This window comes from Poecilia reticulata, chromosome 22 (genome assembly GCF_904066995.2).
Source record: "Poecilia reticulata chromosome 22, P_reticulata-male-v2, whole genome shotgun sequence".
NCBI lineage: Eukaryota > Metazoa > Chordata > Actinopteri > Cyprinodontiformes > Poeciliidae > Poecilia > Poecilia reticulata.
In genome coordinates, this window is record NC_088851.1 from 23635516 (window position 1) to 23771055 (window position 135540).

The window sequence follows — 135540 nt, forward strand, 5'->3', positions numbered from 1 at the left end:
TAGAGCTGTTGCCTTGCAGGAAGAAGGTTCTGTGTTCGATTCCCGGTCCCGGTCTTTCTGCATGGAGTTTGCATGTTCTCCCTGTGCATGGTGGGTTTTCTCCGGGTTCTCCGGTTTCCTCCCACAGTCCAAAAACATGACTGTCAGGTTAATTGGCCTCTCCAAATTGTCCCTAGTTGTGTGTGTGTGTGTGCATGGTTGTGTGTCCTGTGTGTCTCTGTGTTGCACTGCGACAGACTGGCGACCTGTCCAGGTGACCCCACCTCTCGCCCGGAACGTTAGCTGGAGAGGCACCAGCAACCCTCCCGACCCCACTAAGGAACAAGGGTGTATAGAAGATGGATGGATGGTTCTGTTAGTTTCTGTTTTACTCGCTGTTGTTTGTTCCTTTAGCTGCTGCAGCCTGAGCAGGTGTGTAGGAGGAGCCGGCACAGCATCTCCTGTTTAAATCACTGATGGCATCACTGGGTACAACCAAATGGAGGGTTTTCTTTTTTATTGCATTGTTTAGTTGTTTTTTTTTCTTTAGTTTTCTTTTTGAGAAGCCCAGTATTAAATGTTTTAGTTTGTAAACCATTAAGTCGTGTAGATGAGTTTGTAAATTAGACTAATAATCTTATTCCTGTTTCTTCTTGTAGAGTTTGTTGTTTGTTTGACCTGTTTTCTAATGGTGCCGTCTAATTCAGTGCAGGTGTGTTTCCAGTTCTGTGTAAAACCAGTAAGATTTTGGCTACTGGGAGGTAAAGATGTCAGAAAACCAACATGGCAGAGAAACTCTGACTACACCACCTCACAGTCCTATCTGTATTTTTTCACTATCTGTGTGTACATTGCACAAATTGGAACTACAACAATTTATTTGTTTAGTGAAAACGCACCAATTTAGAAAAATCAAAAAAAGAAATTGCACTATGATGATGAGGTTTTCTGACTCTATCATAATTAGAGTGTTTTGTAAAACTGCTATGGAAACTTTTTTTTTCCGTCACACAAGTCATGTGATCAATAACAGGATGCTACTACTGGCAGACGAGGATGATGGCCTGTTTTTAATGACCTCTCATGTGAACAAACGTATTCACATGTAATTTTAATTTGTTTTAACTTGTTTAAACACAGCTGGTGCTCTGCAAATGTTTTCATGTTCCTTAAGTTTTTCAAAAGAAAATTCCCTCAAACCTGATGGTATTTTGATGTGATTTTATTGTTTTACACTAACAGAACATACAAATCATCCTGAACACCATTCCCACCTTGGGACACGGTGGTGGCAGCATCATGCAGTTGAGGTGCTTTTCTTTAGAAAAAACAAAAAAGCCAGTCAGTTGATGAAAACCTGAATACATCAGGTCAGTCCTGGAAAACCTGTTAAAGATGGGATGAAGACCCTTAACATACTGCTAGAGCTGCTGTGGAATGACTTAGATCAAAGAAATTCATGTCTTAGAACGGCCTAGTCAAAGCCCAGATATAAATCCAAGTAAGAAACTGTGACAAAACCTAAAAACCGACGTACACTCTCCATGTTTTCATGTTTAAAGCTGATAGACGTTCCCCAGTTGACGCTTCAAAGGTGATTCAACAATCAACTCAGGGAAGATAAATACAAATTATAAGCCACACTTTTCAGATTTTATGCGTAAAAATGTTTGAAAACTATCTATAGTTCCTCTTTCACTTCCCAATTCTGCAGCATTTTGCGTTGCTGTGCCATGTAACCCCCAGCGACATGATTGCGGAGCGCTGAAACCGTTTGCTCACTAGTCGAAGTCTGTGATGTGGGCAGCTGGTGCATAAAAAACAGCCTGATTTCCAAAATGGCTGAAAAAACAGGCACTAAAATCTGCATTCCTTCATGTAAATGGACTCTCTAAAAAGAAAACAGTAAATAGCAGCTAAATAAAGCCGAAGCTGTAAAAGTTCCCATAGTTGGACTGAACATGTTTCCTGCGTTGCTCTCATGTCCAGTGAGCCCCAAACAGAAAGACTCAGATCTTAGGAGTGTTTCTACCCATTTTATGAGAGCAGCCTTCTGAGTGTTTTAATGAGGATGAGACAGGGTGATTTTGTCAGGGAAGATGAGAGATTAGAAAAGATTGAGAAGGACTAAAGGACGGGCTGTTGGAGAGAAGTCGTGAGGTTTTAATTCCCGGTTTTCACTTCAGGTCTAATTACTGGTGAAGAGGGGGTGGGGGGCCAAACCGCATGCAACTGCTCCCTTTAATTTTTCACTTCTTCTCTTCTGGATCTATATCTGTTTTGCTGCAGCTCCCTTTTTGATCAAAACACTGGTTTGTTTCTCTTTCTTCAGTTTTACAGCATCCAGAAATAAAATCAATCCTTTTGCTTTCCAGGATATTTTTGCAAGCAAATCTTTATTTGTTGAACAAAGTTTTGACGTCGGTCCGTTCCTGTCTTGTTGTTCAAGAAGAAAAAAGAATTGTATTTTGAGCCCCGAGTGCCATGGCAAGAGATTGGCAGCTTGCAGTGAGCTGATAAAGTCACCATCTGCGTTGGTGTGTGTGTGTGTGTGTGTGTGTGTGTGTGTGTGTGTGTGTGTGTGTGTGTGTGTGTGTGTGCTGATGGAAAGGAAAGGGGTGGAAGCTGAAAACCTCAGGAATGTGTTTTCGATAACAAGTTCCCCGAGCGCACTAGGCTTCTGATGCTTTACTGTGTTGTCTTTGTGAGTGTGTGTGTGTGTGTGTGTGTGTGTGTGTGTGTGTGTGTGTGAGTGTGTGTGTGTGTGTGTGTGTGCGTGTGCGTGTGCGTGTGTGTGTGTGAGTATCCGAAGGGAGAGGGAGGGCTTTACAGCTTTCTTGTTACAATTACAGTCGGTCATGAGTGTATTGTTGCATTTCAGATGTAAATTGTGATTGAAAACTCCAACTCTTTCTGAAAAATGTGAGCACAGAGCTGATTAGTTAGCGGTTCTTTGCTGTTTTTTGGGCAGCACAAACTGACGCTCCTACCTGTGCAGCACCACTCCAGGTCATTGCTCATGCCTCGTGTGCAGCGGTGCAGCAGCAGAGCCGTCACTAAGTTGTGCGTCCTCCTCTCCACGGGCCGCCTCATTAAACTTCCAGTCGAACAGTTAAAAACTCTTCTGCCGCTCTGTCCCTACAGTCCACAGCACAGGACCAAATTAGATTCAGCCTGTCCACTGGGTTTGACGCCAGACGGAAGGATGGCGTTTGCCAAATCTAAGCTAAGCAGCGCTGCGTGGACGCAGGTGGCGCTTTCTGAGCCTTAACGCTAACCTCACACACCGGCGTGACCCAGACTGAGCTGAGTTAGATTAGTTTTTCTCCATCTTCCTCTGTCTCGGAGAGCATTCCTGACCAGATCAAAAAAAATTATCATTTGGAGGCTGCTGGTTCTCTTATATTGTTTTTCTGTATTTTCTTAAATGCACCAATCATACAATCATATTATGACTACCTGCCTAATGATTGGTCAGCTGCAATCCAAAGTCTAATGGATTTTGTGGATGGCACAAAACCCATTGGACAGATAGGGCTGCAACTAACAATTACTTAAGTAATCAATGATTATCCTGACGATTAATCGGATCTAAAACATTGGCACATTCTGCTGATTTTCTTTTAAGCTTATTTTATACAATATTAGAAATACGTTAAAAGTTGTAAAAACACAAATAAAATAAACCTTAAAGCTCAGATTGTGTTGATCTTTCAGCAAATGAACCTTTTTTAGAATCTCATTTGGTCACAGTTAGTATTTTTTGCAGTGTGGACAAGCTGTAAAAAAATATTCTTTGAGTTTTGCTTCAAAGTTTCAGAGTGTTTTATTCATTTCCAAACCAAAGATGCTCTTTGACTGTCAAACACTTACCTCCCATGGTGCTTGACTCCAGAATAAAGTGTTTGTTTTTCCTTCAGTCAGAGGAAAATGAAGCCACTGTGAGCTCAGATTTATAGCAGCCGGAGTGAAAAAGGAAAACTTTTATTCATGTAATTTATCTTCTCCTTTTGCACGCCTGTACAGCCTGCATGTGGATGTGAGGCATGCATTAATGAAACACCTAAAGACATCATTTGATCATCTCCAAATGCTGTTTCAGAGGGAGATGTGATAAACACTGCGCTGACGCAGCGAGTGTGGCATTGTTTTCTGTTGTACTACTGTACCCATTCTGTCACAAACCCAGCTGGAGACAGAGGCTGCCGAAACACGCCGGGGACGACGCTCAGCAATGACGACTGACAGCATTCCTCCAGATAAACACACACACACACGCGTGTTTGGTGAACATGCTTTGAACTCGGCGTGTCCCTCAGTGATCGTTGGTGAGCTACATGCGGGCTCGTTTGTTAGCGTTCGCGCGTGAAGCAGAGACACGTTGTTTGTTCACCAAGACCAGTCAGTAACTATGCAAGCATCTTCTGCCGTTGGAGCCAGTTTATCACCAACCAACTTTTCCACAGACACAGCGCACGACTCAGCAGCCATATTTCTCCCACTCTGACACATATACATATACGGCCCTGCAGTCCACAGGGGAAACATAGTGTAATTGATTTCTGAAACTCACAAGGACACTTGCACTGTCTCTTAGTATAAGTCATGTCTCCTGCAAAAGCAACTTTACGGGCCTGCGGAGGAATCTATTCTCAACCAGAAGACAGGTTCATAATGCCCATATTTCAACCTCAGCACATCCTGAAAAGAATGTTTCTGAATAGACGTTCCACACAGATGAGCTGCTCTCTGCCTGCTGCTTGATCCTGGCATCGAGAAACGAGTGAAAGGAGGTTCTCTTTTCACCCCCCCAAAAAAAAGCGTATTTTACCTCAATAACTGAGCATGAAAAGCAAAGCAAATACAGAGCAAGCACCTTGATGGGGGGAGGGGAGGGGAGGTTTTCACCTCTGTTCTCGGTTAATGAGCAGATCGAACCCTGAATAGCCCGCAGTTCTGTCGAAGTGTATCAATGACGCCCGCTGTCCCGCTTCACCTGTCCAATTTTACTGAGCCACAGGCTGGCAGCAGCAGGAGAGCTTGGAAACAGAAAGATGGCGAGAGAACAAAAATAAAGAGTATTAGATGGTATATTATTGTTTGACGATGAGCTTTCTTTAATTGTTTTTTTTGTTCTCTCTTGGTTTTGCACACAGATGCATCACAATAAATCAGAGTTTTACCAAAAGCAGATGATCTCAGTGATTTAATGTAAATGGGTGGACATTTATCAAATCGTTTATCATTTATCATGAAAATTTCATCAGAATTTAGATTTTTCATTGTAAGAACTTTTAGTTATTGATAGTAAAAAAACCGGACATTTTATTTTTGCTATTTTCCCCACTATTAGTTTCCTGAGAGCATTAATAAATATCAGTACATTTGAAAATGCATTTTCTGCCATTTTGATCTGCTATATATCAACGACAGCAGATAACATGGTTTAAATCCTCATTGATCATGAAAACATCATGATGAATCTCAAGCAGCAGTGACTCTCCAGACTCTGCTCCTTTGGTTGCTAAATGATGAAAAATGTCTTGTCTTACTTTGTGGACAGTGTGGACCATTGAGCAGCAATTCAGTATTTCTTTTTCAGCTTAGGTAAGACACTTTGAGACATCTCCGGTTTATGAGAAATGTGACGGCTGTAGCACAAGTCCTGGATCCGTCTGTACTCTGACTCCAGCACCAGTCCACACCTGGTGAATCTCCTTTACGTTACTGAATGAGTTTTGCTTCAAAATACTTTAAAGGCTGCCATCACCGCCTGTTACTTTTCTAACACACATTTTCCTTCCACTTAACTTTCCATTTACATCTGTGAACAGCTAGCTTCTTTAGCAACGGCCTGTTGACTTCCTGCTGGATAACTTCCAAATCATTCCCATAATTGTTTTGGCTGTTGCATGACATTTCTGCATTAAAAACCCTTATTATTGTTTTTATGTTATATTCAGATTTTCAGTGAAAGTGAATTTTGGGTTTATGTGAATATGTGAAAAAGGTCACTTTGATATGGCACGTTTCGGTTTCTTATAGAATTGCTTGAATAAATAAGATTTTTGATGCACCCAGTGTTCAAGATTTAATGCTGACATTATAGAGAATTTCTTTCAGCCTCCCTAAGGATGGAGTCACTACAAATTATTGAATTTACGCCCCCAAAACATTACATTACATTACATTTCGACATACACGCAATAACAGCCAACAATGCTAAACAACAGCAGCCAGCTGTAATTGCTCATGCGCCTAACAAAATGAGCTGGGAAATGAACAGAAATGGAGGCAAACATCAAGTTTATTTGGTCTATCAACAACATGGCCGCATGACTGCCTCAGACCTGCAGGCCAGAAACACACAGCTTGAATTTCTTCCTTATCTCGCCATGTTCTCACACAGGAGAAAAAACCCACCAACAACACGTTTACAGTAGAGTTAAAATGATTCTAATCATAATATTCTGACCTTTTTCCCCTTCCTCGTGATGAGCTATTGATCATTCTGTGACTGCAGGTGCCCCACTATACAGCAGGAAATAAATTGCAGCACATTCAGTGTATTTCCTGCGGTCATAGAGAACAGGCTATAACATGCTGCTCTGCTTCCCAACAGCAGATATTATCTGTCACAGATAAAGGCACATTATTATTTTCAGCCAAGAGGATTCCCGAAACCCTTTGTTCTTGTTTTTAAATGTTGTTTGTTCGTTCTTATTAAAAGATATTTAAGATAAAATGTTGAGGTGATGGTATTGTAACAATGTGATCTGATCCCACTACACTTTTAGAGTTAGCCTCATTCAGTTAAACAATTAGGATGCATATAATTATAAATTTAGAGAATTAGTAAACATAGGGGACTGAAACTGTCTGACCCAAAAATGACAACTATTTTATTAAATGCTTAAACAAATAGAGAAAATAGATACATTTGCTTCTTTTTTACCTTTTCTCACATATTTTGCTATTTTTTTATATTTTTTTTAAACATATTTTTACATTATCTTTTGAGTTTTTCCATTTTCTCCTTACTTTTTGAACACTTATTTCGACAAAATTCAATTGTTCTGCATGTTACATTTTAGTGTGCTATCAAGCTAAATTAAAAGTTACATTAAAATAGTTTAAAACTTATCAATTTTATACATCATGTGGCATATATTATATTTTTACATCTCTTTTTTTATTTCTCTTCAGGCTTGTAGGGCCTTGTAGTTTATATACATTTCATATCTGAGGATGAGAAAATGTAAATTATCATCAAAGTCCAAAGGTTAGCCTAAGGCAGCCAAGAACACAGCTGAAAATAAACATGGAGTAAAAATGCTACAAGTGGAACATTAAGTTATACAAAACGATAGAACTGATATCAAGGTCTCCAGCTCCAATGCGAGTCCACAATGTGATTATTTACATGGATAGTAAGGAAACATGTTGACTGAGGGCTTGGATACTTATAAAACCGGCACCCTATTGAAAAATTAAAAGTACTTGTGTTGAAATCAATCTATCTGTAATTCAGCAGTGTCATAAATGCATGCTTATGATAAAAATTGTAATTTAAAAACCAACGTTTTCGCAGCATTCAGGAAAATATTGTAATATGTACTGAGGAATAAACACATTATTACTCTGTAAATATTATACATTTAAATTACCAATAATTATGTTGCAATGTGAGCTGAGTTTCTGAAATAAAGAAACTTTTAATCTCGTCTTTTTTGTAGGTCCACAAATATCCAACAGCTTTTTACTCAAAAACAGACACGTTCATGGCATTTTAAATCAAGTTTCTGTTGTTGCTGAGACTAAAACATTTTCTAGACCAACAAAATAAAAAACATTCAACTCAAAGAGTCAAGAAACTTCTGCATTTTTTAAAAAGGTAAACATTTGAGACAGTTTTCAGGTCAACAATGTATTTTTCTTTTCTACTTTGTTTTCATAAACACTGCATTTTTAATTTGTTCCAATTCAAAATAACATTATTTAGCATTTAGCTAAATAATGTTATTTATAATGTTGCTAAATAAACTGGAGATTATTTAGCATTTAGCTAAATAATGTTAGCATTTAGCAATGCTGCAACAGTTTTATCCATAAAAGTGATCATAACCTCTCGTATCTCTACAATGAATATTTTCTTGGCATGACTTTATTTATGTGTCACGCAATAACTTTTTATGTTTTCCACAGACCTCCACTGGCCTTCCTCCCTACAAGCAGGGAAGCTGTGATCTTTAATCCAGGACCTGACCTGATTGCTGCTCTTCATTGCAACTGGACCCCGATGGTCAACTCTACATGATGTGGGGCCCATTGGCACTCACTCAGCTCTACGACTATTATTAGCTAAGTTAGCGCCGCCTCTCACAACAGCTGCTGCTGCCCTGCAGCCGGTCATAGCTCCCACTGAGGCACAAATTCAAGTCATCTCGCCGTGGAAAGCACCACAAGCATCGCCACGATGTGCAGAATTCACACGGCCACACAGATCAGCATGGCTCAGATAAGCACAGGACGTCTGGCTCCTTTCTGCTGCCTTCAGGTTGAGGCGCTGCGTCACAATCCGATGCAATTTTCTTAAAGTGGGCTTCATGGAGTTCAAGTTTGTCCTTGTGCATCTTCGTCTCGCCACATCACTGCTATGGCAGGCCAACAAAAGCTTTTATGCTGCACTGAGCTGCACAACAAAAGCTACACAAACATGGCGATAGCTTTCTGTTGATGAGGGGGGGAAAAAAAGAGACCGTGGAAGGCAGAGAAAAGGCCAAGTCTGAGGATGGAAGGGAAAGACAATTATAGCAGAGGAAAGGCAGCATGATGCTGTTTTTGGGTTGTGTTTGAGGAGGAGAACATGCTGAATAAAGGGAAAGACACAGTGATTAGTTGCACCTAAGAGAAACGACAGACCGACAGTCTAAAGGGAATCCAGCATGGAGAGAAAGGAAGAGAAGGAGAGGCTGTGTGGCCTGCGTCCAGACGGAGGGAAATGGGATGTTGTGTCACTTCGCGAAGAAGATTGCATCAACCAAGAGCTGAGATTTAGGATCTGTTATCTACAGAGGGAGGAGAAAACTGGAGATGAAACCACATTGTTAGCTTTTTTTCTTCCTCCAGAGTGAAAAACAAGAGAATGGAGCCGACAGCTGTCACCTAACAACATCACCACACTCCCTTATCTGAACAAACAAGCTGAATGAGAATGCCCCAGTTTACTTGTAATTTCTACCCATGTTGAAAATCCCATAATTCATCCATGAGGGTCACACTTGATCAAAGCCGGATTGTGCGTTGCACGTTTCAGCTCCAACCAGTGACAGATTTATTAAGCATTCAGGAAGTCTTCATCCATCTTCCTCTTTATCGCTCACTTCCTCTTTTTATTTCGTCTCCCGCTTCTTCTTCTCCTGTCGCTCTTATTTCGGTGGTCGTGGTTTGCTCTCAAAAGGCAGGTTGTTAGGATCTGCAGTGAGGGGATTGTGATGTGCAACAGAAATAAATGCTCCCCTGGGAACGATTGCTCTTTTTCACATATGCTTATAGACTCCTTCCTCATCTGGGGAGAAACTCAGATGTGTCCAACACGGGAGCAGACGGGAGCAGTAGAAATTTACCTACTTAGCTGTAATAATTCAAAATCCTCAGAAATCACTTTGTAACCTATTCCAGACTGATATAGTTCACTTTGTCTCCTGTCTGTTCCTTACGGAGTCCCATAGGGGACATGGAGGATTTCTTTTTCTTTTGCATTACCTCACAAAAGTATTGTATTCCTTTTGGCACCAAAGAATTAAGAATACATAAACATGCTTTCACTGAGGCTCTTTAATGTGTACATATTTGCAATTTTAAACTGACATTTGTGTCTGTATACAAAATAGACCTGGGTGTATTTGCTTATTTATTGCAAAACTTATTATGAGGGAATGCAACACTTTTGCGAGGTAGTGCAAAAGAACATTTTTTCCCCCATGTGTCCTAAGGAGCTCCGTAGTTTCCATGTATCTGGGTTTTATTTACATCATTTGGTCTACTTCATGCTGTCACACAGGTTCTAGAGCAGTGGTTCTTAACCTTTTTTGAGGTACCGAACCCACCAGTTTCATATGCATTCATTGAACCCTTCTGTTGTGATAAAAAAAATATGATTTTTTTTCCTCCCCAAATTCAAGACATAAGTCTTCAAGTCACTAAATCTTCTTAAAAGGTAGAGTCTCTGAGAACAGTTCTTCAAAACATAGTCAGTGTTTTCAGCAAAGTTGATCTGACTGTCCAGGAACAACCCAAGGTATTTAAAATCTGCCACAGTTTCAACAGGTTGGCCATCGAGAGAAACTGGAACCACTTTAAGGTCTTTAAGTGTTTAGATCATTTAATTAGCTCTACATTCTAAAGAGAATGAAAAAATTATAATAAATGGTAAAGACTTTGCGGTGTTCTGATTTAGTCATGTAATTATATTAGTTGTGTTACCACCCCCACGCCACTAGAGGCAGTACCAACCCCGAAAAGATGCGACTAAGGAGCAGATTTAGAAGAACACCGAAAGCTACAGAATTTGGTCAAAACTGTGAGCTTTGCTGAAGTAAATAAAGACACAAGTTCAAATCCATGCTGAGAGTGGAGCTCCTTCAATCAGGGCTCCTCCGCAGCTCTGATTGGCTAAGCAATGTAACGTGATCCTCTGATTGGCTAAGCAATGTAACGTGATCCTCTGCATTAAGTGATGGCAAAGCGGCGCGTCATCACGACTTTACACAAGTGTGTCTTTACCCCCGCGGCAGAGGCTCCGCCGAACCCCTGAGACCGACTCACCGAACCCCTGGGGTTCGATCGAACCCAGGTTAAGAACCACAGGTTCTAGAGTGACTGAGGTCAATCACAGTTAATTCAGTATGTCTGTTATGTTTGATCATCTGAAACATTTATGGCAGAAAAGCTAAAAGCAGAATGTATGTGTAACGGTGGATTTATCCTTCAGTGTTTTTGATGGTTGCTTTGATTCTTTCTGTGAAACTTCAGACCCCCCACAGTATCGATGCCTCTCTGGGCAGATTCCATCCTCTGCCTCTTTCCTTTTGTCACTCTTCCTTCGCAGCGCTTTCTTTTTTCTGTGATCTGTTTTCCTCCTCCTCTCAGGTTTTATCTCTCGCAAACACTCATTTCTTTCCCCGCTATGGGTTAGCGGACACACTCACAGCCAGGTAAACAAATGCGGAGCGGATCCTCGCTGTTAACAATTCGAGACAGACTTCTGGACAGTCAGCTGGACTCTCTGAGCTGTAATGACACCTGCGAGCTCTCCACAAGGAGGAGGATGAGGAGGCTGTGCAACTTGTTTATCTCCGGCCACTTTTAAGTTTCCCTTCCTGTGATTTTTACGTGTGTTGTGCAGGTTAAAGGCAGGAGGAGTCCAGACGGGAGGTTTTCCCATCTCAGCCGTCGGTCATAAGTAGCTCCAGCTGTCCTCCTCGCCATGTCTCAGGCGCGCCAACAGGTATTTCCATCACCAGATTGCCAAACCATTGGACCGTCTTCTCTACAACACCCAAGGTGACCTTTAACAAAATGCAGGACGGTGTACGGCGGAGAGGAAAGGGTTACTGGAAACACTGCAGAGCTGGAATGTAGCACCAGCTGAATGAATTGTGATAGATATATTTTTTTCCTCATGCCACCTTTTATTGTTCAGAAATAATCCAACAGAAACTATAACCTTTTTTCTGCAGCATAGTCTCATTTATGAATAACTGAAACAACAACAAAATCCATACTATTCTCTATCTTTCTTTTTTTTTTAAGCATCTAGGATTCAGTTCGATTTTTGGGAACTGAATAAATTAATTTATGTTCCCAGATGCAACATTTCTAACTTTTCAGGCACAGACCTGCAAAACAATTCTCCCACCTCATAAAATTGTTAAAAATAAGTGCTTACCAGTGTAAAAAATATAAGAAAATAATAGCAAGATTCTAGGATCAGCAAAAGTATTCACACCCCTTGAACATTTTTACATTTTAGGATATTCTGTGATTTGACGATAGACCCAAACAAAGAAAATGCACAACTATAAAGGAAAATAAAGAGTCTATGATCTTCAAAGTCTGACATATATTTGTGTTCTGCCAGGTTACCCTGGCACATGGTGGCAGCAGCATCATACTGTGGGGTCAAAGTTGATGTGAAGATGGATAGAGCTAAACAGAGGCTGAAAAAACAGTTGAGATTGGAAAGGAGGTGCAGCTTCCATCTGGAAAATGATCCTAAAATGCATTGATTAAACCATATGCAGGCATTGGAATGGCCTAGTCAAAGTCAAGATGTAAATCTTGACTTTGACTAGGCATAGAATCTATGACAAGACTGGAGTTTCATAGATGTTTTTTCATGTAATCTGACAGTTCATGTTCCTTAAACTTAATGTTTATGAGTGACATACTTTAATTTGACCTACAAAATAAAACAAAAAAATACCAATAAAATAAATACATTTAAATTTGTGTTTGTATTCCAACACCAGTGCTCACCGTGTGCAGGGAAGTCGTTTGGTCTTCCAGCGAGCCTGCATCTGTTTAATTGCTCCAAGCCCTGCAGCTAAAAGCCTGAGTTATTACCACAGTTTGTGTTTCTGTAAGCTTAATAAAACGAGAGGTAAAATGAAGTCGGAACAGAGCGATTTGGGTTGATTAAAATCTCTGACAGATGGCTGAGATGTTCATCAGTGCTGCCAACAGATTTCTGTCGCCCAGAGTTGTGTGGAACACCAAATCTGCTGCTTGCTGATTGAATCTTTACGGACGCAGCATAACGATTTGTTTCTTAAAGGTTATTACCACTGTTTTTAGATAAACAAATAAGAGTATGTATGAGTGTGCTGTTTTAACTGTCAGCCCGGTCTTGCATTGAATGTGTAGTAAAGTCGTCTCAGACTAAGAATAGTCCTTCTGCATCTCTTCCGTGTGGTTAATTTCTCTCAGTGAGACGCCTGAGGCTGCGTCTCCACACAGTCAGGCACATATGTTGCATCCTGTCTTAATGGCTGAAGCATTTGTATTGTTTCTTCGATAATGGCATCAAAAACAAGGCGTGCACAGAGCAAGTTAAAGCTTCTTATTGAATTTAGCTTTACAGACTACAAAGTAAACCCTGTGGGGTTGGCTAACTTTGCCCAGCATGAGCTGCCGTTGCTTTTATTTCCTTCCCATTAGTTTTGCTCTCATCCTCCATATCTCCGTGTTGCTGTCAGTGATCTGTAGATAAACAATCTCCAGTCGCTAACAAATGCAACAGAAGGTTGTTCCGAGCGATTTGGGTCTCTGTCACGCTGGTGGAACAAGCGACACGCTCACCGGCCACTTTATTAGGTACACACGTCCACAAATACTGAAGCAGCCAATCACATGATGTGATGACGCTGGCTTCAAAGTGAGCATCGGACTGAACAGGAAAGGTGATTAAACTGACTTTAAAGTCGGGGTGGTTGTTGGTGCCAGACAGGCTGCTGTGAATATTTCAGTAACTGCTGAACTCCTGGGATTTTCATACTCGGCCATTACTCAGGTCAAATAGTTCAAATGAGGCATTTCATGAAGATGGTACAATTTGAATTTACCTATTTAAGTGACGGCACTTGGAAAAATGTAATGTTTCAATTGATTTTTTTGTGATGCAAAGCACTGAGCTGCGTTGTTGCTCAGATGTGCTTTACACATAAACTTGACTGATTGATTTATTGCATCAAATAGATAAAATTATACATGGAAATGTTTCATTTAATGCAGTGTAAAAACTCAAAATAAAATTTATTTTTATGAAAAATTGCATAATTTATTCAATTGATATGAAGGGAATACAAATGTACGTATCTCATGCAAGTGTTTACATCCATCGCTGCCATGATATTGCGTTACAAACTTATTCACAAATTTTAATTCAATTTCTTATTTAATGGAAGAGCCACAATTGCAAAATAGTGCTTTTTCTACGAGGACTTGCACTCATTTGTAACGGAAACGCAGCCACAGATGAAGCAAATCTGCAGCAGCTGCATGAAACTATCATTTAATTTGGACAAAGAGCTATTGAATCTATTCCACCAAGAATTAAAACAGTTCTGGAGGTAAAACGGGCTCCAACCTGTTTCTAGTAAGGTGTATCTAATAAAGTGGCTGTTGATGTTGCAATGAATGATAGGTGTGTACTTTCTCTTTATTCTCTGTGTATGTTTTAGTTTCTAGAGAGGCATTTATTTAATTTCTGCTCCACTCCCACCTTCCTCAAGATGTAAATGACCTAGATTCTGCCAGCACGTTTTCCCCACAGTCCCCAAACTCACAAGTCAGAAGAAAGAATGAGCGATGTTGTTCTTGTTTGTATATCAGAGGCTGTTCGCCTCCTTCACAGCCACAGGCATTATCAGAACTGAACCATACCTCATCATCACCGGCTCCCGCTCACTTCCTGTGCCTGCGGCCCCCGAGGCGAGCCGCAACAAGCTTCGGGGCCCCTGCCGAGGAGCCCGATTGTCTCCATCAGCATACTTTGAGTCGAAAACCCAGGGCGCTCTCTCCGAGCTCATTGTGACTGTGCTAACAGCCTCTCCTCAAAAGAGGTTGAACGCATGTTCATTAATTATCTGAATCCTTGTTAATTGGATTAATTGTTGAATAGAAACCGTGTTATTAAAAATGACGAAAACACAAGGGTAGGGGGAGCAAAAGGGGGATTAATATTGTTTCTGTTTACTCTCAGGCTGTCAGAACAGAAGGAGACGGCACACACACACACACACACACGTTTAGGAGTGCACTGCCACATCACTCCAACTCCATCATTATTTCACACAAATCTTAACGTTTACACACAAACTGCATGCGACCCACCTCAGAAGAATGAGCGAGAGGCAAGGTGCAAATTACCATGCACACCGTCAGCGATAAGAACTAAACCCATTTTCAAAGCTCAAAATAAATGCCAGATTCTTTTTGATGCTGGAGGACTGTGACTTTTCCGACGCTTACAGTCAAACAGGAAAGATGGAAGAAACGGAAACGTGAAGTTAAAACCGTGAACAATTTATCTATCTCCAAGCCACATGTTAAACTTGGTTTCTTATTGCTGTGGTCTATCTGCAAAGTCTTATCCGCTAAAATCACTTATCAGCGTTTGACTTCAAGGGATGCTTCATCATCCCTGCTTTAAGATGGAGCGCTGATACCGCAGATGATGGGGCCCATTTCATGTGGCCTGAGTAATTGGTGGTGGTGGAAATAAATTCAGCTGTCTGTCATTTCCTGGCATTGTTGATTTTGAGCCAGATAGTAAATTCTTGACACTTTGACTACTTGCTTTTTAATTATAACTAATAAAATGTAGAACAAATATCTTTGGGCTGAAAAGGACTGACACCCAGCAGCCAGTTTCACTGAACTCACTCAGTGATGCTTAATTTTAATTGCGTTCAATAGCAGCTTTGATTTAAAATGTTTTGCCTTCTTTTAGTTTGTGTCAGAACAGTCGGCATCCAAATGCACTGCAGGAGCCACAAAGGTGACTGGATGTTGTCCTTCACTGACTTTTTATTCTGTTTCATACAAAAAGTATTAACATCCATTGAACTGCTCCACAATTTGTCACATTTTTTCAAATTTTATAGCATAATATAGCAAAAACAAAGCATAATAGTGAAGTAGAAGGAAAATCTTCTGGCTTATGAAATCTTTTGGTAACACTTTATTTGAAGGGGGTGAATAACACTGTTATAAACATAACATAACTCATGTCATGAACATGAATACGCCTTCATGAATATTTATGACTGGTGTCATAAAGCGTCATTCGGTAAATTATGACACTTTTAATACAACGTTGACATTATTCAAAATGTCTTTCTTATGACAACTTGACATTAACCAAGAAATCATTACTGATATAAATTTATTATAAAAGTATTACTGATTACACTTTAAAAATCAGGTAGCTTTATGTTATTAAAGGTAAAGTTTAAACAGTAATGATTTCTTTGTTAATGTTGAGTTGTCATAACAAAGACATTTTGGCTTATTCATGTTTATGACAGGTGTTATGTCATGTTTATGACAATGTCATGACAGTCTTATTCATCCCCATTCAAATAAAGTGTTACCCATCTTTTTTTTTCTTTTTTTTTTTTTTTAGAAATAAAGCTCAAAAGTTTGTTAGTTTCCAGAAGAGCTAATCACTTTCAAAAGTCATCTATCTAGAAAAGTACCCATAGCGTCTGCTTTTCTTTAGATTAAGCTTTTTAGTTTATAGGGAGATGGATGAAAACTGGAAAAGACTTAAGACTGAGATGGAGGTTCGCCCTCCGGAGAACAACGCTAAACATTCAGCGTTACAAAACAATGGGTTAGATAAGAGCATATCTATGAGTTAGAATGACCTAGTCAAAGTCCAGAATCAAAACTAAACTTCAGAATTTGCAGCAAAGTATGAAAAGATAATGTCTCTCAATTTCAACTAGTTGCGAAATACCTCAAAAGACTTGTGACTGTAATTGCAGTAAAATGTGAATCCACAAATTGTTGACTCAGGGAGACTGAATACAAATGCATGTGTTGATCTATTACATAAAACCCGAATAAAAAGTGTCAAAATGTAGAAATGTTCAAAAGATATTAATATTTTATTATAAAGTGTTGACGGTAAAAAAACAAGGATCAAATGTCATGGAAGCCTGGCTCACTGTGTTTCTGTTACAATAAGGAAGACATGCCCCCATTACAAGGGTGGCAACACATTTATTCTGCAGACAAAAACTGCTGCCACTTGATCAAAACTGTACTTGTGACCAGTGTTAGAGGTCATCACTGTGTAACTGATGAAAACACGCACTCACACACACACACACACGCACACCCCCCCCCCCCCCAACACACACACACACACACACACACACACTGCCACTGAGACTCCTTTGATGCTCTGCCAGAGACTGAGAGGATGCCACATTTCTGTGAAGATAAAAAGCTTTCAATTCCCTTTTATTAAACTGTTAGCATAGTTTGGATAAATTCAGCTTCTACCTTCACTGCAGCATTTAAAGCTGATGATGTGATGACATTATGACTATGTCCTTCCTCAGGTGACAAATTACAGCTAAAAGGACTTTTTAGTCAGGGATTTTACCATGAAGGATGACTTGAAGCTTTAATGATTTGGGATGCAAATAATTTGTGGCCATAAAAATGATCAAAGGCGACTTGGATAGGAATGTTTTATTTTACGTGATAACTCAAATAAAATCATTGTTATTCACTGGTTAAAAAACAACTAAACAAAAAACCTCCACCAACCAGCAAACTCAATGATGACTAAGGAGGAAAAAATAAAAATAAAAAGTTATTTTGAAAAAAGTAAATCAACAAATGGGACAATACATTTTTTTTTAAATCACTGATTATCATATGCAATGATGCATATCATGTTTTCTATATTGTTCTTTTTTATGAAAACAATAAGAGATTATTTCATTATTAAGTTGAGGATATGTTGTTGCTGTCTGCTAAACCACAAGACGGTTCTTTACTCTGTTGAAATGCAACGAGTTGTTGGGTTTAAATCCCAGCTGGGGTTCTCAGAGTGGACTCTCTCTGGGTACTCCAGCTCCCTCTTTTTTCCATAAATATGCATATTAGGTAATTAGTCTCTCCAGGTTACCATTGTAAATAAGTATTTATGTGCACAGTGTGCCCCCCCCCCCCCCCCCCCCCCACCCCCAAACTAATCTGCCATCCGGAAAGGATAAGCAGTTACAACTGAGAGCAACTGATTAGCATCTCAAAAGCTCAAATAATACCTGACCCAAATCCCAGAATAGTTGAAAATGAGGCTTCGGGGGTGCAGAGCAGGACCAAAGAGCAGAGAGAGATGGAGGGAGTTCACACCATTTCTATCAGTCACAATGGGCAAAGATCATATCCCCTACTCCAACATCTTTCAAACCATTCAGCCAGATAGCCAGATTTAAAGAGGAGTAGCAAAAGCAAATGATTTGGATTAGTGGTGCTTGCCAACAACGGATGGTGTCACCCAGGAAACATTACTGCCCAGATATTGAGCTGTTAGCATGCAATGATGGTCAGGAGACTAGTGAGAGGCCTCTTCAGTTTCTTTGCAAGACATATGCTTGAATAATATGTTTTCCCTTTGGGATAGGTGACATATTCTTTAATTGAATCCTGAAAGCAGAGTTTCAGAAAGAGCAAGGTTTTTTAAAAACTTCTTTTAAATCATGTTTTACATATGTATAGTATTTCTATGACAACTGAAGGTAACATTGTTATTTGATTGTGCTATAAAATGGCCCTCTGTGCCTGGAAAATACACAATATTGCCTTTTAAATCTTTTGTTTGTCCATCTTGCACAAGCATAGAACAATATATGGTATTTGTTGGGGTAGTAAAACAGGTCCTGCTTACAAACACTAGACCTTTATCCAGTCGACTATGAGAATAGACAGCTAGCAGAAGGAGAGGTTACAGTCAATACCAGAAATGGTATTTGACTGTAAGAACTGTAAGAGTTTTCACAAACACATGGAGACAGACTGCAGCTACGGGATTCTGGTGCAGCTGTTTCAGCACTCATGCACTTCCAAGCACTTCATTGGGTCAGCGGACAAACTGAATGGCGGCCAAGGTCAGGGCTCAGATTTAGCCGGGTGCCTCTCAACCAACAGGTGTTACAATCCGAATGTACCACTTGTGGTTCATCATAGCAGGACGTGAATACCTGAACGTCATTGTGCGTTGCATTGATCAAGTATGCTAATCTCTGGAGCATTCATGGAAAGGTGCTTCCAAGGACAGGACAATGAAAGGCAACATTGATCAGTGGAGGACTGATCAATCAATCAGTGGGTAACAAGATATCTTGAGGTGAAGGCTTCTTGTCAGGAAACAGACTTAATGTTTTTTGTTTTATTCGCATTTCAACAACCTAACTGAAACTCACACATAAATGATTTTATGTTCCTATTCGTGGGCTGGTCTTGGCAAGTGAGGAGCTACAGTATGTCTGTCACACACAAATCCTGTGTATGAAGCAAAAGACTGAACACACACTCAACCCACGTATGAGTATTCATACCAGCTCACTACACCAGATTAGGAGACCTGTACGAGTCATTTCAACAACCTTACATCTTCACCAAACCTACGGATTATGGGAAAGGAATCCTCTGGATCGCTCTATCACTACTTGCGTATGGATGTGAGTCATTTGTGCAACGTATAATGAAATCAAAACGAATCTATTTTTCTATCATTTGAAACAAAAAACGAATGAGGTCAATAACTTTATGAATTAAAATCCTCAACACTAAAGTTACTGTATGAGCTCTTATGATGTATGGAGTCATAGAACCTTTGATGAGGAGCCAAATAATTAGTAGAAACTGTGTAATTTAATCACATTTTGCTTGCTTTGCAAATCATTATTGCTTTTCATCCCTTTCTTGGAATATCTCGTAGAAGCAATAACACATCTTGAACTGTTGCGGGTTTTATTTTACATCCACAAACTACTTAAGTTTGTGGTGGTTTTATGTGATAGACCAACACAAATAGTGTATATTTGTTGTAGGACAATGAAACATGGTTCTCAATTCTTTTTCTTTTCTTTTTACAAATACACAACCTGAGGTTCAAGAGGAAAACTCTTCCAGTTCAATGTTTAATTGTATGTTTCCCCACCTTTCCACATCTGGAGATGAAACATCAGTTTACAGGTCTTTCTTTATATTTTCCATTTTTTGGAGCAAGAATGTGCTTTGATCTAAATCATTCCATTTCTACTCCAGCTAAATGTTTAACTCAGTTCAGTTCAGTTCAAAAATACTTCATTTATCCCAGTCTGAAATGATATGTTAACATACCACATGTTACTCTAAGATCTTAAAAGAGTCGATGAGGAGGTTGATGCTGTGGACAGGAGCCACGTGTTGTTGTCCTGCAGGAAGATGAACCTTTGCCCCATTTTCAAATCTTCTAAGCAACTTTAGGTTCTCTTCCTGGACTATCTAATTTCTGTCCCTGCTGAAAGAAAGCATATCTTCAGCATAATGCTGCAATCACCTTGTTTGGGTGAAGTGTTCATTTTGTGTTAGATGCTCAAATTGCCTTTCATAATTTTCCAGCCATTTCGCCCCTTTTTGGGAGAACGTTCCTTCACATATCCCCCTTGTCCTTACTCCCTATGGAGTCTTTGTGTCTTTATCTTTGACTTATGCTTACAGTTCAAGGTAAGCGGGCTTCTGACTTTTTGTTGTTCAACTTCGACGGAATGGGCACGTTCGGAAATATGCCAATGGCCGCAAACGACGTAAAGAAGAAATAAATAATTTTCTTCATTCTGTGTTGACAACACTTCGGTGGCATTATGTGCATTCCTGCATACAGCCCGCTATTGGTTGCAATCCCTGTCCATCATTCGATGTAACAATGTCGCTCCGCCCTCTTGGCATTAACGCTCAATTTGATTGGTTTTAAAATTAGTCCCCGAAACACAAGCTGACCAATAAGCGTTGAGGGGGCGGGTTCCTTTCTACAGTGGTGGAATCGAACGTCCCCGAGCGCACACGGCGTAAAGGAGAGTCTGTGGAAGGGACATAACGGTTTTCTTTTCGGGCCCCCCTCTCCACTCAGACAACAAGAACCAACAAAAACCTGAATTTTAGAGGGGCTTACACAATCTTCTTCTGCTCTAAAGGAGGAGGGAAGCGAGGGATTGAAGCAGCAAGTTCTTTTTTTCTTTTTCATTTTTTTTCTCTTTTTCTTAAAAGAGGATTTTGTGTTTTCACGGTGGTTCGCTCTTCGCTCTCGCCGCAAAGATGATGGTCGGAGAGGTCGAAGTGAAGGAGCGACCGAGGCCGAGTCCGGACTATTTGATGCAATTATTAAACGAAAAGAAGCTTATGACCAGTTTGCCAAATCTCTGCGGGATCTTCACGCACCTGGAGCGGCTTCTGGATGAAGGTAAAGCTGCGTTTGGATCATGCGGGTGGCGGGGTGGCGGCGCCGTGGAAGGGGGAGCGTGACCACGGCGCAGTCCGATGTCGGTACCACTTCTCCGGGTGTCCCCTCTGCGGAACGGGCGCTCCCATACTGTCTGGAGTAGCAGGGACACAAAACTTAAAAAAATAACCCCACCCGAATAAAAAAAAAAAATCCAGTTCTGCCCTGTTTGAGATCACAGCGAGGGAGTTTGTTTTGGAGCAAACGGAGTTTGACGAGCGGAAAACTTTGCTAGACTCACTTGGAGAAAGCAAAACCACATAATACCCTTCAAAAGTATTTTGAGACGAGTGGGTAAAGGGTTAGTTGGGTTTAGGAAGTCGTGGTTTTTTATCGATAGAGCTTCTTCTCACATGTTTCATAGCAGTTTAGCTTGAGTTAGCCACATTTGAAGCTAGCTGAAGACTCCGCTGAACTCTCGGCACGCCGCTGAAGTTGGTATCCGATTCATACTACTTCTTAGGCTCCAGACTAAAGGGCTGTTTCATTTTATTTAACCAAGATACCTTTGATCTGCACTTGTTTGACACATAAACCACTTCGAGTGGTCAAATTGTATTGGAATATTGCTTAAAATGATATCAATTCTTGCCATTACAACTTGTGATCTGTTAAAACTTATAACATTAACATTTTAAGCTTATAATGCCTTTATGCCCTTAGACGAGATTCAGATTGAAAACTAAAATGCATAAAAAGGTCACACGGGAACAAAATATGTTTATTCAAATTATATAACTTCTATTAAAATACACTTTGTGGTTTGTAAAAGCAGTTCTTCTAAGGATTTCATATTTGGTTTATCTCCTTAGACAAAAAACAGCATCTTTAAAAAGGTCAAACCCAGACAAAAATATATTACAACATCACATCTTCTATAAAATGTTATTTATTTATTGTATAACTTCTATTCTGATTGTGAAACTCACTAAAAGACTATTTGGATTAATTTATATTGCTTCTCTACTCTTTTTAGATTGAACAGATTGAACCTGGACAGAGTTATTCAACACTGATCACAACTATGAAATACAGTTTGTGAAACATCAGTTCTATTTGTGGAAAAATAAAAATAACATTGATTTTTGTAAGGTATTTTACTTCTTCACCAACTTGGATGAGGTTTAACTTAAAAACTAGAAATGCAATGGCTGGTAAAGCCTAGAAATTAACAGAAAAACACAATTTAGCTTTATTTTTATTGTTTCTTTGCTCGTGTAAATGGAGGTTCGTCTTGAAAACCAAGACGGGAAAAGGCCAACAAACCTTAAAATGGCCCCATTTCCAGTTCAAGTTTGACCAGATTCTCATGCAGTTTGGTCACGCTTCGAATCGGACACCAACTTCAGCGTCGTCAATTCTGCTACGTACGTCTTGAAAACTCGGCCAGGGCTTTAGCTTTATTCCTGTCACTGGATGGTGTATTTTTGCTGAATTCCGCCACCATTTGTGCCCTTTCTTTAGCCCAGGCTTGGTTTAGCTGTCCCCCAGCTGCGGAGGCTACCAGCGCGGTGGAATGTGCAGCTTGTTGCCCGAACAATGGGCAGCGAGGTGCCGCCGCTGGGAGGGAGGAGGGGGGCTTCACCGGGATTACTCAGCCCTCCAACTTTTTCTCCAAACGTGGCGCCGCGTAGTTTCTCCTCTGCTTGAACGTTTGTCCCACCAGCCACGATGTGCTTTAAATACACCCCCTTTTCTTTCTTGTGTACTACTCGTATTTATTCATTTTTAATATACATTTTCCTATTGGCAGTCAAGATTATCCTTTGCCCGGTGGGTTAGTTACCCTTTCCTCTCTGGAGGGCTACATCTGGTTTCATGCTTTTCTGTTGATGGGATCAAAAACATAAGCTGGTCGGAGCGTTATGTTGGACCTATGGTTCATGTAAGGAAGTAGGGGACACTAGAGAGCGCCACTGTCCCCGTATTGTGGGAAACGTTTGACCTAACGTTTGACCTGGACAGCACCGTAAATAAGCATAATGCGTGATGATATAGTATTTAGGAAGCTACAGGATAAGCAGGGATTACTCCAAGCAGCGGAGGAGGCGAAGAGCAGCGCATACTTTGTGGTTTCGGTTGCATGTCTGGATGAGTTGGCTCTGTAGTATGTAGTTGCTAAACCGGTCTGAAAGGATTTTTTTTTTTGCCTCTTCTGATGGCTGATAAACAAGACACTTAGGACAGAAATAGACAACGCGTCTTCATTTTAGCTCCAAAATAAACATATAGACATCTTTATGAACCAGTTTTTCATTTCATTTTTAAATTTGTGCATACCAGAAGAAATGGTGTTTCATATTCATATTTAAGCTCTCAGAGATCATGCAGGTATGCACATACCTTTAAGTATGTGTTATGACAATAATATTTAAGTAGCAGCACAACTGATAAATCTGGGAGAAAGAGATTGGATTAGAAAACAATTATTCTTCATATTCCTTTTCAGACCCGTTTTAGATTAATGAATATAAAAGTCTTTTAATGTGTAATGTATATATATATATATATATATATATATATATATATATATATATATGCGGCATATGTTCAAAGTGAAGCTGAGGATCAATCAAATCTTCTGGAAATTTAGCATTTAGAGTTCTATCCACACACCCAGTGCAAGCTTAACTTTAACTTTTCTCCTTTTTTTGTTGAAGTGCGTTTGTGGTTTGATTTAAGAGGTTTTCAGTAAACATCTCTTGCTGCTCTAACTGAAAACAAGAAGCGTTTTTATTGCTCAAAAGAGGTCAGAAGATTTTTTGCTTTGATGCGATGTAAAAATAAAATTTCACTTCCATTTGGTTTTCTCTCAAAGCGGTTGGTTATTAGAAGGGCTCTGCAGTCTAAAAGTTCCCTCAATGAGCTTATGGTGGCACTTTTAGAAAGACCGCTAAAGTAAGAACACGAGGAAAGAATGAGCTTTAGCAGGTTGAGAAGCTGTAGGAAAGGGAAATCATTTGGCGGCACACTTGTAACTTTCAGCCCCAGTCTCTCTGGTCTAAACGGACGCCTCCTGAGGTTTGCAAGGGTCTCCGCATCGCCGGTCCAAACTTTACCCTGCTGCCAAAAATTGCATGTGAGCTGCAGGCCAACCCAGTGCAGCTTGTTGGACTGGTGGTGTTTTTGTGCAAGTTTGTTTACTTTGTGGATGGGGAATTTTTGGGGTCAGGCTCTTAACCCCGCCGCTCTCCTTCACAAGTAAACGGATGACGCCATGTCTAGTCCAGTCCAGATTATTGTACTTATGAAGCAGCGAAGAATATCAGCTAAGATCATTTTACCACAATAGTCTTGTTGATTATTACTTTTTAGTAATATTTCTTGTTTTCTGAGTGCGTTTGCTTCTCAGTCTGTCTTATCTCAGTGGAATCAGCAGCTTTGCCAAGACAACGAATAATGCAGCAGCAATTTGAAAAGCTGTTGAAATTAGGTCAGCAATCCACGGAGAACGTAAAACATTCTTTCAACAAGCGTTTACCCTTCTGGTCATGCTCAAAGCGCGCTCAGTAAGATCAACGTGAGCTCAGATTTGTTGTTGGAATGTGACCATCCAACCTTAGAGCACTGAATAAGATCTCCAGCGTCTTGTAGCACTTCTAACTTTGTGTCCGTCTCACGACAGCTGCACGTCTCCTCCACCCACCCAACATTTTATGCATGTCTGCACAGCTGTTTCCATGGCGGAAGAAAGCCGACACCTCCCTTGTGCGCCGCGGCTGTTCCCACCCTGCTCCGGTGTGTGCGTGGCCGTCCTTACTTTCCCGATGCGTATGTGGCCCCTGAAGGTCACGCCGCCCGATTGACAGGCCTCTTTAGAAATCCCATTGCGCTGCAGTTGTTCATCTCCTTGAGGTGACACCTGCTGTGGAGGGTTTTTTGTATTTTATATATTTCTCTTTACGAGGCGCCTGCCAACAAGCTGCTTCAAATTGCTATATTTTTTTTCTTGACAGATGTAGACGGACCATATACCTTCTAGCGGTGCAGCCTGCCAGCGAGGAGTGCTGCTTTGAAGCAGCAGGGCACTTAAAGAGGCCGATTGGATTAGCTTAATTTACCAGTTTAAGACATTGTGGTTTATTTGGACATGATCCTGTGAGTTGGGGGCGTCTCTGTTGGCTTGGAGGAATTTAATTACATTAATCTGGACATCTGTAGCTGCTTCAGTTTTAGAAAGAGTCCCAGTGGAAAACTGACAATCTGCACAGAATTAGGGAATATTTTGCTTGTTGGCCGATCAGCCCAGCTGTTTAGCACCTGAGACGTTGTAAACGGAAGCAACCCGGTTCAGATGGAAACTTCTGGGTCATTGTCACCGAGGCACACAAAAGCAACGTTTTTAATGTTTCTGTTTATAGTTGCAGTACCCAAACGACAACAATCACGATTATTTTCTGAAGGTTCATAGACAGAGGCCTGCCAATGAGTTTTGCACAGTAGACTGAGGATGCATTCACACCAGTCCTGTTCAATCCAGTTTAATTGAACTTTAGTTTGTTAGCCCAGAAAGTCCGGTTCGTTTAGGGAGGTGTGAATGCGCAAAATCAAATTCTAGTCCGCTTAAAACCTCAGTCTTGATTTGGTTGAGGTGAACTCTGGCGTGGTTTGAATGCATATAAACGCCAAGTGGACCGGAGATTGCTCCTAAAGCAGGAAGTGAACTATAATGCAGAGCATTCTGGGTAAATACAACCAAAACAAATGTGCTGGTTTTGCGCTAGCAGCAGAAATGTCTTGTGTTTTTTTTGTTTTGTTTTTTTATATACCAAAAACAAAAGAGAAAAAATACAATCACTGAAATCTGACGCCACTCCATTTTTGAAACAGTGCAGTGTGAAACAGTTCTGCGCTAACTGAAAATGTAACAAATGTTGCATTTTTTGGTCCCGATCCAACCGAGCCTGCTGAACTATCTGGTGTGTAAACAGCCAGAATGAAGCATTGTGTGTCCGAACATGGCCGCTGTGGAAAATGTTCCCCGTGTTTGTATCTGCACCGCCAGACAGTTTTGAATCTACTCGCTGCATCTCTGCATCAGGATTTTACCGGGACATTCCTGGGAGAGCTGTCAGCGTTTGGAGGACAAACTGTCTGCAGAGAACCGCTCCCCTGGGAAAAACTGTTTAGGGAGCGGATTGTGATGAATGGGAGAATGCTAAAAGCCTGTGTTGTGAAATGCGTTTTTTCTGAACATCTTTGTTTTGTTTTGTACAAGCACTACACAGGCTAAGCTGACCCAATGTGATCCTCCTCCCATTGAGGACCTCCAGTAACCTTTTGACCTGTAGCCAGTTTAGCACATCGGTGAGTGAGATGCTGCTTAAAGCTGAGGGGACGCAGATAAAGACGGGCAGACTGGGAGATCTGTGGGTGTTGGGGCAGGATTGTTGCTGCAGGAAGGAACCTGTTAAACTCCAACCCTTTCTCCTCTCCCTGAACTCCACTTAGAAGCTGGAATTTAATTAACTAAGAGCCATTCTATGAGATGGTTTAGTGAGCTGCAGCCACCAGTGTGAAGACAGAAGTGGAAGCTTTGTGTTGTCTGCCACTAGCTTCTCCTCATGTGGCCCCTCTTCGCTTCCCCTCTGAGGGGATAAATTAACGCTGCGCTCTGTTTGTGCTAAAAATTTGGCTTCTCCAAGTATCAAGTTGAAAATGACATCAAGAGAACCAAGTTCAGTATCCAATGTGGCAGATAGGAGGATTAAAGATTGTGATTATCAAACAGTGGCACAAAGACAGTGTTGCTTTTCAAAGATTTTGTGATAAATCATAAAATCTTTCCAGATTCCTATTCAAACACATGGTCAGTAACTCAACAATTTTGTACTCTGACATTTATTACTTAATCCACTGCCTGCAAATTTACACCTGCATCTGCAAACCTGTGGAGTTAAACTGTAGAGTAGAGCAATAATTGAAATGTCAGTGTTCACCATGTTGCAATCATAAAGTCCTGCTTGAATAAAATTTAACATTTCAGGTGCCTGGCATTCTGTCTCACCAGTAATATATTTTAACCACTTTGGTTTTTCAGTGGTGGTCCAGCACATATTGAGTTATCCCAATCAATGTGGTTTGTCCTTTGGTTAAGCTGTTGAAATTGTATGGGATAACCCAGTGCTTTTGAAGTGTTTTTAAATTAAGTTTTTAATTGCAAGACTGAGCATTTAGTGGGAAAAAAGGACTTTTTCAATGATTGTGGGTTCAAACAACAAAATTGGTGCATTACCCCCACCGACTGGTTAATCCACTTCCTTAGTCTTTTCCAGCTGTATTGTTTCCACTGGTGGAAAAAGTGTTTCCATTGCACTTTTATCAAACTTGTCTAAAAACGTGACTTTTCCCAGAATTTCCATGCTTTAATTAAGCAAATTTATTTTTGCGATTTCAGTTTGCACTATTTTTGATCAGTGGAAACCCAAATAGTCTTGCAGTGAATTTGAAGAAGTGGCTAAGTGATTAAACCAAAAAAAAAAAATCTGCAGAATATGCCTTTTTAAAAAAAAAAATCCCATTAATTGATAGAATAATCAATTACGAAACCGATCATTAATTGCAGCCCTAGTATGGTTGTGTATGAACTCTGCCTAGTAACAACTGTGGGTGTTAACTATTAAAACTTTTGAGAGCGTTGGTACTTCAGTGTGAACATGGTCCGTCAGTGTTTAATGCTTCAGATGGCTTCTGTTGCTAACAGTTGTTGCCAAAACAAATGGTGAAACCTTTTTTCTGCTTTGCAGCTAACATCCTGTGAACGCTGATGTGACGTCAATCCTGTTATTAATGTCTGACTGCTGAGTTAAATTAAATGCAGCACAGTGATTGGTTGAGCTCCAACATCTGTGGCAAATTGAAGGCCCAGTAAGCCTGCTGGGGTGAGGTTGGCATCTTTGCAGCAGGAAAGGAACCGTCCTCTGTTCCGGTTTCTGTTTTGACTCTGGCTTTGGAGCCTCAACACTCCCTCTGCTCTGCTTGGGCCACTCCTATCTGGGATGCTGTATGATAAAGTCATCCAGCGACGGCTCAGCGCTCTTATCAGGCCTCCATCCCATGAGTGCTGGGCCTCCTTATCGCCGCTGCCTCCGCCTGGCCTTCTGTCTTCTGCCCTGCCCCAACCGCCTGCCTGGCTGCCTATCTGACTGTCACCAACACTTAGAGTCGTCCCCTATATACCGTTTTTGCAAGAGCATGTTTATCTTTCTTTCTTCCCTGAAGCATTTAAAGCCGAGCGGTTGCATCAAAACCAGCAGAGGATGAGGAGAAGGTAACCTGGCGGCGCGGGGATTATTCCCGACCATGTTTAGCCGCGCGCTAAAGCTCGAGTCAGAGCTCCGAGTGTTTACTTCATAATGACAAACGGGGTTAAAGAGGAAGATGTGGAAGAGGATGTTGCAATCATTCTATTACAACAGCCCCCTGACTCAGACTTGTTCTTTAAATTGGTGTACTTTTCTCGTTTTTTTTTGTGTGAACTCGGTGCTCCACCCTGCATGAAATTTGTGTGTTTTTTCGCCAATGACAACAACATGTACGGGAAGTTACAGGCTTTTCAGGCCGGGAGGACAAGCCGGTGGTTTGTTTTTCTGTGTGACAGACATGGAGAAGGAGGAGGAGGAGGAGGAGGAAGAAAAGGGGCTCTTTTCTCACTGAGGTGACAACAGAAGCTCCTCTTCTCTAATTCTGCTCCACAGAGATGGTCTGTCTGAGATTTCCTTTGAGTTGTTTAGGTTGCATCACAGATCTTCTCTCGTCGCATACCTCCATTAACTCATTTGCGTGCATAAAGAAGTTAAACAGTATTTCTCTGTTCGAAGTGCTCACCCCGCCCTGTTGCATTCTTGGAGTGCTTCAGATAGCTCTCCCACTCGTATTCGGATAGTACCCCCCCAACCTGCTCCCCTTTTTTTCTCTCACTGTAGTTTGCAGGTTTCTGCGCTGTCACAACAGGTACAGCTTCTGACAATAGTGTTTTCTCAGGAGTAATATCTGCAGTTTTCCAGCATTTCCTGAATTTTTCTCTCGTTTGTCATAAGAGCTAAAATAAATAATAAATTGCTGAATGCTGCCTCTGTTCCGCTGCTCCTCGCCCACCAGTCTGCTTTCATTTTCTCTCTGGGTTCAGAGGAGGAATGGCAGGCGAGCGTTGGCAGCCGGCTCAGGAATTTTACCAGGAGCACAGTCAGAGCACTTAACCTCCAGCCTGATGTGTGTTTACCCCACAAACACTCGCATAGTGCATCTTAGCTCAGTTTAACATGAGTGCCACAGTGAAGTATTTCAACTTCTGCTTTGGGTTCAGCAACTGAAAATAATTTCTTAGGTTTAGCTCGCGTCTTGACTGAAAACGTGAATCACCAGTTCACTGGAAGGTAAAAATATAAAGTGCTGCTTTAGTTTTCTGAGTCTCTAACTTTAATTCTATGTTTTCGACTAAATGTTGGCAAACTCAGTTTGATTTGAGGCCAAGTCCAGAGGTCAGTCTGTGTTTTTTGAAAAGAAATGTTCTTTTAGTGACTTATGTCAAAATATTCATACATACACATTTTAAATAAGTAATAACTAGCTAAATAAAACTAATTGCTACTTGTGTAGACCAGCAACCCAAACATAAAGCTACTAATGCTTCACCTTACAACTGATTGGGGTCAGTCACTGGAAGTTTATCAGTGTTTGTGAAAATGCTCAGGCCTCAAGGTATGCACATCAGTGACCCGACTCTTCTGTACTATTTTTATCTTTTCCATAACACACAAAGCTATACATGTATGTTTAAGTGTAAATGCAGAGCTGGAAGATTGTCAGGGGTGAAACGGGAGGATAGTAGATGCTCAACTGCTTCTTGAGAAAACCAGGAAACCAGTCAGTGTGTCTGTCAGATATTACTGAACAATTTAATCTGTAATGGTTTCAGTTATTAAAAATGCTTTTTCTATGATTAGAGGACTTTGACATTTTAGTTGATTTTACATCTAAGGAAATGTCCTCATGCATGTTCCTCGTGTGTTCTGCAGTGTTGCAGGCTGTCTGACCCGACTCCACTTACATCTGTTGCACAGTTGTATTTTTTTTCTTCTGGCTTTCTGCCTCACACTCTTGTGCTCTAATGTAAAACACGGTTTGCTTAGCATAATTTATGCCCACATGCAGCACACCCAGCAGCAGTTGCAGCACATGAATGAAGTCAGGGTTGTGCAACAGCTAGCAAACCAGTTTTGCGTCTTGTTCTGTTATTGCTAAAGACCGTCATACTTGTAGTAGCACTTAAAGTGCGTCTAACCTGATCACTGGACTGGTTTGGAGATTAGACAGTACTTGGTGTTGTGTGATTTAGCTTTGATTAGTTAGACAAAGAGCCTCTGTAGCCCTCAGTGCAACAGGAAGGACCGACATCAGAATTTTACAGATAACTAGCAGGAAAGAATGTGTTGACTAAAGGGTTAGTGTGTGTGTGACCCTCAGTGCTGCTTTGTCGATCGATTATGTCAACTGTGAGCAAAAATGGCAACCAAGGTTGCTCATGGAGGGAGACGGTGTTTCTGTGCTCTGTGAATGAGGTCATCTGGTTGGATATGAACAGGGCTGCTGACCCCTCCTCAGCTCCACAGGCCGGCCCTCTGTGTCCTCTGCAAACGTTACACAATGGCTTTTTGTGCTTTAATGGGCCAGACATAGTGACACTGTAGCATTCCAGCAAGTTCACATAGAAGAATGCACACAAGCATTGTTCTGTGTCAGAGTATCCCACAACAGTGCATTGCTTTGTTGCTTTGTGCATTTATTTGTCTTAGCTGCAGCAGTCATCCAACTCCAAACCCTCTATACATTTTAAACACATTGTCTGGATTTAGTTATTTGCCTTCCAATCTGCAGCATCCTAAACCAAACACAGTAAATGGTATTTTAAGACAAATTGAACTCCAATATTAAGTGTGATAAATTGGGTGCAAACATTTTGCTTGACTGCTATCTGCAATGAAAATGAAACCATAGTTACTGCGCTCACACTGTAATACATTGTTTTGGTTTTGAAGATGTTGCAGTTGTGGAAATAACAAATAGTAGTTGGTTTTTTTGTGTTTGCTTTTGGATTGTCGGTTAACAAAAAATAATAAAAGATTCAGAAACAATGCAACTAGGAATTCACTCATCAGTAACATTATATCATTATATGAGTGTAATTCTCTCATTTTTAATTTGTTTTAAAGCAGTTATCTGTTAAATCTGTGTATTTATGTCATCCATCTCGTTTTGTTGCCGTTTTATTTTTAGGTAATGTTGGCACCATCCTTTGTGTGTGTGGGGGATAAAATAAGAAGTAAGGAAATTTAATTAAATAAGAATAGTAATGGAGAAAATGATGATTGAATAAATAAGAAAGATAAAATATATTGAAAACATGAAAAAAGAAAAAATAATATATGAAAAAAAACAATACTGACAAATAATAAAAAATGTACAGAAAAATGGAAATAAGAACAATGTATAAACATGAACAAATTTTTTTAAAAAAGGGAAAAAAATAATAATGGAGAGGAAAAAAACTATAACAATAATGCCACTAATCAAATGGCCAGAAATCTAAATGGGACAAATTTCTGACTGTTAATCAGCAGGCTAAGTACTGAAAAATATCTGATGTCTCTTTCTGTTCATTAAATGCAGCGTTTAAAATCTGACCCTGCAGGTCAGACCTCTCTGAGAACCTGAATGCTGTCGGCCAGGAGGAGCGCGATTGCTTATTGCTTTACAGACTTCATACGCCACACAAACAACTGTCCAGCAGAAATGTCTGAGTCAATGTGTGCATCTGTGTCTCTAGTGTTTTCAGCGTGTAATGCACCGTTGGCTCCAGCTGACCCCATTAATGCTTTTATTTTTCAGCCAAATCAACATATTGAATTAGTATCGGGTCGGCCTGTAAGTGCGATCCCTGTTTGCTTGTTTAGTGCTGTGAATGAACTGTGTTGCAACTTAATGCGCAATTAACTCTACTGCTTTTCGATGCGTGAAGCTTAATAATCACATAACAATCCATATGATGTGTTGGTTTAAAGTGTAACAGGTTCTCAGCCTAATTATATTATCAGCTGCGTTGGCTGCTTCAAAACTCATCCAATATTGCTTTATCTGCACAGTTCATGTTTGTAATTTAGTGAGTTATGTATAGCGTGTCAGTCTGCTCTGTGTTGCACGTCTATGTCCTCTCACAGGCACATGTTGTACATTCTTCCTGGGTGTTGGATGTCATTGCAGTCTGTCCAGATGCTGGCAATGCAAGGCGATGTAATAGAGTAGCTGCCAGCTCATCTTGGTGTTTTAGAGCTTTACTTCATTGATGCTTTTCCCCTCTGACCCTACCATGCTCTCAAATCCTGGGGCTTGTATTTGGGATGTGAGCTTTGGGTCAAAGCAGTGACTAACACATTGTTTTAGTTTGCTTTTAGCTACACGGCTTACGGGGTGGCAGGCCTTTGGAGTGCAGGAGTTAGCATAGCACAGTGAGGATAGTTGTTATGCAGAAAAGTAAATGTGATAATACTGTGACCCTATTTGTGTGATTATTCTGACTGGGTATAACGTGTCAAACAGTGAAACTAGTGACTTCCTTCTCTGTGGCAACACTGAAAGTATGGAGTATAGTTTGACCAATGTAGGGTTTGTTAATGCTCATAATATTTCAGTTTGCCAAACTTTAGGTTGTTGCTGTTATGTGTTTTTCTTCAACTTGGGTTCACTTTTTTTTTCTGCATAACTGGATTGACTCACTTTCCCTTCTGCAATTGTGGTAGTGGAAATATTTCACTTTGCTCAACATTGTTTCTTCCCTGCATTCATTTTTAAAAGATTCAGTAAAGAAGCGAAGCGCCCTAAAGGAATGTTCTTCTTTTTCAGTAAGAGGATATTTACATATAGATTTCCTTTCAGTGTCATCTGTGTTGTTAGACAGCGCTACGCTCATCGGAAAGTCTCAACGTGCAGAACATCACACAGCAGATGATGCTGATTAGCACTCGCACATCTGATTGTGTAAAAAAAACAAAACAAAGGGCTCTTATTTTGCAAAGAAATGTAGTTATTTATTCAAAAATTCATTTCCTTTTTGTTCAAGTTACAATCAGACTTTACAGCATGAATTCTCACCAGCCCAACATTTTAAATATCAGCAAATCTGTGAAAGTGTAGTGCGTTGTGTATATATGCGCCTGTACGTGACATTAGTGTCTGCCTCATGAGAAAATATATTTTTTCTATTCTCTCCCTCAGAGACTGAGTGAGCTCTCCACTGCCCTGCCAGTCTGTGCTTGTTCATGGAGCTACAACGCTTTGAGTGACTGATGTCTCAAACCTAATGCCAGCTGGAAACCAATTGTAATTAAGAAAGTTCTAAACATTAGGCATGTTTTTCTCTAAAAGTTGCATTTGATATTTAATATACAAAGAAGAAATTGGTCAGAAAAATAAGATTACAACTCATCAACTTTTGCTTTGCAGTTGTTTTTCCAGAAATTGGCACAAAGCCTGCAGACTGCTCATCTAAATGGTTTATTTGCTTTTCAATAGAAAAGATAATGATCACTTGAAGACAGCAGCAGGAACAATGTGTTGCCCAAAGATAATGCCTCTTCAAAAATGTGTAAAGCAGCAAAAAAGCACAAATTTATATCAGCCAACCCTCAATAAAACGGCATACTTAGCCTAGCAGAGATGCACAATACCAGAAAATGAGTTAATATTCAACACAGTGCAAGAAGTTCATTCTGACAATTATAATCAGCTGTTTGCACAAACAAGAAATTTGACTTTGGTTTCAGGTGCTCACTGTGTGCAGACAGCAAGTATAAATATATAACCTTCAGATGTATTAAAATAAGAAAAGGGGAACAATGTATAGATGTATTTACAGCCATTCTTTTACATAGTAAGAACAAAAGAAGGATTGTGACAGTGAAAATATGGTTATGTTTTTCACCGTAGAGTAGCTGACTGCTCAGGTGTTCATTGTGTTCAGACTGGAGGGAAGAAACTGTCTCTGCGGAGGCTGGTTTTGGCAAAATCCGCTCTGTAGCGCTGAGCTGAAGGTCAAAGTCCAAACAGTTTGTGTCCAGGATGTGTGGGGTCTGCAGAGATGGTAACTGTCTTTTTCCTGACCCAATCCTGTGCGAGTCCAGGATGGATGGAAGGACAGCCTTGACGATCGTCTCTGCAGACCTGACTGTTCGTTACAGTTCGGCCTGTAAAGAGAACAAGTTTTGCTGGATGATGAATTGTCCCAGAAATTATTGCGATAAACGATAATATTGTCATTTTGAGACCATTTTCAAGTAATGTAATGATAAAGGCATAGTGATCCAAGTACAACAAGCTGAATACATCAGTAAGCTTTCATTTCCAGAGAACATTTAACACTGAAAGAAACACAAAAAAATAACAAAAAAACAACCACAACAATAAATAAAATGATAAACCGTGTCAAATGTTGGCAACATTTTTCAAAATGGCGGCTTTTCAATCATAAAGGGCAGCATCACTTACATGAACTACAAAAACTATCATGCAAGTGGAAATCATTTATCATCTTCATTTATAGTAATTGATGTATTGCTTATTGTGAGAGGCTTAGTTGCAGTCTGATTATAATGATATCATCTGAATTTGATAATATTGCACACACTGATATTGAAATGGCTGATATAATCATCACCTCACAGCTAAAACTTTAAGCCCCGTTTAGTGCAAATATCTTAATTTTACTGTAACACTGATGAATCGTTCCATCCACGTCCCCAACAGCCTCCTGTTTGCCTCTTAGTTGTTGTTTTTCCTTTTTTATGATGGTGGTGACTTTGAGAATCGACTGTCGAACGTTTAAAATTTAAATTTGATCCTCTTGACACTTGCGCAAAGTTTATAAATAGACCAATTTTCTTTAAATATGAATGACCCTTTGGGGAAGGGAAGAGTGACTGCAGCTGAGGATGGACAGCAGCAGGTGGGGCAGGTGTGGGCATGATGAAGGTGCCAGCTGCTGTTGACACCTTAAGGTGAAGAATAGTCTGGTAGGAGATGGACTTGTCTCATTCTGTCCCCTTTAATCTTCCTCCCTCTGTTTCTCTCTTCCTCTCCCGCCGTTCAAGTTTAGCCTGTTGTTGTGGGTGTTCTTCCCGCAACCTTATTTTTATTGAGTAACTGACACCGTCGATGAACCGGGGCCTGGTTTTATCGACGCTCCATGTAAAACCCTGGGCTGTTCACCTCCGACAGACACGTTCACTTTGCTTTCTTCTTTATCTTTAAGCCTTAAACGTGCAGAAACCCTTCTGCTCGTCCTTCCTTATTTATAATGCAGCAGTCAATACAAGAACTATTTAATTGCAGCTGTGTTTCCAGCGTGGTTTCTCCCAAGGGGATGACTCATTTTTCCCAGCTTTGTCTTTTTCTTCTCTATTTATTTTAGCAGAGTCCCTCCACCGCTCCCACCACCATCATGTCCTTTCTGTCTTGCCGTTTTCTTCTTTTTCCAATTGTTTTTTTTTACCCCTTTTGCAGCTTCCTTCTGTGTATGTGCGACTGTGTGGTAAAAATCCAGCCTTGGGGCTACATTGCCTCTTTCATGTGAGGACCAGTGGTGACATTAAAGGCCTGCATCGCGCTCTGTCGGTTTGCATCAGCCCGGCTCTCAGTAACTGCACTCAGGGATCGCAGCATCTGCTCGCCTCTGCTACTCACTCATGGCCGGCCTCAGACATCAGTTAGCGGAGATGACGCGTCCGCACCCGCCGGCTGTAATTGTGTACATGCATATATGCGCTTACAGATTTGTTAAGCCCTCACACCCAAGTGCTTTGAGGCAGATCAATGTTTAAAAGCTTAAGCTTAGTGAAAGCATGGTTAATGACAGTTGAGTCAGCGAGAAGGGTTCTTGCCTTTTCTTTTATCCCACTCCTCCCCTCCCAGTCTAGCATTCTGACCCAGGAGGTATGACGCTTCCTTCCTTCTTTTTAGCTCTACAAAAACGAGATCATTCTTTCTTGGCAGACTAAACAGATGATGAAGGTAATCTTCAGCAGATGCACAACGAACAGCTTCTGTTATGATCTGTAAATGGATGCCAGTAGGTCGGGGCAGACCTTGTTTCCTGTTTTTACTGCTTCAGTTTTTCACCGTTGCTAATCTGCAGCCTTATTGAAAGCCACATGTGCGTGCAGTCCATCTTATCACTTAATTTTTTTGTTTAGACTTCTGGAGAAATTCAGAAAAAAAACCAACAAATCTAGCATTAAGTCTCAACAATAGCTGTGATTTGATTGTTACTGAATGCCTGGGACTGGGATTGGCAGTCTGATGGGAGCTTCAGATAAAGCTGCAGGTCCCAACCCGCCTCAGCTGGGTCTTAAGATCAACGCAGACAGGCTCTTTGTTGTGTAACCTGTTTGTCCTCCTTCCTGTTCTTTCTGAACTTTTTCTGTGAAGGAGGGGGAGTCTTAATGCGCACACTTAACTTTATTGAAAACAAACGTGATGTTAATTATGGAGGCGTATAAAGTGCCTCCAAAAATCTTTTACTCCCCTTGAACTTTTTCACATTTCACTGTTTTCTGAATGTCGTCTCCTCCGTTCCAGTCTCCGGTCTGCAGCCCCAAACAGGTGATGCTGCTGGAAAGTTGAAAAGTTCAGTTCAGGCCTTATCTGACCAGAGCAGCTTCTTCCTCATGTTTGCTGTCTTTCCTACACGGTTTCCGGCGAACAGCAAGCAGGACTCTTGTCTTTCTTTCAACAATGGCTTTTATGTTATGGAGGACAAATTCTCCCTCCTGAGGTGTGGACCTCTACAGACCAGGAGCCTTTTGGCTGCTCTGCTGCACCTCTCAGTGGTGCCCTACTGCTTCCATTTTGTTGTGATCTGTGCTGTGTTGTAGAGATGCATCAATCCACATGTTTCATTACCGATATCTGAGGTTTAGTATCGGCTGATACAGAAAAATGGTGCTGAATTGACTTAAAACGTTTCCTTTTGTTAAACAGACATAAATGACCTGAAGTTTGCATGTATTTGACAACTTTAATTTATTCACTCAGTGGAATTAGGACTATAACAGTGAATGTAAAATATATAGCAAAGAAACAACAACAGGTTGACTTCCTGGTTCGAACAAACATGTAAAAATAAACTGCAACAAAAACTTTGAAGAGTTTCAGAAAGCATAATTACGAATTCAAGATCCAAAATAAATAATAAAGTATGCCGTTGCTCAGAACACAAAGTTTTTATGGATCAGGCACATTGTCACAATACATGATCTAGAATTTTTTTCAATATTGGGACCAATACAGACATTAGAGATGCACTGATCATATGTTTACAGCTTGCGATATTATTTTATAACCTGACAGCTTTGAGCTTGTCCATAACTTCCTTCCTGACCTGTTTGCTGTGACTCTAAGACTTAATGATGCTGTTTGTTTTCAGAGCCACTAGAAAACTAGATTTTATTTGCAGGTAACAGAGAATACAAGTGCATGCCACACTTTTCAGATGTTATATTTAAAATACCATAATTATGTATCCCTTCCTTTCCACTTCACAATTGTGCACTATGTGTTTAGTATACGGATCAAATACATTGAAATTTGTGGTTGTGACATGACAAAATGTTAAAAGGTTGGAAAGGTATTAATTCTTTTGCAAAACATTGCCTGAAAATATGACACTTTTCTTCTGGTTTGCTGTGAACAATCATTTGAAATATATTTAGATTTTAGTTTCACTTTATGTTGTCAGGAAACCATTTAGTTAGACATTAAGTCATCATTTAATGCAGAGGTTTGCAAGCAAATTAACTTCTCCTTTTTCTATTTTGTAGGAAAGGGATGTTATTCATTGTAGATCTAAATGTAAAAATTATTTTACACATTTGCTGTGTTTTAAAAAAAAGAAAAGAAAAAAAAGGCATTTAGTTTTCAAATTATTTTAGGCCTGGGTGAACAAATTTATTCTCAGTCATAAAAACAGGATTTGGGTCACTTTTTCAAAATGCTTACTATATTTAGCTGAGCTTAATAATGTAAATAAAAACTGATATAGGTGCAGCCTAAAGTCTGCTTTTCAATAAAAGTCAACCAGTACGTTGTTGGAAAATTGTGTTGGTAATAATTTTACCCTGATTAAACATAAAAAGTTTAAAAAACATATGTCCCTGTCCACCCCTGATTACAGTGATGGCATTAATCCCACTGAGATCAGTGATGCCTCGCCGATGGCGACTGAGTTTTAACTCTGCTCTCCAGACAGATGGACAGACGGACGGACAGGAGAACAGATGTTCAAAATAAAAACCAGGCCCAAACATTGATCTTTTTGTTCCGTCAGCATCCGCCTGTTGTGATCTTGTGACACGATTCCCTGATAATGAGGGGAAATGATGTGATCTTACCTCATTCTGTCAGTCACCGGCCTACCAAACGTTCACCCAATAAAGCTGTGTATGGTGGTGTATTTTTTTTAAATCTGTGTGTCTTTGGCTGCTGCTTCCATCTGTTACTTTAAGAAAAATTCAAGGTGTTCAATCATGCAAAGATTCCTCCAACATTTACAGTAAGGATGTCTCTGACTGTGTTTTACAAATAGTCACGTTGTATTTTTTCTGCTCTGTCCTACTTGTATACATTCATAATGAATGTATACAATACAGATTTTCCCTATATTTATGAAAACCATCATAGCCAAAACTCTCATTGTTTTCAGTATAGAAACACAGCAGCCCACAGCATGCACTTTGAAACTTTTTTTAAAAGTCAGATAACAGTTGAGGACTGACGCTTTGATGCAGAAATGGGAGTGATCTTACAATTCTTTCATGTTCTGTTTGATTCAAAGCTCCTCCAATTTAGTTTTTTGTGTTCCAGTTTGAGTCTGACCTCAAAGAAAATGGCCAGTTGTTATCGGGCAGGAAACCTCAGATCAGGGCTTTAAAAACGGAGCTGGATCACTTGAAGTGTATATTACACAGATGGTCAAAATCAAGCATGACAAATTTTCCTATTGTCTGTTCCTGCTGGAGGTTGTGTGGACTGTGGTCGCCTGGGCGACGGGGGTGGGAACAGGAAGTGCTATGCGTCTTATCATGTCCCCTCACGTCCCCATCCTTTTCCTCTGCTGTTTCCTCTCCTGACAGCTGGACCTTTCCTGTTATTGTTGTGGGACCAAAGAGGCGGTCATGTGTAAACACACTTACAGAGAACAATGACCAGCACTTTTACAGCTATTTTTGGGCCTCCTTATTTAAACTCCTATTTATTTTTGTGTAACTGTGTAACTCTTACTTCATTACTTATTCAGACCCGTTGATTTAACTCTGAGACGGTTTGGTGAAGAACTGCTGCAGCAGTAAGATTCCTGGAGAACTCCAGACTGAATCGGGACCAAGGACTGCTCACATCCACCGTTCATACTCAGACATAACACCCCATGGGCATGCTTCCTGACTTTGCATCCTGTTATTCTTAACATTCCTTATCTTCTATTCTCACATCTTGCTGCAGACATCCTGTACTTCATTTCACTCAGAACCCCTCCCCTCAAACACATTCCTGTGGGGTGTGTGTGCGTGCGTGTGTGTGTATATATATAGGAAATATGAATACTTGTGTGTAAGGCTGTGACTCCAGGTGCCTACTTTGTCAGGTAGAGACACTTCTGACATCCAGACTCTCCTCCTTTTTCTTAACAATTATAACCTGATAATTATTGTTTACTTTTACCTACAATAACATATTTATGTTGACCAGAAGTGATCAAATCCAATCTTTATTTAATAAATATTGGACATCAGACTTCTCAGTTATATCACTGCAAACTCAGCTTATTGAATAATGTTCTATGCTTTGTAAAATGACAAATATTTTACAAAGAATAAAAAATATACCTATCAATCTCATCATATTCCGCTTTTACCCTTTAATAAAAATGCTGCTGATTTTAGCAGGATTTCTGTGTATTTTCATGCACTATTTGCTGATCAATCCCACTTTTGGTTTAATAAGCTGCAAACGTCATGTTTTTTCTTCATTCTCCATAAATGTGTACTTTCACTTAAAGAAAATAGATCTGTTTGAAAAAGTAAATCCAGAAATCAAATACTTACTGACTATTCTGAATCAGAATCATGTTTATTTGCCAGGTTTGGTTCCACATCAGTCTCAGTGAAGAACTTTAAAGTATAAATATATAAAAGGTGACAAAACTGTCTCTGTTGTGACAGCCTCAATGTAGAAATTGAAACAGTTTGTGTCCAGGATGTGTGGGATCTGCCTTCTTTCTGACACTAGACCCATACAAGTCCTTGAATGGAGGGAAGGTCAGCCCATTCAGGCTGTGTAACGCGGGTAGAGATGAGGAGAAAATGATTGGAGCTGTGTCAGATTATTGGGTTAAACACTGAAATCAGAATTTAGTACTTTTTTCTGCATCCTTCCTGCTTTTTGTGCTGCTTAATCACCTCGTTCTAGCTGCTCCTCTCTCAACATCTGTACGTTTTTATTTCATAAAACCTCTGCTCTCTGATGCCTAATTGAGGCGGTTTCTTTTCTTCTGTTTTGACAGTATGCATTCTGTGAAATTTGTGAAACCATTTTAAGCTCACGAGGCTTCTCTGTGAAAGCCAGGCTGTTAAATGACAATCGCTTTGGATTCCAATTTAACGCTACATCCGCCTCTCCTTTAGGTGGAGGAAACTGCGCTCAAGTCGTCTGCATTCGCTTGATATTTTTGAAGGAGTCTGAGTCTGCAATTGTGTGCATTAGGTTGGCTGATTTGGCTGAGGTAGCAAATTGGGTTGCTTTACAAAGTGAAGCAAGAAGAAAGAAAGGAGCTGCAGGGAACTTCTTAAAAATTACTAAAAAGGTTAAAGTTGTGAGAAAAAACTACTGGCTTCCTGTTTCCACCACACTACTTCTTGAATGTCCATCTAACTCCCACCTTGGGGTGACTCCCTCAAACGCACATATAGAAGCACAACCCCCACTGCCCCCCCAGCCTCCTGCTGGGAGTAATAAAGCTTAGCCGCTTGCAGCAGCCATTAGAAGCGAACCATTATGGTCCTGTATCAAGTTAACCCTCCCTGGCAGTACCAGCACGCTCTGTGGCAGACCCCAATAAGTGCAGAAAACTGCCACTCCCACGGCTCATTGAGCCGCCAGCTTGCCCCCCCACTAACAGACAGCCCCATAAAGCAGTTCCACATCATCAAAGATGGAGATGATCCCGTTTTTCTAATTTTAGATCGGGGCCCTAATGGCTCTCTAGATACTATCGGAAGCTCTTTTACTTTTAAGCTGGGGGCTTTGATGGTGTGATTGTGTCTGGGAGAGAGAAGTTTTATCTCACAGCCCTGATTACATTTATATGACCACCTGGATTTATTCACACATTTAATTCGGTTTAAAAAGTTGACAAATGACACGGTGAACTACACCCCTTTTCTAGTTATATTGTTTCTTCTGTTGCTAGTAATAAATTACAGCAAGATGCACTGATTAGGATTTTCGTGTTTTTGATGCATTCCCAGACCGAAGATGTTGAGTTGCTGCTGATCCCAGATCAAAGTTATTCAAAGACAAAATGTCTGATTCTGGCCAACTGATTGGTTGGTGTTTTAAAATACACCCCCCAGGGTTTTCTGGTGAGTACAGATTTAAGTTTCAGGTCTAACCTGCCATTTTAGGGGGTCATGCTATGGAATTTAATATTCTAGTTTCTGAGGTGAATGTAGTTATTTTGATAATCTGAATAAAAGAATTTGATGGATGAAAAAAAAAAGAATCCTCTTTTAAGCATCAAGCCATCAACTCCAAAACTGTATCTGCTTTTTAAGTAGCTGAAAACTCTGCTCTTAGTTTAAAGCATAAATTAAAAGTAATAAAAAACAAAAACTGATTTTACTTAAATTAAAAGAAAATTGGATGGTTCCAATCACTGACCGATTGATTAGTATATCTGCATGCTAAGTATTGCTTTAATAAAAACGTATTTAAAGTCAGCATTAGATGCAAGAACATATTTTTCTTTACAGTGTAACATTTTTAAAGGCCCCCTTGAGAGCTTTCTTCAGGTCCGCCAACCTGCTAATGGCTCCAAGAGCGATTCTCCGTTTCCTGTCATGGACGATAGTTTGGCTCCAATTGTATGATTAAGACTGCGGCCATCCTGCAGAATTAATTTGAGTCTAATCAGACGTCTACATGATCGTATTACGTGGATAAGAATCTGAACATCTCCAGAGATTTGATAGTTTCTCTTATCTCCGTTTCTGCCTCTCACCCGTCTCTGTTTAGCTCTGCCTTTCCTTCTCTCCTTGTCTGCATCATCTGTTTGCTTTGTTTAATCACCAAACTAACACGCTCTGACACTTTTTTTCTAGCACGCTGTCCCCATTACTGCCAGCAGTCACAGAAAGCCCCATTCAGCCAGGAACCTTTTTTTCTCTTCCTGCATCCAGTCACGCTGACAGCCCCAGAAAACATTGCGTTTGCCACCGATTATGATAAATGGCTTTGCTGATTGCTGTTCTTGGCCATCACCACACCTACATGTTCCCATTTTAGAATACATATTCCCAAGGCTTCAGGCAGAATAGAAGATGCACTAGACTTCTTGTTGTTTCTGACTTACAAGAAAGTAACAATTAGAGATGCATCAGTCAGACAATTTTGCAGTACCAATTTCTGGTTTCTTAAAACTCTTAACACATTGATTCTTGTTTTGACAAGTTAAGTAATGCCAGGTTTTCGATAGAGATAGAAAGAGTTACCTTTTTTTTGTCCTCCAAGGAAAAAAAAAAATCACTTAATCTGCCAAGTTTAATCGTGTTTTTCTTAATATAAACAGATTTAAGATGTAAACGTTCCAAAACAGTGCTGTACAAAACCTCCATTTCTGATAGGATTCTCCAGTCAGTACTGAGATTTGTGGATTTTGAAATGGAGCACTGTTTTTTCTTTTCTTTTCATTTTTGTATTTAATCCCTCATTGTCTGAATTTGTTTCATTATATAAAATACTAAATTATTAATGTTTTTAAATATAAATTATTGTCAATATTACACAAACCCAACAAATTAGGGTTAGGGTTAGTTATTAAATATACAAATTAATGGATTTAAGCACAGCTGGACATAACTCTGAACACTAGATGGCAGCAAAGTATTTCCAGTTAACTGCTTGGTGTGTATAGGTTATGCACCAACAGGTGTAACTGCTATTCAGTCGCTACCTTGGTTCTGTGGTAGTTTAAGCTGAATATAATTCTAAAATTTAAAAGCAGTTTAAAGTTAATATTTCCATAGTTAATAAACTATTTTGAAAGACTGGATATGTAAACTGGTTGCAAAAACATACTAGACTTTTTCCTATTTCTTCAAACTTCAGTATTGTTTATGGGGAACCATGCATGCAGTTTGCTTTGTTTATAATAATCTGGATTATTATAGCTCTTTTGTCTCAGAGCAGCTCTGGCGTTCTGTTTTAAATCTCTCAATCTGTAACTTGAACATGAACCGGTGGCTAGTAACGCAAGCTAGTGAAACTTCCTGCTGTATTTGTTTAGCAGTTTTTTCTCCCAGGCAGTCTTCCTCCTCCCTCCATGTGCAGCGTTATTTCTGTGGGTTCATGCTCTCGGGGGAGCCTTGCCTACAAACGCACACAGGCTCATTAGCTCATGTGTGTGGGTGTTTTAATGTTTAGTTAGGAGTTAGGTTTTTGTTTTTTTAGTCTTGTGTGTGTACTTGAAGTTTTTGCGGGGACACTGTCCAGGACGGAGTTGGCTGTAGTTGTTTTCTAGCCTGTGTTGTTATTTTCAGCAGCTGCAGCTCATTATTGAAGATCAGAGAGCAGAACGTGCTGCTTTCAAGGATGGAGTTGGCTGAGTTATATATATACATGTTCATGTGCACACTTAAAGCCAGCATTTTTAGCCACACGGTTTGCTTCAGAAAGGTTGTGTTTCTGTTACAGTGTGTAAGCAGTTTTGTAGAAGGCAGAGTCTGTCCTCAATTTGTATGGATGAATAACTCCTATGCTGATTTTCTGTTTACCCATGTGCTGGTGTGTGTCTATTTTTTACCTGACTCAGACAGAAGAGTCCAGAAGCCTTCTTAGGTCAGTCCCATACTCTGAGGCCCATCCTGATCCTGAACAGTTTCACTTTACCTGCTTTAATAAAAGATATTGAGACAAAATCTTCTCCTTTGGATAAAAGTGTGTGTTTCTTCTTAGAGCTACTGAAGACTTGTTTTCAGTGGCTCTCCTGTGAATATAGTGGAATAATGTCTGGCTTTAAAGCTGAGGCTTTTAACAATGACTTTAAAAGTTTGACCTCTTATGAATGAGTTATGCTAATTAGTTTTGTTGTGAATACAGCCAAACTAGTGTCTAAATTACCACACCTGTTGGTTGATACATCCTCTCTAGCTACGAATACTGTTAAAGATGTTGTATCATCTAGTCGTTGGTTAAAAATGTAGAGATTTTACATTGGTGACAAGAGCAGATCTATTCAGTCTAATTTCCTGCTTTGTAAGTGTTCTGTACTGGTGCAGTTATCAAATAAGTTTTTTTTATTCAGTACATTTATGTCTGTGTTTAGAAATAGAAAAATTTTGAGTTCATTCAGTAATTTCTGCATTGGACTGGCATCAGTCGATACTAAGCCTCAGGTATTTTTATCATTATAAAAAAAGTGGTGCATCCCTAATTTTGAGTGGCTAAATTTCAGTTTGTGTTATTTAAGGTTGAATCATATTTCTGCTGGTTATATATATTGACTAAAAGTGAAACACAATTGAAGCACAATGTGATCCAACCTTGACCCATACCCATTTAAGAGCCCAGTGGCTGCGGTACACTGTGAACCCCCTAGTGTACTGTAGCTCTAAGAACAGGAAAAATAAAATCAGTATTTATTTGTTGGAGTCAAAACTCCAATATAGAAGCTTCTCATATTCCAGCTTTAGTTCTGCTTTTAGTTCTCAGGATGTGCCTACATATGTTACAGTTTTGTATGACTTGACTCGCAGGTTTTGAAGAGTTTCGTTCCCTTTGTGGAAAATTTCTTGTTGCTTTGCGAAAGCAAAATGCCTGAAGCAGCAGTTTCAGAGTCCCGAAAGAATTTGTGATGAAATCCCCAGTCCTTTTTCTGTGTCCAAAGTTCAGCCTTGCTGTATTACATTCTTTCTATTTTCCAGTCAGTGTTTTATAATGGAGTTAGAACTGTGCTCCAGGTTACTTTCTCATGCATATGGAGGCTAGACGAGACGGATTCACTAGTTAGAAACTGGTAGGCTGAGATGAATTATTGAAAGCAGCGCCTATTTGGATTATGCATTTCAAAATGAGTTTTGTTGTTTGATTTAACAATCTTCACAACCTCCGTGAGGTTGGATTAGTTGTGAAACGGTGCACTACAGATTTTATTTATTGTGGTTTAGTTACAAAGTCACAGATTGACAGTTAGGATCATTAGTTTAGTCTGTGGTTAGCAGTGGGAAGGAAAATCCAGATGGTTAATATAGATTTGTAAAGCCATGTCCTGCCCAGATGGGTATTTCATTTTTTTGCTTCAAGAACTAAATATGACAAAACATATAGAGTGGATCTTCGATATTCATGAGGGTTAGGAACCACAGCTGGCCACTGGTTGCTAAAAATCCACAAATAGTTGAGACACCTTTTAAAACCACTTATAATATGTTTTGGCAGTCCAGACACCAAATATACATTAATATCCATTAATGCAGTGGACATTATCTTGGCATTACTGTACTACAGAAGCTAACATCCTCCGTTTTCCTTTTCTCCACAAAGGAAAATAAATGCTGCTCCTGGATTGGCTGCTTTGGAAATGCCAGCCAGCAGCAGTGTGTCTAGGTATTTCTGGTTCCCAAGCTATATGTTCTCTCAGATATTTTAGAAATGCCATATGAAACAAGCCGCTAATGGGCGACTTTTCCTTGGAGTCAAATTTTACAGACAGACCTGTGAATGCTGAACTGCAAAAAGGCTGGGGTCCACTGTATCTGGATAACATGATAAACCGTTTTAAAACAGGTTTTCAAAAAGCAGACCAAAGTTACATAGCTGTCTTTTTCTGCATGGAGGCACAAACTGCCAGTTATTGGACAGACATAAACCTAATCTGAAAACAATAACATATCTCCATGACAGAATATAGCTCTCTCAATATAGCTACCGTTTTTTTGGCACTTTTGAAAATAGATTGCAAAATATAACATTGTTTTTTTTCAACAAGATCCACAAAAATAACTTTTTGAGAACAGACAGATTTTCTGCCATGTACTTGATTGATTGCTGTTGTAGTGTGTGAGAGGGCAGTCGGTGTTACACAGCTCTGTTGTGTCGCAACATTTCGTATTTCAAAACACACAGAAATGATTAGAAGTGACATTCTGAAGTTTAGAGACCATGACCCATCTAATTTCCAAAAGATTGTCAACGTTCCCTGATCCAGAATGTTCAGGAACCAGTAGATGCACATCTATTAGTTGATGCAGCGCATTTCATAAAAACTTATTTTTAATTTTAAGAATGAAGGACAAACTGTGCTTAACTATGTTATGCACTGTCCCCTCAAGTCATTGAAGGGACAGGAATAGTTTTAAGTATGAATATCAAAGGATTGTGCAGCTGCAGACGGAGAGCGAGGGAAGATGGGCTGTGAGTTGTTGATAAAAACCTAGAAATGCAGACACTTTTAAGTTTCAGTCTCCCCCAAAATGCACAGTAGACTTCTGCTTTAAAAGCTCACTCCCTCTCCTATATGCTTGTCCTGCCAGAGCCCTAAACGGCTGAGGCGGAGTGTCATCTTGGATAAAGTTGTCTGTGCCGTGAATAAAGGCCAGGAATGCATTAAACACCCAAATCCTTTCAGTTTGCAAAGGGTAACCAGGCTTTGTGATGGCTAAAGTGCTCAGCTTTAAAGTGAAAAAGCGTGTTTCTCCAGAGAGTCTTGTTTTACTCGGCACCGCCACATTTGGGTGCATTTATGATTGCAGTAGCTCCCCCTTTTTTTTTTTTTTTTTGGAGGGAATCTCATTACGTTACCTCAGGTTTGTAGAAGTTCTCCTCCCCGGTGGAAACGATGGCTGGAGCAAAGCGACGTCTGCAGGGAGGATAAAAAATAGGTTTTGATTTTAAATCACCCCAAGCAAGAAGACTTTCAAACTATCTGCAGGAGTCTGAACATTTGATCATTTTGGTTTACAGATTAATTGGTGTTGGAATCGGATCTGTTTCAGGTGCCAGATTTTATCAGCCTAATACCAGGCATCACAAGGCAACCAAAGCAGCTTTTCTCTTGTAAAGCGGACAGCATTGATTATTTGGCCATTACGCTCCTTTGCTCTGTTGCTCTGCTCTCCTTTTTTCTGCTTTGCGTGCGGACAGAGGTGCGCTGCCTGGTCAGAGGATGGTTGGCTCTGAGCCCACACGCCGAGGACAAAGCCGTTACGGAGCACGTCTATTTTTGGCCTCTTAACGGACCTGTTCCCATTCTCCTATGGAGCAGCTCATTGTGTGATGTTCACCTGTCTTTAACCTGATTACAGCAGCTCCTCATGGACTTGTCCATTGTTTTTTAATATAGCGCTGGGTTTTTTGAGGTTGTGAATAAAGTTTCTCCCCTGAAGTATCCTGCTGTCAGACCTCGGACCCCTCCACCTGTCATCCTCCCCTCTTTCTCCCTGGGAACAAGATAACGGAAGATGAGGAGAAATCATTTCTTTTCCTGACAAACGGCAGATAGATATGCAGGCACTGTCTGTAACATTTTCCTTTTCTCTTCAGAGTTTGACAACCGCAGAAACCGAGCGAAACAAAAAGAGATGGATAAAGTGAGACATGTTTTAACTTTTATCAAGGCAGAAAGGAGCTGTTAGAGTCTAGAGGCACATCTAAGCCTGAATCACTCCACTCTGGCTTTAAGTTTAACTTTTTTGATCTAATCGACCTTCCACACACCTATAACAATGATAAAGGTTGATGTTCTGTCTTTAGTTTAATTTTACTTCATATATTTAGCTCTCGGGATCCTCTCATTTTGTGCTCCACCTGTTTCCCTTTCATACAAAATTGTCAAGAAAATATCGGTTATATGGTAAGAAATGGAAAAGAAATACTGGAGCAAAAAGTTAATGCCAGATAATGATTTTCTGCTTTAAACACCTCCAATGGCAGTTTTACCGATTAAAGTCTTTCTTTGTTTTGGACAAAAAAATCACAAAGTTGAAAGTTGATTTGGGGACCACAGCCACACCACAAATAGGTAAAATACGTTAGTACTTGAGACTCCTTCTCAAATGCTTTAGACTTCTTAGTTTAATAGTTGAAACACCAAATATGCATTAACACATGCAGTGGACACAATCTTAGCAATACAGTGGAAACCAACAGGAGCCACTATTTATACAAATTGATTTGTAATACATGAAAAATTTGCCTATTGAAAAATGTTAGCATATAATTCACAAATTTCATCCAAGAAGATGGAAATAAAAACAGTAATAACACAAATTATTCACTCATGAAGTCGCTTTAAAACACTAACCTCTGAAGACACTACAAAGTTCCTTTAACTTCCTTCCTACTATGTATTTACTAAGACTACATAAGATGGTTATTTTGGTGGGTGACTGATCCTTTAACCATTGGGCATCATTTTTTAAATGTAGTTTTCTGTTGCGAGAACCGGTAAATTATAAGAAGCAACACCAAAGGTTTACGGTACTGACCACCAATTCCTGCATAATGGACTTCAAGGCAAACTGCAGCACAATGTGTCCAAAGTGTGTAATGGCGATGAAGTATGCAGCACATGATGTGGATGTGTTTTAACTTGCTGAAACTTGCCGGTCCAGAGTGGCACGTCTTCACGGCTCTGAGGAAAACGGAGCTCTGCTTGGCGCGACCTGTTAGCAGACACTGGAGTTCAATGAAAGTCCTTCTCTGACAACCCAGTTTATTTTCTCCTTCTTTTGTTTATTCCTTCCTCCTTTAACACCGCCCCTCTCACTCAAGTTGGTGATCCACACTTAAAACCCACGTCTCCACACTCATGAGGCTTTCTGCCGGGGTGGACAGATAGATAAATGATTTTTGTCGGCCTTGTAAAGCAGGGGGTAATTTTTAGGTGAATGCAGTGCTTCAGAAAAGAGTTGCAGCACTAAAATTAGAGGTTGTCAAATGCCGCACGTCTCCGTTGATGGCCCGGTTCGGCCCCCTTATGTTAATGTGGCATTTCAGCAAGAGGAAATAACAATTTGGAAGAGGTGGGATTGCTACTGGTGCTTGTTGGGTTGCATTGTCAAATATGAATAAGGGTTTTTTCTCACCTTTTATCAGAGGACAAATACTCTTTAGATACTTTGGATCCGTAGTGTTTTTCTTCAAAATAATTTAACTTTTAAAAAGGAGGTAATGATATAATATTAGCTCATCTTGTCTCTTAACTGTTCACTTAAAGAGACAAAACCTGTAATTCTCCAAACTGTAGAGCTGATTGGCCAGATAAAAGTAGGGCATAATGTGGCTTGCCTCCTGCGTAGAAGTGATATAATCTTATTTCTGGGTTAGATACCAGGAGAAGGAAGTCATCATATGGAAAGACTGAGACTATCTTTGAATCCTGCAGAGCTAAGGTCATGTGACTCGTAAAAGCGTCACTCTGAAGCTATACAAGTAGACTGTAGATGACTTTAGCAGGTGTTTTTTACAGTTTCAGGATAGTTTCTCTTTCTAACAGGAAATTCCATCAGATTTATTTTCCTGTCTATTGCTTGAATCCATTCATTGGAAATTGTGTACTGGAAAAGTGTAGCTCCTTGACCTGAAATGACCCCTGTGTAACTTTAAACACCAAATATCTTTCAGAATGTCAGTAAAATCTAATGCAAGTCTGGCCTGGCTTCAGGTTTTTGATCGTTTCTTTGGCGGTCTGGGAGGCTCAGCTCAGGGCGACTATAGTTAGCTTCGGGTTAATTTAGAAGATCCTGCAGGGGAAAAGTTTCAGGATGACATCTGCTGCGTACAACACCTAACATCCTCCTTAAATCCTTCTGAGACACTGAGCCTTTTCTCTCTCAATCCTGTCGCCTCCGATCTCTGCCTATTGATCTGATTTTTCTTGCTCTTTTCGCTCGGTGACAGTGTAATTGTGCGGTAATAGCGACTTAGCAAGTTGCTGTGTAACCCGAGTCTTTTGTCTTCTTATGTATGTCATAACTGCAGCTGTCGGTTTTCAGTGACATTTCCACACATGTGGACATTCGTGAAAAGCAGCAGTTCTTTGTCTTGACTCTTTTCTTCTGTTGTGGGAGGTTGTTGGTCTTAAAGTCAGCTGGAAAGGATTTTTTGTGTGTGTGTGTGTGTGTGTGTGTGTGTGTGTGTGTGTGTGTGTGTGTGTGTGTGTGTGTGTGTAACGGAGTGTTTCAGTAAGAAGAGGTTTATTAGTTTTATCAGAGCTGTCTGGTCTTATTATTTTCCATCTCACTCAGATTTCTGAGGAGAAAAGTAGTGGTCTGAACCCTTAGAGTTGCTGTGGTAGAGATGCACAGTATATGAAATTACATTGCAATTGTAAAGGAAGTGCTTGGGTGCAATGCAATAAGCTCAATAATTTCTATATATTGTTTTTCTCTTTCCTTTTTCTCTTTCTACCAAAAACTGAATGAAGAAGTCTTCAGTCTGGTACTTTGGTCACAACTAGCCTCTTTTTTTAATGACATTTTGTTTACAGATACTTCATAATTCATTTTATTTATAGTTTAATATCGTCCAGCTGTGTTAAATGTTCATTAGAATGTAAAGTTTATTGATATCTGTGAATGTGTTCTTAGATTATTATACCACTTATTCTTATTATTGTACCTGAAAATGGTTTATCACAATAACTTCTGGGACAATTTATCGTCCAGCAACATTTGTTGTTACATTGTGACAGACCTACTTTATGTTTATTGCCATGTTGACATTCTCTTTCTTATAAAGAATCAGTTTAACTAGCTGATTGGACTTTCACTTCTTTACTCCCTTCAAGCAGAACCACAAATTTGTACTTTTGATGCAATTACCTCTTGTAATTACCTCATTCTGTGTTGGATTCAAAACAATCATCTTGGTCAAAGACTGTTCAGTTTTTTTTAAATAAATGTAAGAAATTCAGCAAGTCTGCCCTCTTAGAAAGCAGGAAATTGCAATTAGTCATAACAAATCTGATTGGTGCATCTCTGATGGAAAGAAAAGGGAAGATTAGGCGAAATGTCAGTGAATCGCTGCCAATATCGTCATGGTAACGGTCACTACTGGTGAAATTGTGCATGTTTTACTAATGGTGCCGTCCTTATCTGTAACATCTAAAAACGTGTAATCCTATTCTGTGCTTCAGTGTATTTACCTTAGATTTCTGTTCATCATCACTTTAGGTTTTTGCACACCAGTCAAGTGAATATGGCAGCATTTTTACTTAATGTGAATAAAACCAAAACCGTGTAATTGCCCTGTTAGTAATCTTTGTTCCTTTTTAATTGTGTTTCAGAGATCAACAGAGTGCGTAAAGATATGTACAGCGACACAGTGAACGGCCTTGTGGACAGACACCCGCTGGAGCTGCCCGAACCCATCGGACCCATCGTTCACCTGCAGGAGAAACTGTTTGTGCCTGTCAAAGAGTACCCAGACGTAAGTTCAGCAGCTCTGAGCCTCTCTTTGTTCTTCTCAATGTTAAAACTTTGAAACAAATGATCAAATTTGTTTCATACCAGAATATTACATTTATATTTATAGTTACTTTCATGTGTGTTTTCTAGTGTAACACTGGGAGTCAAAGAAATTGATATTAGTTGGTTCTAATAGCTGGTAGAACCTGTAGTTTGATGCTGTTTGCTTTTTTGTTCTTTAATACTAAAACCTGAGATACTGAAGCTGATACCATCATCGCAGTTTTGCTCAAGTGTCACAACTACATAATATCTTTTTCATGCGGCTTTATTCTTTATTTGAATATCGAAGATGAAAACAAAAAAATTTTTCTGTGGAGCCATGTTTCTCTTTAAACCCCATGATGTTTTTTAGAGTCTGATGTATTTAGATATCATTGTTGATGAGAAGAGTCGGTGTAGATGGAGCAGGTCAGAACTCAGCAGGACATGGAATGAGTTTTTCCTCCTGACTTGATAAGACGCTGAGCTCAGCTGCAGCTGACACTAGAACCAGGTTCCAGTGTCTGAACTTGGGCTAAGTCACTTCTCCACATCAGATCTTTCATTGTTGGTTCCTGCTAAACCTCCTCAGTGAACTTGTGTACATGTTTCCACTTGGTGTTTGAACCTGTAGCGAAGGTTGCTGCAAACTTGGTGTCAGCGAATCTTTAGTCTTAAATTCATAAAAACAAAGTAAGTTGGGCTTAAATAAGTTAATTGAGGATCTTAAGTTTTGCTATTTAATCTCGTATATGTTTTTTTTTTCCTCGCTTGACTTTTCTGTCGAACAAAATTTGAGTTGCGCAGACATCTTCATTACGTTCTGTGACAATTGAGGCTAGCTAGTTACGAATATACCCTTGCTAGCTAGCCAGCTTCTTTTGCATCTAGCATAAATGGATACACATTTATTTATTCATAGGTGCACTCTGTGCAAAAATAACAGAAAATAAAAACTTTTTAATCCTGTCACTATGGGTTAAGGTTGTAGACCCATATGCAGTGAGAAGCACAAAGCCAAGACCCACAAACAAACCTCGACATTTCAGTTTTTTGTTATTCTTGATTGTAATACAGCAGATACCTCGACCATCTTCTATATTTATATTTTTGTTCTATCTTAAATCTCATTCAAGGTGGCATTAAAAAGTCTTAAAAAGTTTCAAATTGAACTTGCTGACACCATGTGTAAAGGTTTTCATTACATTTGTTTGTTGTTGTTAAAGCTCACAATAATTGCGACCTGCAACGTTAACTAAGTCATTCGCACATACGGAGTGTGAAGTGCAGCGTCCTTCGTTCTCACTCTGGATGCTGAGCTTCTTGCAGAATTGGGGCGGTGACTCTGCGTTGTGTTTACAAGCTGTCAAGTAAGGCACTAAATTAATTGGGTTTCCCCATGTTGGTCATGATGACTTCTGGAGATTCGCAGCCTAAAAATGACACAGCAAAGGAACACACACATTTCTCATTCCTGTTTTAGCTCTTCTGCGTCTACATATAACCTCCCACCTTGTGAGATTTCCAAGTAGAGACGGAAAACTGTAAATGCCAGACAGGAGCTGCCAGCCGCCGAGCTGAATGAAGTAAATCCTACTTCCTGTTTGCATGGTGAGAAAAAACCCCCAACAATTAAGAACACTGTAATGCTCCTAGATATTTAGCAGATTTAAAGTCACCACAGCATCGGTGTGATTATCCCAAAGGGCTGCTTTTTGTCTCATATTTTCTAAGTGTCAGGAAGGTTTAGCTCGTTCTCTCGGTTAGTTTCCCTCACTTGACACAGACGACGGCGCTCCAGATACTAAAGGTCACAGAGAGAGTATGAAGTGTTGATGACGGATGAGAAACAGAGGAGTGGACAAAAACTGCAGTTATATCATAATATTTAACTACATCACCACGGCTGGGAATCAGGATTCGATTATGATTTAATAGGCTTCGATGTTGTAATAAATCGATTATTGATGTCACCTCAGATCACCCACCCACCTCGCTTGATAAAGAAGTAACAATTACTCTTAAATGTACATATTGTAACAAAATGTTTGTTTTAACTGTAAGTTTTGTCATAATTTCATTGAATTTCTACAAAAAAATGACACAAAATAACCAGTAATATTTTCTAGGTCTAATATCTACAGCATGTTTTTTTTTTTTTTTTACATTTTCCAAAAATATCAACATCCCATAGAAGTAAATGTATATGGTTTTTATAAAAGTTTTGTTTTTATTTATTTTAAAATCTAAAAATATATACACAAACTGTGCATTAAAAAAAAGACAACAAATTTCATGTAGTAGATATTTTATCTTTTTCAAAAGGTCATGGAACTTTTGCTACTCTAAACGAGGCTTATTTAACTGGACTGAGGACAAGCATGGCTCTTTAGCTTGTAAAGGGTGCAGACCGCTGCCGTACACCAACAAACATAATCTGAGATTAAATATTTTAGACCAAAAAACACAAAATAAGCATCAGAAACATCCGCACCACCAGTGGTCTCTGCACAGTCCAGACTAAATCTGAACTTTTACATAATGAGTCTAAGATAACCGCCTCATCTGCGACTAAAAACTAAATCCTTCTTAGCGACCTGCTGCTACAACGCTACATTCTTATATAGCTCATTTATATTTAGAGCCATGTGACTCTCATTCACCGCTCTCACACCTTCTGCTTTCCTTCAAATGAGGTCATAGTTTAACTTTAATATAAGGTTTAATTTAGTCCGACTTGTCCACATCTGCATCTTGATGCGTTGAAAAATCGATTCCGTCCTTCACCTCCACATCACCTCCTAATATTGTGCAACATTCATGGTTTTCACCTCAAATATATATGTTGCTAGTTGGATGAACTCTTAACTGCTTGTGATATCCATGACAATACTGACACTGTCTTAATATTTGGCAAAATTATTATGTTTACATGTTTGCCTAAGAAGCTGCAGCTTTAAATGCAACTGCTGGAACTTATAAAAACTGTAGCTGGAGTAAAAAACTTGGGTTTTGCAGACAACCAGTGGAAAAATGTTCAGCGGGCTTCCTTAAGAGCCGAGTTTGTCATGTTCTGAGATTTAAGAAGTCTGAACAAAGTGAGTCACAATGTCTTTATATCCCGTTTGTATTTTTAGGAAGGATAAAGAGCGTAGCTAATTAGATGCAAGGTAAGGGAGTGGATGATGCAAAAAGGGAGAGAGAAAATAAATGAATAACGAAGGAAGGGAAATCTGTCACTTTGTGTCTGCTGCTAAAGCATAAGAGACCCTGCTGAGGACTCAAAACTTTCAAGCTCATTTCCCAAATTGCACAATTCTTAAAAATATCCAGAGGTTCACATCTTCCTGACTTCCAGGTTCTCCAATGAAAGCAGATAATGATGTTCTGTGATTTGGCATCATGTCATCTGCTGTAGAAGATTTGGCAACGTTGATGCTTTTTTTTCCTCTTTTTTTTTTTTTGGAGCATTTCTGCTCACTTTTCCCTCAGATTTAAAAATGAAACTCTTCCAACGATTTGCCATCTCTTTAGGCTAAGGTCCCACCCACTCACCAGGCCTCCTGTCAACCCGGCTGCATGTGCCAGGTCCAGGTTTCTCTAGATAATTAGATTGCCCTGGTGCCTGGTTCCTATGTTGACTCTACCAGAATAACTCTCCTTGCCAGCCCACCTCTGCTCTAATTCCCTTAAGTGTGTCCCTCCTTTGATTTTGAGTCCCCCACTCCACCTCCCTCCACATCAGTCTGCTAATGTGTTTGTGAGTATGACTTATCGCCATCATTCTGTCTGACTAACCGCCCCCTCACCATTCTTGAAAGTCAGCCATTTCCTGATGTCGTCAGCGGTGCAGAACACTGTCAAGCGCCACCGCAGTGACTGCATCTTGACTGACAGCCGAGTCGCATGCTATCTGATAACTTCAACCTTCAATTAAACCGTATCTATGGCTGGGCTGCTCTTCGAGCAAGCACATGCACATCGCCAGGCAGCTGACTGGCAGCTCCGCGTGTCATTTCCGCTGACCTTCAGGCGTCTGATCGCATGTGTCGCAGGTCTTTTGAACGCATGTCTGTTTCAGCTCTAGACCCCTGCGTGGTATTTATGTTTGTTGAAGCAGAACGCCGTGGTGAGCAGGAGGACTGGTCAGCTGCTGGCTGCAAACACACACGATTGTGGAAGTCACCTCTGCTGTGCTGACTGTGTGAAACTGGACTCTGAGTTAGCTGGTCAACAGCACCGTCTGAACTCTAGAATGCCTTCAAGCTTGTGAGTGCAAAAGTAGCTGGTTCTCACAGTGAGGAGTGTAAAACCATCAGCTTCTGATGTTTTCCCACATTCAGTGAGTTATGTCACTTGAGCTTGTTTAAATTACTAATGAAATCCCTTTAAGCCCCAGTCTCCCCTCTTGTGGCCCAACTGTCGTCTCTGAACTAAATAGCCTCGAGGACATCTGCATATTTTTTATAATTTGTTTGTATTACTTAGGGACAATAATCAGTGTTGGATTTTAAATCAGTTTTGTTCATTAAACAACAGACACAGTATCTGTCTGCTTTGTTGTTTCAGACAAAAGATCGGTAACTTTTGTTAGTCGTACAGCTTGAACAAAGATTTGATTCAACAGCCTTTGAACATGAACCTTACACATTTATTGATTCAATTCAAAAACACATTCATTTAACCTGAAGGGAAATTAAATGTTGCTGTAACTTGTCACCTGAGTATCTTAAAATAGTTGTCGTAGATGGTGATGCTGTGGGCAGGAACAATTTCTGGTGATGAACCTGAAGAAAATGATGGTTTGAAATCTCTCTGCATCCATTAAACTTCCCTTTTATCTTCTTTGGCATTTCTTTAAAAATAACTTCTTAACTCTTCATTTTAACCACCTGGCTAACTTTTATTCATCTTCACTCAATATCCACACTGAAGAGTGTTGTGAGTGTGGCCTGTTGGTGTGGTGCATTCGCTGGCAGGAAACTGATCAGATTTTAAGTTTCCGAGGGCAGATCAAGCTGGAAATTGTCTGCTTCTGGTCTGCAGCTAATCTCAGAGTACATCTTTAACGATTTGACATCAGAACAGGTGAAAACCTGAAGTGTGTGTGAAAAGGTAGTAATGGAGCACTTTGAATGGCCTTGCAGTGCTGTAGTGTTTCAAGTTTTGTAAATTCCAGACTTTTAATAGCTTGCAAATAGAAAATCTCGACTCTGTTTCTCTGCAGTAAAACTGTGCGGACTTTCCTGGTCCATTTTCCCTGGACAAGAAAAGTCATTAAAATTGTTCCCATGAGGGTGTCATCACTTATCATGCCAGCTTCTGATATCTTCCTGACCCCCTTAAGTCATTACCAGCGCTGGCAACGTGCCGAAACACTCACCTCAACTCACTTCAGAGTGGTAGGTTAGAGGATTTTAATAACTGCAGCTATCCAGCAATTATGGATGGGGACAATATTTAATGAACTGACGGCTTTCTACTTACCTGTTCAATAAGTAATTAAAATAATAACTTAAACAAGGAGAATTTAGTTTTTTTTTCTTTTAAAGCCAGTTAACTTGATAAATGACAACAGTATAAGCTTTCAGGGCAGTAATGGGAACACCTCCAACAGCAGCTTGCGTACCGGTGCTTTGATACTGTAAGCGAACAGTCCTCTGTGCTTCCTCACCCCGTCTGTCTGCGCATCATTAGGCTGAGAGGCAGAGATGTGGAAAAACGAGGAGGAAGGACGAAGGAAACAGGTTGACCACACACGGATCACAAGTGTCACTGGGGACACGGTGTCAGCTTTTATCTGCAGTATCGGATACAGCGTTCACATGCCAGATCCCACTGATAGAGGATTCCTGAGACCAATACAACAGTGGCTCCTCTGAATAATTAAAGAAGGGAAATGATTGGCGAGGATTTATTCCCTGTGGTTTGATGATAATAATGTGACCACTGGGGTACGAATAAAACGTATTACTCGAACTGATGCACTAAGATGGATGGATGGATAATTCAAATGAGCGTCACTCCTTTTATTCTCTGTCTTTTACATTTCCATCCGGTTCGTAACCCTAAAATAAACTTCAACAGAATCCACAAATAGAGCTATATATTAGGAGCAGCACACCAGGTATGCTGATTAGAGAGAGATTTAACTCCTGCAGGGCTTTGAGGTGAACATGTCACCACTTGAATCCTTAATTTTTACTTCTTTACCACTCTAGTTCCTTGTGAGACATCCTAAATAAAATGGCTGCTTCAAGCAAAATTGAAGTCAAATTCCATGTTTGTGTGGACAGATATTGCAAATTAAAGCTACCTACTCACCTCCACAGCACCAAAATCAATTTAGTCACATCACAGCTTTGTCTAACTTATTGTTAATTGACTATTAGTTATGATTAATTCTCAAATCACTTCTTCATTTATGGTAACTACACAGGAGCCTGTCAATTATCTATCAGTTGTTTACATTGATGGTGATGTCCCACCACGTGAGAAAGGTTCTTCAAGGTTTCACTAGCATTTCAAAACCAAGTCGGCAAGATTACAAAGCAACACTTTCAACTCTTTAACATCTTATTATTAGTATTTTGCATGATCAGCTTGATCTGTAACACCCCTGATCTCCCTTTGAGCTGGTGAACAGTTACCTTGAATGCCCTTATGCTTCCTGTTGTCTGCTGAACTCTTAACTCTCTGAACAGCTAACAACTCTGTTTCCTTCCATTTTTTAACACCTCACTGCTGCTGAAAATTACAAACTTTGAGTGTTTTTCCCAGCAGTTAGCATCTTTTTTCACAGCAGTGTTGTTACCAAAAGTTGTTAGCTCTTAAGTATGGTGCATGCATTTGTAGTTTTCAAACAGCTGATCAACGATCTGCATCGATCAAGCTGAAAATCAACCAAGCTCAGTCTCCAGCTGACTTCTCTACATTTCCAGTAAATAGGATTGTGGTTGTGGGAAGTTGTCAACAAACTGAAAGTAAGTATTCCAGCCTAAAGATGAATGAGTGATTTAAAGGGATGAAGCCAGCTGGTAGCCAGAGGGGTGTTGTGGTTTAAAAAAAAAAAAAAAAAAAAAAAAAAGATTGATTTGTGCATTTAGAGAGCATTAAACACAGGAGGATGAGAGATAAACACATCAGGAAAGGCAAGATCATGTTCTGTAAGCGACAGAGGAAAGGGAAGCTTGTGTTGTCACCAGGAGCTATGAATGGATGTAGAAAGGAAGCTGTTGGAGGTTTTATGCAAGTTATTCCACTGTAAACTCCAAAAAACTTATTTGAAACAAGACTCAACAGTAGCCTGAGGAACTGCAGAGCGGTGTGGTGCAGTGTTAAAATGATTGATATGATAAGTTCAGGGTAAGTGAGAAGATGTAGAGAAATTGAGAGATTGAGCAGGATGATGGAACCTGGTGCACCGCCGTTCCACCTTGCTTTGATGCGATGCACTGAATGAACTCCGTCCTATTTCCATAAGCCCGACTGGCTAATACACGATTGGTATTCTGGTGCCGGCCTCGCCCCGCTCTTCGATAAGCCTTCCGCGTACACAGCCAGGGTCCTCAGCATGATCTCATTTCCTGTCTCCCCACCACCACAAACAAACGCAGTCAAAGACACAATTGTTGTTCTCCGGTGACCATTGTTCATGGAGCTGCTGTCGTCTCTGTTGTTCGCCCGCATCCGTGGAAGAAAAATGCCAAAAGTAGAAATCTGTGCACAGAAACTTCTACGGCCATCAGCTGTGGGTGTCGAGGACGTCTGCGAGAGTTCACTCTGTACTTTTTGTTTCATATGCACACGGGCGCGCACACGTTCACACACACCCACGACACACACACACACACACACACACACACACGGTAGAAATGCGCATAACATAACCCGCCTGTGGAGCAGTGATAACCATGGCCAAACAAAGGCCTTTTAATGTCAGACTGAGCCTTTGTCTTGAAGGGGGCTTTGTATGTACACAGCTGTGAGAATATGTAAGATTTGAGTTTTTTAATAAAATAATTATTTCCACTTTCCAAAGCCTTTAGAATAAATGGATATTTTACCCTTAGTATGGAAGGCTGTTATAGATAACTTGACACTTGGAAAAGGAATGGAGACTCAGACTTAGTCGATTTGGAGTATAGTCTATCATCCATTGACCCATCCCCCCGCCCCCCATTAAAACTCATTTTGAGCCACAATATCTATTGTAGTCATTTTAAGAACCACCATTTTATTTCTATTTTTAGGTTTTAAAAATAAAAACATAAAACTTTTTCAAAAAGAGAATGGATACGTTTTCTTACAAGGGACGTTGATATTTCTGAAAAAGAACTTTGGTTCCCACCTTATGACAAGAGCACTAGACAGGGTGTTTTCACACCTGACAGTCCAGTAGACTCGGTTGCAACAGTTGTTACATTTTCAGCTGATGCTGTTGGTTTTCACAATGCACAGTGTCAAATGATCCAGACTCTTCCAACAACCTTTTTGCCCCCTCAACCCTCACCACCTCACCTGTGGTGGCGCTGCGCAAAGAACCACTGAAGGAAATGACACAAAAACCTCTGAAGAGGACATGAGCACAACTTCCTTCTTCACAAAATGTAAAAAAAAAAGGAGTGGTGTCAGAGTTTAGAAGTTGTAGGATTTCTCTTTTGTTTCTGGTTAAAGACCATGAACCATATCTCTTGCTAGCGCGATACTCTTTGTTAAGATTGTGTTTACCCAGAATGCTGTGCGGTTGAAACGGTCTCTGGTTACATATTCATCTGAACCACTTCCAAGTTCACTTGAAACCAACTGAGACCTAGAGGACCAGAGGTTGCTTTTTTGGTCCACATCTAAGTTTGATTGCACATTCACACCCAAACGAATCAGACTTTCTAGACGAAACTAAAGCAGACTAAACAGAGCTGGTGTGAATATTCGGTTTCTTGGGTCTGAACCTTGTCCATCAACAACCCTGTCGCCGGTTCACCTCTCTGCTTTACTTGGACCTTTTTAAACAGAACCTCCTACAGGTTTCAGAGATGTTCTGTTCAGTTGTGTAGCCATTACACATTAGGCAATTTTCTCATTGTTAGATTCTCTTAAATCTCTTCATCATCATCAACGTCAAGGACAAAATCTATCCCACCCTGCATCAAATCCTATGAAGAATATAATCAGTGTTATTTATTTCACCCATCAGTGGCCATTATTTTAATCCTGATTGGGGGACGTTTGCGCCGGTGCTACTGACTACATCTCCATATTGTTTTGGGATACATTGTCCTAAAAAGTCCCCGTTTAAATCTTATGTTGCTAATTGATAGCTTTGCCAGACACAACACCTGCTCACTGCACTCCACACACACCATCAGTGTGATCCACACAGATGGAGCTGAAGACCCTGTAGACTGGGAACGTGCCGGCAGTGTTGGTCCTCAAATATTTAGCTGCCGTCCTCGGCAGAAGAGGGTCAGCTCACCCGGCCTGGCCTCTCTCCATGTCGCTCTTCTTCCCTCCATCAGGCCGCTGCTGTCTGTCAGAGGCGATTCTCATCAACATTTATGTCCCTGTGAACACTTTCTGCCATCACTTGTACGGAGATATTAGTGACTCTGAGCTGTGCAAAGAGCAGGACGTTGAATGTGCTCTGCAGTACTTTCAGGAGTTTACAGCCAGACTGAACCTCAGACATTATTTGCTGCTTCTTTTTCAGTCTGTTTGATGTGCGGAGCTTAATTTGTAATTCACTGTATGTGTTTAATGTATTCATGGTTGTAAATCTTATGGGATTTAAAATGACGGAAGATTTTTTCAGCCATTAGGATACTGTCAAATGTCATAGTTTCTCAACTCCCCAAACAAAACTGTAATTATTTTTTAAAATCATTCCTACAATAAGCAAACAAGAAACCTTGCCAGTAGTGAAGGAGTTTAACACCCACGTTTCTGTCACTGCAGTTTCCAGGTTATAGCTGTGTGTGGTGTTGGAGTCCCACTGTAAAGCTCAGAGCGAGGGGCTCACCCTCGTTTGCTCTGGTTGTGTGATGCAGACAGACAGCTGTGTTCTGGGCTTTTATTCACCTACAAGCCAGAAGCAGAGCCACGCGCTGACCGCCGAGGACGTGTGTCCTCACATCCCTCCGCCGGCACGCACCGCAGACCGTACCCTCTGCACTAGTTCTCTGATTAGAGTTAATCAAACAGACAGTTGCCTTGTGACAAAGAAACGGGCTTAAAGCACGTGTGGCCACATGCTCTGATTATCCGTAGGGTGCCGGCGTCTTTCTGGCCACTGGGTGTGTCCTTCCTGGTGGAGACTGGCCAGGGATGCAGGCAAGTCTGTCTGACAAGGACAAAAACAACAGCCTGGAGTTTTAGATTCTCATCACTTGCTTTTGTTCAAACTGTGTTGGAAAACTATAAAATCTCAAATTCTTCTGTAACCAAGTGTAATTTCTCTGATGGTATTAAAGGCTCATTGTGACGATTTTCCTTAATATTTCAATTTGCCCAGGTGGTTTCTTGTCTGTTTCCACTGTGGGATCTAAAAATAAGTAGTGTGTTTAAATTATATATGCCAAAGCTAAAAAGGGTCATGCCTCCTAATGCTGGAAAATAGACAGACATCTTTCTCAGCTTGTGAGGCTCTGATTTAGTCGCTGGGAGTATTTCTTGTTCCCAAAGCTGTGATTTTTTTTTAGTGGTTATATTTTATGACTTATGTATCCTAACGCAAATCTTTATGGAAAGGTGTAACTGGATCAAATGAACCAAATTTCACAGATTCACATTTCCGCTCTCTTGCTTTTCTTTTATATTCAGAGATATATGTATTTTTAAACGGTATTAAGAACATAATCTAATGCAGGAGTTGGAATCGCAGCCTGTTCTTTTAAAGACATGACTCATCATTTCAAAGCTCTGAGTTTGAATTGAAGTCAAAGTTTGTAATATCTGCAGAGTTTTAATACTTGAGATTGATGCAATTTAAGATTACTTATTTAAAAAACCCCAAAATAAAATAAAAAATAGCTTTGTAAACGGCTTGTCCACTGCCACAAATTCTAAGATTTCATTCTGAATTTGATTGTTTTCTAAAACTTGGTGTTTTTAATATTGCATTTGAATAAAAGCACCATAAATCCATTATGAGTGCCTGGGTTTGACTGTTTGAAAACAAAAAAATAGTATTTGCTCCTCTTGTATAATTTAAAATGAACAGCTATATAAACTTCTGGAAACAAAAAGTTCAGAATATTTGACCAAACTTGACCAACAGTTTTTCATTTTTTTTGCTATTTAGACTGTTTTTAACCCAAATAAAAAAAAGTTTTTCATGTGAGCTATTTTATCATCTTTTCAGTACTTTAGGTAAGAAGCTGCTGTCAGTCATATTTCCTCACAGGTCAGGCCTTTTCTTTCACACCCTGTGTGTTTCCAGGAGATTCACCGGTTTTCTTTTCTTGTCTGTATTCACAGTATAACTTTGTGGGAAGAATCCTCGGTCCCCGGGGACTCACTGCCAAACAGCTGGAAGCAGAGACGGGATGCAAAATCATGGTGCGAGGAAAGAGCTCCATGAGAGACAAGAAGAAGGTAAACTCATCAGCCTTTCTCCGATTCTTCTTCCTCCACACAATTAATACCAAATGTGTTTTGCTTCTACTGGCTTAATTTTTTTTCTCCTCTCTGTCTGCAATGATTTATTATCTCTTTGGGAATGTTACGCGACATTATGAAATTTGGTGGCATGCTGGTCACACAAGAACTTCCCAGTGGGCCTCCAGAAACACGAGGCAGGCACACGCTCAGTTGATGCCTGCTGGTGGCTTTCTGACATCTGATAGCGCTGTTTGCGAAGCGCTGCGTAGCAGAAAGTGCAGGAGGCGGTAGTAACGGCTCATGCCGGGGGCCGTGTCTATATCTGGAGCTTCTGTGCTGAGATTGGAAACATACAAATAACCATATACAGTGTAAACACATAGAATTGTGTACAGCTCTGCAAAAAACCTTCCTCCTTTTCCCCTCGTACTAAAAAAACAAGGTTGTCGAGTTTAAACAAACACGAGACCATCAAAAACAAAATTGTGTTAAGACCTTATGTTATTTACTGTATCCACTTAAACCTTGTAACCTTTTGCAACTTTCAAGCTATGAACACCTACATTTTGAAAAATCTGAGAATGCTGAACCACAAATTGAGTGTATACACACTTTTTTCTTCCACTAAACCTTTCTTGATATGTCTAGGTACATCACTCTTAGATTGTGTGGCTTTCTCTCTTTCAGCTGTGTACAACATAATTATGTTGACCATCGTATAACATTTCTGTTCTACTAGCTCCAATCGCTAAACATTGAAATGAACAAAAATAAAACTTAAGCTGTATTACTCCACGTAAATAATAGATGAATGTAACTTTTTGAACTGAATTACTAAATTCAATCACCTTTCTGCTGACCTGTTGATTTATTGAGATGCGCCTGCAGAGGCTTTAGTTGCTCTGCTTTGCCAGACAGGGGTGCTATATTGCAGTCCATTCAAATAAGTCAGAGCACTCTTTGGAGTGACAGGCACCTTTTCTGGCCGCTCCCCCCCACTGAGCGTATGATGCATCATGAAAACCTGACAGTGCCTGAACAGATGAAAACACAGAGCGACACAGATTTTCAGTTGAGTCATAATCTTGGAAATGCCACTGTGCTGCAGGGACAGCTTTTCCATCCCTTCCCTTCTCCTCTTTTCTTTCATTCCCTTCAGTATGTTTTCTAGCAGAATGAGATGAAGACCCCCTGCAGTGTTTTTTGATTATTTATTTATTTTTCTTTTGAATTTGATCCAGAAATGGTTAAATGAGATTGAGAATGGTTAAGCAGACTCAATCTTTAGACATTAGTCTTAGTTCATTGCTAAAATCTATGATTTTGTTCCTAATCTCCGTCTCTTCTAAAACTTAATGATGCATGCCGGTTTATGTATTTCTTTTTCTGTCTGGTGCTGCAGCTGGTTCTGCTGCAGGCTTTTTCATGTACTCTGCTGACAAAAAGGAGAATATACTGTAAGATGCACTCAGGAGGCACGGTTTTTCTTATCAAATCAGAGGATCACCTGAAATCTGAACTATTCTTGTAAAGTTTTATTTTCATCAGCATTTATTTTCTTTTCCATGACCTGATTTCCAGTTTTCTTCATGCTGATTTCGACTTTGATTCAAATCTTTATCCTAAGGACTGTAACACAACAGAAGTGTTTTCCTGGTTCGTTTTTAGAAGTAGCAGCTTTTACAGAAAATGAAGCAATTGTAAACTTATCTACATTTGTGTATCAAATCATAAGCCTCTATTTTTTCCCCCTTTTTTTGGCATAAGTGCATTAAAGTACATGCAGCTGGAGGGTGAGTTTAAAGAAGAAAGAGTTCTGAATTTTGATTTATTCAATAAAGAAAAGAAAAAAAACTCCTTGGCTCACAAATGACTATGTAGAGCCAATCAGTGTTGAATTCTGACCTCGGGCTGATTGGTACATCTGTTTTTTAATCCTCAATAAATCATGACCTTCCTTCCTCCTTGTCGGTCCTCAGAATATTCCATTAAAGTGCTGATAAGCTGTTAAAAACGTCATGTGGAAAGGATCTTGTTGTCTCCCAGCATTTACATCCATAATCAGAATAATAGGCTGAAAGATTTGCTTGCAGGGCCCCAGCAGCGTCTGGATCAGACCACGTGTGTGTGTCATAGCTGTGGCTCAGCCACAAACAAAGCCGCAGAAGTAGCTTCCAGTCACCGCTTCCTCAACCTCAGTATATTCAGCCTGATGCCCTGTGGCAGCGGAGGATGCCACAGCAGCAGCTAAGCCAGTGTGTTTATTCAGGATCCATTAGCGGCAGCATTTTTATGCTCTCAATAATTCAGCTGGTTACTCCCCCTTGGGCCGCGCTGCCTGACAGGGAGCCGGCTCACTGGAGCTCCGCAGTGGGAGAGAGTCAGGCAGGCAGAGGGGATGAAGCAGCAATGTTACATAAAGCACAATAGTGAAGAAGAGGATGCAAAGTCGGTACGGGAAACGAGAAAAATATGGTAAATAATTTGAAGTGTGTGAAACACTTGTATCCCTTCTGAGAACTTGCAGAGATAATTGCATAATAATTTGTGTGTATTACACGGTATTGCACCGTTTCTACAACCTTTATCTTATGGGAGAGATGGTTGAACGTTTCCGGTTTAAAGTTTAATTATTTACAACAGGTACTGCTCAAGCCTGTATTTACCAAACACTAATACAAGGTGCCTGCGCATCCTTAAAAAGTCTTAAGATGGCCTTAAACACATTAATCTCAGGTCTTAAATGTTGTCATAGTAAGACTATTTAATCCTGGATATTCTATGATTTTGGTTTTTTGTATTTTTTTTCTTTTTCTTCTCTGTCAGGCAAAAGTTTGAGTTGTACGGAAATGACAACATTGCGTTCTGCGACTCCAGGCAGTTGAGGCCACCAGTAGCTAGCTGCTAGTATACCTTTGCTACCTATCTGAATAACATTTTTTCCGTTTATTATGGGTTAAGTACACATTTTTCGTTGGTTGGCTCTTTTTCTGTACATTTCTGTCACGGTGCAGGCCTTAAATTTCATTCATAATGGTCTTAAAAAGGTCTTAAATTTGAGTTGGGGAAACCTGTAGAAACTCTAATAGTTCACCTCTACTACATTATTGGAGAAAAGATTGAATTTCTTCTATGCTTTTTAGTTCTTGCTGTGCTTCAGCAGTAAAATATATTTAACCAAAGAGAAATGTATTATTCAACTCTGTCACTGGTGCTGTGCTTTGAGTTTCTGTTAACAAATCAAAGCATCTAGTCCCTGCTCATGTTATGAAATATTTAGGTTTTTAATAATGTGGCACCATAATGAAAAATGTGGAACCGTGTCTGCCGTCTTATGAAAGCTGCACAATATATTGAATCAATGTATTTAATATATAACACAGTAGTATTGCACAAAGTATACCAATATTTGGAAAACCTATGGTTTTAAAACCATAAAAAGTCCCCAAGCTTTCTTCAGTTTAAGTTTTCTTCTGGTTAGTTTTGGTCAGCCACGTGGAACTGTCCACAGACTCATATTTCATAGTTTCTCTGGATAAAGGATTTTCGAGTGGTTTCTCTCTTTTTTTAATCATTTTTCATTTCTGTAATTATCGTTACTAACATCCAGAAGGACTCTCTGAAGCCATCTTCCTATCAAAGCACCATATGTTGTTATAGCTTTGGTCTCTTTTTATTCATTTCACCCACGAATAATGCCGAACAACGGCAAGAACAACATCAATTAAATTACAGATTTGTTCTATCGACCACTGCACACGCACAGAGGGGATTCCCCTTCCCGTTCGCCAAAGCAATTCCCTAATTCTATTTAGTCTCCTTCACAGTGCGATTACAGTCAGTGGTGCAGACATCTGTTTTATTTAGAGCCTCTCTGAAAATCCTTTCAGGCTTGCAGTTTAAGAAACGCTCTCCATCAAATGAATTTTTATTTCTTTCGTCTTTTTTTTTTTTTTTTTTTTGCTGATTGTGCCAACACATAACAACTAAAACTGTTGTATCAGCACGATCTCTGACAGAACAGAATTGGTCTTCAGCTGCTGCCAGCCAGTAGATGTTGTTACAGCGCGCCTCGTACATTTCGTTCCCTACCAACTACAACGACATTTGCAGCCTGTATGCTACATTTTATTAGCCTCTTGGCACTAAAGTAAATCAATTTTAGTTTTTTTTTTTCCTATTTCTCGACTACATTCACTGAAGCCTTTGTTCCTGCGCCAGTATTGCTGTTATCACATTTCCCCTCATTGTCTGCAAATGACAAGAAACTAATGTGATCATTCAGGGCACGACGGTGACATACGGCTGAAGGTTAGGCTGCTGCTCAATGTTCGCCTTACTTTTTAATACCCTGGGCTCAGATGTGCTGCTGTATCATCTTTCCAGGAAGAGCTAAAAGTCGTGGCATTTAAGTGAACTGTTCAATGCAGTTTCTTGCCCTCTCTGACCTTTCAGATTTTAGCGATCACATTCTGTGTTACTGTACTCATATTATTAAAAAGAAATCCACCCCTATATATTTACTTTTAAACATTTAACCTCTTTTTTTTCCCCCTGCTGGTGTTTTAAATCATCTTTATTGTGTTGCGTGGCCTTAATTACATTGACTTGAGGACATTTCTGACAAAAAACCTCTTAAATTTCTAGTTTAATTTAACATTTACAAAAAACTTGTATAGTCACTGAGGTTGAAAAGTTAATTTGCAAGACAAAAAGTAAAATTCTCCATAGTTACAGGTATAAATTTACAATGATGCAACAGATGTTTATTGATATTATTATAAAGTTTGAAGTAACAACAACAACAGAAAGTTTACTAAGATTTTAAAGTAAGTCTGTTACAAAAAGCAACAGAAATCTTCTAATACTGAAGTGGTAAATGTAGGAGATGTGCATCTGGATATTTTCCGAGGTGTAAATGAATATCGAGTCGGCACCCTGTAGATAATCTGATACAAGAAAAATGCTTTGACATGAAAATGTTCCGCATCTCTTAGAAGACGTCTGTCATTTTTCTGACCTCACAATTTTGGTAAATTTCTGTTTTTTTCCCCTCTAACCTTAACAGTTATTTTTATACAAAGTTCTAATGTTATGATGTGTTAGCATCTTGGTGTTAATATTGTAAATTTGGGCATTAAATCATGGATTTTTAATATTTTTTTGTAATCAAAGAATACCCAACTTTTTCCTTGCAAACATATAAAATGAATGAATTTTTGGTGGAAATTTACTCCATTATTTTTCTTTTATCTACAATTGGTACTATGGAGCAAAATAATGCATGTAGTTTAACATATGATCATGAAGGTTCATCATTTCAAGGGCCAGGTTGTTTCCTTACATATAGTTCAAAGTAGTATAGAGACTTCATGCAAAGGCTTTGACTGAAAATAGACGCGTCCTTCAGGAATGGATGAAACTATTTGGTTTGAACTTCTTATTTATGGTTTGAATAAAGATGGAAGACGTTGACAGTGAAAGCTTCTTTTGTGAGGGGGAAAAACCACCTGAAGTGTTGTATAACATCTTCTTTTCATGTGGCTTCGACCGTGACGGGAAGTGTCAGATATTCAGGCTTACTGGACTCAAACTGAAGGTTGTAAACTGTATACTACCAACAAGTGCATCTCAATAAATGACCATATCACTGAAAATATCACATATATTCATTGCACACAGATTGATATATTACAGGCATTTTATTTCAGCTAATGAAAACAAAATTCCTCAGAAAAGTATGTTACATAAAAATCCCCCAAAAAACACATAAACTTACCGAAATGTATATCCATGTGCTGTACAACGTATTGGTTCAGAAAATGGAAGATGAAGTTTCTACTTGGGAAGCAGAAACGCTTATTACTAAAAAAGGTCACTATATCCAGTGAAGTTCATTGGGAAGTTAAGTGGAAGGAAAAAGGCTGGTATTGACAGAATTTAAGTTGATTTGGACTCCAGGTCCAGTGTGAAGTTTTCAGGCAGGAACCAGTTTAGGAGCCTTGTCACCTGCTTTGGTTGGACTGCTGTGTTGAGTCTGTAAGGTCTACCAGGATATTTTAGAGCACTTCCTGTTTCTCTGCCCTGATGCCCTGTGGATTTCTCCGTCCTGAAGCATTGAGTGCTTATACTGTTTCAGAAGGCCACAGCTTCATTTTTAAAAATCTTTTTTTTAATTGGGTTTTATGCCATATTGTAATATTCAAAGAAAATTCTGCTTCTTATAACAGAAATAACTTCTTGAAATTACACAGCATTACTTTTTCAATTGATTTCATGAAGTAAACAAACTATTTTCTGATTTGAGGTGCTCCTGTAAGCAACATTCACCCTTTGATTTTGTGCTGAGACTTGGTCTCAATAAACGTAGAGCTCTCATCGTATTTGACTGAAAGCAGCTCCCCTTCGTACGGTTCCGGCGGAGCGGTTTGTCTGGACACTTCAGAGTTTCTCTCCCGGCTCTCGTCTTTCCTCTTGTTTCTGTTCTCGCCTTTCTAACCTGCCTCCCCCCTCTGGCCTTCATCCTGTTTGTCATGCTGTCACTTTCTCTTAGAGGGCGCGTGGTGACCTTGTCATGGTGTGTGTTGGGTGCATTTGCGTTTTGTGAAGCTTCGCGTGCAGATTAGTGCATCCTCTGCAACTCTAATCGACTGCAGTCTGAACTAAACTCCAGCTTGACTGAACTCAACAGCCTGTAGCTGAAATTACAGATGTGTTTATTATAGTTATACTTTTGAACAGGAACGGCCTGAATCGCCTGCCTGGAAATCCTGATCCACCTCCCGGTCAGCATTTTCCACCCCCCAGCAGGCCGTAAGCCAGTGCCGTGATAAAATAGTGGCTCCGCTGCTTAAACTAGCCCCCATCACTCCCGCCGTCGCCCCACCCACATGCAGAAAAGGGGAAAACGAGAGCAGAATATTGAACGAACTTGTGTGTGTGTGTTGTAAAGAGCAGTGCCATGGCAACAGCTCTCTGTGGAGTAAAAGCAGGTGGGTGGCACTCGGCTCAGACTCTGAAGCTGTGTGCGTGCGTGCCTCCTCTCCTTTACTTTGCAGGTCTTGTTGAGCGTATAGAAGCGAAGTCGGCGGGACGCCTGCAGAGCAACGCTGTGTATTGTTAGTAATTAGACACACTCACAGTAGCTCACCACTCAAAGTCTGATCTGAAGTTGAGGCTGGTTTATAGGAGTTGAAGTAAACAACTCTGCTTTTATCACTAGTCTGTGCAAATCGGCGCCACTAGCAGGGGGGTAAGCACTTGTTGTCATGCGGTTTTGAAAACTTTTTTTCTTTTTTTTAAGCGGATATTTAATCTACCTTTCTCCTTATTGATCAAGATTGATCAAACAGACCTCAGCATTTAGGTTAGTGGTTGGTTTCTAAAGAAGTTGTACAACTCTTTGCCATACAGCTCTCTCGCTGCTAACTTTCTGGATTAAGTAGCTATTATTTAACATATTAAATGCATCAAATATGAAACATTTGTCCCCACCAGCCATGGGACGGCATCAGACTCTGACTGGACTAAAAGATAATTATGCAAAAGTTGAAACATTTAATGAAAAATGTCATTTGTAACATTGTTTGATTTTTGGTATGCAAGACTGAGTAGAAAAGGAAAACAATTCTTATTCAATTCAATTTGAAAATACTTTATTTATCCCACAGGAAAATTAGAGGTTATCATAAATCATATCATCCAAGCATCTCCAAGGAGTTGTTGTGGATGGCTGTTCTGTGGGTAGGAAGGATTTCCTGTAGCAGTCAGTGTTTCAGAAAATGTAAAGAGGCTTCTGACTGAAGATTGCTGCTTGGTGCAGTTCTGGTGGTCATATCGGCAGCAGAGATACTTTCAGCATGTCGTTGTTGAAGTCTGCTATCCACCTCGTTTGCTTTTGCTGTATGAGACTCGCGCATTAAACACTGTAAATTCCATGTTTGACTCCAGCGTTTGGTTCTGGTTGAGTTCTGCTCAGAGTGGATCTGGGGATTGTGGCGGAGTTACTTAGCTGCTTTGATGTTTTTGTTTTTTGCAGAGGAGAAAAAAACAAAATGCAAAGAAAACATTGACATGTTGAGGTAAAAACAAAACCATTTCATGTGAGGGGAAAACAAACTGTATGGGTTTGTTATGGAAATGGCAGGACAAGAGCAGCAGACAGATTTAGCTACACATGTGGTCTGAAGGGAAACCACAGTCTGCAGCAGCATAGGCTAGTGCTTTCTGACTGACAGGAAACATGAGCTGCTAATTAAAATTATGAATTCATTTCCAAAGATTTTGTGTTTGTTTGTATTGCTGCTTTTTCAGTACATTTCTTTTTCTACTTTGGTTCAGTTTTATAAAGAGAAAATAATAATATTTTACACTATACGTTAGAAAAACAAGGGAAACTAGTGTGTATGTATTGATCATTTTATCACAATATTTTGCGATACTATTGTGGTAATGATAAAAATTATGATAAAAGGTATTTATTATTTTTTAGGTAACTGTATTGCTGTAACTGCATGGTGCATTATTCATATTGTTCTTGAAAAACATTCCCATTTTCAATAGGCTTCTTCAAATCACTTAATTAAAAAAAAAAAAAAGATTGATTTATATCCCTGAGCTGCACAAAGTGACTGTTTTAATCTTATTTTTGAATTTACTGATATTTATTGATGCACTTTTGGAATAAACTTGAGTAAGTGGCAAAAATAAAATTTACAATCACTGAAATTTATCATGACAACAATAGATCAAAATCCCTATCACGATGCAACATTTTTCATGATAAATGATACGACGAATGCCCACCCCTAAGAGAAACTGTGTATTCTAATTAGAACCCACTACTAACTTTGAACTATATGTGCCATAAATCGTTTCCCACAAGTTGCATTAATGTAGGTTAAAATCCAGATCCATCTCTCTCTGATCCCTGCATCCATTCATCTCTCTCTGATATTAATTGCTGCAGGGCTCGCTGTCATCTTTGTCTCTGTGAAGCATGGGATCTATTAAAGAAGGGTGTCCTTTCAAAGTTCCAGTTAAATAGCTGACTAACGGGCCGGTCCTGTCATCCTGCTTCTTCTCGCAGCGGCCCGTCTCTTTTCTCCTCTGTCTGATAACGCGGCGGTACCGCTGCTGCTCCAGCACGCCCGCGCTGTCACATCCACTCACTGTCTCTCTCTCTCTCTCTCTCTCTCTCTCTCTCTCTCTCTCTGTGTTTCTGTCCAGGAGGAGCAGAACAGAGGGAAGCCAAACTGGGAACACCTAAATGAAGACCTTCACGTCCTAATCACAGTTGAAGACACACAAAACAGAGCAGAGATCAAGATGAGGAGAGCGGTAGAGGAAGTCAAGAAGCTCCTCGTACCTGCTGTGAGTATATTTCCTGCAAAAACACCAACATGCGTTACACTGTTGATGCTTTCCCAGCTGCCATTGCCTTGCTGTCCTCCATCATTTGGGTGTCACGAGGAGATGAAGGGCTTTAATATGTGCTGGGAAGGTTTCCCATATTTTCATAACACAATAATGCCACTGCATATGGCACAATAACTCCACCCCACTGTTAGTATCCTGTTTACCTCCATATATGGACGAGGGGAACAGGTTGGCAGTACCTCCAGTTGAGTGGAAAATCAGAGCGAGCTGCACACACCTCCGGTGCCGGCCACATTTCATCTCCGCTCCCCCTCAGGCCAGGCTTCCTTAACGCTGTGCTCCCGGTGGCGGCTGCTGGGAGCGTTGCTGGCGTGGAGTTTGTGTTTTGTGATTTGACTGTGGGGAACAGGTGGACAGAGCAGCTGAGGGCGCCGGTTTGCCACCAGGTGGCAACGAACAGAGCTGAGTGGGACCTGACCACTTGTGAGAGCTTCAAGGAAATGGACTGCGGTTTTTCATTTGGAGAATTGATACATTAACCTTGAATTATGCTTTGATTTTAAGGCCAAAATAATTTCTATATGCGCTGTAATGAAATGAGTAAAACCACAAAGAGGTTTTCTGCTAGCTTAAATTGTTCATGATTTTTTTTTTTCATATTATTTGCCGATGCTGCCCAGTTCTTGTTTGGCACTGAAATGCTGTACTGGTGACTCGAGATTTAGTTTTTCCTTTTAAAATTGCTTCATTTTTCCTTTTCTGTTTATTTTGTGGATTATGGCCTGCAGTTAATATATCTCCCCCAAAGTTGTGACAGTGTTCTTCCTTCATAATAATGACATAAATATGTTTTTTATTTGCTTGAGCAACTTTGCTTAGTGCATATTTTCCTTCCATTCAACTTTCCATTAATAATCCAACCTAAACATTCTTCTCTTGTGTTGGTCATAAACAATAATAACGTGATATTTCTCTTTTTTTTAAATTGTTTGTATTGCTCAATAATGAAATAATCTAGTTTGTATTAACAATAAGCGTCTGTGTGTAGCAAATCCATTTAATGCTGTTAAGGTTTTAAACCTTAAATATTTTGTACTCAAATAAATCACTTTATCTGCATGCACATGTAGACATATGTACAACATTTGTGTGCACTATAACTTGAACAATGAATCACTGATCATGCAGATCCGTTGCCACATTCACAGCAATGCTTTTACATCACTGACAGCTCTCTGAATATAAAATTCATGAAAAAAGGGCCATAAAAATAGCATCTTCACTCGTTGAGAAATCTACTGTGTGTGCATTTTGCGTCCTAACGAGTACATCAAAGATGGCTGTGAGTCATTACCTGAACCACTGGGTGGGTTAAAAAGAAGCTCTTTTTATTCCTCCGACATGGGGGAGCAGCTTCAAGGCCTTTTGCGAGAAACCAGACACTAATGAAATCCTTTTCTCAAATTTTTCTGCTACCTTTTTAATAAATTGTTCAGGATATTTTTTTTCTCTCATCAGTTTGCTCATTTCCAGTTTGGATTCAAAGTCAAAAAGAATAGCTAAAAATGCTGATATTTGCCTTTTAAATGGCGTTAATAATTCCGTTTTAAATATAAAGTGAACAACTTTGTCACATATGGAAACTGCTGCTTTAAGTCAAGTTTATTTGTATGGCACATTTCAGCAACAATGCAGGTTAAGGTGCTTTACATCATCAAAACACAAATACAAAGTGGTAGAAGACGCCACACAGTCAACAACTGAGAAAACCAGTAAACATTACATTTTGACAAATGTCATCATCACACATCAAAATGTTGGTCAGTGTTTCATTTATTATTGTTCAAAAGCAACTCTAAACAGGTGGGTGTTTAGTCTGAATTTAAAGGAACTCAGTGTTTCAGCTGCTGTGCAGTTTTCTGGAAGTTGGTTCCAGATTTGTGGTGCATAAAATCTGAATGCTGCTTCTCCATGTTTGGTTCTGGCAATGGAGAGCAGAACCAGAAGACCTGATGGGTCTGGAAGGTTGATACAGCGACAGCAGATCTTTAATGTGTTGTGGTGTTGAGCCGTTCAGTGACTTATAAACTAGCAGCAATATTTTAAAGGCCAGTGCAAGGACTTTAAACTGGAGTGATGTGCTTTATCTTTCTGGTTTTAGTGAGAATGTGTATAGTAGTCATACCAAAATGTTCCTTGAAGCAAAACCAGTTGAATCCCTGAAAGCAGCTGTGTTGCTTTTTGCAGCTTAGTATTATGGGCTTTTAACAGTTTATTTTCACTGGGAAAAGAGAAACCGTTACAAGCCGAATGAATCACTCCTTCACTGTTAGAAACATGACAAAGATCACCGTGACAACAAAATAATGCAGTGAAAATATTCTCACCAAAATGACTGGGTTCTCTTCAAATAAAATTGATTTCAGAATTGTATACTGTCCTCCTGTCCTGTCCAGAATTGTAGTTTGACTAAAACTACAAATCTGTCCCCATCTTTTATGTTACCCATATTGCGCACTCGTTTTTTAAAATCTGGATAGTAGAGGTGTGTCGATCGATCGGCCACCGATCATAATCGGCCGATTTCCATGAAAAAGTGTATGATTGGTGATCGTCAATCACGGTCTCTTGTTGCCGATCACACAAACCGATCACCTGCATCTCATTTCTCAGCCTGCCTGTGCAGCTGGTCTCCTCTTTCCTTCACTCTGAGCAAACGCGCAGCAACAAATCCTAAGCGATGTGGAACTATAACGCACTGAGTGAATGGGGAAGTTTGCGTGTTGCGGCGGAAAATTGAAGCACGTGGGGTGTTGCATTTCAAAATGCATCAACACGTCGAATCTAATATGTGATTAAAACAACGCCATGCCATACTTGACGGAGTTTGGCTACATCGAGGTTCACTGCAGTAAAAAAGACATATGGAGGATCAGATAGCAGGTAAAGCAGCGCACAGCTACAAACACTCACCCGGATTAGCATGACGATCAGAAAGCTAAACAAATAACCCGCAAAACTATTTAAGTCTTCGAGCTGCAATGTAAGACGCTGGTTCTGCTCTCGCTGTTGAACCGCTGCTATGCTACAGGTAGTAATATCTCACAGACGGAGCGCCGCTTCTGCTCCACATGGTAGTGACTCTCACACCGAACCTCTGCTTAAAGCTGTAGCATCTAATCTAAAAAATACATTTTACATACGTATTAAAACTTTCGCTGTCCTAACATGAGACAAATAATCTCTGAAAAAATAATCGATCTTCTCCCTGCTCTGCATAATTACTCCACTCAGTCAGAAACAGCCAATCAGAACTAGCAGTAATCAGCTAGCCGCCGTGCTGTCAGGAAGTTTTCATTCAGTAACTCTGGATTGTTTATTGTAATGGATCCTCTATTTGCCTCTCAATGTTAAGTTTTATACTTGAATTTTTTGGCAATGTTGAGAGGTTTTATTTTGGCTCTTTGCATTATTTAGCCTCTGCAGAGCCTCCATATGTTATCAGTCTGTTAAAGATAGTATTATTGATAGCAGTACAATTTGCAGAATGCCTGTTTTGTTTAGTTTTCTTCTTGGAAAAAGTTATTAAAAACAAGTTTTTGTCTAAATTAAGGTGAATTCATGGTTCCTTTTTCCATATAATGTAATCGGTAGTGCTTATGGTAAAAAAAAAAAAAAATTATGTGATCGGTATCGGTGATCGGTATTGGTGATCGGCCCTCATGGGTGATCGGAATCGGCAGGAAAAAAACCTGATCAGCACATCTCTATTGGATAGTAGTTTTGTCAGTTTTGACCCAAAGCATTAGGTTGTCTGCTCTGCTGGAAAAATGAAGATAGTCTTTAGTTTGTTTCACATTACAGTGAGTTCAGGCATTTCTCCAAAACTAACAAGTTCTAGCCAGAAAGAGGAACCAAATCTTACAGAAAAGCTGTGGCTGGAGACAAAAACCATGTGATTTCCGTACAGCAAGATTTGGGCAACTTTTGCAAGATTGCTAAATCAAGCATGTGATGTGTTGGTAGGCTTCCATCAAAGAATCTTGAATTTAGCAATTGAATAAAAATGTGTTTTATTAACTTTTTTTAGGGGAAAGATTTAAAATTATTTATCCTTGGTGTCAATTTTTACTCTCTAAATCTGTTGTTTTCTCACGAAGGTGTACCTTATTTTCACCATGTCTGTGGAGTCCAGAATAAAAGTATCATTCCAAACCTATAAATACACACACTTGTTCTCTGTTGCCCCTGCTTTTGCCCCTTTGCCCTTTAGATCCCTGAACTCTTCAACTCTAAATGAACTGTGAGCAGTGAAGCATCGTTGAGGTGAGAGAAGCAGAGACGGAGGGGAGATGGGTGGGAGAGCTTGATTGAGCTCCTCTTTCAAGTGTGGATTTATTCAACTGATCCAGGCCTACTGCACACACACACACACACACACATGCACACATACAAATACACATTCTCAAAAAGAAAAGAGAAAAGGATTTACATGTGTGTCTACACACACTACTAAAATGCTCCGCTCATCGCCCGAGTCTCTTGTTAAGGCCCTCAAACCGAGCCTTACGGCGGAGCCTCTCTGCACTTTCGGTAACCTCCACTCAGAGAGCAGCGGCGTCTGCATGAATCCTGAACAGCCTGTTCCACTTTGCCTCCCTGCCCCTTCAAGTGCTGCAGAGTCAATAATATTTGGCCTGTGGGTAGTCTGAGCCCCACGAGCGACAGGGAAACTTTCGCCAACTGTGAAAGATGCAGAAATGTCTAAAATTATGTAGAAGTCTGGGGTAAACATTCCGGCGCTTAAGTCCAACTCCAACTGAATTACCTCCATATGCTGTCAGTGATCTTCTGCTGAGTTGTGTGACACGAGCCAAACAATGCCCAGATGGCAAAACACTGAAATTCTTCTGCTGAATGATAAATATTTGCTTGTCAACAGTGAAAAATGCCACAACCGGATGACTTATGAGATGTAAAGTTGGCATTTGGCTCAATGAAGGACCTGGCTGGCCTCTGTTCGGCCTGAACCAAGTAGGAATGGTTTACTGTTGGCCACAAAGCAGCCAGGATTCTCCCTTCAGTTTTACTGACAGAAAAATGACTGTTGTGACTTTGCTAATTTTCATGAAAAGCCACACAAAGGATTCCACTGCACAGTTTTTACACAAAGTGTACGTAATTTTTCTATTCTAACAGTCTTAACGATTAAGTTTAAGCTATTTAATATTAAAGAATTATTCAGAATATAATTTTATTTAAAAAATATGCAGACTAAATTAGACTTTTGAGCATTTAGAATAGATTCAGGACTGCCAGGATTATTAATTGCGATTCTTATCCATGGCCAGAAATATTTCCAAGAAGTTCAGAGGGTCTTGTAAGGATGGGAAAAGTTTGAGTCCGTCTTGTTTTTTGGTTTTTTTAAAAGCCAGCTGACCAGCAGTGCACATGTCCTAGTCTATGATCCATACATACAGAGAAGTCTGATCACTTTGAGTTTTAGGAATGACATGATTGATTGTTATTGTTTTGAAACTGTTGTAAACCTTAAGGCCATAGAGTGGTCCATATCTGTTTATAAGTTGTTGGACGAAAAAGTTTGAAGGCTGTAATTTAGTTTTTCTGTTGTCTTCCTGAACCAAACATCAGTACGCCAGTCATTTAAACTCCCAAAACAGATTTGACCACTTTCTCAATTTCTCTGGAATAAAGCTGCTAATCTTCAAAATAATTTCTAGAATTTCTCTGCTCCCCATTTTGATTGACCATGTAAATCCTAAGAAGAGTTAATCCTAAATCTTGCCTGTAAATGTAGAGTTAGTGTTGAAAACAAGCCCTCAGTACAGCACCCCGTGTTTTCTGACAGATCAAGTTGTTGCTGTCGTGCGAGAAGTCGGCTGCTTAAAGAGTTTACACTCATGTTCAGTGTCAGTTTGTTTCAAGCTGATCTCTTAAACCAGATAAGAACTTGGTCAATTTCAGTCTCTGAGCTCAACCCCATATAGGACAACCAAACGTTAGACAGATCTGGAAGGGAAACGGCCCACAGAAAGCGAAGAGCCGCTGTGAACATGGTGGACCATGTACGCCCCCCACCCCCACTCCGACTGAAGCTGTCATTGCCGAGAACAAAGTGAGCATGCTAGCAGCCTGGCCAGACAGTGGCCTGGAGCACTAATCTCCATTTGTGGAAACTCAGTCCTGCCTCCTGAGCCCAACACGCTGCTCTCATTCCCCCCCCTCCTTCTCCACACACATTCCACTCCATTTTCCTGTCACAATTTTCTTAAGATCTATTTTTAACCCTTTCTAAAGGGGTTTCTAAAGGTATTATGCACTAAGACGGTATATTCTTAACGGAGCTCCAGATCCTTAAGTTCCCCACCCCTCTTGCCCTCCATCAGTCCCTTTCTTGTTTCTTCTCGCTGCCGTCCCCCACCTTCGTGAGGAAAGATAAAGTAGATAGTGTTTTTTTTTGTCTAAAGCAGACAGATGGACCTTAATAGATGCCAAGCTTGGCTATCTGTGGGGTGTTGTGTCTGTACTCACCAGTATGCATCCGGCTTGGCAGAGTGCGGCATGGCAGCGCCATCAGAACCGCTCCGTCTGGGGAGGCAGGCAGGGAGGATGATGCAGAACTTGATTTAAGCAGTGGAAGTGTGTTCTAGGCCACCGTGTTCTGACTCCACAATCCGTAAACGTTCCTTTTTGTTCCTCCTCTTCGAGCTCCCGCTCTCGCCGCCTTTCCCTCTCCGTCAGCAGTGTATGACAAATGAGTACAAAACACCATCTGGCTGCACCCATCCATGTGTGCTTCGCCAATTAATGATGTTTATTGTCTATTAGGCCTACCTATCACTACCATTCTCTTCTTATTTGCTCTTAATCTACTTTGCCGCCTTGTGTTTTCATTCATGCATGAGATCCACCTGTATTTATGATCAGAAGCTCACATTTATCATTAAGCCTCCCTGATTAGCTCAATTACTCATGTTTTTGTGTCTTTAAACTGTAAAATGTACCTCCTTTCAGTCATTACATATAAACATATTAAGAAGTCTCAATATGTTTCATTAATTTAAAAAAAAAGATTTGGCCTTAAATTCCTTAATCACATGACTTAAATGTAGTCATTTGATCTTATGTATGTAGTTTTATTTTTCCCCGCTGGACTTTTCTGCCTGACAAAAGCAGCCCCCGATAGCTAGTTGGCTATCCTTTTTGCCTCCATCATGGGTAAGTGCACTTTTATTGCCAGTTAGCCGGACGAGTTTAGTTTTTGCCTCTGGCTCACTTCTGAGTCAACCTACATACAAACAGACCCCAGAAATTTTCATTGTTGCTGTCCTTGATTGTAATATTAATATTTTTCTATCTTACATTTTGCTTAAGGTTGCATTAAAAAGGTATTAAAAAGACTCAAATTTGATTTGCTGAAACTTGCAGATACCTTTACAGGGGGTTAGTTTTTGCAGGCCTTTTTTATCATGTGACAACTCGCAAAATATCTATTTTTTTCTGAATTTAGTGAATAAATGGATAATAAAGACAGACGTGCTCTGCTAACAAAGTACAACCTTGCAGTCTGGTTGTAGGTTGCTAGTTTTCGTCAACCTGACAGCCTTCCTCTCCCTGTAGGCTGTTATTGCCTTCATCAGGCTAATGAAGGAGCTGGGCTGGATCATATTAACCTTCTGATCTCCACCTCCCTGGACACCAGTTACAACAGTCTGGACCGCACTATTCACTGCTCCCATTATGTATCTAAATATATGTATGAGCGTGTGTGTAAAGAGGAGAGTGTTCGGCCCATCCCACCTGCACGAACACACCACACCTCCCACATGGCTGTTAATCATCTTTTTAATTGACTTCCTCGACTCGGTGACCTCTGCTTGATACAGCCAGACTCCATCGCTGGGCTCCTCCTGCGCTGCTCTTAGTCGACTTTATGTGTGTATAGTCTATTTTCTAAACTACACGCTGTCAAGCTTGATGAGTTTATAATATTTGTCTTCAAGCTGCTACTGTTCTTGTCTTCCACATTACTCAGTATTTCTCATTACTCCCTTTAATCGTTTATAAAGCAAGTTAGTTTTGTAAACCAGTAGACGGCACCAATGGAGTTCAGCTGAGTGTAATTTAGTGTGCATTCACACCCAGCCCTGTTTAGTTCGCTTTAATGGAACTCTGGTTTGTTTGTCTAGAAAGTCCGGTTTGTTTGAGGAGGTGTGAATGCGCAATCAAACTCTGACGTGGACCAAAAAGTGAACTCTAGTCCGCCTAAAAACCTGGGTCTTGGTTCTGTTAAAGTGAACTCTACTGCAGTTTGAATGGATATGTGAATGCCAAGCGGAACGGAGTCCGCTCCAAAAGCAGGAAGCGAACTACAACCTAATGCATTCCTGGTGGCATTGGTACCAACAATAATCACTACTGCATGTCATTTATAGAGTTGCTGTGTGAGAAGTGATCAATTATAGCCTTCTCAAGTGAGAAGCTGATTATTTCTACAAGCACATCAACATTTATTTCACTTAATTTCTTCCTAGGCATTAACTCTGGGTTTTCAGAATTAGGCAGAGAGTTGAGAGAAGATGCATCTTGTTGCTGATTTCACAAATAAAGCATTCCTTTATGGTCTGTTCACATTATATTAGACACATAATATTCTAAATTCATTTTTGGGCACCTTCATGTATGATCACAGAATGAGGCTGTCTACTTTGTTGTCTTCTTCTGTTCAAGCTGGCCTTCATTCCTGTATTTAATGCCCCCTAAAGGTGCTATGAAGTAATTGCATCAAAGGGAATTCTGCTTAGAGCTCCTTATTTTATTAATTGAAATATAAATATCTGCCATAACTCGATTGATTATTACACTTATAACACCCTTTCACACCTATCAAACTAACAAATTAGCTCATTATTAACGTTCTTTTTTATTTTAATAATTTTCATTCCATTTTCAACTAAAAGACTTGACCTTTTCTGAGAAATGTAACACTTTCTTTTTTGCCATCTTTCTTCATCTTCCACCTTTGTTTTTTTCCTTTATATTTTTTGTTATTGCTCTGTATTTTTTTCTCGCTCTCCTGCTGTTCGCTGTTCTTTCACTGCGGGTGACTGCAGGGACAAGGCATTCACCACTCTGTTGTATTACTCCATCTGCGGTGGCCTTAAGGCGACCTCATCCCGTTAATAACACACATCTTGAAAACCACTGAAGAGACTTGAGATGTCTTCTTCTGCTGCTCCAGTCACACACAAAAGAAGGACACAAAAGTATATGTGAGTGACTTGCATAGCAGAAGCTAACCTAAAGCCCCCTTTACTCTAGTTTTTATTCTATTATTGCATTCAGTTACTAGAAGCGTCTTTCTCATGTGCCTGGAGACTTGGCCTGCTCTGCTCTCGTCCCCTGCTATCCGTCCTCTCTGCACCTCCATCTGGCCATCCCTCCTCATCTTCAGCTTTGTGGCTCTCCTGAGGGGCAGACAGGTGTTACTGGCCTTAAAAAACTTTAGCCTCATGGGGAGCAACCTCTCCACCCTCCACGAGCTTGTGCCTCTGCTCCCAAATTACTGGCTTGAAAAGTAAAAAGCTGTCAGATGTCCTTTGAAAAATAAATAACAAAAGTCATGATTTAAATGCTTAACTACATTTGGTTCCAATGAAACAGTTTGGAAATACTAATTTTAGTTTGTTCTGCTATGAAATTCTCTTTGTGTGAGAACCTTGTGAAAAAATGGCACCACTGCAATACTAAATATTTTTTCAAAATTATAGCTTACTCTAATTGCTCATTTCTAACAGAAAAAGATCCTGATTATTTGCATTGATGCTAAAAAGAAAGCATATTGATTGTAAGAAATGCACCGTTATGAAAATTGGTACCAATACCAACATCTGATATTATTGCTTTTGTTGCAGATATTTACCAATGTCGTATAAATGATGCTACGCTCTCCAACGGCCCTGGAGTTTGTAGCACCAGGTGAAAAAGGCAGCAGTTTGATACTTCTAGCTCCCAATTTCTTGAGAAAACATACTGAAAAGGGCAGTCAAAAGGGCAGGAGGTGGATTACACCGAACACGGCTCGTGTTTTTAAATGCATAAATGGGGATAATCTTCCAATCCGATCATTTTCTGTTGGATTAAAAGCTGCTAGCTCTGTAATAGAACTAGCTGCATATTTTTTTCCTCTGCGTTTGAAAAAAAATAAAAATCAACGCTCCATTCTGAAAGAAAACCTGATCTGTCCAGATGAAATGTTTGTGTTCATCCACCCGGGGGTGCGCCTGTGGAAGGCTTCAGAAAAACAAGAACAGGACACGTCTGGGTGTGATTTCTGTTAATTCCACTGCTCCTGTTTTCCTTCTCATCACCACTCTCCTCACGCATCCAGCCACAGGAAGTGGTGAAAATCCAGGGCAGAGTGGAGATTTCGACTGCAGTAACATTAGTCCCTAACAGCATGTTTGAACTCCTTTCCCATCGGAGTGGCGCGGATAAAACTGCCTTTTGTCTCACTTTGTCCTCATCAGCTTGCAGGCAAAAAATATAAATGGGTTCAGCTTCATCTTGTCTTTAACATTTTCTCCTGGGGTTAACCTGTTCCTAATCATTTTATACATTCTGTTCAGCTGAGGTCAGTTGGTTTGGATAGTTTCTTGGTTTCATATTAAGGTTCTTAAATTGGCCTCAGTCCCCAGTGCAGGTGCATTCTGTGTAAGCAGGCCCCTTGCAGCGTGTCTAAAATTGCCTTGGCGACTTGTCCTGTTAATTTCAGTTCACAGTTATACACACGTGCATTTCGGTCCCCAACCGCCCAGATCCCTCACATCATTGTGAAATAACCACCTATTTAATCTACCTGGTTGTGTTGGCTCCTGCAGGGGGGGGATTGGGGAGTCCTAATGCACTACACACCAAAAGAAGTCCACTAACAAGACTGACTAAAAGGCTCGGACAGTTTTAATCTGCCCTTGTCCTCCTGTGGCGAAGAGAGGGACCAAGCAGGCCCCCGGCCAATCTTTGCCTCTCTTTGAAGGTTCCCCTAATCCCTTTACAGAGAGGCAGGGAAATGCAGAAGTGTGCATACTCCTGTGGCCTGATTTCAAGAGAGTCGCAGTCAGGACTCTAAAGGCCGACTGCTGACAGAACCCTCGGCGTCTCTCTGCCACTTTGTCTTTTTGTCTTACACATGCAAATCCTCCCACAGTAGTTTCTGAACTTGTGGTGGAACCGTTCTGTGGCCAAGGTTCAACATTTGAAGTCAGAACAAACACCCACACGCGCGCACACGCATGGCTTTCATGTCTCCTCCTCCAGCGACCATGCGCCCCCAGTGTTGGAGGCAGGGAAATAGGATTGTAGAGCTCTAGCATTTAGAGCGCCTGAAGGCTGCTCGTCAAATTCAGCTCTTTCCTCAGCCTGTGATGCATCAGTTGAGTGGCTATGGCTCAAATAGTTGTCCCACCATTGACGTTCTGCACCCTCTTGCTGGTTGCACAGGAAGGTTAAGTTCTACCAATGGAGCAGAAACAGTTTTATACTCTGTGAATGACATGACGTTGTTAAAGCGGTAGAATTATGTTAAATCAGCTTTTATGAACTTTATATTATGTTATAATGCTATTCCTTCATCAAGAATATACCTGGAGTGTTGCCTTGATTCTTTCATGCACGTTTGAGAAATCCTTTAATCTCCCGTGGCAACCATTCAGGTGTCCAAAACTCCTAGATGGATTTATCTAGTGCCAGCTTTGAGACATGGCTCCTCCTCGGACCTGCAGTTTCCAGGTTTCCAAGCTTCTGCCTCATAGAGTAATCCTCCCCTGTGACTGCACTCCTCAGCTCCTTCAGACTAGCCAGCAGCAATAGCAAACACCTAGTGGACCTGTGCAGCGCCTGATGTAATCTTCTTCTCAATGCAATGCTGGTAAAAAAAATTGTTAAAAGACTGATGTTGGGATGACTTCTTGAAAATTGAGTTCTTAAAGAGATAGACACCCAATTTCAAGATTATAATGAGATACAGATAAAAAATGTTATAACAAACAAAGGAAAACAGTTACTTTTTGTGCTATAAAATGGCACTATGTGCCTGAAGAACATAATACTGCCCCTTAAATTAACCTTGTTGACAAATGCAAATATAGGATGATTCATGATGTATATAGTGCTAAACTAGTTGACATCAATGACATTAGATATAATTCACTACTAATATTTTTAGTTAACATTATTTTTTATCAGTGTATCTTTTTTTTTTTTTTTTACAATGTCCAAAAATAATTTTTTTCTGACAGATTTGCATGTTTAAAAAAGATTTTAAAGGCTGGTCAGGTCTAAAGTTGAAGAATTGGGATGTGTAAATGGTTCAACACAGAACATCTCAGATATACTGCCTGCTGAAAATAATGAGCCATCAGAGAACATAAAACCAGCTCACAAGGTCTATTGATGTACTTTTAAGCTCTTAGATTTAAAAGTCAACTTTAGACAATAAAAAGCCTTAAATATGGACAAATTGTTTGTAATGGCTCCTAAATTCCATTTAGGCACATCTTAAACATGTGGGACTGTTTAATCCTCCACAGTGTGGCATTGATTTGTTTCATTTAATGCAGCTCTTACTGAAGAATTTGGTTGTTACTTTGCATTGTAATAAAACTACAAGGTTCAAGTATTCATTCCTCCTCTGCAAAACCTTGAAAGAACTTTGCTTCTCAAACAGACATTTTGCAGATTGCGTAGGAAATTAAAATAAAAATATTCTTTCTTCGTTATTGAACATCCAGTGCTTGTTGTTCCGGTTCGGTGGTGTTTCTGATTGAAATTTGTGCTATTTTTGGCTTGTTTCTGTTTCAGTTTTATCATGTTTGACATAAACAAAAACATTAATAAAATTAATGGATTTTATTTTCACAGTGTAATCCAGATATTTACACACCTGATAAAAGACAGGTGTGGTTTCTGTCATTTCTGATTAACAAAAGTATTCCTAACTGCTAGAGTGAGAGATTTTAAAGATTTTATTTTTTTTAATTTACTTTCTTCAAAGTAAGAAGTTTACTTTATGGACATCCTGGAAAAATCTAATAAAATATGGAATTATAAAATTGAGAATTATGGAACTCTACAAATCTGATTAACATCTATACCTGGCAAATTTTTTGGCATTCAGCAAATGGTTATAATTTTAGTGATCCAAACTGACCTAAAACAAAAAATAAATTAAGAAATGCTCAATTTAATTGGGCAACAAAACAGACCCAATTTTACTTCTGATTGAAGTACGCTTAGTTATTTGGAGAAATTCAGAAATATAAGAAAAATAGGTTGCTGTTGATGCCAGCCTTGGACTTAACCAATAATCTCAAATGTTTTGCTTTGTCAGGTTCCCTTAAACACACAACCTAAGGAAGGTGTCTCCAAAATGTATCCCGGTTTGCTAACATACACACACAAACCTTCAAAAGGTTTGCATTAACATCTCGCATGAGATTCTCAAATCTCTGTTATAAGAGAAGGCTCCAGTGATCTGCTTTGAGTCAGGATCTCTGAATCTGATGCAAATCCTTTTGCAGCATTTAAACCTCCCAAATCATCCCTGCCCAAATCCCTTCAAGATATTCCCCGCTCGATTGGATGGCATTAAAGGATCGTGGTGACAGAACAATACATCGTCTGCCAGTGTGGCAGAATGAGGTATAAAAGCAGGGTTGGGGAGAGAGAGGAAAGAGAAATGGAACAAAAATGGATGGTTACTCTAAAGGTTGCAAGAGCAGATTGAGTGAGAGAGTGGAGATTTTTTTATTTCCATGCAGAGAAATGTTGATGATTAAAAGAGAGGAGAGGATAAACTAACAGCTGTTTGTTTGCTGTACAACACAGGGACATCATGAGACACAACTTGGCATCAGATGTTCCTTAACAACGGATGCAGATGGATAAGCTTGAGTCATTTATCTAAATTGAGTTGTAAAATCTAGGTTTAATTTTCTAGGTTATTACTGAACTCTGATCTGCTGGTAATGATTAACACATGGAATCCCTGCCCATTCTGCACGGGTCAACAAGTCAATGTTTTCCACAAGCCAAAGTTTTTATTAGAGAAAATCAAACTTTTTCTTCTTTCTGAGTCTTTATATGTGGAGGTAACATGTTGAAGGACAAATTCTCTTTTGCTCCATTGTTTTTCTCTTTTCTAGTGTTGGTGGCACTGAGTCTATGTACAAGTCTGTCAGCAGATATTGATGGGGTTAGCACACAGCACCAGGGCAGCCCACTTCACTCTCCTGCAGTCCAATAAAAGGCTGTAATAAGCGCCATAGATCTAGGAACTATTGCCAGGTTTGGGGCACAGACTGTGCTCGCCACCCATAGATTGCCCATTTCTCCTGACCCCTGAGTAGCTGTTGTGCTTTTCCAATTAAATTACTGCTTTTCTCGAGCATTCTGCCCTACATACAAAGTACCCACCAGTGTTATCCTAGCCAGGGCAACTTTATTATCATCCTTCAGACACAAGGTAACTCAAAGTGCTTTATGGAGAAATAAAGGACCATCTGTGCAAAAAAATCTATATTTAAGAGAAGAATTCTTAAAGAACATCAGAAAAATGTGAGCATCACTTAAACATAAATACACTTACAACCAATAAATAACCAAGACCAACATGTTTAACTGTCAGTTATCTTACCAAAAGTAAATCAGGAAAAGCATAGAAATGTGAAATAGCAGGTGGAGTACCCATAGTAGCACAGCAGTGAAGCAGGAAGAAGAAAACCCTTCTGTGCTGACAGCAGAGAGCTAACTTTTTCAGTTTGAGGCGTCTGCACTAGTGAGGTTGGTTATGATGCAGAAATAAAGGCTTTATTAGAACAGTTCACTCCTCACTTTGTAATCTGCCACTCTGTTCTGTACCTCGCTAAGCTGCAGGATTGACAGTAATGGGGCGGAGCAGGCCTGATACGTTTGTAATAATCTGACTGCAGTCAGGTTCCCTTCCATGCTAATGAGCCGGTGTGTTGTTGGTTTTGCATGGCTAATGGCACACACTGCTAAAAGAGCTGTGTGCAATGGAGAAAAAGAGGCTTTGCACGAGGACTCTGAAGGTATAAGAAAGCCAGAGAGGAGAGTTGCAGGAGATTGCATTGTTAGTCATTGGTGGAAAAAGAAAATCCAGTTGAGGCCTAATTCCCCTGGTAGATATGATCACAAAGGCAGAGGAAAGAAAATTCCCTTTCAAAGTGCAGCACAGACATTAAATGTTCTGTTTATTAAAGGGAAAAGAAAAAATGTTGAACTCATTTGTCTTTTTCCCCCCATCAATTATCAAAAGTCTCATCATAGAAAATATATATTTTTTTTATGGGTTGGTTTATTTTGGTTCCTCTGTAATTCCTAAAGAAAAAGAATGTGTTTAGCAGCGTGTTCTGACTTTATTTACTGAGCAGTTGTCGTATTTACAGTCGCTCCCATGAAAATGCCGGGAGAAAGTTAGCTGCATATGTTTTTATTTCTGTTTGCCATCCACGTTCCAAGTTTGCTTTAGTCGACTTGAATCGATTAAACTTCTTGTCAGTAATTTATTTTGTGTGGAAATGTTTTGAAGCCTGCTACAAGTACTCATTCCTTCCTCTTCTCTCACCCTCTGCTTCTGGAGAGTGTGGAATTGTTGATAAGTCGTCTTGGCAGCTTGGCGGGAGTAATCATTTCCCTCCAGATGTTGGAGTTTGGGAAGGAACCAAAAGGGGAGCGATGACAGGGAGGAGGGGCAAAGTTGCGCCGGTACCACCAGTTCCAGCCCCGTACATGTAGTCAGCCGCTCCTCCGTCCCCCTCCTCTCCCCGTTCTCGGCTCTGCACACACAGCCTCTGTTTCCCAGGTGGCAGCCAGGGCAGGCTGTGTTTACTGCTCAGGTAATTGGAGTAGTTTGGAGAGACTCTGACCCTGGCCCTGCTGAGGCCTTAGAAATGTGTGTGTGCGAGGTTGGGCGTGCACACTCACATCTGTTTGTGATGACGGGCAGCGAGGCCAGGGAAGGAAAGCAGGCCTTAGCCAGTGTCAGGCCGCTGGGGAGCAGACAAATTGGCTTTCACTATTCTTTCTGTCTTTTCTTGTCTCTTATTCTCCAGCAGTCCTTTTCTTCTCTTTCCATATCTCTCCATCTCCTCACTAATTCAAAGATGATCTTTCATTCCGCCTCTTATACATGCTATGTGGGCCTTTTCTCCTCCTAGACATATTTGTTCCCTTCCTTTTTGTTCTGTTTTTTGAGCTCAGCTGCATTCGCAGTCACTCCTGCCAGATATGAGCAAAAATCCCCCCCTCCTCTCGGCCGCGGCTATAAACATGAGCGAATTCAGCCGACCCAACCCAAGTGGCTGTTTACATCAGTTGGCTTGGCAAAGAGAGGGCCTGAAAGTGGAGTTTGGGTGCAGACAGACACTCAGTCATCTGTTTCTTGTTGTATTTCAAACGCGCCTGCAGAACAAAGCAATAAACAGAAATCTGGCTTTAGCTGCAGTTTATATATGTATTCATATGGTAACAAGCTTGGGTCAGAACAGGCATCAAAGTAAGGAGCCTCAACAAGAGGCTTGGAGAGATTCCCAAACACATTTTTACAAAATTAATGACCATGCTGCCATCAGTTTTAACACAGTGGACCCCTGCCTATTTACGGTTTAGTGTTTTCAGATTTTTCGTGAAGCACAACCCCAAATTATTTGCAGAAAATTTTCCTGATTTGCAGTAAAGTATATCTAAAATATTTTAAAGAAAATTCAGTTTGGGAAGCTGAAATAAGGTTTGAGGTTTAACTCTGCTGTTTGAACTATTAAAATTGGCGGCTATAAGCATTTTTAGAGAAAGTCTCAAGTACTTGCAGTTGTGCTAATCAATCCCCGCGGATATAAGGGTCTCACTGTAATCAGAATATGGACGCATGTCAGGAGTGTCGAGTGTGTCGACTTTCTCAACACACTCAACACCTCCCACATTTTTTCCATATAATTTCTACCAAAAATAATGATTGGTCTCGTTAATGGAAACAACTAAAACTTTACTTTTATAGTCTTGTTTTGAAATAAGGATGAAATTAAGTGACAAGTGTTTGATGTAGAAGACTGTAAATATGTTGTTGTGCCTGCTTTTTTTCCCTTATTTTTAAATTGAAATAATCCCACCAAATCAGTAATGGGCTCTTCAATACCTACTGATGCGGATGACTCAACAATCCATCAGCATACTGGATATTAATGACTGCATGTACACTGCTGGTCTTTCAGACTGGCTTCTTTGATCATTTTTATACTTATTTATACTTAAGTTGGTCTGATTAATCAAATGTGTTCTGATGAACGTCTCTGAACATAAAACTCTGAGATATTCTAGAACCCACACAGTTTAACACATTATCAACCAACCAAGATGGACCTAATTTGCGTCCAAATCAGGCCGTGGGACCTCTACACTAAACACAGGAACATGACAATGATGTAGTTTGTGTGAGCTGACCCCGTCGCAGGCTTGTCAGGTAGGACATGGCTCACCTACTGGAGCTCATCTCCGTCCTCTTCCCTTCCTATTTCTCCCTCGTTCCCCTCATCCCTCTGTCTTGCTTGTCTCTGATAGCTTTTACCGCTCTGCTGATTTCACAAATAGGCCTCATTGATTGAATCAGATTCTTGTGGATAGAGCGGCTTTATTGAGTGGCTTTTCCACTGATGGACAGCAACAGGAGGGTGTGTATGTTTGTCACATGCACGCATGTGTGAACGGCAGGGAAAAGCTAAAACTTCCTCCCTCGTTCTCCCTCGTCCTCTAATCCAGCATCCGTCCCTCTCCCAGATATTCAGCAGCCGGAGCATTACAAACTCTTGCGGGATCGCAACACCGCCATCCTCTCAGTGACTGGCACATTATAGCTTCTGCATGCTGACTGAGAAGGGCGTTAATTGTGACGACACCCTGAGCTAGCTGACGTTAAAACAGTTAACTGCTCTTCATGGTGGTGTAAAAGCTGTGCTTCCGCCCAGCGTACATGAGGCAACATGATGAAAGTCAACCCAGCTTCTCCACAGCAGAGTCGGCAGCATCATCATTTGCTTTATGATCCTGTGTGCTCTCACTTTGAGTTTGTCATCTCCTAAAAACCTGTCCAGGAATCACAACACTGGATGGAAGTGAAGGGAGTTTCACAGGACTCTGGCGCGGTCCGGAAAAGTAGAGTTTAATTTAATTTGTTTGATGGAAAAAAATTCTGTATTCCTTACATGTTCCATTGTCTAAATCCACTTCTTTACGCAGCTGTGCTTCCTCTTTCCCAACAAGGGACTAGTTCAGCAAAATCAGCAAAAGCTTTTTAAAAAAAAATGTCGGTTTACTTTGGGTCGGGTTGAATTTTTTTAGACCCAATCTAAACTCAAATCACTGATCAAGCAATTTATGGTCTGCTAACATTTATTCATTTGTTTTCCTATATGTCCATTCATTCATGTATTCATTTGACTGCACATCCGTTTAGCAATTCATTCATTTGTAAAATAATTTGTTCAATATTCCATCTATCCACCTACTTATTGTGCTTCCTTCCATCTACACATCCATCATCTGAAGAGCGTTTTACCGTAAGCTTTTCTGTTAAATTTCAAAAATAGGCGAAAAGGATTACTCAAAATTTAAGTGTGAAAAAGTATGGCCTAAAATAAGAGAGGAACTATTGGTTTAATAACGTCACGTCATAAATGATCTTATTTCAGATCTAACAGCTCAATCCAATAGTATTGTCTGGCTTCGCCAGCACACTCTGCATCCTCTGCCCTCCGCTGAGCCTCTCCACAGAGCAGCGCTCACCTCATCCCAGCTGCAGCATCTGAGCTCACCGTCTTTCTGCTCTCTATTTTGTCTCTCTCTGCTCTCAACAGGCAGCTTGCCTCCTATACAGAGCAGGTTGGATTGGGATCTGCCTGTTTAACCCCTGCAGACCTGCACGTCTGTCACAATAAAATGCACACAGATGCACATAAGCTTCTCTAACATTTCTGCTGCTCAGCTTCTTTATTTTTTTTTCAGTTTTTTCTTCCAACAACCCTTTAAACATGAAAACGTTGTGATGTTTGCCGTTTCTTTCTGCGTTTCCATTGGGCAGCAGGTTTGTGTTCGCTGGTACCCAGAGCAAAGCAGATTCCCTGCCAAAATCCTTCTCATGCAGCTTTTTATGCATCACCATGGCAAAGATAAATGTAGTCCCAAAAAAATCAACTTGTGAAAGCAACGGATATATTGTTCAGAATTTTTATGGTAACTTCTTATTCTCCATTGGCCTGGCCTACTTTCAAACAACTGCTGACTCTTTTCAGAGAAAACACGGAATGGTGTGGTCAAGGTGTGCTGGACTTTTTCATAAATAAATATTATAAAGATGCAATATAACTAAGATCATTGTAATCAGTTCTCTTTTGATGTATAAATCTATCTTACATATGTGTGGGATATAATTTTAAACATCCATAAAAAGCCCTAACTTAATTTTTCTAAAATTAAGGCCTTAAAATCATTTAAAATGTAGCTCAGCCTAATCAAAAGTCTTAAATTTTGGCGTGGCTGCCCTATATAATCTCATATGTAGCTTTATTTTTTCTTGCAGGACATTTTTGTCTTGCACAGGTTTAAGGCGCACACAGGCATCTTCAGTGCGTTCTGTGACTCGTGGTGGTCGGTAGCCAGCTGCTAATATACCCCTTTTCTAGCTAGCTAACTATCACGGGTAAGTGCAGATGTCTCACCAACTGGGTGAACAGTGTTTGTTTTTGCCACTGGCTCACTTCTGTTGCCAGCCCTAATGAGCCCATGGGATCTCCAACATTTTATAGTTTTTTCAGTCTTAAAGTTCATTCAAGCTGGCATTAAAAAGGCCTTAAAAAGTCTTAAAGTTGACTTTCTGAAACCTTCGGACACTCTGTTAAAGTGCTCCTATAAAAAGAAAGCAGGCAGATTTCTGCAGAGGAAATGACGCCAGGATTCTTTTATTAAGTGGAAGTTGTGTGATGGACTAAACAGTACACAGCTCTGCAGCCTGATATTTAGTCAGGGGAGACCAGCCTCTGTCACTCTCTCTTTCACTGTGGCTGTGTTGACGAGGGGTCTCGAGGGAGGGCTTAACTCTGAGCCCTCCTTTTCTTCCCCCTCCACATCCATTCTTTCCTCATCATCCTCTGAATGCGACACGCTGTTGCTGAACTACCAATTTGTCGAAGAGGCCCTCCGCTCCGAGACTGAATAGAGGAACGGAGTCGGCTGCCTTTTATTTCGTCCTGTTGCGTTCACATGAAGATGTGGTGTGCGCACGGTGGAGCAACCAGTCCGTGTTTTTGAACTGAATGAAGCGTTTAGCAAAAAGATACAAAAAAGCCATGAAATCGATGGTTACTTAAGGTTGGAGTGAGGTCAGTGAAACTTGCCGCTAACGCTTTTGTTCTCCTCACTTTGGAAAATGATTCACATACCAGCCAAGCTTAAATATGATGCACTACCTGGGAAATTACAGGGGCTTTTGTGTTGTCATGGTTATTGAGTGTCTGGTAGCTCCAGGGGAAATGGAGTTTCAAGGTGCTGGGGGAGGGATTGAGGCGACGGAGGGAGAGATGGGTGTTAGGAGGAGGGTGGGAGGGTGCTATCTTAATTGCTTTCCGTGAATAATTTCAGTTCCCTAATTTGGCAATAATGACAGTGGCTGCTGCTTTTGTATTTATTTATCCAAACATTAATTGACAGGACTGACATTAGCTAGGGCGGTTATTGCGAGTTTGATTGCGCACAAGGGAGCAAAGAAAATTACAGTAATTATCATTCTGATATGGATTATGAATATGCATTCTCACACTTAATGTCTCTGTCAGCATTTTAGCAACAACAAGCCACTCTGGAATGACAACGGCACTTTAGCTTATCCCCATCCATGTTTGACTAAGCCCTGTCCAGGCAGTGCTTGTAGAGAACATTAACATGTTGTGTTGAAACGATTCAGCGGCTCTGTGGGAGCACAGAACCGCCTGCCATGTAGGCTCCTTCACTGTGTTGGGATTAAGACTGAAACGATTAATCGTGATTAATCGATTACTGAAACAATCGCCAGCTAATTTAGTAATCGATTAATTGTTAACTGGGGTATACAGACTCAAAGAATAACAGACTTAAGAGCAGTAATTAAGCCAAAACTGTGTAAAAACTATATACATTTTCCAAATCTCCTATTAAGCACATTTTGCTAATCGATTAATCAAAAAATAATAATTAACAAATCAGCCCTAGGATGCTGATGATTAAGCGTTCACTAAAGGCAATAAAATGGTCTCTTTATTTTTAAAAAAAAGTTTAATTATTGATTTGAATCTATGAATATATTTCTAAAAGACTTAAGTGGTTAAATGAAAAATATGCAGAATGTGCCAGTTTTTTTTTTTTTTTTATGTGATTAATTGATTAATCATCAGATTAATTTATAGAGTAACCTATTGCTAATATAATCATTTATTTCAGCTCTAGTTTGGATTAGGTCTGAAGTCAGTTGCTGAAATATATATATATATGTGTGTGTGTGTGTGTATAAATATTTGTCTGGTTGTCTCTTTCAGGCTGAGGGTGAAGACAATTTGAAGAAGATGCAGCTGATGGAGCTGGCTATTCTCAACGGGACATACAGAGACAACAATGTCAAAACACGTAAGTCGACTGATCAGTCTATTAGGCAGCATACATGGCTAATATCTTCATAACACACATTATATATAACCAGGCCAGAAGTTCATCTGACTTGTGGACTAACAGCAGATTAATTTGTAACAAGGTTTAGTGTTTTCATGCTGTCACATTAACTTGGACCACAGCAGACGATTAACAAGCTTTCTAAACAGTCAGGTTGTTTTCTGAATTACGTCCAGGACCATTTCTGTGTTTATATGTTTCTTTCCTCTCAACAATTATCCATTCATCCTGCCCTTTGTTATCCATAAATACATCTCCGTACATTCAATATCATCAAAAACATTATTTATTTCAGTAATTCATTTTTTAAAAGTGAAAATTATGCATTAAACCAATTCATTCTGCCAAAATTTGTGAATTCCTAGTGTTTATTTCTGTTTTTGATAATTAAAAATAAAAGCCCCAAATTAATATTCAGGGATAGGCCACTTCTACATAAGATGGATTAAGGTAACCAACAAGATTAGTAGAAAGTTGAGTGGAAGGACAAACTGTGGTACAAAAGAGCACATGACTAGATCCAGACCCCATGCGTGATTCTGTAGTGTTGCTAAATATTAAAAGCAAGTCTATTTTTATGGCTCTGTATACTTTTTATGCATTTTTAAGTCCTTGAATCTTGAGCAAGTGTTTTGCAGTTACTCTTAAGGTGTGAATTAATGCAAAATGAGCCCAGACCAAGTATTGAAATCTTTTACTGTGCAGCAGATGAACATTGTGTTTAATAGAGCAACATTACGGCATTAAAAGCCTTGTTTTTATTCTAATTTTCTAAAATCGAATTATGGGTTTTCATTAGCTCTAAGCTGCAATCATCTGAATTACCACTCAAAATGTGTCTCTCTTGTAGTGGGTTCACTTTTTGAATTGAATTACTGAAATAAACAAACATTTTAATGATATTTAGAATTGTCGACATGCCCCTGTACATCATCCTGCTCACTTGTTTCCATCCGCTTGATTCTGCATGTCAGTCACCAGGTTTCATTAACTCTGAGCTTTTACGCCAGCCAGTCCAGAACCTGTGCATGTTTTGATTCTTTGCGATCTCTGCTTTCTTTTCAAATGGTTCTAGAGTTAATTATTCTGCACATTTGCGCTTCAATCTGTGAAATTAGCATTTTAATTGATCAATTTAAGCATTTATTTATTTCTTTGTTTCTTTTTTGTGTTACATTAAGCTAAGCCACTAACTGCAGTCACTGAAGCACTTGATTTATTTAGAAAACTGCTAAAAAAGTGTTTTTCACACCCAACAGAATCTGACTGCTAACAATGCATTTAAATTGAATTGATCAGCAATATGTTGCAATATCAGCCTTTGTGTGATGAGCCCACAGTGTTTCTGCTGTGGCTGTTTTTATCGGTGTCGTCTGCAGTCATTTCTGTTGTCATGTGTGTCTGTACCTCACTGTGCTGTTCCCATTAAGGTCGGAGCTGCTGTGGTGATGGGGAGCTTCCAGTGGGTCACAGCTGTATTTTGTGCTTTTCCTGTTTTGGTGTTTGGAGGGTTTAATTAGTTTTTTACTTTTGGCTGTGTTGATTTGTTGTATTGATTAAATTTTTTTGCAACAGACTGTCGCTTTTGTGGTTCACCACCATGATCATTGCATGGACTAATTTTCCTTTTTGCTCCTCTCCTCTTTTTGTCCTCTCCCCTCCTCTCCCCTTCCTTCCCATTCACCTTTCTTTTCCTCCTCTGTGTTTCCACCCTTTTTCTGTCCATCTGTGATATTGACCGACCACGCTGCACTTTGTCTTCCTTCTTTCTTTCTGCGCCTGTCCTTTGCTCTCTTGCTTATGGCAGCCCCCCTTGCGTTCTCTCTTGCAGCAGCGGCGGCGGCCGCTCAGGGCCCCCGCCTCATAGCGGCCCCCGCGGGTCAGGTGTTGCCTCCGTCGGCACTCCGGCCCCCAACGCCGGCCGGGGCCCCCATCATGAACCTCATTCGGCCCACTCAGATGGCCGCTATGCTGCCCAATGGCACCCCCACCTTGGTGCCTCCCACACCAGACGGCGGACTAATCTACACCACCCCTTATGAGTACCCCTACGCCTTGGCACCCACCTCGCTGCTGGAGTACCCCATCGAGCACAGTGGGGTTCTAGGTAAGAGAGCCTGGGGGAGCTTGGGTGCAGCGGGTACAGCGGCCAACTTTAGCCAGCCTGGACAGGAGGGCAGCTTGTTTTACCCCGGAGTCGGGGTGCTGGACGCAGCTGCCATGAGCCACAGTCAGGACTTGTTGAAAGGTAAATATGTTGTGTCCACCTAAAGATGAAAAACAGATAAACTCATAGGGTGGATGTGTTGGTGGAGCTCTTGGTGATGGCTCATACGGACACTGCAGTGTACTGAAAGGGGGGCAGACGTTACAGTGTGAACGCTGGGCTGTTGAAGTCTTTTTACTCCAAAAGTGAGCTTATTTCACTGTTTTTAATTTCACTCTGGCCAAACAAATCCGCTCTCAGGTTTACATCGCCTCTTCTCTGCAAGGTTTACAGCAGAATCTGCTTCAGTATGAAGTGAGGCACACTGACAGAAACACACTTTCATACATGCAGCCTGCTCTCTAACCTTTTCATGCACTGGCCTGGAGGCATATTCAGTCTGGCGGCAGATCCCCTCGGATTTCTGCAGCTTTTGAAATCATTTCTGCGCGCTGTTCTCCGCGGGCAGGCCTTGATGCCTAGAGACGGTCCCTCTCTCGCTCCCACTGGGGATGTTCATTAAATTCCTCCAGTATGCCCTTTTTTCTCCCCCTCCCTCCCTCACGTCGTCTTAGCTTCACCCCTGTTAAACTTGAGCTTTCTCCGCTTTTTACCTGACATCCTCCTTAGTTTCTGTCAGGAGGGACAGTTAAATATTTAGCTCCACATATTATTCTTATTCTCAATGGTGCTTAAAGCTCAACACATCTGCTACCAAAGAGACATCTGTTGAATATTCTGACACGTGCAGCATATGTTGTGCTAAGGACTGTTGGAATGTTGCTCCCAGGTTGAGACAAAAGAGCCTCTGTCAGTTTGTGCGGATCTCTGTTTGACACAAACTCCTCTAATGTCTCTAAGATCACATGCCGGCAGCTTATTTTTTTTATTTTTTATTTTTTAGTTGACCCGAGCATCATGGGTGCCGCTGGGAAACGTGTAGAACAGGCAGGGACAGCTGACTGGCTTTTCTCTCTTTAACTTGCAGGGTTACACCAGCTTAGTGCATTTTATTTACTCACACTATCGATCGGTGCCTTCAGCAACACACACCTCTCGCATTCACACACTCTCACGGATGTGGCTCTGCTTTATGCAGTTCTGTTTCCAGGCACTGGCAGGTCGTCAGCTTCTTTAGAGTTGTGCTTGGTGAATATAAAAAGTTTACACACCTCTGGTAAAATGAGACGCAGATCAATCATTTCAGTGATATTTCAGAATAATACTATAATTAATTCTATAAGTTATAGTATGGAAATAATTTTATTATAGTGCTAGGCTCTGTGTTTTTGCTTTGAAGTATTGTCATGGCAACATTTGTTGTCTCATCTTTGCAAAAATGCTCCAAATCTGTCAGATTGAGGGAACATTTCCTTTGCACAACCTTCTTCAGGTCTGTGTTTGAACTAGGCCGTTCCAGACTTCAGTCCTCCTCTGTTGAAGCTTTTCATTTGGATCCGTGCTGTAAGGTGGGGATGTCCAAAGTGCAGAAGAAATATTTTAGCCCACAGTCAACCCAAAAAATCAGGAAACAGTATGTCTTTCTAATATTTATTAGAACACTTTGTGTGCTTTGGATCTTGGACACTACTTACTTTGTGCGTTTAAATAAAGTCTTGCACATTTAGTTTATTATTGACCAGACACAATAAAAAAGGCACAAGAAGTTTATTTGTAGAAAGAAGTTTTTGTGCTTTCATCTTGGACACCGCAGGTGTAAGAGGAAATTCCTCTTCCTGTTACTGAATTTGTGCTAACATTGACTTGAATTTGGGCTTTTTTATAATTTCTTCCACCTTGACTAATTTTCAGCACGAGATGAAGAAGAATAGGCCCAAAGCATTATGCAGCCATCATCATGCCTCACTGTGGACATGATGTTCTTTTGATGGTGTGAGCTGTAAGGCTGGTGGATATTCTGACATGACTGTCCACTAGCTATGTTTGTGGATGAAGTGTGACTGAGAACATTTAGTAAAGGTTCTGAGAGTTATGAATGGCCTGAGCTGGATATCTCTGGTTACCTTGAGGTAACAAGTTCCAGCTCTGATCCAAGAGGCTTGAAACTTTGGAAGTATCAGAAACAATCTCACTGATTGCAAACAGAGCACTGGCCCAAATGTCTATTTAATTCTCTTTTGGTGCCGTTTAACACTGATGATCCAAATGAGTCCCCAATAATGGCATGTGCATTGATTGTTCACATGTCTCGAGGTGCGAGTTCCTGTGAAACTACGTAGGGAGCTCAGTAAAGGCGACACTGTAGGTGTTAGAAAGATGGAAAATGTCATTACTTAAAAAGAAGCATAACCTGTTTCCAGAGGTGTGTCGACTTTTTAGATTCTCTGTAAACACACAACCACAACAGCTTCAGAACAACAATCCTGTTGAATTTAGATCTCAAATCATATGGCGGTTCTTTCTCTGGGAGACTTTCTGTTTTCGTTTTAATCCCTGCACACATCACTTTTTTTAATAACTCTTGCACGTCCCGCGACACGCAAACAGTTTGTTTGTGTCATGCATATGAATCCGTGTCAACCTCTGCAGCAGGGGGAAAATCAGTGTTGACAGATATAGGTGGAAAATGACTGGCTGTGCCGTCAGTGAGCAGATTGACCAGGAGAGAAATGGTGAAAAGCTGGAAGGAGAAAATGAAGGAGAGGTGGAGAGGCAGGTGGTGTCTGCCACGATTCAATTACCATCAGAGCTGGATTGGATTTCCCCACCTTTCAAAATAAAGAGACAAATTTCTCTCGGTTCCCTTCTGGATCCCACAGGGAGATTCACATTATTCCTGTAGACAGCCCAGCACCCCCTACTCTTTACCACCCAATATATCTCTGAGCACTGTGGAAGTTTAGTACTTAAGTTATACAGTTTTTAAAGCAAATCTCCAAAAAGATGTATTATTTTTTTTCTACTAAGTTTTTCTACTTGTAAAAAAAAAAGATATACGTGTTGTGTATATGTACCATAATCTGTATTATGTTAATTGTATTGTGTAATCCAAGCATTATAAATCCTAATGGTTGAAATGTGAATGTTGTCACTGTAAAAGATGACTGTTTTTTCCTTCCTCAAAGTGAACGGTTTCTAACCTTGTGGACCTGTTACAATCTAGGTGCAATGGCTACTAAAGTGAGACGGCATGACACGCGGGTCCATCCTTACCAAAGGATTGTGACCGCTGACAGAGGTCAGTTTAGTCTCCTAGCTACATTTTGCTATTGACTGATGCATTTATATGAATATTATGCCTATTATGCCTCACTGCCTTAGTCAGAAACTTGTACATTGTCTGTATTGTACTATTTTTTAGTTTTCCTCCCCCACCTAGCCTGCCCTATGCAGAGAATCTCAATAAATTAGAATATTGTTGAAAAGATCATTTATTTTAGTAAGAAAATTAAAGCCTTTAATTATAGTGATTAATTACACACAAAGTGACGCATTTCCAGTGTTTATTTCTGGTAGCACTGGGCAATATGGCATAAAAATAAAACCTCAGATGTTTTAATACCAGATCCGATTTACGATTTTAATGGCTCTTATTTCAATCATCCCTCCAGTGACCTTGTATGACAGAGTATTTGGGCCGTTTATTGTTTCCTTATGAGAATTAGTCATAATATTAGCAATTTTATTAGGAAAAAACATTAAAAAAAATTTTAATGAGGGAAAAAAAGCTTAGTTATCTAACATGACCAGCTCAATTAGTTTTTCTTCAAAACAGACAGTTGTTTGTGTGATAATTTCAAAGTCCTGCTGCAGATAATAGTTTGATACTGACATGTTAAATGCTTAATATTTCTATTAAGTGTTATATGCAAAACATATACCAAAGTACAACTTCACAAGATGCTCAACATTCATCATTTAAATGTTGTCTTTTTCACATGGGAGTTCTCTATAAATTACTACTTCATTCTCACAATATTACAACTTTATTCCTGTAAAAATCGTAGTCTGGATCTGATCCTTAGATGGACTTCAAATACATGCAGTAGAAGTTGTAAAACACAATTGTCAAACAAGATGGCCGACCTGGGAGCTCTGACATCGCTGTGGAAACCCAAGGAATGCAGCCAGGATTTCTGATGATGATGTTGATGATTATTGCTTGCAGCTAATGAAATCCCCAACATTTGAATGTTAAGCATTTTAAAACAGAAATGTGAGCCTGCTGACAGCATGTAATGGTATATTCAGGATGGCACTCAGTACTTGGTGTTTAGCATGATTTACTGCACCAGTGCAGCGTAGCATGGTTCTGCTGAGGTGTTCAGGAAGCCCAGGCTGCTTTAATATTGGCCTTCAGTTTGTCTGCACTGTTGGGTCTGGTGTCTTCCTGTTGATGATGCTCCATGGGTCCATGGGTAATCTGGAGATTAGGCCAGATTAATTTGCTGGTAAACTACCTGCTGTGGTAAAATGGAGACTAAAGCAGGTTTTGGTAGTTTTGGAAGTGTTGCTTAAGCATGTTTTTTACCACACTTTTTCCTTCCATTAATTTTTTTACTATTGGCAATGGCTATTGTGGCTTATCCTCCAATAAGTAAAGTGACTATCTGCTAGGCAAATATTAAGGCCACACATAATCTGTGTATACATTTTATTTCGGCCTTGTTTGGGATTTTCATTCTACCAAACATTTTTTTCTTCCACTGAACTTTACGATAATATGGTAGGTTGCAGTCTTTAGCTGCGTTTCCATTGCAAAATTAAAAAATCTCGCATTGTGTTGTTTCCATTAATCAAAAAACACAAAATCACACGTGAATAAGTTTGTCCACGCGATAAGTCATTAAAAAACTGCCGCACTGTGACCCTGTACCACTTCCTATCGCCGCCTTTTCGTTTGCGCCAGAGGCAACATCCAGCTGTTGATCATGTGACTCGTGTAAATAAAGTGTTTCCATTGCAGTTTTGTGAAATAAACCAATTTCCATATGAACAAAAAAAACAATCTCACCCTAGAGCCAAACTTAGCAAAAAACGAGAGTTTTCAAAATTGCTGCGTTTCCATCAGTCGGATTTAATTTCAAAATGTTAACCTGCCGCAATTAATGCAATCAATGGAAATGCAGCTAATTTCTTTAGCAAAAAGCTCAAACTGAATGTTGGGCTGTAAGCAGTGTCGCTAAAAGAACAGAAATAAACAGTATGTCACTTTGTGTGTCATGAATCACTGAAATAAATGATATCCTAATTTATTGAGATGCACCTGTACATCCACCCACCTGCTAAATGGTTGAGTGTGGTATGCACATTTTGTTTACATGTAGTACTGAACAGTGACAGTGTGTGTTTAAGTCAAAGCTCAGGCAAAATGATCTTAAGAGATTCGGTTCATGCAGCTGTGAAGCTAAAAGAAACGAATAGTTTGCAGGCAGTGTTTAAGGTGTAGGATGACATTCCTCTGATGTGAAATTAGAGCCAAAAAAATGGGGAGCAAGCTTGCTCCTATCCATCATTTATCTCCTCTGCTCAGAAGGAGCAAAGACAAAGGGGAGCTTTTCTATCCTGTTTCTGAGAGACGAGTAGCTGCGCTGCTGCCAGCCACCATTTCACCTACGGGATTTAAATTTCTTTATTATTTTTCTAGAAAAGATAGACGCGCGCAGACATTAGCTGACGTAGCTTGCGTTCTCTGCAGTGTATTGCAAATATATTGAGAAAAAAAGCTAAATACTTTTTTTTTTTTTTTTGATATTTCAGTTGTACACGAGGTACTGTCATTTTATATTTGGAACATTTTATATCAAATGTATTTATGGTTTTGTGTATATTTATATTCTATAAAAATATACTGCGAAATAAAGAGAGAGAGAATCAGAAAGCATTGATTCATCTATTTATTGCACCTCGTAACTTTAGTTATTTTGATCAGCTTACCACTAATCACACTGTTTGTGAAAGACACTAAAACACTAGATTTTTGTTCATTTCTTTGTCTTTTTTTTAAATATTTTAATTAATTTAATTTTTTTGGTTCGGCTTTTCTTTGCTTCTGTTTTGTGGTTTCGGGGGCAGTGTGCGCTTAAATTAAACCGACCCGATTCAGGGGGTGTGGCTTAGCAGCATCATGACTCTCAGGCTAGGTTCACCTCATAGCAGCGGGTTGGGAGGGGCCACATGTGAGATTGCATTCATTTTATTGTTAAAATGATGTCATTCCAGTCTCTTCTTGCTGACACTAATATCCTTTCTATCTTTTTTTGTTTGTTTGTTTTTGTTTTTGTTTCTAACCACCTAGCCGCCACCGGCAACTAACACATGACCTTCTGACCTCTGAACTCTTCACCCAATGACGAGCCGCCCCAAGCCTGCCTGCTGATCAGTTAACTGGTAATTGCCTTTTGCTAGCCTCTCGGACGCAAGTGGCAGAGAGAGAGGCGCCTGCCCGTACAGTTACCCTAACACGTTCTGACAAAAAGATGCAGACTCTTCACTGAAACACAACAAAAAACCCAACACAGCTGTGGATTATTCATTTTATTTTTTTTCCTCTGTTCATTAGTTCAGTTCCCATTCGTTCTCTTTCTTTTTCCTCATGAATCACGCACCGGGCGGATCTGTTTGTGCTATTACTCATGAATCTGCACTGAATTATAAAGCAATAAAGAACCCCCGATCCCACCCGCCTTTAATTACTCTGATTAGGTGACCTCACTCGCTCTCCATCTCCAGTCTGAGACGCAGACCGTTTTGGTTTTGGAGGGATCGCCCACAAATTGCCCCAGACTTTCCTTTAGCAACGCCCCACCTGCCCCACCTGCCCCTCAGACCCCCGTCTGCCGCAGCGGAGAAAGAAACAGAAGGAACGGGAACGTTCACTTGCATTAACGTGTTTAATTTCTGTCATTTTTTTTACCAAACCCCCCCCAACATGTATTTCAGTTGTTGAGCTTGTAATTATGAGCTGACACATTCTGGGTGTGCCCCTCTTAATGGCTTTCTGTCTGTTTATTTTTTTAAAGCATGGCTAAAATGATTGCAAAAAGAGCTTTTTTTATGATTTATGTTTTTTTTCCTGTCTTGATTTAATGCTTTTCTTTTTTTTTTTTTCACTTTTATTGTGTTTAATTTTTCAGTTCTGATTGAACTAATTAGCTTCAGATACTGAAACAAAGCAGGTGGTTATCTCTGGAAGTCAGAACAGAGTTTTAGCGTTTGAGGCTGAAAACGAAAGGCGTGATGGGAGGGGCTAGCTTGGGTTGATGGGTCTGTCTGTGTGAGTGTGTGTGAGTGTGTGTTTTTGATTAATACTAAAACAAAAGTGGGGTGAGGCTTCGGGGACGTGGGCCCCATCCACACTACATCCACTATCCAGTGCCTGATGTATTTAGAAGAATATCTCGATGAGTTAGCTGAGCTGTGATCACAAAGATTAAAACAAAAAAAAAAGTATTGTGTGCGTATTTAGCCAAAGGGTTTTCAGTGACTAATATATCTGCAGTTATGCATCTGCTTGGCAGAGGGCTCTCTTTGTGATTTTTAGTTTGGGTGCCTGCCTTCAGCTGGAACAGGAGTTTTACCCCATCCCGCTCAGTTTTATTTGTTCTTATTTTCCTGAGGTCAAAACAGGCAATTAACACTAAAATTACATGCTACTCGATTATAGTGAAGTGCCAGGGGAAAAGACACTCATGACAAGCAAGAGGTTTATTGTTTTGGTTTGTTGTTTGGTTTTTTTTGGCCCATTTTTGCAGATTTATTCCCACTACAGTGGATTTGTTTTCTCCTTTTTTTCCGTTTAGTTTTCATTTTTGTCCTCTGTGTTATGTGTGTGTAAGTTGGGGCATGAGGTCGACATAATCCTGACCTTTCTGCATATTATTCTTTTAATTATTTTACTAATGAAACCTAACATATGCCAAACCATCCATAAGTGCATCCACAATGTGTCACACCTCCCTCTGATGGTAGTCCAGCTTCTGAGCCCACGATCCTTTGTTTAAATCTCAAGAAAAAATAGGATGTGAAAGCCATGCCTGCCTGTTCAAATTGCTTTATACATACGTCTTATATATATATATCTATAAATATATATAAATATATAAAAATGTAGATATCTGTCAATGCATATAAAAATACAGATGAGAACAAAAACATAGATAATTTTACAGGGTGCTGGAGATGAGAAAAAAAATCAATCTATTTTTGGCAATTTTAGCTTTTGATACTTTACTTGCAGTTATAAAATAATAATAATAAAAAAATTAAGAAAAAATGTTTCCGATGGAGGAAAACTGAAGGCGAGTGGGTGAGAAAAAGTTGCCTGGAATCTAATTGGAGAAAGGAAAGACTGAAGCAGTCAGAACCATGAGAGGATCAAATCAAAGTGCCTTATCAACAGTGGTTTCTGTTTTTTAGTATCCAGTTGTGTTTTAAAATAAAACGAATTAAAGGAAAAAAAAAAAAAAAAAGGATATCCAGCACCCACCAAGATGGCGCAGAGAGGAACGGCAAGTGTTACACGCTCGGAAAAAGACGAGCTGGGCCTCCGCCGCCGCACCGCGGCGCCGCCCGAGTTACTCTATGCAAAAAGAATAGCAGTCGTTTTGACCAGCTAAAATATGTGCCATGGTTTTTGTCTTCCTGAAAATGATTTTAAGTTTTCCTTTTCCTTCACTTGATGGCCCTTTACTCTGCTGTACGAGCAGATCTCGTCTTTTAATTTTGATTTTATTGATGATATGAATTATTGTCTTATTTTATTTTATTTTTTTGGTTTTACTTTGTATCTTGAACAAATTGAACTGCCATTAGCAACCAAGTAGTCTGCCACGAGACGCTCTGATGATGAGCAGCGTTCAGGGAGCCGAACGGGGAAGTGTTTGTTTGAACAGCGTCATCCGGTCCACATATCTCCGTGTCAATTTGACAACAAACTATCAGTACAGTAATGAGATTTCTAATGGACAAAGGAAGCGCTGGGTAATGAAACAAGCACCTGCTTCACAGTCAGATAGTTTCCAGTTATTGAAACGACTGACAGCTTATTGCTGAAAGGTGAAAAAAAAACAAAAATGAAATAGAGAAATTCTGGGATCCAACAGAGCCGTCGGCAGTCTGTTTTCTCTCTCGCTGATACACCAAAAGGTCAATGAATTATGATTTTCTTTTTTGTTTTCTACTTCAGTGTTATTATTTTAAATTGAAATGCAATATTAACGTGGAGAAAGATGATGGCAAATCAGCATCTGACAGTATTAAGAAAATCCCCTCTGCAATGTTCCACCATGCTGTGTCATTGTGAAAGGCTGGATAAGTCCATCAGGTGAAAGGTTGACTCTATACCTACCGTATTCTCTCTGGCCTGCCTACTACATGTATGATAATGTAATTAACAGCCATTGTTACAGGTTTATAATGTATTTTTCTAATCTCATTTTATATGTATATTAATCATGTTTCTGAGTGTTTTTTTTTTTCTTAATTTTTATGAGCTCCCCCTGCCCTCCCACCACCTCTTCTCCATCTCAACCTGTCTCCTGTGGGGAGTTTTGCCTTCTTCTCTGTTAGATTTTTGTTTTTCTTGCCGACTCCCAGCTTGTTTAACTCATTAGCGACTTTATTAGTTTCCTTGTCATAAGTATTTTTACATGCTTGCATTTAGTTTTCATGGTGTATGCTGTTATTTTTCTTATTAACCTCTTGGCATTTATTTTAATAAACATTCTTAGTAAGAATTTTACTAACTTGCTGATATTTTGTCTTGTGTTTTTAACCTGTTTCATGAATGTTATTACCCTGGTCTGGTTCACGGACTAACACGATTAAAACCAGCGTATGGCCACGACTTTTACTCACCAACACACACACACACACACAACCTAACTCAGGGGTGTCCAAAGTGAGGCTCGAGGGCCATTTGTGGCTCTTGGCTGATTTTGTTCAAGAGCAATACAAACTTTGTCTGTCGACGCTGCAAAAAATACTTGGTAAGATTTAGTGTTTTTGCAGTGCAGCACAGGTGGTTGATGCAGGAGATATTTAATTTGTAATCAGGGTAAAATTATTACCAACATAATTTTCTCACAATGCAAAATGTTAAATGCAGCACCAAGTATTAGTCTTTTTATAACTAAACTTTTTTAGAACTAAACAAATTCAACTTTTACTGAAAAGTTGACTTTGCTGCACCCAAATCAGCTTTTATTTTACTTATAAAACTTGATCTACAAGCTGGGAATAAACTTGTTGAAGTGAAGCGAAAATAAGTTGAAAACTAGATTCCCTTCTTTTTTAATACATCAAACATGAACAATTTAAAGTTTTTGACTGTGATTTTGTCAAAGGTGACAAAACATTTGGACACCCCTGACCTCAGAGGCGAGCGCACGGTTCGGTGGGAGGGTGGTCACTGCTGCTGCCACGCTGTCTGCTCGGTTCCAGCACTGCTGCTGCGTCCAGACGAATCTTAGTCTCCTGTCCTTCTGCGTCACTGAGCCCTGCAGGAAATGAAGGAGAGCGTAAGCTGCATGCTTTTATATCGGGGTCTGCGGTGAGTCGGGTTGCTCTTAAAAAGCTGCATAATGTGGATCTCAAAAGTGGCAAATTGTTTGATTTTGGTGACTTTTCTGAATCATCGCAAAGTTTTCCACTTTTAATGTGACTGATGTTCTGTACAGTTTAGCTGAAAATAGGCTAATCTGGCTCTGAGGACATACCAGAACCACAACTGATTGGTTTCTTCCTGAAAACCATTTTTCCATCGCAGCATGACTAAAAGCTGATTTTATGACCTGATTAATCTAAAATTAAATCTTTGGGCCACATTTCTAATATTTCCTCCAAAAAACTAAACCAAGCATCACAAAATGAATATTATTCAGACAGTGAAGCATGGTGGTGGTGGCATCATGATTAGGGGTTACATTTTTTCCAAGCAAGTCATTTTTGACCCTAAACCCTTCAGGTGTTTGCTACAAAGTTGAAGATGAAGAGGAATTTTATATTTCAGGCTGGCATCGAGTCCAAACTAAAAAAAAAAAAAAGCTGAATCTAAATGTTGTGCCACCTACAGAGGAGGACTGAATGCTCCTTTTAAATAGTTTAAACCATTTCTTTTCAGCTAAGTTGTTCAGGATATTTATCTTATTAAATGCAGTAAAACTTTTCCTGGCTCTTGTTATTTTCCGCCATAAAAGCGGCGCCTTTTCTAACTGGGACGTGTCCACTTTTAAGAGCCGCTCTAATCCCTGAAGATGAAGCTTTTCTCCTGCCATTAGTTACTGCAGCACTCATCACAATCTGTTCAAAAAAATACTTCACATTAGTCATCTCAGAGGGATTAAAGTTACTGTGGGCAGAAAGCCTCATCAGCACACATTTATGAAAAAAAAAGGGAGTAATTTACAGCTGACACTCTGAGCAGATTTATGGAAGACGGTCTAAAGCCGGTCGGCCATTTTTGTTGTTCCCGCGGGGACGGCGGCGTTGCGGTTATCTCCAGCTGTTGTCTGTTCGACGAGCACTTCTCCCCGTTCAGCTTATTGATGGAGCAACTACCGCTGGGCCATTTGGGAGCATCTATGCTGCTTAGACACACACCAGTGCACCGTGCCAATATGAAGTACTCTGGGATCAAAACAAGCTCAGTGTTTCAGACTTTCAGTGGAAAATGTTTGGCCGCCTCTTATTGTTTTTCTGGTAGTTTTATTTCTTTTTTTTTTTTTTTTCCCCCATTTGAAGCGCCGCCAGTGCTGCTTGTTCATTTCCCCTCCCTGGGTTCACTCAGCTTTGCTCCTCTTTCCACTAATTCGGGGTATTGATACCGACTCAACCGAACGATTAACGATATTAATCCTGATTCCTTAACACAACAAACGGCACTTCCGGAGTTATTTTTGTTTTACACTCTTTTCTACCCCTTTCTTTTCTCCCCCACTTCACTGCAGAAATAACCTTGCCATTAAACGCGGTGATTCCTTTTTATGTCTCAGCAAGAAGGAAACAACAGAAACATCAGAGCTAACATCTCTCCTCTCTGAAATTAACATTCAGATTGTTGCTTTGATCTGAAGACGGATCAGCTGCTTTAAAACTTGCAGGCAGAGGCAGAGATGTGATTACAGGCAGCAGAATTATGTTTTCTTTTTTTTTTTTATGAGTGTTGGGTTGTCAGACTTACTCGTCTCTGATTGGTTTTTAGTGTTTTTCCTCTCCCGTACGACATCAAGCGACTTCAGCTCAAATCCGTCCATTTTGTTCAGATCAGAGAGAATTTCTGATTTTTGTGAAGCACATACAGATGCATCTCGGTAAATTAGAATATTATAGGAAGAATTGATTATTTCAGTAAAGGGAAATTCATATTTAATATAGATTAGACACAAAGGGACACATGTCAACCATTTAATTGTGCTGATGGTTACAGCAGAAGAAAAGTAAACTCCTGTGCTGGCTTGATGAAACCCAGTGGACTCCAACTCTGAGCCTCTGCACTCTTCATTCAGACTCTCAGACTTTACGTTTTGAATTAAACCCTAAATCTAATTAAACAAATTCAGTCAAAGTCCTTGTGAATATCCTGTTTTTCCTTCCACTAAATGTTCTATCAATATACTTGGATATCCACTCTGCACTCAGTCAACATATTTGGAAACGGCCTGTTCTGACTCATTCTAGACCAAAATACTTGGTAATATTTTATATTTTTGCAGCGTGCTGTTGCCTGTGATCTAGCAAAGGTTTTCCTTCCACTGAACTTTCCAATAAGTCCAAGCCAGCATTCTTCTTCATTCTCGTCGGCCAATGCTTTTCTACCTTAAAAATACTTTTTATAGTGATCCTGCTGTAATCCATAATCATCAAAATTAAAAGCTTGAAATAAATCTGTTTTTAATCTATACAATATGTGAATTTCCCCTTGAATTGCTGAAATAAATAATTCTTTCAGTCGTATTTTAATTGCGCTTTGTATTAAAATCACTGCCTAAAGTGTTTCAGTTAGTCTGTAGAAGTGCCTTTTTCTCTCAGATTTGGAAAATATATATTTTTGTACCTTTTTATTATTAATGAGCTAATTTTTGTCTTTCCCTTTATCTGATAAAAAATGTTTCAGGGTAATGTGTAAATATATTTTAAACTGGAAGGCTTTCCACCATTAAACGTTGAGTTCCTGTTTTCTGTTTGCACCGCTGATGAAGTTCTTCTTCTTTTTCTTTTTCTCCTTCTTCTTTTTCTTCTTTTTCTTTTTCTTTTTCTTCTTTTCCTTTTTTTTCTTCTTCTCCTTCTTCTTCTTCTTCTTCTTCTTCTGACTGGACCACAGTGTGCAGCAAACGGCCGTTCGCACACTGCTGCCATCTCAGTTCTTTTCGGGGCATTTAAATGTGTTCACCTACCAACAGTCGTTGACTTTTCCTTCTGTTTGACAAACATTCCTCTGTTCAGTCAGACTGCAGGTTGACCCTTCTGGGTGGTTAAACAGTAAGAGCTTCAACAGTTTTATCCCCACTGGATTTTACTTTGTCTCGTTTTCATAACTGTGATGCGTATGCAGTTAAAAGTATTAAAAGTTTTTCAGAAACCTATGCTAGCGTGACTGTAAACTGCTAGTTCATTATTCATATAGTGGTGCACTAATACCTGGGAATAATGTTTGAGTTTTTATGTGAAGTAGACTTTATTTGTGTGTGTTTTCTTTTGTTATTGAAGGTAATAAATTCAGAGGTTGTTGAACATGTATTGCCACTTTTTGTTGCCCACTTTCCCTCCAAAAAAAAACATAAAAAAAACTGAAGTGTGCAATAAAAAAACATGTTTTCAAGCTTCACTCTGACTGCTCTACCTGGACTGATGATTGCTTCTTTATCCGTGACATCCTGTCTTTGAATTTTCTGTGAGATTGCAGGTAGGTGAAACACTTCAGCAGGAAATTAAAGGGGAAACAAAAAGCTGACCGTAAGAGCTCAGATTAAATTGAGCCTTTTTTAGCCTTGATACAGATTTTCTCTGTCCTTTTCTTCTGGTTTTGTACCTTTAGCAGCCATATATCAGGTTTAAAGTTAACAGAGCAGTGTTGCCGCTCTGCAAGATCAGCTTAAATGAGGCTGAAGAGACAAAGATGTCATCTCATCTCTGCTGCATGCAGCAAAGTCACAGCAGAGGTCAGCCTGCCTGAGCTGAGTGCTGTTTATTCATTGCCTTGCAGTCGTGTTCTTGTTCACCCAACTTTTCCACATTTTGTCACATTGCAACCTCAAACCTGAGAGTATTTTATTGAATTTTATGTGACGGACCACATTGTGTTTTCAGGATAACTTCCTTAAACAGGAAGTGCAACTAACTGTCTTCATAATGAGTCTATGGGAATGTAATTTACTCTCCCTACGAATCCTGCTGTACTGTGGTGGCATTTTCATTAAAATGCAGGAAACTTTCTAAATTAGCTTCTATTTGCTTTTTTGTTCAGTCTAAAAACTACAAATTTGACTAAAATTAATTCTGTTTGTTAATATTTTACCGGAGTGTATATTAAGTTGCATAAAGTATTTTTATAAAAGTGGTTGAAGTTGGTTTTGTTGCAGTTTGGGTAAAAATGAGCAGATTTAGCTGGTAGGCCTTTGTATTACTTAGCTTTGTTTATTTAAAACAGGCGGCAATGTGCTAAAAACATTAATAAAAGATGCTTTGTACAAGATTTAGCTTAAGCTAGTTTCCATCTGTAGTCCCTGAGCAGGTGAGCTAATAAAACTCTTATCATAAAACCTACGCTGAAAGTCCTCATATAATCTACTTTAACTGTACAAACTCATAAAATCACAACGATGTAAAAAGTGCTAAATGCCAAACTTCTGCTCTGTAATCACTGATGCCAAGATTCGTTTTTTAACTCTGTACCCTTAAAGTTGCATTATGGTTGATGATTGCAACCATAATGCAATCAGTGAAAAGAGAAAAACCTTTCAGTAGGAAGAAACCTCCTGCAGAACCAATACAGGCTTAAGATGTTTCTATAAGGTATTGATTAATCCTATGCTGTTGGATTTTCTTGGAAAAAAAAGCAAAAAATGTGGATCAGTTTCCCTCACAAAACAAAACTATACTTTATGTTGGAATTTTGCATAAAATCCATTGAAGTTTGTGGTTATAAAGAGACAGATTGTGGAAAAATTCAAGCTTTCAAGGCTCTGAATATGCAAGCATCAGAAACAGAAAGAATCTCAGAGTATCAGGAACCTGATCAAATTTTAAACAGAAGCTCAGATTCCTCTGAAAACTCTTCTGATGATTTATCATATTCATTCTCCAAGCCTCGTCGTTTTAATAAAGTGTGTCTCTGTCAATAATGAAGATACTTGAAGCTTAATTCTGTGTTGCCCCATTCATCAAACACTCTGAATATAATTTACATGGTCCGGCCTCAAAAGGTCAAAGAAACAAACGGAAAGATATCGATATAATCCTTTCTGTCTGGGGCCCCTAAGCTAAAAAGGGAAGGTAGCAATCAATAGCACATGTTTGACATCCATAATCACAACCGGATTTCATGGTTTGTTACCCAAATAGCATCCTGCCTGATGCAGGAGACAGCCTCTAATCTTCCAGAAAGGTAAGAACAGACGTGCAAACCTGAAAATCTCTGATGCTGCCGCCGTCCAAACAACCTGTGAGGACTAAAGACCCAAAACAGAAGCTTAATCCTATCATCGGGAAATGAGTAAAGGTATGTATGTTCACTCTAATCTGGGCTCTGGATTTTCCTCCTGTGGATCCGCCAGCTGGATGTGAAGTGCTGTTTCTCATTTGCCCTGATAAACATACATAATCTCCACTGTCGGTTAATAAGATTTACTGCATCCAAATCTTTTTTTAGGGGGGAAATTTTATACTTCACTTCGTGAAAACGAGGATTTTGGTGGAAAGTTGAGGGCAGCATGCATCCACCTGTGGAAGTGAAGGAGATGCAGGTTAATGAGTGGCTGGACTCCAGAGGTGGTTCCTGCAAAAATGACCCCGTGGTAGAAAAACATTGGTTTTATATTCATTAATTCAGACCATTTTTACATTTGTCTTGATATAAGAACGTACAAAGCCAAGAACATCAAAATATTTTATTTGAATGTTTTTTTCTAAATTGTTGACGTTTTTGAAATCTCAACCTTTAAATGAAATATAATTGATTTAATTTTTGATAATATAGCAATAAGGAAATAAATATAAAATAACATAGGTATGCTGTAAAAAGATGTAGAGTATTCTAATTTTTAACCCTCTGGGTGACAACTAAATATTTTTTTTCACAGATTTGCTGACTTTTTGTGGCACCTATGCGTTGCCGCTCTGGCATGAAGCCATACATCAACCAAATTGCACATTTTATCACCTTGGAGATGTAGATATTTTGCATTTGCACATATTTTATCCGTATTTAGTAAAGACAAATAGGTTAACCGGTTGGAAATAGATGTCTGATTGCGGCTCACGCTGGCTCCTCTGCAGGAGCGGCAGGATGTCTTCCTCTCTCATTGCTGGAGGACGGAGCCGCCTCTGAATGGGTCGGTGGGGAGCAACAGTTTATGAAGGGGCTGCTGGAAGTGACTTTAATGTTATGCAGGAAGCGGGTAGCGAGGAAGAGCAGAGGAGGGTGGTGATGCTGGCGTTGGCCCCCGGGAAGATGCATCAAAGGAGCATTTGTTGCAGAGACCAGCTGGGAGTATAATGGCAGAAAGAGAAGCGGTGTTAGCGCCTGTGTGTGTTTTGAATGGCGAGACTGGAAGGGTTGCATCAGTGGTGACAGATGAACCTGCTTCCTGTGGAAAGAATACGGGGCATTCATCAGCGTGCAGCTGTTTCTCTCCGTCTCTCACTCTGTGCGAGACTTGAAGGCCTTCAGAGGCCACAGTTGTTGCAGGACTCAGGCTCACATGTTGATGAATGGATCTCTATTTTTTCCTTTGGACACCTGTGGAAAGTGACAGTAAAACTGTTGGGTTTTGTTTTTCAGAATATGCAGCGAGAAAAAAAAAAAAAATAGCAACTTTAATTTATTTAGGGGCTAAGTCGGAGTCGCTCGTGACACTTTGTGAAATTCATCACCAAACTACCAAAGAGCACAGGTGACGGTTTCCTTTAAAGGGGATCCACAGTTCCAAGAAAAGCTCCTGGAAAACACATGAGTTGTTGGCGGATGTGTCAGAAGATCTCCAGGCTCAAATGTCTTGATGTGGAGGAGAAAAAGCCCAGACAGCTCGGCTGACGGTTCCCATGCAGACACACCGAAGCCAAACCGCTGAACTGTTCGTCACACCGCTTCTGTTTAGACGAAATGATGAATCCTCCTCACCAGCGCAGCTTCTGCTCCGTTTCTGTGTTGAGTGATCCAGACAGGTGTGAATACTGCAGGCCTGCTGTGTCACTGAATGCTGACAGAGATCGTCTAACAGGTGTGTGTGTGAGTGTGTGTGTGTGTGTGTGTGTTACTGACTTCATATCCCCTCCAACAGCAGCACAGCGTTTTGCTTCCCCGTCGAGGTAAATTCACTCTAATTGGCAGATTTGATGCCAAACTAGGAAAAGCGAACGGGATGAGGTGACCCCGCTGTAGCGAGAAATGGATGAATAACGTAAGTGTGACGTGAAACAGAACAGATCGTCATTTTACTGTTCAAATTATGCATCTCACAAATTATGGGTGTCAGATTTTTTGCCATAACTAATTTTTCTCAGCAGCTGCATGGAGGAGGAGTCGGTTTCCCTGCAGTAAGAAGATTTTGGTTCAAATCGCCGCCGTTCTTTTGCTGCCAAACTGTTTTTATCAGAGCCACTCAGACAGATTGTAGTGAACAGAAAAGTCTTATTGAACCTCTGCACCTACTGACACACTTCACACATTAATGTATAAAAAATACAATACAGTGCACAAGTTTTCAGTGTTTTAACATCAGGGGGAAAAAAACGCACCTTTACATTTCAGTTTATTAAAGTCAACCCAAAAAATAATAATAATAAAAAAATCCGAGCCTTTTGATGTGACGTTTTTGCACTATCCATCCATCCATCCATCCATCCATCCATCCATCCATCCATCCATCCATCCATCCATCCATCCATCCATCCATCCATCCATCCATCCATCCATCCATCCATCCATCCATCCATCCATCCATTTTCTTCTGCTTATCCGGGGTCGGGTCGCGGGGGCAGCAGCTTCAGAAGGGAGGCCCAGACTTCCCTCTCCCCAGCCACTTCTTCCAGCTCCTCCGGGGGAATCCCAAGGCGTTCCCAGGCCAGCCGAGAGACGTAATCCCTCCAGCGTGTCCTGGGTCTTCCCCGAGGCCTCCTCCCGGTGGGACCTGAACACCTCACCAGGGAGGCATCCAGGAGGCATCCTGACCAGATGCCCGAGCCTCAACTGGCTCCTCTAGAGCAGCGGCTCTACTCTGAGTCCCTCCCGGATGACCGAGCTTCTCTCTCTAAGGGAGAGCCCAGCCACCCTGCGGAGGAAACCCATTTCGACCGCTTGTACCCGTGATCTCGTTCTTTCGGTCATGACCCAAAGCTCATGACCATAGCTGAGGGTGGGAACGTAGATCAACCGGCAAATCGAGAGCTTTGCTTTTTGGCTCAGCTCTCTCTTCACCACGACGGACCGGTACAACGCCCGCTTCACGGCAGACGCTGCCCCAATCCGCCTGTCAATCTCCCGCTCCCTTCTTCCCTCATTCATGAACAAGATCCCCAGATACTTAAACTCCTCCATGTGAGGCAGGACGACCCCCCCATTAGGTGCAAAATTCATTGTTTTTGCACTAGGTAAGGTGATTTTGCAGCTGTTTTAAAGTGCATTACTATCATTATTATAACTGTTATCTGATCTGCTGCTGCACATTGGGTGACATTCCAGTGAGCCATTCTGGGTGGAAACTTTAAGTTGACCTGACAGTCTCCTCTATCGAAGTGACCTTCATGTCACAGGTCATTTAGAAGGTCAAAACCTGGACTAAAATCTCCTTCCTTCCTCTCAATGCAAACATAAAGACAGAGAAGAGAAGTGAAAACAAAACGAGATGATATGGATGTCAAACAAACTCTGGAGTTCCTTCAGTAGGTCAGAAAACAGGATGGTCGTCTCGGATCGATTTTTAGAAGAACAGAAAAGAACAGAGACGAGACAAAGTGGCACATATTACTCAAATGAGCAAAGCCTCATGCTTCACTGACCGTACTTCTGTTACTGCTGCTACAGCTGCTAGCTTTCATGCTGAATTCATTGTTTCCTCCTGCCTTTGTGCTCATATTTCATTTATTATGCAAGTAAGTAGAAATATCTTTTCCTTATCTACTCCAGAAGTTTAGCAGCTCTGAAACAAAAGCTTTTAAGCCGGACATCAATCAAGTTTAGTTTGCTAAGCTACAGCTACAGTCATGTGTTTACAGTCAGTCATCATGAAAATCAATATCCTATTAGTTTTAGGTCATGAAGAGGACATGGAGTTAGTTGGTGTGAGGGTGGAGGATCAGAGGGCGGGGCAAAATGGAGACAGATGATTCACCGTGGCAGAAAACCAGACAAGAAGAAAAAGACTGATGCATCTGATCCTCAGCTGCATGCACCTGCACTTTAACATTATTTCAAATATTTCTTGTAAACTGTATAGAAATCAGACAGATTAATAAAATTCTGGGTCTCTGCAGAATTTGTAAAGTTGAATTAGCTGCTTTCTTTGCACTGGAACAACTTTGAAGCATAAAACCTCCATCCATCCATTTTCTTACACCCTTGTCCCTCAGTGGGGTCGGGAGGGTTGCTGGTGCCCATCTCTGGTACTGAGAGAGATGGACTAAAGAGAAAGGATCTACACACCAAAGGAAAAAAGTCTAACTAAAAAACAAAGGAATAATAAACAACACTATCCATCCATTTTCTTTACACCCTTGTCCCTTAGTGGGTCAGGAGGTGCTGGTGCCTCCAGCTAACGTTCCAGGCGAGAGGCGGGGTCACCTGGACAGGTCACCAGTCTGTCACAGGGCAACACAGAGACACACAGGACACACAACCATGCACACACACACTCACACCTAGGAACAATTTGGAGAGACCAATTAACCTGACAGTCATGTTTTTGGACTGTGGGAGGAAACCGGAGTACCCGGAGAAAACCCACCATGCACAGGGAGAACATGCAAACTCCATGCAGAAAGACCGGGAATCAAACCCAGAACCTTCTTGCTGCAAGGCAACAGCTCTACCAACTGCACCACTGTGCAGCCCAACATAAAACCTGTGAGATGTTTATTATTTTGTTTCTTCGTCGCTCTGAATCTCTCCAGTATTTCTCTTATTATGACTTCCACCTCCAGTCGCCTTGTTTTGTATTTCAGTTAAACTCCTGCTCTTACGTCATGTTCTGATTTTATCTTTGGTGACTTTCTGTGTAAAAAAATAAATAAAAATAATGAAATAAAAAAACCTGCTTCCTCCTCGCAGCTAAATTGGGATCATTTTTAGTTAGATGTCTGATTTTTTGAACTGTCAGATTTATTGCATTCTGTTTATGACCTGATCCGATATTAGCATCAGTCCTGACATGAATAAATAAATCTAGATCGTGTATCGGTGACAATGTGCTCGTTCTATAAGAGCAGATCTATTCAGTCTAATTCTATACTTTGTCCTCTGAGCAACTTCATGCTTTATTATTGATTTTGTATTATATTTACAATTCCTAACTGCATTTCTGAGCCATTTGTTGCAGTTTGATTTTACCAATAGGGAACCTATTGATTTTTTGAGTTACTTTATTTTTTATTTTACATCGGCTGTTAAACTCTTAATTGAATTGACTGAACAAATTAAAGCTGGGTTGTTTTTACATGTTTTATCAAGCTTGTACTGTTATGGGTGTGTCTCAGTGTCTGCTACCGGTGGAGAGTTATCAAATAGATTTGTAATTCAGTACATCTATGTTAAAAAAAGAAACATTTTAAGTCAATTCAGCACTTTTTTCCTGTATCAGATCGTTATCGATTGATGCTGAACCTCAGATAAATGTTTCTGTCTCGGCGGTGGAAAGGTGCATCTGAATACTCTGAATACCTGTGACTCAAACCAAAGCAGCAATAAAAGGGAAATGTCATCTTTTTCCTCCTTTACTGACAAACGTGTCATTTGAATTTTAATCTTTTCATTTGCATAAGAACTGCTTTGCATGAATAAACATAAATCAGACTTGCGCAACCATCAACTACAAAAAAACAGAGATTATGATTATATATTCAGCTAATTAGCCTCCATTTATATGTTTCTAATAGTCTAATTACGCCTGCATTGTGTGCATGTCAGCAGCAACAGCTTCACGTCCTTTTAGATCCATATTCTCATGTCTCTTATTCAAAACAGACTCCAGAGCTGTATTTCTTTCATGCAGAATCAAACTGTAGGCTGACGAAGCGTCTCCAGCCTGAACCGACCAGGTTTCCACTGTCTGCCAACAGCCAACTCTGTGCCGCTTTGAGTCTCTCTCAGCTATTTTTCTTTGTCTTCTTTGATATTTGTTCAGCTTCGCTGTACTGTACATTCCCGCTGCTTTCCTCCATTGTTGCTGCTGCTGTCGCGGAGCGGCTTTCATGATGGAGTTCAGTCATGCGGAGGTAAACATGAGGAAGGGCGGTCACCATAAAAATGGGCACACGGCTGAAAACTTCGCTGGCTTTTTTGACGGAAGCCGGAGCGTCTTTGATGGGAAGCGACCTTTCTCTGACTTTGGCTCTCCGGAGGTTTGAACTGTGTGGAAACACGGCTTCCTCACACACCCACACACACACGCACACACACACACACACACACACACACACACACACACACACACACACACACACACACGTACACACACACACACACACACACACACACACACACACACACACACACACACACACCCACACACACACACACACACACTCAACACAAACAGACACACACATGTTGGGCCGAGGAGCAGCAGCCTCCCTTCCTCTCCTGCTGTCTGATTCAGGAGGAATCTTAGTCTCGATGCAAAAAATAACTCCTAATCCGACTTATCAGCGGAGTGTGTGAGCTGATGTGGATTGTATAAGTGTGTGTAGGTGTGTCAGGGTTCACAGTGAGTGGTGTTAATGTGTGTCTGTGTGTTTGTGTGCTCACCCTGGGAAATGAAAACGCTGACCCAATTTAATACACCTGTGTCTCGCTGCACTCTGGCCCAGCACTCAATCTAACACACACACACACACGCACGCATACACACACACATCTTAACCCAGCTGCAGTGGAGCACAGCTCTCAGAAACCACATTATCCTGCCGCTCTGACTCGGCTCTGCAGATAAACTCTGACGATTCAAACACACAATCGTTTATTCTCCGCCACAAAAAGCGTGGAATGATAAAACTTCATCCTGATCACAGATTTCTTTCTGCAGGTGTGAGCTGAAGCTGGAGTCAAGCTGCATGCCTCCGAGTCAGATTCCCGCTCCTGATAGTTACGCAAAAAGAAGCTGTGAGGATGTGATCATCTGCAGGTTGAAGCTGTGAAGGTATTTAATGACGGGCTGTAATGACGCTGAGCATCAGAAACTGGGTGGGATTTGTTTGTTTCAGGTTGTTTTTGTGTAAATGGATCCATACTGACTGTTTTCCTGCTCAGATTGATTTCCCAGCATGCCACGGTGTGCGGCTCAGTGCTGAGTGACCGACACTGAGGGGTAATGAACCTCACTTCCCTTCGGTGTGGCTACAGCTCAGCACAGCATCACAAATGTATTTACTCCCCCTTAACCCTTTTCACCTCGTGTTACATCCCAACCACAAATTTCAATGTTGTTATTGGCTTTTCAATGTGATATTTCAATAAAAGTGGTCTGGACTTTGACTAGGCCATTTGAACACATGAAGATGGTTTGAGCTAAGCCAAAAAGTGTCAAACTCTTTTTCATTTTGGGTCACATAATGATCATACGTGTTCTCAAGAATCTGTTAAAAAAAAAGTTTAAGTTGATAAGTTTTTCTTAAAATTAAATAATATTTAACATCTTTTCCCTCCAGCATTTTTTAATTATTCTGTGATTTTTTTGTAAACAAAATTACTGATTTGGAAACTTTTTTCAATCATAAAAATTATAAGGCACAAATGACTTTTTTTGCTGCACAAACCAGCTGACTGGCCCCATATTCCATTTGATTGTGTAAATGCGTCGACTGGTTGACCTTTGACGACCTCTGGAAATATTTATTAACATCGTTAAAATGATAACAGCACAGAAGTTTGACACCAATTTTGTTCAATTTGAAGAAAGTGTGAGGAGAAACTTCACTCAGGTTCCTCCTCAGAATAAGCAGACCCCATTTAAACCATAAAGCAAATTAAACTAATTACCTCCAGAAAACAGTAACTCTGGAAACAGCGTTTCTTTTGTGTGTTTTCAGTAAGACAAATGAAGGCTTCGTCTCTGGATTTGTACGTCTGTGTGCAATTAATGCAGCCTGCATCTGCTGTAAACATTAAAAAGGCTTTTTTTTCTCTCTCTCTCTCTTGGATTCATCTGTCTCATAAGTTCTGGACCAGCACTAAATCTCAAAGCGCCGACCCGGCAGGTATTCATGAACGCAGACCATTAACTCAGAAAATAAAGACGGAGTGTTTCCAGGCCGCTCTGACTCTTTCTGCTCTGCTCTTTAACTACACTTATGAGTCAAAGCAACGTGAGAGCGTCAGAGATGGGCTGAACGAACACAACTCTTCACTCTGACTGCTGCCTTTAGGTTCGTTCGCTTTTCACCCGATAAAACAAAAGGAAGAAAAACATCACACATAAATCACTTTTTGTTTTTGTAGTATAAGAATCTAAAATAAAAAACTCTTTCAGTGAAAAGCTTGATCTTCTGTAACTGCGTCGTCTTGCATCCTCTGTGTAAAGACGTTGCATCATGCATAGATTAAACATCTGTCTTCCTTTTGATCTAGGCTCAATGTGACTTTATGTAAAAAACATTTTTTAAATATTCTCAGCTTTGTGATGATATTTGCCTCAATAAAGTTCTCATGTTTTACTTTAAAACTGTTTGCATCACAGGTGAGATCTTTGTTGTGACTCAGGTTCAATTCAACTTTATTTTTTATTGATTTTGAACTGACTGAAGCTGTTTTAAACCAATAAACTTGATTTGAGCTGCTTTTACGGTGCAAACTCTGAATGCACGTTTATTTTTCACATCATCAGACCAGAATCCATCAGATTTCACATCACCAACTTCTTACACCACAACTTTTTGTCCTATGGGCCAAAATGGTCAAATCAGAAGAACTTACAGGCCAAAAACATGAGGGAGAAATAGAAAAACAAATCTTTCTTTTTTAATTTGCTCAATAATAAACTAAGCTGCAATAATTTAACTAAATAAGTAAAGTAGTCAATTTATTTTTATTGGATGTGTAAATTATTCTAAATCCAAAATGTAAAAATTATTATATCGACTGAAAATAATGTAACTGGTTTTGTGAAAACTTAGTAATAAAAGCATAATTTAGGAGCAAAGCTTAATAAATAATTTAAGGCACATCTGGGTGAATCAGTGCCTGGTCATTGAACACGTGTGTGTAATAATTTTACCCTGATTAACCCTACCGGGACGAAGCCCGCTGTGGAGCGGGGAAGCACGTAACACATTTATAAAGCTTCGTAATAACACAGACGGCATACTGAGTGTTCATTTCATCTCTGGTGGACAGTACGGACTTCAAACTTTATAAAAGTGGTGTTTTTATATTGGTTTTGTGGTTATTTACTTGACAATAAAGCCAGGAATATGATCGATCATTTCCGCCTTGCTGTGTGGGGGTCTAACTGTACCACATTTCGACACAACCAATGAAAATGTGTTGACGGTCTGTTGCTAGGTAGAACGGAGACACGGGAGAATTTGGATACGGCAAGAGACTAGGGAGAATTGATGCTGTGGATTTTACTAAGAGTGTTTCGATAGGTTTTTTACACAGTAAGTATGTTATTTAGAGTTTGTGGTGTGTGTAGTGTTAGTAGTAGTTTTGCTAGCGATCGCTGCATGGCTTCGTAGCGAGCTCTGAAGCACTGAGAAGAGAAAGACTGCGCGCCGGAATGGCCATTTAGACCTTGGCCTACAAGGGTTAAAAATATAAAGTCAGATTTTTATCATTTTTGCAATGCAGTTGCGGGCTGCACAAAATCAGTACATGGTTCACAACAGGCCCCCGATCCGCACTTTATAAACCCTTGTCTTACACTTTCTACCTTCAAAGGTCACATATAACTTACTTTTTACCACAATATCTCCTTCATAAACAGAATATGTTTTGTTTGAAGTAATATTAGCTTGAGAATTTGCTTCCCAACATCTTCTCCTAACATCGTCTGACTTCTGCAGCTCTGGCAGCCAGCAGCGTTTTAATGCCCGGCCTCAGGAAGGCGAAGCCTCGGGGCCGACGGCAGGAAAAGCCGCGGGGCTCCGAGGTTTTAAAAATCAAGCTTGACTTTTATTACCAGCAGCTGTCTCTGTGTCTGTAAGGGGAAATGATGGGGCAACATGCAGACACACTGATGACAGTTAATGAAATATTTAGGAGATGTTTACATTTAAAAAGAGAAAATGATTCAAGAGTCAGAACCGGTAAAGCCTGGTGTAAAGTAATCAAAAATGCTTCTTTCATCTCAAGCATTTAAGATGTTTTTAAGAGGATTTTAAAGAAACAAACAAAACAGTTTTTTAAAACATTGCCTTAAAGAAAAAGCACAGAAAAGCATAAATGCCACCATAAGCAAAATGATCTTTTTCCTTTTGAATTTTTTGATAAAGAAATTGTAAAAATATGTTTAATGACATATTTATTAGCATTTCTGAGAAAAGTACTAACTCTGTTTAAGATGCCGAGGCTTCAGAAACGTTCTCTCTTACATTCTGCAGAATATATCAAGCATAACGTCACAATTTGCAAAACCTGCAGCTGCACGTTAAACATTTACTCATAATGTCTGACTGATAAAAATCTTCATTTTGCTGGAAGATTCAGACTTAAAACTATTTTTATTTTTAAATAAGAAGCTTTCTTCTGCTTGGAAATGAGGCCTGGCATCTCTCAAATAGTAAAATAAAGTTGCAAAGAAAGGCTTTGCATGTTGAAAGTTATTTATATTTATTATAATATTTATTACAAGTTATTTATACTTTCATGGAATTATCTAACTGGCATTACAGCAATCAAGCCTTTGAGGTTGGAACTCCTCTTTTCCAGCAGAATAACTTTTAAATCTTACTGCTCCAAAACATTAACATAACATCCACCAGTCAGCATAAATGTGTTGGTAAAATGAAAAGATTACTTAAAAACAGAATTTTCTTGGGGTATGAAGCATTTTGGGAATAATTATACTTGCCTAGAAGGTCATATATCTGGTGTTGAATGGTTAAGTGTGAAGTTATAAATTATTTGTAGAAGTTCAGATTGGATGCAGATTAATTGGACTTGTGAAAACCTGAAACTCCAATGCGACTTTGAAAACGCTGCACCAGCGATCCAGACACACAACCGATATTTTGAGTTGTGTGGGTTAGAGAACATCTGTGGCTCTCTAACCCTTAGCCTCAGTTTTTATCAACCAATCAGTTCTGTAAATGTCCGGTCACCCACATCTCTTCTCCCTGCCTCCACCACACCGGCCATTGCCCTCTGACCCCTCCCCCTCTGCTCCATCGCTGCCCTTCACTGCAAGCCTCAACATTTCCTCCCTCTTCCTCTCTCCTCCTCCTCTTCTGAACCTGCAGGCAGGCCGCTCACCTCTGATCAAAGAGGGTTGTGTCTAATTCAAGCTGACAGCCACATCAGTTCCACAGTCTGCTGTGATGCAGCCCCATGCTGCTGTACTCACACACGGCTCTGAAGAGGCAAACCCACAGTGAGAACAGGGAAATCTGTGTAGGCTCCTCACACATACAGCTGAGTCAGTGCAGGAAGGAAACTAACTGTAGTTGTTGGAGGAACCAACTGCAGAAGAAAAGGGTTTAAAGGGAAAATAAAGGAAAAGTTACAGGTCTTCACATGAGCAAAGCCTTAAATGTGACATGAAAACCAGTTGAGTCTAATCAGGGGATTAGACTCAACTGATTAGACCTGATTGCAGACGAATCAGGTCGTCTGCAAGTCATTTAGCACCACGTTCTCCAGTTCTTCACGAACATGCTGTGCGCGATAGGAGAGGGGTGACCATCGTCCGGCCACGCCCCGGCCCAGTCACGGAAGGCGCTCCTCGCCGACCGGAGTCGGGTATCATAGTCCGACCTAAACAGCAGAGAGAGAGTACTGAGCAGATGGACTGAGGGATGCAAACAATTAACTTATAATTAATTGTTGATTTTTTTTTTTAGATGAAAATTAGTTTCAGTTAACATCGGCTTAGACCTTCTTTTAGTATTGCAGTTTGGCCTCCATCCAGCAGAGGTCATCCTTAAGTGGAGCCAGTTGATGGTCAGATCGTCCCAAACCGGGACAGAGCAGGACTCCAAACGGTCCGATTTAGGATGCAAGATGCTCTTTATGCAGTTTCGTTATGAAATAGAAACACTCAAAAAGCTTCTTCAGTTTCAACTTCCTAGCGCTCATTCAGCCGTGCTGCATGGCAGAGCAGCCACATTTTCTCATTCAGAAATCACTGATGTGCTCCAAAGGCGAGATAATATGACAGAACGGCGGATGGCATAACGGAGAAAAATTACAGCAACTGTTTTGTTATATTTTATAAATATGTCTAAGTTTAATAATGTGAGAAAGTCGATCAATGAGATCAATCAATGTTAGATCGACTCATACTAGATAACTTGCATACATAGAAGGAAACTAATTAATACTGAGAGAGATGGACTAAAGAGAAAGGATCTACACACCAAAGGAAAAAAGACTAACTAAAAAACAAAGGAATAATAAACAACACCATCCATCCATCCATCCATTTTCTTTACACCCTTGTCCCTTAGTGGGTCAGGAGGTGCTGGTGCCTCCAGCTAACGTTCCGGGCTAGAGGCGGAAACCTGGACAGGTCACCAGTCTGTCGCAGGGCAACACAGAGACACACAACCATGCACACACACTCAAACCTAGGGACAATTTGGAGAGGCCAATTAACCTGACAGTCATGTTTTTGGACTGTGGGAGGAAACCGGAGTACCCGGAGAAAACCCACGCATGCACAAGGAGAACATGCAAGCTCCATGCAGAAAGACCGGGGCCGGGAATCGAACCCAGAACCTTCTTGCTGCAAGGCAACAGCTCTACCAACTACCCCACTGTGCAGCCCTTAAACAACACTAAATATGCAAAATTAACTGAATATGTTAAGGTCTTTCTAACAATAATAAGCAACCCGGGTATAATCAGAAAAGAAACACACACAAAACCCCCACAAATACCAGAACAAACTGTGGGTGTCGTAGCATCCGGGACTTGCAGTCGTGTCTAAATAACTCCTGAAACGAAGCCGAGGTCTCCGTGTTTCTGCTCTGTTTACATACGTTCTGGTTCAAACTCGTCCTTTAGCCTCTCCACCTCCTGCGCCTGCAGTATTCAGAGATAAAAACCTTTAAATCCGTTCTCTGCCTTCTGTCTCTGACCTTCTTGTCGTCAGGTTGTGATGTGCTGAATGTCACTTTAAAGGTGTTTTTTCTTGACAGAGGAGTTTGGATCTATAGGCTCCTCCGGGGAATTTATTTCATTTCTTCTTCGACAAGAGAACCTGGCAAAGGAAACTATATCTCTTCACATGAAGAGACGAAACGTTTAAGGATATTATAAAGGTTGTGTGACCATGTTTTTGATCTCTGCCTCACTGATTCATGCTGAAGAGATTCAAAGATATCAACAAAAACATGACATGGTCCAAACCGTTTCATTTATGTGGAAGTCTGTTTCTGAAAGTAGAATATGATCATAATTACATCATCTGACCTTTTCTCTGTGGTTGTTCTGTTTTTCTGTTGTCAGCCAAGCTTAAACTTCCTTAAATTTCCAAAATATAAAAATGTCAGGATCTTGCATTGTTTGAGTTTTGTTATTATTTGTGCTCCTTAGTTCTTTGTATTATTTCTGCCTTGTTTCTATTTTTACTTCAGTTCCTGTCAGTGTCCAGTCCTTTTGCTAGTCAGAAGTTTTTATGATGCTTCTTATGTCTAGTTATTTTGTTAGATTTATTTCCTAGTGTGCTTTCCCCCACCCCTTCTTCTTCTTATTTCCTTTTTTATGGCGGTTGGCAAACAACTTATAGGTACATTACTTCCACCTTCCAGGTTGGAATATGGATCAGACTTCCTTCATCCCCTGTGTCATTTCCTCTCTCTCTCTCTCTCTCTCTCTCTCTCTCTCTCTCTCTCTCTCTCTCTCTCTCTCTCTCTTTGTGTGTGTGTGTCTCACTCACTCACTCACTCACACACACACACACCTACACCTGCAACCCGTTAGCTCATCAGCTCATCAGTTAAAGTGTAAGAAAATCCTTACACCATTTTCTGTGGTGTAAGAAAATGGATGGATGGATGAATGAATGAATGAATGAATGAATGAATGAATGAATGAATGAATGAATGAATGAATGAATGGATGGATGTAACTACAACTATAAAAAGTAAAATCAGATTATTTTGCAGTGGTCTCTTAATTTTTTCCAGAGCCATATATGGTTTCTACTGTTTGGAATAATAGTTATAAAGTGTTTCCCTCCTTTTGTTTTTGCTTTTTTTCCTCTTATCTCAACTCATTATTTTTCAAAATAACTATTTTTTTCCATTACAGATAAAAAGCAAATAAGATTTAAATCGTAATCTAATGTATTTGCTTTCCCCCTTTTTGCTTTATATTTTTTAACAGCTGATTTTTCTTTTGTCTTGCTTTGTTGCTGGTCAGTCCTTCGTATTTCCTCACAGCAGGACAGATTTCTCACTGATTGCTAATTGCTGCATGTTTTGCTCATTTGTAATCACTCAGCTGTCAGATACACAAACTCTGATCAAACCTTCATTATGTGGCTGTAATGTAACCAGAAATTATGTGTATTAATGCCATTTGTTTTAAATATCTGGCTCTTTTAGAGTTTAATCTTACAGTTTACTTGCACTAAGTGACCACATTATTTAGATACAACCTCAAGATGACTGAACTGAATCTGTTTTGCAGATGAGGAGACATGACAGACCCAACGGACACGAGGAAAACAAGGTATTTGCACTTGCACAGTGTAACAACAGTTGTGGGCACAGCAGACGTGTTTTATGCTCAGTGTAGACATGGAGGCCACAGAGAGGCTTGTACACGTCTGTTCTTATCAAAGTCTGCAGCTCTGCCTGTCCCACATTCTGCTGCCAATCCACAGCAGCTGGTGAAACAACCAACTCCTACATTTTTCTGTCATGTTCACCACTTGTGTGTTTCTTAGCTTTGTCCACTTAAAAATAAAACGACTTGAACTCTTAGTTGGCCAAAAAAAGGCCAAAATGTAAAGTCAGTTTAAAAAACGAGTTTTTCTAGGACTATTGTTGTATTTTAAAGATAAAATACAACAATGGAGAAAGATAAACTTTCTCTTTCAATAAATAATATTAACAAAAATCCACTTTTATGTGAATGCAGTTATTAACTCAGTGGGAAAATATAATTCATGTTTCAGCAGAAATTAACTTTCATGATAAGTGATTGAATTGTTTTGAATTTTGATAACCAGTCGCTACATAATTTGTTCCTTGTCAAACTCATTTAAATCTATTTTCCTTCTTCTAATATATGAAGTTTGAGGACAAAATGTCCACCTGCTCCTCAACAGTTACCATGGCAAAACGATGTCAGTGGTCATAATGTTCTGCCTACTTCTGAAAACCTGCACTACATTCAGTTCCTTTGGTGTAAAAAAGAAACAAAGAAACTATAGGCTACAAACAAATAAAAAATAAGCAAGGTATGTTTTATTATTTCTGCATAATTTCAGCATCCCATCTTTATGTTTGAATAAATAAATTAGCTGCACCCCACAGGAATACCGCCTGGTTTTATCTGACATTGCAGGAAGACTGCAGAGTAATAATACAAATGAGCTGAAAAGAAGAAGAAAAAACAGGTCTATAAGGACTTCAATGTATTTTTGAACAAATGTAAAAAGCAATATTTGCATTAATAAGCAGCACATGATCAGTTTGCTGAAAACTGTTTTAAAAAGTAGATCAGCTTCTTTCAGAGAGATGCTTGAAACTATTTTAGGGTTTTGGCTTCATGGAATAATCTTTATCTTTCCTCGTCTTCGGCTGCTGGTTCAGTGAGTTTTACACGTAGTCGTGACATTTATACCCTGGAAGAGCAGTTTGGGCTTTCATGAAAAGGGTTGCTTTGTGGGTAGAGCTGTGTTGCTGTGTGTGTTACAGGTGCAATGATTGGACTGTTTTTTGGCCGCTCGCTTGTTCTAGTAGATCTCAGAACAACTGGAAAAAAGCGAGGATCAGGAAAATATCCTTATTTTTACACACAAAAAATCTCCCTTTGCTGTTTAAACACTTGTTTGACTGTCTGCAGCATGTACAAGTACACGCACACACACACACACACACACCACACCGTGCTCAGTCCTGCAAACCTGGAGCAACTTATCATTAATGCTGTGGCATAACTTCAGACTTATTAAAATGGGCCTCTCCTAATCCAAATTCAATAATTTCTGCAACTCTCCCTCCGTGCGCCGGCATCATGCTTTCCTCTATCGAAAGGAGGAGATTCATTATCTCTTGTTTAAACAGGGATTATGCTGATCGCTGCGTCTTAAGGCAGAAGACATAAAGACTCTTAATAAAATTCTTCAGCCTCTGCAGCAGTGAAATCTCATCTAAAAGCATTTGGACCCCTTAATATCACACACACACACACACACACACATGCACAACGCTCCCTTTCTTTGCTAAATCTTAACTTACCTTCTTCTTGTTGCTGTTTCACTCCCTTCCAGATAATCCCCGTTTCCTCATCATTTGTTGCTAAAACCTGCATTGAAATGTGTTTCTTAGCCACATTTATAATCATTCGGAGTCTCATAAGATTTTCTCCTTTCTGTAAATCAGCATCTCCACCATTTCAACCAGAGCAAAGACCAACACAAATGTCTCAGTTTTGCCTTAATCTTCTGAAGAGCGTGAAGCACCTTTAATGAAATGTTGCATGTAGTAATTCAGGAGGTGAAAAGCAAATTAAAAGTAGGAGAAAAAAAATATTAACCTAATTTTATCTGTTTGATTCTGGTGTCAGTGCTGCTGTTTAACAGCTGGAGTCGGTTTTTATCGGACTTTATTCGCAGAGGAAGACGTGAGGGGAATTTAAATGAATCCTTCATCACCTGAACTTCATCATCAAGCTGGAAAGTTTTCAACACGGTATAAAACAAAATGCTTCCGTTTGCATCTTGCATAAAATTAAGCAGATTCATGATTTTATTTCACACAAACAGTTACTTTTATGCCTAACTGTTGTTTTTCTGCAGCAAAGAAAAAACAAAGCAGTAGATTTTTTTATTGCAGTGAACTTATTAGATGCAGGAGAATTTAGAGGAGAGACATCCATCCATCCATCCATCCATCCATCCATCCATCCATCCATCCATCCATCCATCCATCCATCCATCCATCCATCCATCCATCCATCCATCCATCCATCCAAGTTCAGGGATCACAGATCAGAGGTTTTACTGACACCTTCAGTTCAAACTCCAGTTAATTTCCCGCCGCTGTTTATCTGGCAGTGGAGGTTATTTTATTAAAGCGTCTGTCTCCTTGACGTCCTCACGCTCTGACGGCTCTTTGTCAGCTTAACTCTGCGAATGATTGACTGGGAGTCATAATGTTTTCCACACAACGTCACAATATTTTCTCGTTTTGTGCCTGACTTTTCCCATTTGCTCTCATTTCGTTCTCATTTAGTTTGGCTGTTTTTCTTCCGATGCGCAGCTCAAGGTGCAGGTGAAGTTTTCAGTTTGCTCACTGCCAATATACACATCCATCAAACCATCTTATGTTCTTTGCTAATCCTTACAGGATTATATCCAGTGATAATTTGGAAGGAGGTGGGGCACTTTACCAGTCTGTCACAGACAACCAGAGGAATATTTAGAACTGCCAATAAACCTTTGACCATTTGCATGTTTTTGGATTGTGGAAGTGAATATTAGTACCCAGAAAGAAACCTTGGATCCACCTGGAAAGCATGGAAGGCAACAGTGGTAACAAATATACCTTATTTGGCCGTCCTTATATAAACCACATGAGCCAGATTGCATTACCTTTTGCAGAAAACAGCTGTCAGGTGTTGAGTATTTAGTTTTCAGTGTCTGAGAGCATCATAGTCGATGTATCCGAACTTCATGTAGTTCAGATTTTAATCAGGTGATCTTAAAGAAAACATGTGCGGCCATGAATATGACGTATTACAGTCCTATAAATCCTAAAGAAATTAACATTTGTTAATTAAACAAGTCTTTCAGATCAGCAGACTGAGTGAATCTGCCTGTCATTATCGAGGTTCAGACCAAAGCAAACACCAGAGCTCTATATCCAAACCTTTAAAAATAAATGCATAACATATGACCTGTTCAGAAAGAGAATCAATATTGCATGTTTGTCTGGAGGAAAGCAGCAGATGCATTTGCAGTGCTGACTTTTCCAATTTCTACATCTGAGATTACCATCGCTTTGGAGTGTGCAGCTCATTTTGAAAAACCAAATTTCATTCAGTTGCTCCTGTAGCTGTACGCCCCGAGGCTCTGCGGGAGAGGAGGGGGAGCGGAGCGGGTTTATTAATGAAATGAGAGACAGTGTTATTTAAATCACCTCGGCAGCATAACCTGAGGCCTAACACAGGCACTCTGCTGCTTTCAAGACCTGTTTTCATACTTCAGCCAGACAAACACAGTCTAATCGTATATAAAAATAAGTTTGAATTGATACACACCGGTAAACTTAGTCACACTGAATCTCATCAGCATATTGAATAAAATCACAAGTAATTCTCTTCACACCTGTGTTCCAGTGCTCTTGAAACAAAACAAACCTAACGACTAAAAAATACTTTTACATTTCAAGGAATGCAATCATTTCCCTTTTGAACTCTTTCGCTTAGTTCAAGGCAGATCTGGGTGCGTTTCTGCAGTGTTCGTGTTGTTTATTGTCAAAGAACAGGCGATGCTGCGGTGATGGATGGTTTGTGCAACCAGTAAAGAACTGAATTTACAAACACAAGCAAGACTCAGAATTATTTTTGACAAGAAGAGCAAGGTAAGATATACTGTAACTTACAGAGGCCCTGGCTAATCATGGTTCAGGATTTGGGAAGCTGAAACACCTGGGCGAAATGCTACTTGACTGGCGTTTCCAACCCGACATTGCTATTCATTTTTCTTAACACTAACTGGCTGTACCCCCAACAACAGAGATAAGGAAGACTGTTATAGTGCCTGGACTGTAAATATAGATATATTTGAACAAAATACACGGCTATAATTATTTTTAGAGGTGGATTTCAGCTATTTGCAGGCGGCTCTGGTTCCCAACCCCAGTGACTGCCAAGGGTCCACCACTATAATTAAAATTTTAAGTATTTTCTTGTCCAACAACAGGAATGCTACACTGAGTTTGTCCAGCATTATGGTTTTGAAAACTATAATAATGAGGAGCCGTCTTCGAGCCACACAGCAGCTCCTGTCGCCCCGCACTGCCGGCTTGTTTTCTTAAATCTCAAATCTGTGCGGGATATTCTCGACTTCACTTGTGATTTATGAACAGCCAGAGGGAGCTCAGAGGTGGCTGAAGACGGAAATGTTTTATGAAAGAGTATGTTGGTGTTGCACAAATCTCCCGATAATTAGCTTCTAAAGCCGTATTAAAAATAAATCTAATATTTTTGAACATTCATTAGCAGTCTTTGCTGGTTTCTTGGCATTGCTGCTGATTTTTGTAACTTGCGCTGCCTGGCCAAAAAAAACAAAAACGTCGCCATCTGAATTTAACTCCCCAAATAGGTATGAGCTTCCTATTGGAAAGTTACTGCATGGATAAATGTCTTCCAGCTGGCAACAAGTTACCTAAACCCAGCTGATGCAATGAGTAGCTTCTCATTACGTAAACAGCTGTGGAACGACACATCGTGTTGTCGTGGAAATGATGTCTGTCAAAGCATCAAGCAGAGAAGGAAAACTGTCCAACATGCTATTAAAAACTGGAAGGAAAGTCCAAACCGTTGTCTTTGAAGAAGAAATGTGGTGGGAAAAATCCTGAATCAAATCGAAGAAAAGCAAATGTAGAAATCAGAGTTTTGATTAACATTGAAGGTCAGAGTAGTTCACTGTGACGCATGGGGAGGTCACCACACAAACCGGAACCCCACTGAGAATCTTTATGAGGTTCTGGAGAAGGCTGCGAAAAGGAACTAATGTTCATCTGCTAATGCTACATAGATGAACATCATCAGTACAGGATTATGGTGAAAAAATGATGCAAAACTGGATGGAAATAAATCTTAAGGCATTAAATTGATGACTGCAATCAAAGGTAAAGGTCAATTAATGTCCACTTTCCTTCTTTTTGCCTTCAAGGCCTCCCATTGTTGCTCATAGCAGATAAGATTTGAACATTTCATGCAATAAAGAAATTTGTTTCTGATGGGAGATGAGGAAAGTGTCTCTTAAAATCTAAATAATATAAAAGAAGGAGCAATTTTGACAGAATTTATAGTAAAGTTAAAAGAATACTTTAAACCCGAATGTGCAAGAAGTATGAATAATATTGAGCTTAACTGTATTCAAACCTCTCAGCATTTTGTTTCTGATTTTTAAATACAATTTTGACACTTGAACCGTTGCTGCACTAACTTTTATCAAAATGAACAAAAGGACCTTCAGAGATAAAGATGTGAAACTAATAAACTAATGCTATAAGATAAGTATTTCTGGTCCTTTGGTACTTAATCTGGTTATGGATCTAATAAACAGATAAAGTTAACCTAATTTTAAATGTCAGATACACTGAGCCTGTTTGTACGAATTGCACATTAATTGGAATTATCTTTGATTATCAATTTTCGTATTAACTCTGTACAGCACAAAACATTTCACACAACTGATCTGGGAACTGGGGAAATTGTTTGTGCATTCAACAGGATCTCCAAAGACAATTACCCAACAAAGGCACACGATGTATTTAAATGTGTGTGTGTGTGTGTGTGTGTGTGTGTGTGTGTGTGTGCGCGGTGTCTGCAGCGAGCCGAGGCTTTAGAAGCTACCTGTTCTCCCAGAACAATTAAGTCAAGCCTCTTTACAGTATCTCCGCTCCAATTAATTTTAATATTTAAACAGCCATGCAGAGACTTCTGAACCCGCTAATGCAAGATTAGAGTAAACTCAATTAAATATTGATGGCCATAAATAAACATTCTAATTTGGAAAGCCGCCACGGAGAGCCGTAAATCTGGAGGAAAAAAAAATGTTTCCAGCTGAAACGCTTTGCTTATTAGCTGAGCAAATATTGAATTTGGAGGTCAGGAAAGGAGGTGAGAGGAAGGATGAAAGACGAGTCCTGGAAGTCAAATAAAACAGAAGCAAAGACTTCACATTTTTGAATATAAAAGCTTGTTTAAAAAGCATCAGGCATGTTTTATTACCATATACTGACATTAAAACTGCCTCAAATAAGGAATTTATTTCTTTCCTTGTCTTCTTTGTGTGGTATGTAATAAAATACCATTCTGAAGATGCTTCATTCATATAAAGATCTGTCAAAACTTGGATGATCTTTGCAGAATTTTGATTTAGGCTGCATCAAGAATGTCGTGAGGAAGAACAGAAAACTCACATGATGTCAAAGTTGTTGACTGTCATGGTGGTTGCATGTCAAAGCCCGGTAACAGCAGTAGAAGCTTTTGAGAAGTTGTTTCCTACACTCAGCGGTGTAACTTGGTCCCTGGAGAAGGTAAATGAGGAGTGGCAGGTTGGCCTGATTCAAGTCACGGCAGCAACCTCATCATGTCCACAGTAAGCCGGCGCTGTTCTAAGTAATTTATTGCAACGCTCCTGCACAACCAACAAGAATGCAGTAGTTTGGTTTGTCTTTTCCTGCAGCCATTGTACAGTGCATATCGTGGTAAAACCAGCTGACCAAACTTGCTGGAGTTCCGCTTGAGTTGCTGGGTAACGGCAAAGTGACTTAACAATCGAAAGGTTTTTGAAACGGCTCATTTTCTAGACACTAAAAAAATATTAACTTATTACCAAAAAATGACTGAGTGGCTTTTTATTAAGCCATTGTTGATTTTATAAGCATTTGAGACCCAACTGGAAGTACAAAAATGTGCAAAATGTGGATTTTCAATAATAAATTCCGACTAATATAACTCATAATAATTAGTTTTTCATTTTGGATGAGCATTTAAAATTAGACTTTATTAAGAAATGTTGCTTAAATTTAGATATCTTGTAAAATGCCACACAATCCAACTTCAGCCCTACTAAATACTTGAATGGAAATGAAACTTCCTGTTTGATATCCATGTTTTAAGGAATAATCTTTTCCCACAGATGACATGTTGGATCGTACCACAGTGGAGAGCAAGCTAAGATCTATATATGCTGCTCTTCTAGATGCCATTCAAAATAAAGTTGCTTGTCTTTAGATTAACTCATCTCCACCAGCTGATTGGAATGAGACGGATCTGAATGAGTGAGTTGGAAAATCTGGCCTCATTCATTTGGAGTGAGATTTGGCAACCCTGGATGATTAAGGCGGCATGATTGTGGTTGGATTCAGAAAGCACCAGGTGAATGTGAAAAGGTGAAGACCTGGGATGCAGCACCTGTTTTCACACCTCCATTACTCTGGTCTCGGCTAAATGCAACGCAGGCCTTAAGATATGACCTCTGTGTCTGGAATGCTCTGTCTGGCTCGTCTTTATCAAAGTCCAATTAGTCTTCAGCGGCAGCGGAACTCAAATGCACACTAGAACTTGCGGAGGACTCAACCTCACATCTGTGACCCTGCGGGACATCGCCGTGCTGCCAGGTTATCAGAGAGAAGTTTTCTGTGGCTTTAAATGATCCCCCTTCAAGCTAACCGAATCACTTTGTCTCATCTTAAAAGGCTGGAAGAAGCAGAAGAAGTTCTAGACGGAAGCATGTCCTTGAGAGGCCGTCCACGTGCTCGCCTCTGACTGACAGTGAATCATTCATGGAGCTCAGGAAACATGATGAGGGCTTGATTAAGGGAAGGGAGAGATCGGCTCCAGCGGTAAATCAGCCCAGACTGAGAACTGATTAGACCAGATTTTTTTACACGAAAAACCGAAGGAGCTGAAAAATCTCCTGCCACACAAGCCGGTGAATCTGTTTCCCCCCAAATGACTGCAACTCTTTTCACAAATGATTCATGTCATACACACATTATGATCATTAATACGTCATGTCGGAACATTTACGAAGGAAAATCTTTTTAGATTTTCATCCATATTCATCTTTTACCGTAACATTTCAACTCTCCGCCGTCGAAGATGCTCCACCTGAATGTAAATTCATAATCAAAGGCAAACATGTACACTCAGGCAGCTACACACACACTTTAACAGAGCTTTTTCAACTTCAAGCTCATGAATTCATAAGACAGCATCTATGCCAGGCACAGCAGACTAACATGACAGCCTCCTGACAGCTCCTGTACACAGGCAGTCTGCTCTGTGCTTTAGATATACA

At 40.1% G+C, this 135540-nt stretch overlaps 1 protein-coding gene and 1 long non-coding RNA gene across 6 annotated transcripts; both read left to right on the top strand.

Moving 5' to 3' along the window:
• The first annotated feature begins 20592 nt into the window (after positions 1-20592).
• qkia (QKI, KH domain containing, RNA binding a) lies at positions 20593-106481 on the top strand. 5 transcript variants are annotated; one of them, XM_008399971.3, is made up of 8 exons: positions 20593-21007; positions 51651-51793; positions 63289-63405; positions 72640-72783; positions 94443-94530; positions 96380-96820; positions 99903-99977; positions 103038-106481. In XM_008399971.3, exons 1-8 carry the CDS (start codon positions 20863-20865, stop codon positions 103052-103054), a joined length of 1170 nt encoding a protein of 389 aa, XP_008398193.1. In that variant the 5' UTR covers positions 20593-20862; the 3' UTR covers positions 103055-106481. The 5 variants fall into 5 exon arrangements, with proteins under 5 accessions (XP_008398193.1, XP_008398195.1, XP_008398194.1 ...); XM_008399973.3 differs by having other exon boundaries at positions 96380-96679; XM_008399972.3 differs by having other exon boundaries at positions 96404-96820.
• A 6583-nt stretch (positions 106482-113064) lies between these two features.
• Positions 113065-120943, top strand: LOC145550077 (uncharacterized). Its single transcript, XR_014085923.1, has 2 exons — positions 113065-119307; positions 120325-120943. It is a non-coding gene; the product is annotated as an uncharacterized LOC145550077 (long non-coding RNA).
• The last annotated feature ends 14597 nt before the right edge of the window (positions 120944-135540 follow it).

Bases quoted from the DNA above. Each gene is read 5' to 3' on its own strand.
- qkia (XM_008399970.3), top strand. From the start codon at position 20,863: ATGATGGTCGGAGAGGTCGAAGTGAAGGAGCGACCGAGGCCGAGTCCG. The intron at 94,531-96,379 runs GTAAGTCGACTG...TGCTTATGGCAG, and splicing joins AGACAACAATGTCAAAACAC to CCCCCCTTGCGTTCTCTCTT. The intron at 96,821-99,902 runs GTAAATATGTTG...GTTACAATCTAG, and splicing joins CAGTCAGGACTTGTTGAAAG to GTGCAATGGCTACTAAAGTG.